Here is a 121,941-nt window from a genome sequence, read left to right on the forward strand (position 1 = left end):
GAGAACTCAAGCCCAGGGCTACCAGGCTGCCTGCGCATGTGGGTGCGTAGGTGCACACCCCCTCACAGCACACACGCACACCTGCGCACGCACAGCCTCACACCAGGGTGCCTGCTCCAGTACCACCCCTGCAGGCAAGCTCACGACTATACACAAGCATCCCCTCCCTCACACTCAGCCTTGCAGCTGTGCACACTGACACACACACACGCTTCAAAGGCACCCACACACTTACGTGTGTGACACACATTTACAACACACATCCAGACACCAATATGCATCCCTGCCTCACCCCGTCACAGGCATGGACAGGCACATTCAGAAGAACATGCAGGAATGCACACGTAGCCACACACGCATGTGACTATCAGAGTCACTCAAGGAGGTACACACGCACGCTTGTGCCCACTCGTCCAATGGTCAGATCCACAGAGCAAATAACATGTGCCCGACACTGTCTAGGCATGTATAGACGCACAGACACACATTCAAACACGCCCGTGTGCACATGCACACTCAAGCATACCCATAGTCATGAAGACAGACACGTGTGCACACTCACATACATGCTCACACACATGTAGACAACAAACACGCATAGCTGCTCTCCAGGCACACACCCAGTTTTTTTTCTTCCAGCTTTATTGAGATGTAATTAACCACACACATTTTGATTTCTCAGTGAGTGAAAACAACAAGGGGTTTTGTTTCTTGAGACATCTTGCCTTGGTGGCCTCTTCCTGTCACCCCCTCCCTCATCCTTCCTCCCTTCCCTATTCTCCCTTCCCCTTTCATCCCTCCCCTACTTCTCTGTTCTTCCAAAGTCTGTCTCCTATTTTAGTTAGGAGATGGATGGCTACTACCCTATTACAGCTGTAAGAAATTCAACCTGCAAATCTTGTGGGCCTGGATTTCTTTCTTCCCTTGTGTTGTTCCAATGCTTTTTCTTTCTTTCTCTCTTTCTTAAAATTGAAGTACAGTTGATTTACTATATTGTGTTAGTTTCAGGTGTACAGCAAAGTGATTTGGCTGTAAATATATATATATCAGATTCCTTTTCATTATACAATGGTCATTACAAGATAATTAATATAGTTCCCTGTGCTATACAGTAAATCCTTGTGGTTTATCAATTTTACATATAGTAGTGTGTATCGCTAACACCATACTCCCAGTTTATCCTTCCCCACCCCCTTTCCCCTTTGGTAACCATAAGTTTGTTTTCTACATCCGTGAGTCTGTTTCTGTTTTGTATATAAATTCATCTGTATAATTTTTTAGATCCCACATATAAGTGATATCAGCTAATATTTGTCTCTCTCTGTCTGACTTATTTCACTTAGTGTGGTGATCTCTAGGTCCATCCATGTTGCTGCAAATGGCATGAGTTCATTCTTTTTTATGGCTGCATAATATTCCATCGTGTATACGTACCACATCTTCTTTAGCCATTCATCTGTTGATGGACACTTAGCCAACCCTTTTTCTTTTGTTTAGACCAATCTGACTGCCTTTAGTTAAGGGTAGGGCAAGATGCTGATGACCTCCTGGGGAAAAAAAAAAAGGTAGAATCTGCCTTGGAACCCAAAATGTGAAGAATTTGGTTGGAAAGCTAGAGGGACAAGGAAAGAATCTAGTCTTTGGCCACAGGGTACACCCTTTGCCCCAACTATCAGACCCAATTCACTCACCTTAGGAAGAAAGGATTGAGCCTGCAGAAGAGGAAGAAAATTGCTTAAGCAAGAGCTTGTACCCAGGTGTCTCTGGTATCGTGTTCTGAGCAATTTTCCTCACACCAGACACACCAACCAGCAGTCCCATGAGGCTGGATGATGAGGCTGATGGTGGTGGAGGTGGGTAGTGGTGGTGATGTGATGATGGTGGTGATGATGATGGTGGTATTAGTGGTAGTGATGAGGGTATCAACTCACATATAGTATCTACTTCATGCTGAGCTCTGTTCTACACTCTTTAGTAAGTTATTACACTTTGCAGAAGAGGCAGCTAAGGTTACAGAGAGGTGACGTCACTTGCTCAAGATCACATAGCTAGTAATAATGGCTGGCAAACTCAGAGAAGACATTGCCTTGACTCATAAATGCCCCACAGGCAGGACGCTGGAGCAGACAGGGCCTGGGGAGACCCTCTCACTCTGTGAGGGTCACTGTACAGATGGGGCATCTGGAGCCCAGGGGAAGGGACTTCCTCAGGCGACGCAGCAAGACAGCAGCGGAGTCTCTTTTCAGGAGAGTTCCAGTGCTGACACGCAACCAAACCAGGACCCTCCAAGACGGAGAGTCCCACTTTACAGAGAGAAGAAAGCCATAGTTATAGCAAACTCCAGGCTGGATGAAAGCATTGACATCCTCTAGAAATGGTCCACGGTCAAGGCAGTAGTTCAGTTTTGTTCGGGACCCCAGCACATGCAGTGTACAGCGTGGGGAGAGGGCAGCTGCCATAGTGAGCATTCAAAACAGAGGTCATCCCCCCACCTTCTGTGCGAAAGGAGACGCAGGACTGGATTCTTGGGTACTTACAGCTGTGACTCGAGAGGACCCAAGAGTGCCCATCTACCTCCTGGATCTTCCCAATCGCCCCCTCTAATTCCTGACATTCCACCACTTGAAGTCCATTCCTCTGTGTCCTGATGACAATCAGAGCCGTCATACACTGCCGGGTGCCTCACGTCCCTAGGCTCATCGGATCCTGGGAAGGAGGATTCCTCATCACACAAACACAGAGACTGAGGTCCTGAAAAGGGCTTCACCTTGACCAAAGACCCCAGTTAGTGAGGGTCAAGCCAAGATGGGGGCCCAGGGTTGTTAGAATTCAGGATTTTCTCTCTTTCCTGGGGCAGCCCCTGGTAACTCGGGGTCCCCCTGGCTGTGGCTTCTGCCTCTGGAATAGGTGGCATGGAGGGTGCATGTGGGATGCCTCCAGGTGTGTGAGCCTGGGGGCATGAAGGATGGAAGAAAGAAGGTGAAGCACTGGAGGAAATATAAAGCTGCCTAATGGGGACCTACAGGCCCAGGCACAGAGCCTTAGGGCAGGGACCTCCTGACAGGGCTGCAAGGCAGAAAAAGAAACCAGGTTCCCAGCGCGTGTTTCTTTGACAGCTCATAGATCAAAGGCCAGGACCAACGAAGACAGATTTTAATTGACTTTCTTGGCTAAAGAAGGGTTTTTGTTTGGGTTTTAGTTAAAAAAAAAAAAAAATCTGGGACTTCCCTGGTGGCACAGTGGTTAAGAATCCGCCTGCCAACACGGGTTTGAGCCCTGGCCCGGGAAGATCCCACATGCCACGGAGCAGCTAAGCCCGTGCGCCACAACTACTGAGCCTGTACTCTAGAGCCTACGAGCCACGACTACTGAGCCTGCGTGCTACAACTTCTGGAGCCCAGCCACTGCAATGAGAAGCCCACGTGCCGCAACAAAGAGCAGCCCCCCCCCTTGCCGCCACAAATAGAGAAAGCCTGCGCACAGCGACAAAGACCCAATGCAGAATAAATAAATAAATAAATTTATATTAAAAAAACGTAAGAAGTACATGCTTACAATAAGCAGTAGAGTGACAGTGGGGGTGGGGAGCATCCCAGGCAGAGGGGACAGCAGGTGCAAAGGCCCAGGTTTGGATTCTATTTGACCTGTTTGAGGGACAGCACGGAGGAAAGTGTGGCCAGAGCAGAGGGGACCTGGGAAGAGTGGTGAGAGGTGAGGGACTAAGCAGCCAGATTGTGCCTGAGCTGAGATCTGCAGGGTAAGGAGGCGTTAACAAGGTGCAGAGGGAACAGTATAATGAGGGAGGTGGGGGGAGCCTCATTCCCACTGGGTTTAGTGACCCAAGAATTCAAAGAATAACTTCATGTAATTGATGGTGGGAGCTCACATTTTTTCAGTGCCTCATTATATTTCAAACCTCTTTTGCAAGAACACATTATCTCATTTTTTTATCTCAACACACCCCTGGGAGGTAGAGATAATTATCCCCATTTTATAGATAAGATAACTGAGGCTCAGAAAGGTTGTGGCCTTTTTTTTCCCTTCAAGGTCACCTGGCTTGTGGAATTGCAAGAAGAAAGCTTGAACCTGAGCTGATCCCAGGCTTGTTTTACAAATTTTATTTCTAATGCCCAGAAGATAACGTTCAAACCCTTGAGAAGACCCAGGACATTAGCTTTCTTAAGTTGTATTTTTATTTTATTCATGTGCTTAATTTTTAAACATAGAGGGGAATTCCTTGGTAGTCCAGCAGTTAGGACTCTTCACTCCCACTGAGGGGGCAGGGGTTTGATCCCTGGTTGGGGAACTAAGCTCCTGCATGCTGTGGCATGCCAAAAAAAATATTTTAAAACTTGTTTTGATTTAAAAAATAAAATAAACTATTACAAAATAAAAAAAATAGATAAGACATTCTCAGGGAATAACAATCCGGAAGTGTAAAAGAGTTTACAGGAAAAGTGTCCCCCCGCCCCACCCCCTTTGCTCAAGTAGATTATTTCTTTGAGCTTTTTTGAAGGTTGAGAGGAACACACTTTTAGCGCTGGTGGAATATAGCCTTATAAGTTTTGGTTGCAAAGGTAAAATTTTATTTCAGCTGGTAGAATTCTTTGGCCCTGGAAGCGCTGACAGTTTTAAAAAATGAACCCAAGAGCTTTAAAATACTTGGCTTTCTCCCTGTTTCTGCCTTTTGAAATTAGATATATGTAAATGCCAGAGGTGGAATTTAATATCATTAGAAAACAAATGACTTCCAAGTACAAAACCAAGTAAAAAGGATATTTCCTTGCCTGGAGACGATGATTTTTAATAGTATTTCCTTGGTTCAATAAAGGATAGAGAAGCTGATGGGCCTGTAAGGAAACATCAGCCGCTGCTCTCCTGGGCTTGTCAATTCCTCCCACCTTATTTATTGTCAATTTCTCCCATCTTATTTATTGTCAAACTGGAAGGAAAGCAATTATCTGATGCCAGTCCCGAGTCAGAAAGCCATACCACCGTGAACGCACCTGATCTCGGAAGCTAAGCAGGGTCGGGCCTGGTTAGTACTTGGATGGGAGAAAGCCTTTCTTTCCTTTCCTCTCTCCCTCCCTTCCTCCCTCCCCTCTCCCTTCCTTCCCTCAGTAGGGGAGGAAAACACTTTTCCTTTACCCTCTTATGTTCTGTTACTCCAGCCTGCAAATTAAACTGACAAAGACAGATTAATAGGAGAAAAAGGCATATGTTCCTTTATTGATGCTAATATTTTTACATGTGTGGGGCCTCCACAGAAGAAAAAATGAAAACCCAGAGAAGCAGTCACACTTGGGGGCTTATACAGCATTTTAACAAAGGGCAATAAACGGTGGAGAAGTGACTAGACAAAAGAAAAGGAGTTGGGGCTACTAGGGGCGGGAAACTGTGGGAAATTCGGGAGAAGCTAATGGAAGATAAGGGTTATTTCAATCAGGTTTGTTTATGCAGACTCACCTTGATCTCGGCTGATAAAGGTTGTTCTCCTCCTGGTACGAGTTGGGGGTGGGGGGGGGTGTACCTTCACAAGGAGATTTATGTCACCATTACGAAGGGAAATTTATGCCCTGCTTTTAGGCAGAAAGGTAAGAGGGGGGAGGTGACGGCAGAGAGTTTTTCCTGTGTCTGCTGCTTCTCAATTGCCTTCAGCCTAAAATAACCTTTATGCCAAAGCGGCATATTTTGGGGGTGGCATATTCTGATTCCTGAGGCCAGGTTGCTGCTATTATTATTATTATTACTATTATTATTTTAGATATGGTAGTACTTAATACAATAGGTAGCACTGAGTGCCTAATTTGTGCTAAACACTATGAAAGGTATTTTAGCTCTAATTCTTTCAACAATCTTTCAATGTAGGCATTAGTATTCCTTTATTATAGAAGAGAAAGATTAGTAGAGTTTTCTGGTTACAAAGCAGGGAGTGAGGGTCATAGGTAGAAAATAATCTCTGGCAAGAGACAAGCCCTAGCTCACCCAGCTGGAGTTCTCTTTTCTTCTTCCCTTCTTCCTCTTCCCCTCCTTCCCTCCCTCCCTCCCTTCCTTCCCTCCGTCCTTTCTGGTTCTTGAGCTCTCCTTCCTTCCCTTGTGACTTTATTTTTCAGTGACCGGGACAGCAGGAGTGGGATTAATCCCTTCAAAGCCAACTTCCATCCGACCACCCTCCCTTCCCAGGGATACTCACTCCAGAGGCTGCCTTCTATGGACAGGATAAAAGGCGAATCTCTGGTCCTCCCCGTCCAAGCCCCTCTGCTATGGCTCCTCAGCTCCAGGCTGGTGGCCCTGTGGTCCCTAGGGGTGGACCTTGCTTGCCCCGCCCTCTGTCCTTTGCAAGAGCCTTTGCTGCCTCCTCCCAGGTGCCCTCCTGCACGCATCCCCACTTCCTCCAGGACTCAGTGCTCAAAGTCACCTACTTCACTTGACTCACTCGACCACCTCTAAAGTGCTCTAAAACACATTCCCCACTGGCCCCGGGAGTTTCCCCTCTTGTCTGGGGCTGAGGAGCATGTGGGAGAATTAGGAATGAAACCCAGCTCTGAAAAGTTCCAGTGGGTGATTTTGAGGAAGCCACTCCCCCATCCGAATCTCATTTCCTCATCAGCAAAGTGAGGTGTGCCACAGGCCATCCTCTGGGGCCCCAAGGCCCTGTGTGTCTCTGGTTCTGAGTAAGTTTCACATTTCCTCGAGCTGGGATTTCTGCGGGAAGGGCTCTGTGGACCTGGGTCCTCCTTCTGAGACCACCCTTGCTGAAATGCTCTTCCCCACAAAAACCTGGAGGAGGCAATGTTCCTTCCACCGAGAACCTTCTGGATTCACATTCCAAACCGCGCCTGCCAGAGGTCACCTCACCTCGGTGTTTCTGACACGGAGAATCTGAGGAAGAAAGGACCCTTGGTAAGAGAGGAGGCCAGGGTGACAGCAGGGATGCTAGCTGACCATGTGGACGAGGCAGCATATGAAGACTAGTTTCGTGTTCTTTGTGCATCTGGGCACCCATCTCTCCATTCAGTCAGCATGTGTCCATCACACGTGTCTTGTGTGCCAGCTATGTGCTGGGGATGAGATGTCACAGGACAGATGTGGCCATGGGCTGATGGGGCATACTGCCAAATGGAGAGTTCTGTCCATATGGTTACGATACGTGCCACGAAGGGGACACCTGGGAATCCTGACCAAGTGACATTTCACCCAGGACCTTACCCAAGTGTAAACATGGAAGAAGATGTGTCTTTTCCTGTTTGTCTGCAGGAATTCCTCGTAGACTCTGGATACCAATCCTTTTTTGTTTTCTAGTTTGCAGACCCATCTTCTCCCAATCTCTGGTTTGCCCATTAATTCACTGTGGTATCTTTCCTGTACGTTTTGCATTTTAATGTAGTCAAATTTATCCATATTTTTCTTTAAGGTCAACACTGTGTGTGTGTGTGTGTGTGTGTGTGTGTGTGTTAGGAATCTAATTTTATTTTACTTTTTGCATGGATAGATAATTGCTCAGAAACACTTTTTAAAACTGTGATAAAATTTATATAGCATACAATTATCATTTAAAATGGGTAAAATGGGTAAACCATGTCGAAGTACACAGCTCAGGGGCAGTTAATGCATTCACTGTGTCGTGCAGTCCTTACCACCCTCTCGTTCCAGAGGGTTCTTTATCAGCCCCAGAGGTGCTTTATCAGTACCCATTCCTTTTTTTTTGGCACACGGGCTTAGTTGCTCCGCGGCATGTGGGATCTTCCTGGAGCTGGGATGGAACCCGTGACCTCTGCATTGGCAGGCGGATTCTTAACCACTGCACCACCTAGGAAGCCCTATCAGTACCTATTCAACAGTCATTCCCACTCTCCCTCCCCCAACCCCTGGCAACCACTTATCTGCTTTCTGTCTCTATGAATTTGTCTGTTTTGGATATTTCCTAGAAATTGAGTCATACAATACATGGCCTTTGTGTCTGGTTTCTTTCCCTTAGCATAGTCTTTTCAAGGTTCGTCTTCATGAATCAGTATTTCATGCCTTTTTACGCCGCATAATATTCCATTGTATGGATGTATCATGTTTTGTTTATCCAGTCATTGCTTGAAGGACATCTGGGTTGTTTCCACTTTTCTGCTAATGTAAATAGTGATGCTATGAACATTTCTGTACAAGTTTTTGTTTGCACACCTGTTTCCAATTCTTTTGGGTCCAGCAACACTTTCTGAAGTCTGTTCTTCCCCACTGATGGGCAGTCTCACTTCTGGTCGACACTGAGTTTCCACACATGTGTCGGTCTCTTTCTAGACTCCTTATTCTGTTCCCTTGGTCCAATAATCCATCCTGGTACCGACCCTATACTGTTAGAGTTTCATGGTATGTCTTGATATCTGGTCAAGCAAGACCCCATCTCTCCCCTATCTGCTTTATCAAGACTGTCTTGGTTACACTAGGCCCTTTACTCTTCCATTCAGATTTTTTCTTTTTTAATAAATTTATTTATTTATTTATTGGCTGTGTTGGGTCTTCGTTGCTGCACACGGGCTTTCTCTAGTTGTGGCGAGCAGGGGCTACTCTTCGTTGTGGTCCACAGGCTCCTCATTGCGGTGGCTTCTCTCGTTGTAGAGCACAGGCTCTAGGTGCATGGGCTTCAGTAGTTGCGGCACATGGGCTCAATAGTTGTGGCTTACAGGCTCTAGAGCGCAGGTTCAAGAGTTGTGGCATACAGGCTTGGTTGCTCTGTGCCATGTGGTATCTTCCTGGGGCAGGGATCGAACCCGTGTCCCCTGCATTGGCATGTGGATTCTTAACTGCTGCACCACCTAGGAAGTCCTTTCCATTCAGATTTTAAGGGCTCTGGGCTCTGCCCACTTTCTCCTCCAAGTTCCACAGAAACTCTGTTGGGATTTATTTTGAGGGTATAGGTTGATTTGTGGCGATTGGCTACCTTTGTGATGTTGAAAATTTCCAGCACATACTCATGTCTCTTTTTCCTCCCACCTAAAGACTTTTGCACATGGTTCTGCTTGGGTCACTCTCCCCCAAGTCTTCACCTAGTGAACTCCTCCTTCTCCTGGTCTCAGGTCCTCTGCACCCTGTATTTCTCCCTCCGAGCCCTGATCACAATGGTCCTGAAATCATTGATTGGATGGGGTCTTGCTTTAATGTCTGGGCTGCAACCTCCTCCAGGGCTACGATGCTGTCTCAGTGTTTGCCTTGATGTCCTCAGCTTGAAGAACAGGGGCTGACAGATACTCGGGTCCCCAAAAGTATTTTGTTAAAAGAATGAAGGAGGTACAGGGAGGAAGGTCTTCTGGCCCTGGAGCAGTTTGGTCATACCTAGAGAGATGGTGAACAAAGTTACTTAACTTGCCTGTGCCTCAACTTTCTTCCCTGGAAAATGGGGATGTGATTAGGGTGTTCAGAGGATGAAGTGAGCTCAGGTGTGTGCAAGGCACTTGGAGCAAAGCCTGGCAAGTGATCAGAGCTACCTCTGTTTACCTGCCCCGCCCTTCCCCTCTGTGAATAGTCAGCCTAGAACTCCTGTAAGCTCCAAAGCCTTTTCCCCAACAGTTACCCCATTCTGCTTTTGCCTCTCCCATGAACTAGTCATCTTGTTCCCGTTTAATCTGTGATGCAAACGATGGGAAGAATAACTCATTTAAGGCCTTAAACCTAGAAGTCCTGACCCAAAGCTAATGTATGTAATCTTGAAGGTGTTTTCCAGTTCAGCCATTCAGTCAGTAGAATTGCCAGTTAGATTTTCAGAACTAAATAGCCCCTCCCAAAACAAGACAAAAAGAGAAACTCAAAAAACAAAACAAAAAAAAACTCTTCCAGATCCATAGTATTGACTTAAATTATTTTTATTTTATTGTTACTGAAATAGGTATAAACCTAAAATTAATCAGGAAGTCCTCACGCTCATAATTCCATAAACCAACCATAAAACCAAAACAAAATTTCTAAGTAGCTACAAACACAACCTCGAAACCAATAAAATCCAAATTAACAGCATTAAATTAATGTGACTGATGATGTGTTGCTGAAACCAAACCTCTTGCATCGAGTTTAATGGTAGCAGAGTGATGTTTTTACATGTTTCATCTCCTGGGTCATCTTTTTTTTAATTAATTAATTAATTTATTTATTTATTTTTATTTATTGGCTGTGTTGGGTCTTCGTTGCTGTGCGGGGCTCTCTCTAGTTGCAGCTAGCAGGGCCCACTCTTCGTTGTGGTGCACAGGCTTCTCATTGCGGTGGCTTCTCATTGCAGAGCATGGGCTCTAGGCTCTTGGGCTTCAGTAGTTGTGGCGCACAGGCTTAGTTGCTCCACAGCATGTGGGATTTTCCTGGATCAGGGCTCGAACCCGTGTCCCCTGCACTGGCAGGCAGATTCGTAACTACTGCGCCACCAGGGAAGCCCTCCTGTGTCATCGTTTGATTTTGATCATGATAAGTTATCACTTGAGCCATTGTCAGAATTACTGTCATAGTTTCCTTTAAAAAATAAACAAGCAAGCAACTCATTCATTGTCCAGTTTGATGGGCTGAGCAATTTAAACAATGCATCCTCAAGTGCAATAATGGAAAATGGGAAATAATGCACTTGGTATAACATCACTCATTGTATATTTCCTGTGATACTCACCACTAATGAACTATCACAAGTGAGTCCACCAAAGACAATAATGGAGCCGTTTATGCTTTTCCAAAGGATCTCTTGTGCTGATTACCATGGAACTCCTCCTTCCTGAGCCACTGCCTGGGCCTGATGATTCAGTTCTCCCACCCGTTCACGCCACTGGACCCATCAGGAAACTTCATTCCCCCAAGCTCCAAAACCTCACCTGGCCCCCTGCAGCCTCTGTGCCTCCTTTAGGTATTCAGTCAGGCCTCTGTTCTTCTCTCATTAGCATGAAACAACTTATACATCACACCCAGGCCCTGTGCCATTTTCATGGTGTCAAATTACAGTTCCAATGTATTAGCATACTTAACGAGCTAATTTCTTAGTCTCTGAAATTGAAGTAGGAATGCACAGGATCCTGGCCAAAAGGAAGTTTTGAGTTTCTGCACCAGCAAGATAGGTGGTCTGGGAGCCGAAGCAGTGAAGCGACTGTTGTGGGTTCCAGTGGAAGACTAAGTGAGCCGGCTATGCCTGCATCGACTCACCAGAAGGAAACTGTTGTCACACTGGGCACAGAAGCACAAACTCTGAAATAGATTTTTTTTTTTCTTTAGTTCCCTTCTAAAAATTCTAGTAGAGAACCCCAGGGTGTGTTCAGAATTCTGTTTGAGAAACTCTGGGCCCGAAGACCACTAAGTCTGCGAACAAACCCGGGCAGGGCGGGCGCTAGGTGTCCAGTGACCAGCCCCTCCCGTCCGGAGCTCAGGACTTGGGGTGCTCCTGCGAGAGCGGCTCCAGCCCTCCGGCCTGTCGCTGTCTACATCTGCGCCCTTCCTTCCCCAGGAAACAAATGGTGGATCAGACCTCCCCAGCTCTCCGCTGCTCCCGTGTCTGGAGAGGCGCCAGGGCACCGGGGCCCCTCCCTGCCGTCCTGGGTGACAGACCCCACCCCACTCCACCCTCGGATACTCCGGGTCCCCCACCCGCCACCCCCGCCGCGTGCAGGCCCGAGAAGGCAAAGAGGCCCAGCCACCCTCACCAGGGATTTTCTTTTCTTTTTTTTTTTTTTGCTGGTTTCAGGCTTTTTTCTGCCTGAGTGAAAATGAAACAAACACCCCCTGCGCCTCCCCGCCACCAGGCACACACGCGCACCGGCTCTCGCGCACTCGCGCGCCGGGCCTCCCAGCGGCCGTGTCCGGGGCGGGAACCTCTCTGCACAAACAGCCGGGGGCCCGGCCGAGCGGGGAGCGCGCCGCCCGCTGCGCAGTGCCTGCCGGCTCCCTCGCCCCCCGGACCGCCGCGCGCCGCCCGCCGCCCCGGAGGAGCGCCCGGCGGCCGGTCGGCCCGAGCGCAGGCGGCACACCCCGCCCCGGCACGCCCCGCCGGGCTCGGGCGGAGGCAGCGCGCCGCCTGTTCGGGCAGCCGAGGACGCCTCCGGGGCCGGGAGCCGAGGCGCGGGCCAGCCCCGAGCGCGCACAGCTTCTGCGGATCAGGTGGGTCCCGCGGGGCGCCGCCGGAGCCCCCGGAGGCCGCGATCCCGGCCCGGCCCGGGGCGGCGGGCGGCGCGTGGCGGCGGCGCGGGGAGAGGACGGGCCACCGCGCCGGCCCTGCCCTGTTGCTGCCCTGCCTGTGTCCCCGCTTTTGTTCTTGTCGCTACCGCTGTGCCCAGCTCCGACCCCGTCTCTGTCCCCATCCTGTCCCTGTCGCTGCCTCTGCCCAGCCTTCCAGACTCGGGCCTTTCGGGCGGCGGGGAGGGCTTCCCGCGGAGTTCCCGGGGTGGAGGCGGGAGAGGGAAGGCTCAGGGGGCGCAGGGCGGGACCACTGAGGAAGTCTTGAAAGGAGGGAGGGAGGGATCTGCCCCCATCTATGGGGCAGGATGGGAGAAGGGCCCCCTCGCCCAGGACCGGACGGGAAGAGGATGCCTCCGGGAAGGGGCAGCCTGGGAGGGTGAAGCGAGGGGCGCAGGAACCCCTGAGAGCAGGGCTACAGAGAGGGAGCGGTCGGGAGCTCAGAGAGCCGAGGACCAACCCCGACACCCGGCACCGGGAAAGTTTCAATCGTTGTAACTTTGGCAGCTAAGAGGCCTGCTGTATCGCGGTGACGGGAGGCGAAGGGGGCCCTTCAAGTCTTCAAACCATCGCGTTCCCACCCCAAAGGGACACCATCCCGCGCTTGAACATGGCAGAAAAACAGCTAAACAATGATTGCACAAACGCTTGAAAGGCGTCCAAGAAACAGTAAAGTGGAAAAAAATGTCAGGGCGCGAAGAGAGAAAGCAGAAAGATTTGAGATTCCTCAGTCTTCCCGCGGGCGGGGGAGGGAGGGAGGGAGGCGCGGAGGCTGTCAGCGAGTGCGCTCCTCCCCCAGGAGAGACCCGAGACCCGAGACCCGGGGCGGCTGCGTGTGTGGCTTTTGCTTGTTTGCACATCTTCTGGACGCAGAGCAGGCCCTGTTGCCTCCATCATTTACTTAGAAATAGGTGGGTCTCGGGCAGGAAGTACAAGGGGTGGGGGGGTGGGGCTTGGCCTCGATGCCTCCTAGATGGGAAACCCTTTCCCAGGGAGAGCCTTAGTTTCCATAACCACGAAAGAGATACCGCTGTGAGTAAGGAAATGCCAAGTGCCAAGGGGCTGTGTATGTGTGCGTGTGTGTGGGCGCGAGTGTGTAAGCAGGGGAAGGATGTGGATGTTCTGTTGTACTGCGCTTCTTTGGCTACGCTAAGCACTTTCCACCTTGCTGGGAGTTATTTCTGGGTGTGTCTTGCTTCTGGTGGGGGGGGGGCAGGTGCAAATTCCCAATTATTGTTACATGTAACAGGTGCACAATGACTGAATAAGACCTGAGAGAGTCCCCAGCGTTTACCTTGTCAGGGAGATTTCAAACTTTGCCCCTGAGAGGCCTAGGATCCTGGCTCAAGGGGAGCCATGGTGGGGGAGGGGAGCCCAGGTGGCACGGCTTTGGTCCTCTGCCTTTGCCTCTTCGATGTATTGGCAACCCCCAGAGGCTATTTTTGGTATCAGATTTTTCAGATCCAGTCTGATCTGGCCATCTTTGATGGAGAAACTAAGTCTAGAGGTATGCAAAGTGATTTGGGCAAGATCAGCCAGTGGCCAAGCCTTGCCAGGAAACCTGTCTCCTTAGTCATAGGTCAGGAACGCCTATTCCTGGCCCTGGTGGCTCAACTCTTAGCACCAGCCAGCCTAGACCCTGGCTCTAGGGCTCCAGGGCCACCTCCCTATCCTTGAGGGAGAAGCAGCCCAGGAGTCTCAGCCTCTGAGCTTTTGCAGGCCTTTAGCAGGCCTTTCACATGCAAGTTGGTTTCACAGGCTGAGGTCAAAAAACTTAGGTTCTCCAGAAACTTTCCCTTTCTTAGCCCAGCCCAACAGGTATCATCAGGCTACTTTATAGCTGAGGAAATGAAGGTTTGGAGAGGCCAAGTAACTTGCTTGTGGGCTCTCAGCTCCTAAATTGCAGCCAGGATTTGAAAGCAGCTCTGTCTGGCTCTAAGGCTTCTGCTGTTTGCATTACATCATCTCTCAAGATGCTAGAAAATAGCTAATGGACAGATGTCATCGAGACAGGGGCAAGGATGAGGGGAGAATGCCTGAAAGGGGGGCTGGACCTTTATATAGGTGCATTCAAAGCATAAGTATAATTTTATTTGAACTGAATGTGTTTTCTGCCCTGTACATTCTCTTTATTTTAGTTTTTATTTTCTAGACACTTTACAACTATTTTCTTTTCCTAATTTTTAACTAAAGTGTAATTTGCATACAACAAAATCCACAGATTGTAAGTATTGGGTTCAACAAGTTTTGAAAATTGTTTGCACCAAAGTAACCACCACCCAAAATGAAATATGAAATATTTGCTTCACCCTAGAAAGTTCCCCTTTCCAGTGAATTTTCCTTCTGCCCTTCCAAGCAATCATTTTCTGATTTTCCTCACCATTGATTACTTTTGCCTGCTCTTGGACATCACATATATAGAATCATACTGTGTGTCTCTTTCATGTCTGGCTTATTTCACTCGATGTAGTGTTTGTTAAATTCACCTGTGTTGTGTATATGCGTAGTTTGTTCCTTTCTAGTGCTGAGTAGTATTCCAATTTATGGAGATATATATATACCATCATTTGCATATTTGCTCTCCTGTTGATGAATATTTGGGTTATTTCCAATTTGGGCTATTATTTCTTGTAGAAATCTTCTTTTGTGATCATTTGTTATCATTTAGGAGTGACATTGTTGGGTCATAGAGTATACCATTTTACATTCCTACAGCAACCTATGACTTATAATTATCCCACATCCTTGACAATATTTGGTGTTGTCTGTGTTTTTTACTTTAACCATTTTAGTGCCTGGGTTGTGGTGTCTTACACCTTCTGTTTTTATGATGGAATTTTAAGAGTTCTTGGAGAACACAACATAACTGGGTGAAGACTATGAAATAAGATGGTAGTGTGGAGACTACTATGAGCCATGACTCAGGAGGGAAGGAACCAAATGGTGGCTGGAATTGTGGCCTTAGGAATGGGAATTTATGGGCTCAGGAGAGCTCTTTATGTATCAACTGGGATTTAAAGATCTGGCCCTTGTACTCTGTAAATAGATACATTGACTCATGCTCATGGCTTTAAATGCTACCTGTGTAACAAGCATCTTTATCTCCAGTTCAGATCTCTGTTGTAGGCCTCCAATTCACATGTTTAACTACCCTTTGGTTTAACTGCCTCTTGGATGCCTCAAAGGCACTGCAGACTGGACAAATCCAGAACAGAATTCATTATCTCCTGTTGGCTTTTTGTCATGGGTCACTGGATGAATGATGGTGCCACTAGCTGAGAGAGTACAGAAAGAGGAATGTCTGAGGTTGGGCAGGGAGATACTGAATTTAGTTCCACGCTGAACAGTGTGGAGCAGTCTAGGAAGAGAAGGACTGGATTGCACTGGGCAATTAGGAGATTACTGAAATATACTGCAGTGGTTTTGGTGGAGTGGAGGCCAGATAAGCTAGATTGCCAGTAGGGGAGAGAGAAAGAAGTGGAGTTGGTGAGTAGAGTCAACTCCTTCAAGAAATTTGCTTGAGAAAGCCAGGGGAGAGATTGAGCTATAGTTGGAGGAAGACATGGTGAAGAAAAGGATTTTAGGATGGGAAAGACAAGTGAGATATAGGCTCAGGGGAAGGATTCAGTCCAGGAGAGGGAAGGGATGGCTAATAATGCAAGGTGCTGGGATGAGTAGGAGGGAGTGGGGAGGGTTGGGTTTGAAAAAAGATGGAGAAGCTTCATTAACTACAAAATTCTCTGTTGACTCTTCATGTGCACAACTCCTAATCATGACGTGTGAGGTTCTTCACATCTGCTCCTTCTCATCTCATTTATGTAGTGTATGTCAGTTAGCTTCAGCTGAGTTATGCTGCATAACAAACATCCCCCAACTCTTAGTTTATGACCACAAAGATTTATTTATTACTCACACTACACATCAGCTGGAGGGCAGTTGCAACTGCATGGTTTTGCAGATCTGCTCTGGGTGCCTACCAGACAGAATATCTGCTCCCTGTATTTTCTCCTCCTAGGACCCAGGCTGAAGCTGCTGCTTCTACCTGGTATATGCTATTTGTGGTGAGAGCTGGAGGAAGAAAGAGATGATGTAATGCTTCTTAAAGTCTCTGAACTGGTACATGATCACTTCTACCCATATTCCATTGGTCAAAGCCATTCATATAATCAAGTCCAAAGTCAGTGGGACAGAGATATATGTCCTCTGCCTATTGGCTCAGAATGGATACTTGGAAACAGTAATTCAAATGACCCATATATTTGTTAGAAACTCCCTCATGCAGGTCCTCACCCTATCTTTATCTCTCCAAACTAATCCCCATCACTCCGCCTGCTCTTTGGTACCATTGTTCCCCATTTCTCAAGCATGGCAATGGCCTTTCAAGTCTCTATATCCCTCTGTCTGGGCATCATTATCCACCCCCACCCCCGCCCCCACCATCTAACATAGTTTGGGCAATCCCACCTCTTTACCAGCTCTCTCAAGAGTTCCTTTACTTCCAACCCCACTGCCCCTGCTCAGTTGGTGTGCAGCCCTCTTCAACCCAGACCCCTGCTCCTGTGTGTTCCCTGTTCTCTGCTCCAGACACGTGCCTTCCTGCACACCCTCTCCCTGCAGTCCAAGTCCTCTTTCTAGACACCAAATTGATTGGCGTTTTCCATCTTTCCAAGGTTCCCCTCTGCTCTCAGGATAAAGCACATATCCCTTTAGGTGATATCCAAGGTCTCTGAAGCTCTCATCACTCTCACCACCCCTTGGAATTTCTGCTGCAGCCTAAGGGAATGACTGCAGTGCCTGAAATCTGCTCTGGGCTTTTCCCCATGCTGCTCCCTTTGCTTAGAACACCCTCCCCACCTTCCCCAAAAACCCACCCACAGACTCCTACTCATCCTTCAAGACCCAGCTTAATCATCACCCTCTATAAGATGCCAGTTTCTTCATCCTGCCCCCCATGAATTAGGCACTCCCCCTCCTCTCCCCTGGTCTTTGGGCATCCTGCAGTACACACCCCGATACATTTTGTCACATGTCATCATTCCTGCCCTCCTCAACTGTGAGCTGCTGGAGCACACGGTGCATGTGACCACAGTGCTCTTTGCCTGACCTGTGCTGCTGGCTGAGGGTGGCCTCTGGAGGCCCACTGCCTGAGTTTGCACCCCTAATGACTGTAAAACCTGGGGCAAAGTACCTCACCCCTCAAGTCTGCTGGTAAAATCTTCTCCCTGTGAGAGGGAGGCCAGGTAAGTCAGTCTGGGAAATCAAAAAGTGATATAGATTTGGATTGTGGACTGAAGGCAAAGGGTCATCATTTAGTATACTCAACCCAGAATTATTTATAAAAGTCCTTTCAGTTCCAAAAAGAAGAAGTAAAAATATGTCTTCGAAATCTCCAGCCAAAGCGCTGATCCGCTCAGCTTGTCTCAACCTGGTGTGGAGGCCGGGAGACCTCGGCTGCCTATGGTCAAACCCATCTGCGACTCTTGTCAGGACTTGGGCTCTGGCTTTATTGCCAAATAGTGTCTCCTAAAGGAGAGGTGGCGAGGGCAGCAGGGTGGGCACCCGAGACTGCCTGCTTACGTTTTGTGTCCCTGGGCGAAGCCACACGCAAGCGTCCTCCAGGGAGCTGGGTGCAGGGAACGTGCTTCCTGTAGTGCCTGTCTCAGGCCGTGTGTGGTTGGCGGATGTGAATGGCAGGAAAAAGCGTGGAGCTGCTGCTTGGGCCAGGTCCTAACTGGAGAGTGAGTGATCTGAGACAGAGGGAGCACATCTGGTAAGGCAGGGGGAGAAAGGATTTCTAGAAGGATGTGGTCAAGACGGTTGCATGGCTGAGAGGTTTGGGCCCTGGAAGAGGTCGGCTATGGGGTGAATGCAAGACCCTGGTGGGAACGGAAAAATACTGTAGAGTTGTTTGTACTGGAGTTCTTTACACTCGTGGACAGTGAGACAAGTGAGATCATATATCCACCTCGCTTGAGACTCACAAAAGCCCTGTGAAGTCGGCAAAGCAGGAATTATTCCCCCCATTTTACGTGTGGGGAAACTGAGGCTTAGAGTTTTGATCCTTTGGTCAAAGTCTGTCAAGAGTGAAGCGGCAGAACTGAGGCATGAAAGCCCAGTCTGGACTCAAACATAGTTTGGCTTGGAGACCCTGGTGAGCTGCGGGCAGGGGGAGTGAAGGTGATTCTGAAGGTGGGGCTTGGGGCTGGGGCGCAGATCCATGCCCAGCCTAGGAGAGGGCTCCTGCCTGGCTCTGCTTAGTCCGAAATGAGCCAGAGAATGGAAAGTAGCAGCTGGAAGAGGTTGGAGAGAGAGAGGCCAGGTCTTGTGATTAGTTCTATGTATTTATTTATTTGTCTGCAGCAGGTCTTAGTTGCAGCATGCAGGATCTTTAGTTGCGGCCTGTGAACTCTTAGTTGCAGCATGCACGTGGGATCTAGTTCCCTGACTAGGGATCGAACACTGGCCCCCTGTATTGGGAGCGCAAAGTCTTACCAGCTGGACCACCAGGGAAATCCTTTGTGATTAGTTCTTTTTTTTTTAAATAGATACACAGTAGTATCTCATTATAGTTTTTTTGTTAATTAATTAATTAATTAATTGGCTGCCTTGGGTCTTCATTGATGTGGGTGGGCTTTCTCTAGTTGCCGAGAGCAGAGGCTACTCTCTGTTGCAATGCACAGGCTTCTCATTGCAGTGGCTTCTCTTGTTGGGGAGCACAGGCTCTAGGCATGCAGACTTCAGTAGTTGTGGTACATGGGCTCAGTAGTTGTAGCTTGCAGGCTCTGTAGTTGTGGTGCACAGGCTTATTTGCTCCGTGGCATGTGGGATCTTCCCAGACCAGGGCTTGAACCCATGTCCCCTGCATTGGCAGGTGGATTCTTAACCACTGTGCCACCAGGGAAGCCCATGATTAGTTCTTAATAAAAGTTTCAAAGTCCATCCTAGTCTGGGTGTTTTTATCTTCTGGAGCCTTGCTTTACGTGCCCTGGACTTGGCCCCACATGGGGGGTGGCAGGGTACTAAAAAGAGCTTTGGGCTGGAAGTGAGGTGGTCTCGCCCCACTGGAGCTGGTGCTGCCAGCTGTGGGAGCTGTCAGCCTCAGTTTCCCTGTCTACAAAATGGGACAAAGCTATGATCTAGCAAACTTCTCTCTGAGCAGTAGTTGCTGATAAACAAAACGCAGACAAGTCCAAACCCACAGGAAATGAACATTCAAATTAAAAATGTGCGAGGGAGAAGCAGCTGCTGTGCACAGAGGGATCAAGTTTTGCGCCCTGACTTGTGAGTTTGGGTACCAGGAACTGTAGTTCTAAAAGTTGCACCTCTTGCCAAGACTCATGCTTTGAATCACACATTCATTCAACACTCACTGAGCTGCCAGAACTTTGTTCACTCATTGTTAAAGCATCCAGAATTTACTGAGCACCTGCTACATGCTCTGCTAGACACCTGAGATTAGCAAAGAACAGAGAGGTACAATCCCGGCCCATGCAGAGGTAGAATTCAGCTTGGGAGACACTCATTAAACAACCAGGTGCACAGAGAGAGCCATGAAGGAGAAGTACAGGGTGGGGGGTCACAGGGGCCTGTACCTTTTGGGGCAAGTGGTCTGGAAGGGCTTCCCTGCGGACGGCTTCAAACTGCGGTCCACGGGAGTTAGAGGCTGAAGAGGGAAGAGCATTTCAGGCCAAGGGAAGAGGCTCTGAGAAGCAGTCGTCCTGATCTTCCCCATGGCTGCTCGAGAATCCAGATGGCCCTGGTGTCTGGAGCAGCACGGAGGCGCGAGTAAGCCCAGGGCGATGGGTCAGCTGCCCAACGGGGTGACGTTGTGTTTGGCAGCATCTACGCGCAGAAGCACAGCTGTCCTTTCTCCCCCGTCAGGGAAACCACGAGTCCTCAAGTGGCCCGCCAGCTGTCCCCAAGGGGAACTTGCCTGGCATCTGTGGGGAACGATAAGACACTTCACAAAATCAAGAGCGAGGTTTTCTTCAAGGGGAACATGGCTCCAGGAGAGCAGGGACTGGGTCGGGATTTGCTTTTGTTTGATCTGTTGATCAATGGTTGTCTGTAGATTGGTATTTTGTATTGCAGACTCTATTTTCATAGGTTAGCCAGAGCTGTGCAAAGGAAGGGGGAATTAGTATTCCTCGGTGCAAATGAATTGAGTGCTTAGGAATTCATTCCCTGGTGTGAAAAGGCTCAGTGAATGTTTGCATCTGGTATTTAAGAAGCACATGAGAATGTGGTTTGGGGAGATGGAGTGGTGATGCTTGCACGGTGTGCTGCTAGCTCAAGAGAAGAGGGAGGACGGATTGGCGTGGATTTTTTTTAATGCCTGTTTCAAAATTTTAAACTTTGTATAAGTGTATGACTTCGATATACAAAATCCCTGTAATCCTGAACCTCGGAAATAATCTCCACTGCTTGGTGTATGTTATTTCCAGATTTATCTGCCCAGTTACAAAAATTTACAGGGGTATTTAAAAGTATTACTTAATGAGAAATATGATCTTGACATCTGTAGATTTGTGTGACTTCTACCTCATAGTAAATCTCATCTCAGCAACACACACACACACACACACACTCACACACAAAAAGCAGCACGTGAGAAGAGGAAATGGTCAGGAGTCACGGTTGCCAGCAACTAAGGGAGATGCTAGCTCACTGAGGCAGTGGAGGCATGCGTTGGAAACGTCTGTTGTTGCTCATAGTATCCTTGGGGAAGCTGGAAAAGCAAGCTGCCCAGAACCAGTAGAGGTTGGGCAACCGACAGCACAGTCAGGGTCTCCCAGCGGGGGCTAATTGTAGCTCTTGCTGCCCCTGGAGCTGCTGTAACATTTCACTGGCATCTGAACCTTAGCGCTACTTCTTTATGACACAAAGCTGCTAAGTGACCAGGCCTGGGTCACTCTCCTGCATTCCAGGTGCAGATGAATGGCTGGGGGAGGGTCCGGCTCATTCCGCGCTGGTGGTGGAAGAGGGTTCCTGAGGCTAAGCTGAGAAGTCACAAAATCTTCCAAAGTCACCAAAGATAGGGGGTCCAGGGGTGTCACAGAATCCTGCAGGTCTAAAGAGAGCCACAGGGCCACAGCTACGGGAGGGAAAAGTCTTCCGGGCAACTTTCAGAGGGGCAGCCTGGCCTTAGTCAAGTTATTGAATCCTTGAACCTGTATGTTCTCACGTGTAGAATGGGTTGGTGTGGATTTAAGAGAGAATCTTTGTGTCTAGTGCCTGAATCGGTGCTAGTAAATTGCAGCTGCTGTTATCATTCGTCGTAGTGGAAGTAATGGTAACTTCACTCCACTGTTAATCGGAACAGTTATGTTCTCAAAGGAAGAAACTCAACATATGAAAATCTAGAGGAATTCAGAAGTTACCTCACGTATTTCTACAAACAGATTCCCTGCAGGGTGTTCCTTTAAATTTTGACCTCCCCAGTATACTTATCATAGGATTTAATTTATCAAAAATAAATAAAGGAATGAACAAATCTTATAGGCCCTCGTTAAATACTGTTGAAGACAGCAGTTCTTTTGCCGGAACTGACAGATCCATTTAGAGATCCCAGACTCGCTTCCTCACTGTGGAAGCCGTAAGAAAGGAAGAAGGAAGTTCATGGCCGCAGGGCAGGAGGCACCGCCCCCACACACAGCCCCGGGAGAGTTGGGCTGCACCACCACACCCTCTCCCCAGAAAAACAGACTCCCACAAACACAGAAGGCCTGGGTTAGAGCTGGAGGCCGTGGTATGCGGGTAAATGTTTCACAAGCAGTTCTTTGAAAAATGAAGGCCCAGGGACTTTCCTGGCGGTTCAATAGTTAGGACTCTGCGCTTCCACTGCTGGGGGCATGGGTTCGATCCCTGGTCGGGGAACTAAGATCTTGCAAGCCATGTAGCACAGCCAAAAAAAAAAAAAAACAAAAAAGAAGAAGGAAAAGGAGAAGAAGTAAAGAAAGAAAAATGAAAGCCCTGATATGTGGTATTTGCCAGTTTCCACAGTGCTGTATAAATATTTCCACCATGACCAGTTTTGAGCTACCAGTGGAGGAGTGGGGAGCCTGCTACTGTAGAGTATTTTCCACTATGTCTAGATACAATAGATGTAAATAACCTTAAGAGTACAGCATGTAGTGAAACAATTAGGAAGGGATGAGGTGTTTTTTTTTTAAAGCTCTTTATTGGAATATAATTGCTTTACACTCTTGTACCAGCTTTTGAGGTACACCAAAGTGAATCAGCTGTATTTATACATATATCCCCATAGCCCCTCCCTCCCAGGACTCCCTCCCACCCTCCCTATCCTGGCCCTCTAAGGCATCACCCATCATCGAGTTTAGGAAGGGATGAGTTTTGTTGATTACCTTTGATCTCACTGTAAGTCACTTAGTTGTGAGTTTATAGAATTTAATTTTTAATAATGGCTGTGGGTTTTTTAAATTTGTTTATCTTTTATTTTTCATTTATTTTTTGGCTGCGTTGGGTTTTCGTTGCTGTGCACAGGTTTTCTCTAGCTGTGGTGAGCGGGAGCTACTCTTTGTCATGGTGCACGGGCTTCCGTAGTTGTGGCACGTGGGCTCCTTAGTTGTGACACATGGGCTTAGTTGCTCCGCAGCATGTGGTATCTTCCCAGACCAGGGCTCAAACCCATGTCCCCTGCATTGGCAGGCGGATTCTTAACCACTGCACCACTAGGGAAGCCCAGTGGCTGTGTTTAACAACTTACTCACCAAGTTCCTGAAAAATTAACAACTGGCCCTTGCAAGCCAGCATGAGCCAGCTCCAGCATGCTACTGGCTTGGGAGGTTCTTGGAGTTCTTGGGGACCCCAGAGGACCCAGTGCAAATAGGCCCTCCCCCCAACAGCAGCTTCCCCTGCCCCCAGGCAGTCTCTAACAGGCCAGCCTTTTATTTGCTGTATTACCCATTTCCTCACCTGAAATGATGTCTTTAATGACTTATTAATTACAATTATTGATTTCATTTGTTTGTTTACCAACTAGAATGTGAGCTCTGTGAGAACAGAGGACTTTCTGGGGCAGTTCATTGCCAAATCCTCAGTGCTTAGAACACTGTGTGCATGTAGTTGGCCCTCAGTAACCACAGACTGATTGCATGAGCAGAGATAGGGCTAGAAGCCTTCGAGGGTTCAAATCCTGCCTCTGCTATGAGGTGCATCTTTTTTTTTATAATTGAAGTATAGTTGATTCACAATGTTGTGTTGGTTTCAGGTGTACAGCAAAGTGATGCAATTATATACACACACACACACACACACACATATATACATATATACTTTTTCAAATTCTTTTCCTTTATAGTTTATTAAAAGATATCACATATAGTTCCCTGTGCTATTCAGTAGGTCCTTGTCAGTTATCTATTTTACATATAGTAGTGTGTATATGTTAATCGCCAAAGGATGCCTCTTTCCTTGAGCCTCTTCATCTGTAAAAGAAAAGAGTTTGCGCAGAGACCCCCTAGGGTTCCCTTCAGCTATGAAAAGTCTCTGTGCCTGATAAAGGCATCCCTTCCCCACAGTGCAGCCGAACAGGGATTCTCAACTGAGCCTCCTCAAGGGTAAAAGCCAGTGCACTGGTTCTTAGGACCGTTGGTTTTATTCTTTTCCTCCGAGGGTAGCTTTTAACACTGAGTGCAACATGGCTTTCCTTGAGCTGCCCCAGCCCAGCCTCCTGGGCTGTGCAGAGAGAGAGAGCCCAGGCCCTTCCTGTTCAGGGGCAGCAGATATCCTGAGGCCTGTTGCACTTGCTGCTGGGTGAGATGCTCTAGGGTGAAGGAGGGAAGTCTGCCTGTGTGAGTCGTTCCAGCAAGATGGGGGCCCAGAACTCCACCTGGAACACAGAGCCCACTGGAGCCAAGTGGGGCAGCCGCAGGAGGCAGAACAGGGACCCTACCTGTCTCTTGCATCACGCTTTACATCTTAGGACAATGGGGTAAAAGACCAGTCCTTTCTTTCTTCCTTTATTTCTAGTCTCCTGTGGACTGGTCCTTTGGTCTTTTAGTAAAATACGGTAAACATGAAGTACTCTCAGTTTCTGTGCCTCCTCACGGAGAAATAAACAGCATGTGTCTGTAGCCACACTTTGAGACTCACAGTGGCTGGTGGAAACAGGTGTTTGAGTCCCTTCCCTTTGCAGGTGAGAACACAGGCTGGGCAGGGTTCCGGACCCTCCCTGGGTCCCTGAAGAGTGGAGGGAGGTGGTGAGGCCCATACCTCCATATCCCCTGGGGACAGGCTACCAGCGCTGTCCTGTGGAGTCATCCTCCTCCCTTCTCTGTTCCCTGTTTCCCTCGGGGCTGAGATGACTGAATCGAGCCTCCTCTTCCCTGGGAGGTTCTGGGAAAAGCAGGAACAGATAAACCCAGTCGCATCTTCTTCTGCATCTCATTGTCCTCCTCCGTCAGGTCGTCCCCCTCCGGGGCAGGCTAGAGATGGGCCGGGACCCTCCTTCCACTACTGCCTCTGGGTGCAGCTGGAGGCTTTCTCTGGTGCCCACAACCCCAGGGAGCAGCCGAGCCCCGCGTCCGTCAGCTTCAGGGCAGCGGCATAGGTTTTTCTGCCTTTCCCCGCATCGTTCCCTTCTCCTCCTGTGCTTGGCTCACACGCTGACATTCACATTTGCTTTCCCTGAGGGATGGGGCTTGGACGTGGACTGCGGTTCCAGTAGGGCTGTCTGGGTTCTGCGTGCCCTTCTGCAGATGGCAGACTCGGAGGGGGAACGATTCAGAAACCAGAGATATCATCAAATAGGAACAACTCACACTTACTGGGCACTTACTCACTCCAGACGCTGTTCTAGAAGCTTTACAGGAGTCCTGCCTTTTCATCACCCAGAAACCCTTTTTATAAATGAGGAAACGAAGCACAGAAAGATTTAGCCGTTTCCCAGGGCCACATGGTAGGGGAGAGATCTGGGGCTCAGATACAGGCGAGATGATGGGGCCCTTCACCAGGGCCGCACACTGCCTCCAGAAAGAAGACGGTAGAGCGAGCGAGGAGCCGGTGTAGCCCCCAGCCCAGCCCTCGCACTCAATGGATGGGGACACCCAGGCCCAGAGAGGGGTGAGGGCTTCCCTAAGGTCACAGGGGGCCTGCACTGGAGCCCAGGAATCCTACACGCCACCTTTGGCTCTGTCCTGGGGTTTTACCACCTTGGGTCTAGCATCAGAGTAACAATTACAAGGTAACATCACCAAGACCACTTATCTGCTGGTTCTGTGCTGCGGGGGTGCAGGGGGCGGGGGGCCTGTGAATACACCTGGGCGGGGATGTTGTGGGCGGCCCAGGCAGATCCCAGCAGCGCCCTCCACTGACACTGCTTGAGAAAGGTCTTGGGCATGGAGCCCTGGTTTTAGCCGGAAAAGCTCAGAAACTCTGCTCCCCTGCCAGCCCCCCATGCTGTAGAGAAACATGCTGGACGTCACATTTCCTGTTTGTGAGCCTGGATTGAGGTAGGGGGCAAGGGGAGTGCAGGGCCTTCCTTTCGGGAATTACAATAGTTGGAGGTGGAAAGAGCTGGAAGATTTTGCCTAAATGCTTCATTTTGTAGATACGCACATTGAGGGCACCCCACATATAAGAACCTGGCCTAAGTCATAGAGGGTGCTGGAATCACCCTGGTTTTTGGTATTTGGTTTGGTCTGGGTTTGTTTGTTTTCTTTTTGAGACAATGCAATCATTAGAATGTGTGAGCTGGCAGAGATGCAATCAGTGTCCTCGTTCACCTCCCCAGCTTGTGTAGGTGAGAAGCTGAGGCTGGGGTGGAAGTGGGTGGGGACGGGAGAATACTTTCTTTTTTTTTTTTTTTTTTAACTGTGTGATGCTTTATTGTATAAATGTTTCATCATATATTTAATAATTACCTTATTATTGAAAATGTGGTCCACTTAAGAAAATGTTGGGTTAGCCAAAATGTTCATTCAGGTTTTTCCATAACATCCTGCAGAAAAACGTGCACGGACTTTTTGGCCAACCCAGGATACTTTTTTAAATTAATTTTTATTGGATTATAGTTGATTTACAATGTTGTGTTAGTTTCCGCTGTACAGCAAAGTGACTCAGTTATATATATATAATACATATATCCCTTTGTTTTAGAGCACTTTCTTAAGATCCTAGAGCTAGCCACTGGCAGAGCCCTGAGGAGAACTCATTTTTGGAATCAACATACAACAAATAGCTTTGAATGCCACCTCTCAGTCTGATACTGGTTAACAAGGAACTTTCCATCTGGTGGGGAGGTGGATGGTCATCAAATAATCACGCATATTTGTCCAAAGAGCAGTCACTGCTGTCAAGGAAAAGAACAGGAAGCTACAGGGAAAATAAGACTCTTCCTAAGGGAAGTGACATCGTAGCTGAGAGAGACCTAAAGGACACGGAGGGAGGGGGTAAATGGATGTGAGGGCAGTGGGGAAGGATGTCCCAGACAGGGGGAAGAGCACGTGCAAAGGTCCCGAGGCAGGAAGCACCTCATTTTATAAATGAAAAAACTGAAGCCCAGCTGGGACGAAGTAGGAGAGTAGCATTGACATATATACGCTACCAAATGTAAAATAGATGGCTAGTGGCAAGCTGCTGCATAACACACAGAGATCAACTCCATGATTGGTGACTTAGAGGGGTGAGACAAGGAGGCTGGGAAGGACTCGCAGGAGGGAGGGGATATGGTGATATATGTATAAGTACAGCTGATTCACTTTGTTGTACAGCAGAAACTGGCACAAGGTGTAAAGCAATTATACGCCAATAAAGAGCTTAAAAAAAACAAAACCCAAAGCCCAGAGATTGGAGACCTATCTAGCTTTGTTCCCCCAAGAACCTTTCTCTCTCCGCACCCCCAAGTTCTTTAAAACTTTTTTAAAAGAAAGAGGCAGAAGATAAACAACTAAATAAAAAAACGAGTCAGTGGCAAAGCTGAAATTACTGGGACCCACCCGCCCTCTGCCTTCTGGCGGAGGGAGTTTTAGAAAACTGTCGTCTGGCTGTTTCTGAACTGTGGGACCTTGACTAAGAGAGTCAGCCTCTTTGAGCCCTTGTTTCTCTGCCTGTAAAATGGAACCCCCGCCTGCTGCGCTGTGGGTCCCGCACAGACTTCCCGGGAAGGGCTGCGTGCTGGCGGGTCCACGCGGGAGGCGGAGCCAGGGCACGGGGACTGCCGGCACCCAGCCCATGCCTGCTCCAGGGCCGGCCCTGGGCCCCAGGTCTGAAGGAGCCTCTCTGTCCGCCCCCACCGTTTGACTGTAATCCTATAGTCCGCCAGTCAGCATTGACCACACGTAGTACAAACGCCCCACCAAGACACACATGATTCTTGGACAGTGAACCAGGAAATGAAAGGAGGAAGCTTGGGAGCACGTATTACACATCCAGCATCTCAGTAGACACTTCACCCAAGCAGCACTGTTTAACCCTCGCAGCAGCCCTGCAAGGTGGGTGCCCTTCTGCCCCCTGGCTAGAGAAGGACACTGAGTCTCTAAAGGACTTGGCCTAAGGTCACAAACTCCGGGTGTAGGCCCAGCCAGCTTATCTTGGAGGCTGCCCTTGAGCCAGCCCTGAGCAGAGGGCCCAGGTGCCAGGAAGGTGGACCCAGGCGGCCTACCGCAGAGGGCACCCTGGCTGGCAGACATATTGGCTGCCCTTCAAACCAACAGGCTTTAAATCTTTGTTCAACATTCATCTGGGGTGGGGTGTGGCAGCGGGAAGTGGATTTGCAGTGAATGCAAATGGTGAGCAGCTCCTGGATTCCAAATTCATTCTACACAAGAACGTTTTCCAGAAGCAGAAGGGATAGAAATTCACTGACAAAAGTCACTTTCCCAGCTGCAGTAAGTTAATGTCCTGAAAAAACACTGGCTGTTCCCCATTTTTCTTTCTCTCTTCAGTTGGCGTTTGAGCTTTTCCAAGCCAGATGGCTTCTTGGGAGGCTTGTTAGAGGATTTGCTTCGGGTGTGTTTTTATTTGAAATTTATTTAAATATAGACAAGAACAACCAGTCTTAGAAAGGAGGACTACTCTGCCTGTCATTTACTTTGAGCAGCTTGGTGTGTCCTTTAGATGGCATCCTTGAACTTGGCACCTTTTATTAATTAAGTACAGAAAGTGTCACTTACATTTACATAAAAGACAGCAATGCATTTTGGGAAAGTATCAGAGAACCACTAGATTTATTTAATTAAATAGCTCTTTGTCTGTTCTTTTTTGGGGGCGGGGCACACTGATTGGCATGCAGGATCTTAGTTCCCAGGCCAGGGTTCTGCCAGGGATTGAACCCGCGCCCCCTGCAGTGGAAGCGTGGAGTCTTGACCACTGGACCGCCAGGGAAGCCCCCACTTTTTGTGTGGTTTTAAAAGTAATGTATTCTCATTGTAAAACATTTGAAACATGCAGAGAAGTGGAAAGAATAAAGTGATCACTCTGCCACAATCTCATCACACAGAATTCACAGCTATTACCGCTAGGTGAAGCTAGGTTTTGTTTTGTTTTGTTTTTTTGGTAAAATACAACATAAACCATCTTAACATGTTTTGAATGTACAATTCAGTAGCACTAAGTACATTTACATGTTGGACAACCATCACCAGTGTCCATCTCCAGCACTCTTCCATCATCTCCAACAGAAGCTCTGTACGCATTTCCCAGTCCTCACAGCCCCTGGTAACCGCTGCTCTACTTTCTGTCTCTATGAATTCGACGAGGTACCTCATCTAAGTAAAATTATACAATGTTTGTCCTTTTGTGTCTGGCTTATTTCACCGAGCATAAATGTTTTCAAGGTTTGTCCGTGTTGAAGCACGTGTCGGAATTTCATTCCTTTTTAAGGCCAAATAACATTCCATTGTGTGTCTAGACCACATTTGTTTATCCATTCACTCATAGATAGACATTTGAGTTGTCTCCACCTTTTTGGCTCTTGTGAATACTGCTGCTTGAACATCCGGATACAGGTATCTCTTTGAGTCCCTGCTTTCAGTTCTTTTGCGTATATGACCAGAAGGAGGATTGCTGAATCATATGGTAACTCTGTGTTTGATTTTTTGAGGAACTGCCCTGTTTGTCCAGTAATTCTGATGTATAAGATCCATAGGGTAAATCATAGTCTCTGTGCAATTTTGTTTCTGCTTTTCTCACTTAATTTTCCATTTTATCAGCTACTCCTCAACAACGGTTTTTAAAGATTGCATAATATTCCATTGCGTTGTCATACCACGTTTCCTTTCTCTCCATTCATTGATTTCTGGGTCACAGCAAAAGAGTTTGAAATATGATGATAAAATAAATAATGTGCTTCCAGTAAACAGCCTTATGTTCTGTTCATACTTGTTCTAGAAATACTCACGGAAGGGAAGTTGCTGCCGTCAAGAAATTCTTTACTTTCTCCTTGGGGATTCTTGGGGATCATCCAATTCAGTGGTTTTAAAAGTTCTTTGGGGCCAAGGAACCTTTACTACAAACAAAACAGCAAAGAGATAAAAGGAGAGATGATGTACAGGAGGGTGGATGGGGCTCAGAGTCCTGCCCTCTGTGTCTCTTAGGGACTTTGGGGAGATTCTGGGGTTTTTCTGGAACACAGTTTGGAAACCTCCAGGCTGATCCAGCACCTTTATTTTAACAAAGGGTGGACATCTTGAGAGAGGGAGGGACTTACCTGAGGTCAAGTTCATTTTTTTATTCATTCATATTTTTTCTCAACCCATAACACCTACTGCACGCATGTCAGCATCACTTAGGGAACTTCCAGACTCCAAAGCATAGATGTGCGGAGAGACCAGGACTGGAACCTCAGCGCCACGGTCCTCACTGGGCTCTGCTGGGGGTCTTCCCCTTCCAGCCTCTGCGTTTGCAGATGCTGGCTCTTCGAACCGAATGCCCTTCCCCACCCACCGGACTTCTACTCACCCTCTGAGGCCTGGTTCAAACGTAGCCCTTCCCTCTTTGAAGCCTGGCTGCACAGCCTGTGCACCATGGCTTAGTCCTTCCTCTGTGGCCCCAGAACACAACAGGGGCCTCCCTCCTCACTCACCCACTCACACATTTCTTTCTGTCTCGCATAATAGTTCATTGCTTCCAGGCCTGGCTCCCTGACTAGACAGTAAGCTCCTTAGCGAAGGAGTCTGTATAATCTCTGCATTCCCCACAGTACCAGGCATGGAGTGACTGCTTTGTGATTCTTTATTGGCTGGACTTGGGTCTAGTACAGCCCCATGTTTGGAGGATAAGAAAACCGAGGCCCAGATAGAGCCTGCAATCTATGGAAGCTCACACAGCCCCCCAGAGCAGTGCCAGACTGCCACCTGGGTGTCCTGAGGCTCAGCCCTTGGCACTGGCCAGCTGGCCAGGAGGGCAGCCAGCTGTCTACTCTGGGCAGAGAGCATTGGCCCCACTACCTTATCCCTGACTCCTGTAATACCAGGTTTTCTGAAATCCTGAGAGCTCTGCCTTGCTTATGATGCAGTGTACATGTTTGGATGCCTAGAATTTAAAGTAGATTCTAGTTTCATAACGTTTTATAAAGTGTAAAACTTCGGTGTATACCGTGTGGGATATTAGGTGAGTGCTACTTGGACCGAGCCAGTGCTGAGAAGCTGAGAAAGCAAGGCTAATAGGGACCGTCTGGAGGTGGGGCCAGCATCCTACCCAGAGGTGGCTGCTACAAGCCCTACTGTTATCCTAATTTGTGATCAACAACTGATGCTTTTCTAATTAGCACACTGGATGCTAAAAATAGTTTTTTTTTTAAACTGGGGAAATGGGTGCCTTGTTTATTATGATGAATGTTGTACAGCAGCTCACACTGCTGAAATCAAAGTAGTTACGATATTTCTGTATTTATGCTGTGTGGATGGGATAACGTAGCTTGTATTCACTCCCCACTGTTGGATGAAGATGGTATAGGGCCCCTTACCCCATCCCAGGCAAGAACTCTGGGTTCTGTGGGATAATGGGGGACAGAACCCAGCCTCTGGAATCCTAGCATCTGGCTCTGCAGGAGTTCTTAACCTTTATTGCGCTCCTTTATGGATGCCTTTGGCATCTGGGGGAAACTAAAGACTGCTTCTGGGAAAGTGTTAAATGTGAAAAAGAAAATGAATAGGATTATAGAGGGAATGACTCAAATTGAACTATAGTTATTAAAATACTGGGTTGGCCAAAAAGTTCGTTTGGGTTTTTCAGTAACATCTTATGGAAAAGCTGAGTGAACTTTATGGCCACCCCAATATTAATATTAGGGGTTGAATTTCAGCTCAACCAAACTGAGATGCTTCCTAATCTGTAAAATGGGGGTGATTCCACCAGTACCTACCTCTCAGGGAGCTTAGTGAGAATTGAATAATGAGTGTAAAGTGCTTAGAACCCAGCCCAGCATTCAAGAAACAGTAGCATTTGCTGCTGGTCCTGCTTTGCTATTTTATTTTTTCATAAATTTATTTATTTATTTATTTTATTGGCTGCGTTGGGTCTTTTTTGCTGTGCGCGGGCTTTCTTTAGTTATGGTGAGTGAGGGGCTACTCTTCGTTGTAGTGCATGGGCTCTTCATTGCCGTGGCTTCTCTTGTTGCGGAGCACGGGCTCTAGGCACGTGGGCTTCCGTAGTTGCAGCACATGGGCTCAATAGTTGTGGCTCAAGGGCTCTAAAGCGCAGGCTCAATAGTTGTGGTGCATGGGCTTAGTTGCTCTGCGGCATGTGGGATCTTCCTGGAGCAGGGATCGAACCCATGTCCCCTGCATTGGCAGGCGGATTCTTAACCACTGCGCCACCTAGAAAGCCCCTGCTTTGCTATTGTTGCTGTTGTTGTTGTTGTTGTTGTTGTTGTTGTTGTTATATAAGGTACAGATTCCTGTTGCTCAAGAGCTCACAATCTGGACTGGGATGTATATGATTATATGTAAGTAATTAAAGGTAGAAGTAAAGGTGCAGAAAAGAACCCTGGTACGGGGCCAAGGGGAGCTCAGAGGGAGTGAAGTGTCTTCCGGCTGAAAGAGCACCTGGTGGTAGCTAAGTTTTTGTGTCACCCAGACTCGGATTAGTTATGGTTCTGATCCTTAGCTTGAGCAAGAGATATCACCTTTCTGAGCCTCGGTTTCCCTTCCTGGAAAATGGGAATACCAGTAGAATCTACAGGGATCCTGTGAGCGCCATCTCCTTCCCTCCCATGATCAGCCAGTTAAATCGTGCATCCTTCATTGCCTTGAACCACATCCCCTTCCTGGTCTTTACAACCTCGCCCGCCCCTCCATCCCGGCCAGTCAGTCCCTAACTGGGGAGGAATCCAGTGAGTTGCCATCCCCACCATTGTCCCTGAGCTGGCGTGGTTGGCTCCATTACAGCCCCAGCAGGGTTGCAGAGCTGCTTAGCATGCTGTGTCCTCATCCCTGGTCAATGTCCTCTTCTAGTGCCCAAGGCATCTGCTCCTAACCTGGGTGGTTCTCATGCTGCAAGCCTGTCATGTTGTTATGAGAGACCTAGCTTCCTATTCCATAGGAAGGGGAAGCCATCGAAGGCAACACTCTGAGCTTCCTTCTCACTCCTTTCAAATTTAGCTGAATCTTCACCCATCTTTGACAGCTAAGAAGGAAAAAGTTTCTACAGGACACTGGAGAAATGTTCTTGCTTCCAGTTCATTTTCCTTTGTTCATTCAAGGCTCTCAATGAGGAGGAGTGTAAAGATTTTTATAGGGAAGAGGACAAACTAATATCTAGAGAATATCCTACTCTGTGTGAGATGGGCAGTGTATCAGTCAGGATGGAGTATGGTATGCTGCAGTAACAAACAACCCCTGAATTTAAGGGGCCAAACTCATAAAGGTGGTTTTTTGTTTGTTTGTTTTTTGCTTTGGGGTTTTTTTTGGCCACATCTCCCAGCTTGTGGAATCTTAGTTCCCCAACCAGGGATTGAACCCAGGCCCTCAGCAGTGATAGCATGGAGTCCTAACCACTGGACCACTAGGGGATTCCCTAAAGGTTTATTTCTTACTCTAGTTAATATGAGCATCTTGGGTCAGCTGGGGTCTGTGCTCTTCATTCAAGGAACCAGGCTGATGGAGCAGTTACCTCCTTGAATGTAGTTCATGGCAAAGAGAGAGTCCTGAGGGTCTTCCACTGGCAATTAAATGTTTGGGCCAGTTCACATCCTATCGGTCAGGCTAGTCACATGGCCCTACTCAACCACAAGGGGACCAGGAAATGAAAGCTTACCATGAAGGTGGAGAGCAGGAAATATGTAGTAAAACAGCCCAGGTGGGCTCCTCCTTTCTTTGTCTAGCATGCTAAATCAGCTCTGCAAGCTGAGATAACCAGGCTGTGGCACAGACCGAGCAGGCTGTAGGCTCTCCTTTGTGAGTGCCAGGAAACCACACCCAGAGAGGAAAAACCCCAAAGGCACTTTCTCAGCCCCAAGTGCTAAGCAGAGGAACAGAAAGGCACCTGCAGCTGCCAGCCTCTCTGGGGGAATAAAAAGCACAAGCTCAGTGAAGAAGGGAGCAGCCTTGAAGAGGGCAGGTGGATACCTGCTGGGAGTTCCAGGTGCTAAACGCACAGAAAAGGCAGAGACAACAGTGTTGAACTGGGGTTCGCAGGGAAGGCAGAGGCGACAGTGTTAAACTGGGGTTTGCAAACTACATTCGCCATCACAGACCCATATGATGTTTTGTAAGTGTGGCACATATTTGGGTGTTTTTGCTCCATTTCTGAGCTATTTGATGTTCGTGAGAGGGATATTCTTTCTGAACTGGACGCCTCACTTGTCTCCAGTCCACACACAATGCTCCCCTTTTCCCAGTGGCATTTCTATGTCCTATCGTGGCATCCAAAATCATTCAAGAGCAGTGAGTGTAGAAGGGGGAGGGAAGGACAGAGATGTGGCCACCCTTGGCAGAGGCTTTTGGGGTTTCCTTGGGCAAAAATAAGGAAACTCTGGAAGAAGACCGTTGACTGCAGCCCTCAGCCCCTTCCCTGAGCCCTTGATTTTCCGTGTGTGGCTAACAGGCATCTCATCCTGGAGAGATGCCAGACACCTGGGTACCAGCCCCAGCCTCCTCACTTCATTGCTGAGTGGCCCTAGGTAAGTTATTTCCCTGCCTTGGTGCCTCAGTTTTTTTTTTATCTATGAAATGAAGCAGCTCAGAAGACTGAGGCCAGGCTTGAAAGGAGAGTGACCCTGGGTGGTAGCCACATGGGTGAGGAGGCAGATGAGATTGCTCTCTGAGTCCTCCAGAAGTCCATGGAGCCCAGAGTAAGGGGATGACTCACTGCTGTCACAGGACACTCACCTCAGTTGCAGGATGTATGTGATGGCGTGAGAGTTGATCCTGGCCTCCACTTCCGACTAGACTGAACTCCATGGGAGAGAGGCATATTGGCTAATCCTTGTAGACCTCGCACTTGTTAGGTACCAATGTTGGTATTAAATATTTATTTAAGGAATGAATGAATGAACAAACAAACATACCCTTCCCTTCAACTCTGAATCAGTGATTTGCAGACTTCCTTTGGGACAGGAGGAAGTTGAAGAAATTCTTGGCTCTGCCCAAATCCAGCTTCCCACCTCGGGGAGGTCACCAGACTCCTCTTCTGTACGTGGGGACCCATCCTGCCTCACAGGCTGTGTCAGAGGCTCCAGCGAGCGGGAGGAGTCAGAAATGCCCTGTGCAAAGGAAGGGCTGGTTGTTTTTAGGACACAAAGACGTGTCCCTCTTTGGGGACACAGAGCGGGTGGTGCCAGAGCCTGTGAGGTGGAGAGTTCTGGAACAATCATCATTAGGGAATGGAGTAGCTACCATCTATTGGGCACTTATTCCAACATCAGGCCTTATGCCAAGCACTTGATGTGCCCTATCTCATTTAGGATGGTCTACGAGAGACATTGTTATTCTCATTTTATAGAGGAGAGAAACCAAGTCCCAGAAGGTCAAGTGACTTACCTAAGGCCACACATTTAATTAACACCCAGGCTGGGCTCACTCAAGTGCAAGCTCTAACCTCTATGCTATACAGCCTCCTGCCACTACAATGAGGTGGGGACAGTGCTTGTCTCAGGAACCAGTGATAATAATACAAGTTGCCTTTTCCTAACTACCTACGACGTACCAGGAACTTTACAGATGTCATTGTTCATCCTTTCAACAACTCAAGGAGGAAGGAATTATTATCCCTATTTTACAGATGAGTAAACCGAGGCTCAGAATGTCAAGTGACTTTTCCAGGGCCACACAGAAAGAAAGTTGGGGGAGGGGTGGAATTTGAACTCCGGCCTGGCTCACTCCCTAACAGGCAGAGAAAAAGTCATCTCCATTGTGGGCTCCGTTAAGAGGCTTTTTTGGTTTTGTAGCTGTTGTTGTTTTTTAGCTTCCCCACTAGAGTTCCTGCAGCCTCATCATTAGAGATTACTTCTTGGAAGGCCTTTTATGCTCAAATCAACTTATAAGAAAAAAAAAATCTAGTGGAGGGGGAAAAAAAATGCCCAAGACAAAACAACCTCCGGATTTTTCGGTGCATTCTTAGACACTTAATACCTCCCAGCCTGCACAGGGGAAGCAGGGTGAGCTGAGATGATCCCAGCCGCAGGCGCTATGGGGACAGGGTGGGCGTGGGGGTGGGGGCAGAAATGCACACGAGGCCCTCGGCTTGTAGCACCTCTTATAGTACAAGCAGCTGCAGGAAAGAGTCTGGCTGCTGGAGGGGGGATCCTAAGGACTGTTTGACAGTAAACACAAGCCCTGCATCCTAGGGGGTCCGAGGGGACTTCACTGAACCCTCCTTTTTTATTGAACCGTTTTTTTCCCCCAAACCTGCACACCTTTGAGAGTGAAAGGGGGCACTAAAACATTGACCCGAAAACTGATCCACCACAAGTATAAATAAGAGCTGTCCTAGGAAAAGCACCTTGATTTTACAGGCTCTGGGAAACTACCTACACCAGGAGGGGTTGCTGTGAAAAGGCAAGGCCCAGATGGCAAAAAATAGGATGGTAAAACAAAACAGAAGAACAGGACTTGGGGTAGAGAGGAGTAGTGACTTCTGCCGGGGGACGCCTGTGCAGCCCTGGCTCTGTGCCAACCCCAGCCTGGTTAACACCATGGCAGTAGCTGAGGTCTGCAGAGAGCACTTGGCATTTGTGGGCACCTGTGTCCCTCCCAGCAGACCTGGGCTTGACAAGTGCGGAGAATGGATGTGATTCATTCTGCGCCCATCCCAGTCCCAACAGTCCCAGGGCTGAGTAAATGCCCTCCAAGTGTTTACTGATGGTATAAACGCCTGCGGGCATGGCTTTCCTGAAGTGTGCCAGGGAAGACGATGTTTACCTTGGAGAGGAAGGAGTCAGGGGTCCTGTCTCTGTGGAGCTGCTGGGGTGGGTGGGAAAGGCAAAGCTACACGGACAGATGGAACTTATTCGTTCTGCGACCTTGTCTGCGTTATTTAACGCCTGAGCCTCGGATTCCGTTTGGGAAATGGCGGGCTCATTACTGGTTGTAGAAAGGATTAAACGAGATGGTGTTTGCAAATGAAAGGCAGCCCTTATTATCAATAATAACATTCTCGGGAGCAGATCGCAGCTTCACACTTGAAGAGATGTGTTTCACAATCAGAATAGTCCAGAGATGAAGCAGACTACTTGGGTAGGTGGTGAGTTCCCTGTCGCTAGAAGGCTTCAGGCCGAGGCTGTCTGGTATGGGTGCTGTAAATGGTATGACCACCTCTGGGAGGGAGGCTGGGCTGGCAGGACACCGGGAGAGGAGAGCTGATACATTACCACTGGCGTAAAAGCCTGAGGGACTTGAACTCGTTTGGATGAGAGTGACTTGTTTATGTCACTCTTCCGGAAGACTGTGCTGTCGGCCAGCCAGGGGAGCACATGGGGGCAGGGCTAGGACTCGGAACTGGCCCCTTGAGAGGGGGGATCTGCTTTTAGGAGGGAGAACAGGAAACAGGCAGAGGCCCCTGAAAACGTTCACTTCTTCCCACATGAAACGGCCCCTTGCGGGTCCCAGGGCCTCCCGTGTTGGCTGAGGGGGAAGGAGGCTTCTTTAGAACTTGACTGCTCAGCTGTTCTGATGGGAACCAGGTAGAGTTTTGGATTCGGCACACGGCACACCTATTGGCTTGGGCTCCTGGTTCCCTCCCCAGAGAGCCCTCCCCCCACCCAAAGGCTGTGATCTCGCCTCAGACTCTGGTCTCTGGGGCCTCATCACATGCTCTGATGCATCAGCTGCTCCTCTGTGGCTGGGCACAAGGGGTGCCGTGAGCCCCCAGAGCTGGCATGCGAGGCAGAGTCAGACACCGGCCCCACCTTTTCATCTGATTGGGGAGGGGGCGTGGGAAACAGCGAGGCACACACAAGGAGTTGCTCAGAGTTGGAGGCACTGCGGGGAGCAGGACCTCCGTCTGTCTCTGTCTGTCACCACCTCTTTGCTTGCCTGGCAGTTCCACTCCCTGGGATTCCGAGAGCAGCACCCCCGCCTGGGGAGCATGGCCCTCCCTCTGCAGCCTTCCCTCTTCCGGGGGCAAGTGGAGCCAGAGGCGGCCCGAGGAGTGTCCCGGCGGGTGGAGTTGAGAATTCAGATGGGGCTTCTCCCAGCATCCTCTGCAACTTTTGCACCTGGCTCTCCTCCTGCCTCTCAGCTCTGCCCCTCGGGTTTCAGGGTGGTGCCCACAAAGGACGCTCCGCTCTGCTCTCGAGGCTCCCCCTCTCAGTGCACGGCGGACCTGCCCGCTCTTGCCTGCACGCTGGCAGCTCCCAAGTCAGGCTCTGCCCAGGCTCCCTATCTATACCATTACTGAGCTGGCTTCTGCGGGTTCCTCAAACGCAACACTTCTAGCACACAACTGACCAACCCCCCCATCTCCCATCCCCTCCACTCCATTTTTCAGTCAACCATCCACTGTCCTACTTCAACCAGAAATCTGCGAACGGGCTCAGTTTCTGGATCACCTGCAGACCTCTTGCAGACAGAGTCCTAGGCCACACCCTGGGCACCCTGATTCGTGAGGGCTGCGAGGGCCTGATGCTCTGCATTTCTAACAAGCTCCCAGGTGGTGCTGCCGCTGCTGCTGGTGGGTCGATCCACACTCTGCGTCGCGCTGAACTAGACTCATCTCCGTCTCGCTCCCTTCATCCCATCGCTCACTGTTATTCTCGCTGTTGTTATTGCCATGGTTAACATTTGTGGAACACGTAGGTGCCAAGCACCGTACCAGGCATGCGTTTTAGCCTGCGAAGAGGTACTGAGCGCCAGGTGCTATAATAGACATCTCTACGTCAGTACAAAACATACAAAAGTATCTGCCCATAGAGTTGACATTCTGGTCGGGGAAGAAAGCAGTTTAAAGGAAGAATTAGGAAACTCCTAAAGGAAAGTAATTTTAAATCTGGGACAGTCTCTCCAAGAAGGTGACATCGAAGCAAGTTTTGAAAGAGAATTTAGGTCATGGAACCCAAGGTCTCAGGATGTCACTTCTTTCTCATCTTCCAGCTCACCCCATGGCATTAGCTCTCCACTCTTTCCCCTGGACATTGGCCAGCAGCCTCCTAGCTGGGCTCCCTGGCTGAAGGTGTAACTTTTCCCACCCACCCTCACCCTGCAGGCAAAGAATTCTTCTGAAAAGCGAATCATGTAACTCTCTTTGCCTAATGGCATTCAAGGATTCCCCAGTACCTTCAAGAGGAAATGCAGATTCCTCAGGTTCAAGGCTGGTGGTGATAAGATTCTGCACTTCTCTGCCCTCTGCCCCCCCTCCCCCCCCACACTTCAGCTGCTCTGGATTGGAGCTTGTCAGCTTCCCGCTTTGTACCCCCAGATTACCAGCCGACCCATGCTGTCATTTTTGCACAAGGGGAAGCGCCTCCTGCCTGTCTTGGTGGCAGCCGCCCTCCCACCCCATCCTCCCCCCAGAGATGCTCTTTAGCACCCGTCCTCTCCCTCCTCTCAATCTTCAAACCCTCTTCCCTTTGGCTTTGTCTCATCAGGGGTTTCCCATCGTCAGCAGAGTTCGCAGGAGTATTTCCCTTTTTTTCCACGGCCTGACTGGACCCTCTCTCCAGCCCTTCCCAAGGCAAGCTGCTGGCAGGAGGGCCTCGCACTCACTAACGTCACTTCCGCACCTGGGGTTCTCTCCTTGACCCACTGCAATCTGGTACCCAGCTCCAAGCTTCCACGGGTTCTTGATGCCAGCTGCCCCGGGAGCCCCCCTCTTCTTTCACATCCTTCCCCTCCCGGGGTGATCTTATCTACACACATCTCTATGATGCCCAGAGCTGAGTACTGACAGCCCTGCAGCATCTCTACTGGGCACCCGACAGAGCCTGTCCCAGAGAGGCATTTCTCTTCTTCCTATAATCCTGATCAGATAGACATGCTGTAAGGATTCCATCCACTCTCCCGTTTCTCAAGACCACCTCCACCTCCCCGCCTGCCTCCAACCTTTTGCTGTCAACTCTGTAATCATATTCAGGGTGGTTCTGAGAGTGTTTACAGACGCCCAACCAATAGCTATTTGGATAACGGTCTCTAGTGGGTGAACTGGGTGTTCCAGAAAGATGTGTTCAAGTCCTCACCCCCAGTGCCTGTGAATATGAGTTTTTTGGGAAAAAGATTCTTTGCGGATGACTCAAGCTAAGATGAGGTCATACTGGATTTGGGTGGGCTCCAATCCAGTGACTGGTGTCCTTATAAGAAGAGGGAAACTTGGACACAGACACACACGGAGGACACTGTGTGACAATGTAGACAGCATTGCGCTTTGTTGCCACAAGGAACGCCAAGGGTTGCTGGCAACCACCAGAAGCTAGGAGAGAGGCATGATGGAGTCTCCCTCATGACCTTCAGAAGGAACCAGCTCTGCCGACACCTTGACTTTGGAATTCTGGCCTCCAGAACTGTGAGAGAATAAACTTCCGTTGTGTTAAGCCACTCAGTTTGTGGTACTTTCTTACGGAAGCCCTAGCAAGCCAATACACCGCCCATCTGTCCATCCATCCACCACCCTCAGGACCTCCTCTGTACTGGACCCTGTGTGAGGACCACCAGGGACCTTGAGTTAAAGCAGGGCTCCCTCCTGCCCTTGAGAGCTTGCACGTGGAGGGCGAGATGGACATGTGTACAGCAACCTGTGCTCCAAGCAGGTCACACAAGTGCAGTAGGAATTCAGAAGAGAGAATCAGCTCCAGCCGGGAAGCAGATCTTGGAGGAGGTGACTTTGAGCTCTGAAGGCTACACATTCATCAGCCAGGTTTGCAGAGCAAGTGAGAACAGGCTCTTCACAGCCACCGAGCCCACGTGGGTCCCCGCCAAGGAGCCACAGGGATCCTGGGAAAGTTCCGCTTCAGCTTGGTCAGGGCCCACATGGGGTGTGAGGCCCAGATGGGAAAAGAATGTGCCTGGGGCCATGTGGCCTGTGGAACCAGGTTATTGGATGTAGAAAGCACTTTCTTGGGTTTTCTTTTATCTGGTTGTATTATTGGTGTTGACTTCCGTTTTTAAAAGATTTTCTTCACTGCAAACTGCCCCCTTCCACAGGCTCTTTGAAAAGAAATGCTTCTGGGGCTGGGCCGGGTGGGGGCAGGCCTGTCCATCCTCCTTCGCCGTCGCTGGAGTCCTCACCCCGGCCCTGCAGGGAGCCAAGGTGGGAGACGTTTCTCTGTGGCCCTGCCAGACTCGGAGTTCTCTCTCTAGAAAAGCTGGTTTCCCCTCCCTTTGCTTGGCTGACTTTCTCTGTCTCGGGGCCAGATTTGTGCCCCATTTCCTCTTTCCTTTCACTGGTGTGTTTGGGGCCTTGCTTTGGAGGGTTCAGTGGGGCTCCTGAGTGGGCTGGAAGTTCTGTGGCATCGTGGCCCCCGCCTCTGAAAGCCAAAGCTGGTTGGTTCATACGATGACCACACAGGACCTCCTGAGGGGACCAGGCCTGAGCAGAAGAGAATTTACAATCCTGAAGGGTGAGGCTCCTTACCTCCCCCAGCAGGTGAGTTTTCTAGCCTGTCTTCAGAGAGAAGGAAGAGAGGGGTGAGGGCCTGTGCAGACTCACATGCCAGGTCCCTGGGAGGCAGGAGGAGCCCATCTGAAAAGGTCCAGGCACATCACCTCCTCCATGAAGCCTTCTGAGTTTCCCCCAGTCAGATTTCTATAGGAGCCCAATTCACAGCTGTACCCCTAGATTCAGGCTCAGGTAGGGCAGAGTGGACCTGGGAGGGACCCCGCACTCCACAGATGAGAAAACAGAGGCACGGAGAAGGGAACTGGACATGCCTGTATCACACAGGCTGGTGATGGTGGAGCAGGGGTTCAAATAGTACTTTTAGCTTCTGGTACAAAATGATTTCCCCTAAAAAAGGAGTCATCTATGGCCAATATATCACATTCCTTAATCAGAGAAGTGCTGTTTAGGCGCAGTGTTTTGTTTTGTTTTGTTTTCTCTTTTAAAAATCTGATTTCAATCTGATTCAGGCAGAAGTTCCCCAGTTTACCGCAGACCCCATCACTCCCTATTGCATTATACCTGGTCAAATTCACACACTTCCGCTGCCCGCCTGGCTCCTGGCTTTCACTCAGCGTTCATTCAACAAATGAACCTATTGAGCATCTAATAGGTGCCCGGTACTGTTCCAGGTACTGGGAAAGCCCAGAAGTGACCAGGACAGAAGTCCCCCCGCCATAGTGTCTGGGTTCCAGTGGCATTTGGTTCACATCCCCTTCCTTCTTCTGTATCCATGAGCATCCCCAGCTTGGTCTGGCTTCACCACCATCAGGGGTATAAGAGGTTAAGGTGCGACAGAATCACAGAACCCCACACTTGTCTTCCAGTCCAGACTGGATGACTCAGACCATACAACTCCGGAAGGGTCTTACTTTATCTTCAGTTCCCTTCCTTATAACTTGGGACTGGAATCCTACGTACCCTCCTCGGGTTGTGTAAAAGTTATATGGGTCGTTGTAGACAGAAATGGGTTGTTAACAGGGCGTGATTGTGACCTTGAGAGACGCTGAGCTTCTCACGTGTTCAGGAGGCAGTTCTGTTCTGAGGCAGGGCACTGGCCTACCTGGCTTCAAGATTCTCTCCACTCAGGGAGGGTTGAGAATTCTAGGGTGGGCGAGGGCACCCATCGCCCAATTGTGGTAAGAACAACCGGGTGCCTCTTTTACACCTCCTTCTGGGGTCATGAGCCTGAGGAAGTGGTGAGAGGAACCAAGGGAGGGGGGAGGGAGAGGGGAGCCTCCTCGGTTGGGGAAATCCTCCACCCACCCGTGTTGGGAGCTCAGGCCCAGCCTGTCATCGTACCTAGACCTTGCCCCTTGGTGGGAGCTGCTCACACCTTCCAAGCTGTCAACAAAACCAGCATCTTCCTTCTCTAGAAAGACTCCGACCTACAGCAAGAAGAACCGAGGTTAGCCCCAGGGAGGGACTTCCTGGTGCGCGGGGGATCCCTGAGGCTCAGGATAGACGCTTGTAGAGGCAGAGGGCGCTCTCTAGCATGGCTTTGGGGGAGTCTCTCCCGGAGTCAGGTGGCATAGAGGCACATCTCAAGACGGTTTGCTATGTGTTGCTTGGAAAGAGTCACCATGATTTCATTTTTCCAGCCCTTCTCAAGGAAATAGATGTACAGGTGCAGACTCTCCTGACTGCAGTTATTTATTGCATGGGCTTCTGCTAAGGTCATTTGAGCGCTGATACTCACAGGTGTGTGGCAATACTTAACGGGAATGGAAACATTGGGTCGGAACCTCTCCTTCCCCACTTTTCCCTCACCTGCAGGAATGCATGGTCAAAATTTTTGTTTGAGACGTAAAATCGAGGGAACGACAACCTTGGGTTCATTGAACACTGGAGACTATCAGGAATTGAGAACCTCCAGCACTTTTTAAGAAGTATCTCCTTAATTCTTGCAATAATGGGTAATATGTGTATCTATACCCTTACCGTGTGCCTGCTACCATCCCACTGCTACTATTCCCATTTTACAGCTGTGGAAATAGAGACACAGAGAAGTTATATAAATTGCCCAGGATTGCACAGCATATGGGGCAGAGCGGGAACTCAAACCCAGGTAGCCTGGGCCCAGAGTCCACGTTCAGGACCACCAGGCTCTAAGCTCCTCGCCCACCCTGATTATCCCCAACACGCAGAAGAGGAAGCCAACCAAACTGCTCCATCACTTACAAGCATCAGAGAGAACGTCCTCTGAAACTGCCCTCAACGCATTTAGGATTAAACAAACAGTAAGAGTCAGCAACCTTTGTGTCTGTAGCAGTTTTTTTGCCAAGAACACTTCATCCTCACACTCCCACAGAGGTAAGCAGGGTGGGGATCTAGACCTTCGTGTTTCCCGGCTGGAAGGGGTCTGGGACGGGAAGCCAGGGTCCCCACACCTGGGCTGCCGCTACGTTGGCCACAGCTCTGAGGTTGTGCGATCCTCTGGTTTGGTGTGTGGCAGAGGGACAGGCACTGAATCTGGCTGTCGTCTGACAGGCCGTGGACTGTCAGGGCTGGAAGGGGCCCTGGTGACCATCGAGTGATGAGATTAGTTGGGAACCACGCGGAGCTCTTACCTGGACAGCCTCTGGCCTCCTTTGATCAGCAGAGCGATGTGGCCTGAGGCTCACTTGCTCCAGTTCCCTGCCTCTCAATTAAAAAGTGACCACAAGTATGTGCTCCCTTGTTTTGAGAGTCTGTGCGTCAGGGAAGGAGGACGGTCACGTGGGATCTGCTGGAAGTTGAATTTTCTGCCTTCCATGTTTGCACGCTCTGTCGAGCTGTGGTTAACCAACCTGGAGCCTCTGACTCCGCCGAGGTGTAGTGTCCCCCGGAGGCAGCTCGGGAGGAAGGGCAGCATCAGACCCACCAGCTGGTGACCTCCCTCCCTCCCCTGACCACTGGGTGGGGGAGCCTGAGGACCCACTGAGATAAAGGAGAGAGGCTGCTTTGTAAACCGTAAAGTGGGAGACCTATATGATCGGTGCTTGCTTGTCGAAAGGACCAGCTTATCTTAGCCCAGCTACCTTAACCTCCAAACACTGTCATCTCTCCCTTCTCCGCTGACCACAGTCCAGATGCTTGGACCATTTAATGCAACAGATCTTCCCTGAGTCCACAGTGAGATGCTGCATGGCACTCGGTACTGGGACGTCAAACCCAAGAGAAGGAAACTGCAGGTCTATCCGTGACCCTGTGCCCAGAGAGCCAGAGTCAGGGGAAGACAGAATGCCCAAGAGAAGGCAGTTTCCAGCAAGATGGTTTCTATTCATTTTTGCTCTTAATATACACAGAGAAAAGGCACATCCGTGATGAATTTTCACAAAATGGACACTGTGTAACCACTACCCAGCTCAAGAATCAACATGACCAGCGCCCTAGGAACTCCCCCAGGGCCCCTTCCCAGTCTCTACCACCCCCGCTCTGACTCCTAGCACCATGGGTTGGTTTTGCCCAGTTTTGAATTTCAATAGATAGAATTATCCAGGGCTTCTTTCGCTCCGTGCTGTGTGTGTGAGGTTCATCCTGCTGATGTCAGTGGCTGATCCACACGGACTCCCACGCTTGATCACACCTGATCTGTCTGACGGTGGGCCGTGGGGTCGTTTCCAGTTTTTGGTGCACTGTGAATGTTCTAGTCTGTGTCTCTGGGTGAGCTTGTGTGCACTTTCTTTGGGGTATAGACCTGGGGTGGAATGACTGGGTCGTAAGAAGTGGTTGGTTCCGCTGTGATAGATGCCAGCAGGAAGGATGAGTCCATAGTTAAGCAGGACTTTCAGACCCTAAAGATTGCGGTCCACTAGCGCACGCCCCCAGAGGAGGGGGCCGTGAGATTTCCTCTGGGGAACAGGAGGAAGAGGCTGGATTAGGCATCCCTCGGAGGCTGGGGGGTGGGGCAGTCCTTGGCCCCTTTCTGTCCGGTTTCGGTCCCCTTTCCTTAGTCTGTGGTTTCCAGTCTGTACTCCCAGGGAGGTGTCCGGGGGTTCTTGGGAGGGATGGGTTAGGGGGGCTTTAAGCTTCATTTCCCTGCATCAGCCACAGCCCCGTGTCCTCTGTTTCACATAGTGGGGTTCTGAGAATGACCTCGTGTTTTTTTTTAAAAAAAAAAAGCTTTCGCCGTTTCAACATTTGAAAGTCCACCACTGTGAGGTCCCTTCCAGCTGGAAAGTTCTATTTTGGGAGCAGGAGGTGGGTGCGGGAAGGGTTAAGCATTATTCTGCCAAAGAGCAGTGTTGGGCCTCCGTGACCTTTTAAAGTTCTTATAGCTGGGCTTGCAATGCGGGTGATCTCAGAACATTCTATAAAAATAGTGCTCAAACAAAAAAACTTCCCAAGCCTAAAGGATGTGGATGAGAGTCTCGATGTGGAGGAACGTTTAGATAGCCGTTCAGCAGGAGTCTTGAGGACTCTCTGCTTCAGCCACGCTCTCCATTTTTTTTTTTTTTTCTTCTTTTTTAATTCTCCACCGGCTGTTCCTGGCAGTCGTCACTTGCAGTTGTTTGGGTTCAGAACGGTTCTCATTTTCAACCAGGAGCAGGTGACGCAGATGGCCTGTATCTCTCCCAAGGGTGGCGGCCTTCCCTCCTCCAACACCAGGCCTAGTTTGGACCTGTAGTGCTGCTTGGTGAGGGAGGCTGGGCCATTCCTGGGCGCAGAGAGGAACATCTCTGCCTTGGCACGCAGCTCTGAGTCAACAGGCCTGATGAACGGCCCACTTCCCAGGGCCAGCAAGGAACAAAGACCTGGCTGCTGGATCGTCTGCCCCCCTCTTCCTGAAACAGCTGTTTGTTCTTTTGACAGGAGCTGGAACGCAGCACCTTCCCTTCCTCTCAGCCCGGCCTCCTTCTGCAGAACAGAGCTCAATAGAACTTTGTTGTTTTTTGCCTTTTACTCTGGGGGGAGAGAAGCAGACGATGAGGTACGTGACACGCTGAAATGATTTACCTTTGCCTTGACGGAGTCCCTGGGGGTTTTGTGAGCAGCTGTGGCATGGGTGCACCTGGGGGAGGAACCGTGCTCTCCCCCTAACTTCTCGCTGGCCCCCTCGATAGTTCTGGAAGAAGACAAAGTCCTTCTCTCCCCGCTGCCGGATCTAGAAGCTGGTGCTGGCGGGATGCTGGCTTTAGTTAGCTGCCCCTGGCAGGAGCTTACAGGGCATGGCTGTGGCCTGGGATTTTCTGTGCAGGACTTAAAGCGCCACTGCAGGGGCAGGAGGCTGTCCTGGGGCCCGGGGCCTGCATTGTGGGTGGATGCAGAACCCTCTCAGGCCAGCGCTGGTCCTTCATTTACCTCTCCTTACTTTTCTTGGAAAAACTCTTGCACAGTGATTTCTGGGCCAGGCAACAAGAAAAAGCTGGCTGAATCCAGGCTTCAGATTTCCTGAAGGGGATTCAAGAAAGGGCACTATAAGATGTCCCTCCGAGAACAGGTTGTTCTGTCTGTGATGGCTGGAACGACAGCTAATAGTATATTTAGTCTGAGGCTTGACTCTTAGTTTCCTCCATGTGTGTTTACTTTGACCCTTATAATGAAAAACTTAACTGGAAACAGCCTTCCATGCACTTTTTCTCCCCATGAATTATACCATGCTTCTTCCAACAGGGAGCATTTCCCCGTAATGCCCACCAGTTTAGAGAGGTTTTAGGATAAAGCAGCATTCTCCTTCCTCACCCCCCAGCACCACCCCCCTGCCAAGAGCTGAGAGGCAGAGGGTCTGCTTTTCAAACACAGCATCCCCCTGTGGGTGAGCCCAGTGATCTCAGCCTTTGCTAAAGCTCAGTTTCCTCAGCTAAAAAGCCACCACGCTGACCAGGATGAGGGATGAACAGGATGGAGTGAGTGAGGAAGGCTCACACACCAGGTGCACAGGAGGCACCTGGAAATGGCAGAGGAGTTGAGCCAATGCTCACCAGCTGGTCCAAGGAGAAGCTAGCCCCTCAGTGAGTCTAGCCTGTGATTGGCTAGCTTTGGGTCAGTTGCTAAGTGGTAATCATGAAAGGCAAATTGAGAGGATGTCACAAAGAGACCTGGGTGATTCGTCCATGGGGCAGCCTGCATGTTTACTGAGAACAAAAGAGTTAAAACGGTGCGCACTGGAGGCCAACTGTCTGGACCTGAATCCTGGTCCCACTACTTTATGCTGTGTGACATTGGGCAAGTCACTTAACTTTTCTGAGCCTCCATTTTCATATCTGTAAAATGAGGGTACTCCTAGAGTGACTTCACAGGGTCGTTGTGAGGCTTCCAGGAGAGACTGCTGGTAGAGCGTTTAGCCTGGGGCCCGGCCTGGTTCAGTTGGGGAGCATCCAAGTTTTGCGGGGCCAGAAGCGTTTTCAACTTTCAGGGCCGGCTTTAAGAAAAAGAAAGCAAAATTGCAAATATAGTATTAGGATGGACGTGAATGCAGTCATCCCTTGGTATGCACAGGGGATTGGTTCCAGGACGCCCATGGATACCAAAATCAAAAGATGCTCAAGTCCCTTACATAAAACATAAATCCACAGTATTTGCATATAACCTACACACATCCTCCCGTTTACTTTAAATCACCTCTAGATTACTTACAATACTGAGTGCAATGTAAACGTTATGTAAATAGTTGCCTGTAAGCAGCAAATTCATTTTGCTTTTGAGAACTTTCTGGAATTTTTTGTTTTTTTCATAGTTTTGATCCGTGGTTAGTTGAATCTGAGGATGTGAAACCCATGGATACGGAAGGCTGACTGTATTTAGAATATGAGGAGACATCCCAACATATAACAAAAACTGACAAATACTCTAAAAGGACAAAATCCAGAAAACAACATTATAATAAAATGTGAAAATAATATAAAAATGATTAGTGTTACTCATCTGTCATGCACCTGTCCTATTTTGGCTGCAACTCTTGGAGTGCCTCGTCTGCTGATTTTGTAGTATTATTATTTTTTTAACTATTTTCTCTTTTATTCTTTAATAGACATGTTCAACATTACAGGCAACATTCTTAAAACCTTAAGCTTCACAGACTTTCATTCAAATGCTATGGTCCCCTTTTCTTTGATGTGAAGGTTTTTTCAGCTAGGGGTAAAAAAGCATGGTAGACAACAATACATTTTCACCAAATTCAAAGTAGTACAAAAATTTTGAGACTGCAGAACTACATATCGTACCTAATGTATCATTCAAAACAGAAGACAGTATTTTCTTCGGCAATAAAACAGCATACTGGTATGCTGTTAATGCGTACATTTTTTAATGTATACTGTCATTCACAAATTATTTACAACTTCCATCGTGTGAAGAAAACTAGATTGTCAATTTTCTGCAAAACTGGAAAAAAGCAATACGAAATTTGTGAAAGTCTCTGTTTCGTATTATACAAAAGTTAGTTTTCCTCTTAAATACCAGATGTATGCCGTGATATTTTGGACATATTACAGTAATTCTTTAGGATGTTTTAATGCTGGAGGTAAGTTTACAGGCCTCGACTATTCATTAAGGAGTACTAAGTCTTCTCTTTCACTGCCTCTGTATTTCCTTTTACATATTTTTACCACCACCTTTTTCTTGAGAAATAACTGCAAGGCTTCTCTTGATGCAACTGCTTTTGCATTTTCTTTGCTTCTTCCACAGCCAGTGCCCAAATACACAGACTTACATCTCAATTCACAAACAATACTTTCTTGAGAGCTCTTATTTTGAGGCAGATCTGCCAGTTCTGTTTTTTGTCCCGCTAGAAGAACTGGCTCAGGTAAGGCGACCCCTCCTGTCCATGTTGGGGCCTGCGGGTCTCCAAGGCCTTGAGCGGACACTGTGCTGAGATGGGGGGGAGTGGGGAGGGGGCGGGGCAAGCAGCCCTGTCACTGCGGCCTGAACCAGCGGCCCTCCCTGTAGTATTTTTTTTTTAATTAATTAATTTATTTAATTTATTTATTGGCTGCGTTGGGTCTTCGTTGCTGCACACGGGCTTTCTCCAGTTGCTGCGAGTGGGGGCTACTCTTCATTGTGGTGCGTGGGCTTCTCATTGTAGTGGCTTCTCTTGTTGCGGAGTGCAGGCCCTAGGCACATGAGCTTCAATAGTTGCGGCACATGGGCTCAGTAGTTATGGCTCACGGGCTCTAGAGCACAGGCTCAATAGTTGTGGTGCATGGGCTTAGTTGCTCCGTGGCATGTGAAATCTTCCCGGGGCAGGGCTCAAACCCGTGTCCCCTGCATTGGCAGGCGGATTCCTTACCACTGCGCCACCTAGGAAGTCCTGTAGTATTATTTTTAATAGAGACAACAGGAAGACAAATCAGTTTTGCCTCTAACATGGTTGATCCAGGGTACCTTTTATTTATTTATTTTATTTTTGGCTGCATTGGGTCTTGGTTGCTGCCTGCGGGCTTTCTCAGCTTGTGGTGAGTGGGGGCTACTCTTCATTGCGATGCTAGGGCTTGTCCTTGTGGTGGCCTCTCTTGTTGTGGCTCTAGGCACGTGGGCTTCAGTAGTTGTGGCTCTCGGGCTCTAGAGCGCAGGCTCAGTAGTTGTGGTGGACAGGCTTAGTTGCTCCATGGCATGTGGGATCTTCCCAGACCAGGGCTCGAACCCATGTACCCTGCATTGGCAGGCAGATTCTTGACCACTGTGCCACCAGGGAAGCCCCCATGGTTGCTTTTTGTTACTGCGAGTTGAGAAGTTTCTTTCAGCTTTACAACTTGTAATTGGCGATGCCACGGCTGTGAATCTTTTGACAGTTTCCTGCTTGGGTGGCTCGGGCCTAGAGCTCCGGAGAACTCAGCTCTCCACTCCTGGGTGGGGTGAGGGGTATGGGCACCAGGTAGCTGTGAGGTCTGGATCACGGGGCCCCCTGAGCAGGGAGCAGAGCAGCAGCTAGTTCAGCTCCTTCCCTTCTGGGAGCTCAACAAGGCCCACCTGGGGCGGGTTGCTACTGGGACCCACGTAGGTCTGCGGGGAGTGGGGTCAGTACCCGGGCCCCCACCCGCCGCCCCAGGACAGGCACCCAGGCTGGAGTGATTCCTCCAGGCAGGAGCAGCGCCTCGCCTCGGGGGAGCATTTGGGTCTTCCCCACTTCCCACCCTAACGGGAGAGCAGGGCTGGTCTTGCCTGGGGGCCTGACTTGGAGGTTTCGTAAGCATCTGGGTCAGTTGCCCTGTGGGCTCAACATGGGTTGGTTGGCAGTCCTCTCTCTTGAACATCACTTCCAGGAATCTGCGGGCCATCACAGCAAGATGAGCTCCATGTGGCTGAGTGGACTTGTCCTCGGAAAATGAGACTTCCAGCTCTGTGGCTGATTTCTCCTCCGGGTCCTGGGTCAATCAGGAAAGCCCATTGTGGAAAGTTAGGTCCACAGGACTTATTTCAAGGACGGGGAGACCGAGGCCAGAGAAACCCATGACGCCGGTTCACAAAGCCGCTCTGTGTGGGAGCCGGGGTGACGTTTGGGCCTCCCCTTCCTTCCCTGACCAGGGTGAGGCACGGGGGCAAACGCGATGCTTGGCGGGACCTGAGCTGGGGGCGGCGGGAAGCTGAGCTGAGCTGACCCTTCTGCGTGGTGCCGCCCTGAAGGGCCGAGACCCCTCTCAGGTGGAACCGCAGCTCTGCCCTCAGAGCCACGCATTTCTGAGTCTCTCCCCCCAAAAAGCGTCACCTTTGTTACAGCTGCCCCTTGTGGAGCATTTACTGACCGTCAGGCGCAATGTGCTGCGTATACACGGTCTCCTTTTGTCCTCTCAAGATCCCTAGAGGAGGGTGTTTGAAGTTCCATTTTTGTCTATGTAAATAGAGGCTCGGAGTCAGAGAACGTGCCTGGAGTGTGCATCTAGGGCTGCACATTCTTAGCCCTGGCCTAATGTCTGCCTGGAATGCTGGATCTGAATATGACAGTGGAGGATGTGGAAGATGAAAGACAGGAGTTTTGTCATTGTTGTTTTTTGTTTGTTGGTTGGTTTTTTTTTGGGCCAGGCCACACGGCATGTGGGGTCTTAATTCCCCAATCCGGGATCGAACCTTCACCCACTGCACTGGAAGCTCAGGGTCTTAACCGCTGGACCGCCAGGGCAGCCCCTGAGATAGGAGTTTTGTGCAGGGTCACTAATACCCAGTCAGCACCTGAGCCCTCTCCCCACCCCCTTAACCTGTTTTGTTTCATTGACAGCACTTGTGGGTTCCAGGGGCGGGAAGAATCACAGGCAGAGAGGAGGAATCTTCAGCCTGCGGGAAGGTTCGGTTTCCTCTGCCGCCGCTTTTCCCATGCTCTCCCGAGATAATGGCTTTCCCAGGGCTTCTGGGCGCTCTGTGGTTCCGCTGAGATGCTCACCTTTTCCGCTAACATGAGATGGAGAACATAAGGGCCACTAGAATCCCTTTCAGAGAGGAATTCTGTTTGGAAGGAATACCTTTACTTAGACCAGTTGGGGTGGAACGATCAGAGTCTTTGAAGTTGTGGGTGTATCCTTCTGTGTGAAAGAATTCATTTAGAGGCCACTCGGAGAAGTCTGACACTCCAGGGAAACAGAAGTGGAAAAGGAGGCGGGAGAAGGAGGCGAGGAAGGTGGAGAAATGACAGGATGTACAATGTGCCTTGAGAAATGCACCCAGGTTTTTAAGCACAATCTGCACATGTTCCAGGAGTGGGGGTGGGTTCATTTGAAAGCCGTTGCAGGGGCTGAGTCCTGGGAGTGACCCAGGAGCGGCCCGTGTGGGTGGTAGGATGGATTCAGAGAGAAATCGCAAACACCATGACGAGAGGGCCTGGGAGATGGTGGAAGGGCGCAGGTGGAACTGGGCCTGGCTGAGCTCACCTGATCCTCTGAGGGGTGGGACCCAGGTGACGCAGGTAGTTACATTCTCCCCTTTAAGACAGGGTGCGAGTACTCTGTAGGTCCTAATTCTGTGCTCTACCCCTTAAATGGGATGCTTAGAAGCAACCCCAACTTTCCTGCTTGGTGGGTAAGATAGTCAACCACCAATCTTCAGAATGACATGGTTTTGAAAATTCTCAGACACATCAGCGAAGAGCTTTTAGACCACGTTGGCTGCCAAATGCCTCATTTTATCCAGAGAGAAGAATAAAAATGTTTTAAAAGACCCATTGGCCACCCTGCCAACCCTTCCGTCCCCAGAGACTTAGGTTCCAGATTCCTGGAAGCATGTAAAGCATGTATACACCCATTTCCAGTGCTTTGCTAAAGGATGCGAGATTGGCACTTGGGTAGCTTCCAACTCTAAGTTTCTGACAAGAGTGACGCCTGGCTTCGGCGAAAAGTAAGCAGATTCAAGTCATTTATAGGGTCCAGAAAGAAATGGGCTCCAAGAGTTGCCTCTGAGGCTAATTTCTGAAATTAAAAAATCAAACATCTGCACTTGGAGAGGGAATTAGGGGGCGTGTCTGATTTTACATCAGGCTCTCCCTAATGTGAGCATCAATGTTCTCTACCATGAGAGTTTGTGTCTTTCTCCGTTTCTTACACCGGGAGAAAATTTGCGTTTGATCCTCAGTGGGTGGGGCTGACAAAGCTTAGGATGGCCCAGGCTTGATCAAAGGAAATCAAAGTCACCTGGCATTTCCAAGGAGCTCTTAATCAGGCTGAAGCACAGAACAGATGGATAAACCTTTAGAGTCCCTAATTTGCATCAATTTGCACTTTATTGTTTACCATGTTCTTATACCCAAACCCTTATTCTTTTCTCTCAAATATGTGTTGAGCTCTTGCTAGGTACCAGGCACTGTGCTATCCTCATTGGATCCTCCCAACAGCCTGTTTTATGGACACCAGTAATAAGAACTAGCATTTCTGAGCTTTTATACGGTGCCAGGCACAGTGCTAAATATTCCATGGATGTCATCTTCCTCAATCATCACCATTTTTATCCCCATTTTAAAGATGAGGAAACCCATCTAGCATGATCCATTACAGGTCCACCATCCCTTTTCTGAACCCCTAGGGCCAGATATGTTGAAATTCAGAAGTTTTTGGATGCAGAGTATTTATCATATATTATGTAATACCCCTGACGCAGCAGCAGCAAGCGCATAACAAAATACATCAATATTTATGCAAAGAAACATTTAAACAGTCTCACTAAGTGGGATAAAGATTATAAACAGCCTCATGTCACCTAGGGCCTGGGTGCCAATTGAATTGTAAACAGGCCTTTGCTTTTCAGAGCTTGTTGGAGTTGGGGAGGCTCTGAGAAGATGCTACATGTTCAGAGTTACCCTTTTTCGTGTGTCTCAAATCCCCGCCTCATTCCCAAGCGCCTGTGTTCTGTCACCATCCATATTTCCCTGGGAGTGAAGACAGCGGTAGAGAGGTGGCCACAGTCTCGGTCCAAATCTGCTTCCAGACCCAGGCCTTCCCTCACACTCAGTGCTAACGCTGTTGACGTAGAAATCAAGCGGCTTCTTCCAGCAGCGGGGCCGAGTTGCATGCTGCACTCTGCATTTCGTAACTGGGCTGTGGGCTGTGGGCTGTGGGCTGTGGGCCGTCTGTGCCAGCTCACTAGCTATTCACAGGGAAGAAGCGCAAGACTGAGGTTTCCCTGTGGCCCAGCAGGCCCATCTTCTCACGGTCTCTGAAACACCACCGATCCAGGTGTATCTGAAAGCTGGAGGTTGAGTTATGAACTTGAGTTCAGCCCTGACGTTTGCATTTCCAAACAGAGCTCACTTTCTAAGCAAGAAGGAATAGAGTGTCATGGTTAAGAATCCCATATTTCCTCTTCTTAACTGGATTTAATAATAAAGGTGATGGAGCACATGAGATCCAAGCTGGGAATCATCTCAGAATCCTCTTTGAAAAGAACTGGAGAATAACCTGTGCCCTGAAAGACATTTTATTTCATGCACTCACTAGACATTTATGGATGGCCCCCTCTGCTCTCTGTGGGGCACTGGGAATTCAGGGTTGAATAAGAAGGCATCCTTCCTGCCCTCAGGAAGCTCAAATGAACAATTAGAGGAGACAGAGCCAAATGTGGATGTTACCACGTGAGCCCTCTCCCAAGGTGATGTGTACAGCAACGTGAATAAAGTGATGGAGAGAAACGGGGCTTCCCTGGTGGTCAGGGTGGGGGTGGGAAATGGCTTCACAAAGGTGATGACAGTGGCTCCCAGGTGTCCACGCTCGTGTTTTTCTCTACCTCCTGGTCCTCTCCTTCATGCCCCCTCCTCTATCCTACCGCTAAGTGTAGGCATCTTTAAGCTTCGGCCTAGGGCCCCCCTCCTTCCTTTCTCTCTCTCTGCATTCTCTCCTTAGTAATCTAATTCATTCCCTTCATGTTAAATACCTTCTTTGGTCCGTGGACAACTCCTGCAACTGCACGGCCGGCGCACATCTCTCCGATGAACTTGAGACTCCAGCGTCCACTTGCCTACTTGTCTCCATTCGGGTGTTGACACACTCCTCGAAATTCACATGTCCAAAAGGAAATTCGCCGTTATTTTCCTCCACGCCTGTTCTTCCTCCAGCCCATCTGAGGAAATGCTACAACCCACCTGCTTAAGCAGAAACATCGTTTCATCCCTCATCCCTGATGACTAAGTTAGCAGCCAAATCCTACTGATTCTCTCCAAACTATATTTTGAATGAAGCCACCGTTTGAGCCAGGCCACCTCTTTTTTGTGGCCATTGAGGTAGTCTGCCCTTACCCTTTTGTCCATTCTCCACACCCAGTGCCCAGATGGGTCTCTGTGAATGAAGTTGGATCAAGTGATTCTCCAGCTTCAGATGCTTTGGTGGGCCCCCGCCCACCGTCCACGCCTTTCCAGGCTCTGACGGCCCCTGCCCACCCTCTGACGGCAAACCCCTCCCAGCACCCCGCCCTCCTCTAGCCGCTCCGGTGGGACAACTGCCCTGTTTCTTTCTTGTCCCGTTTTTTTGCTTTTGTTTTTTCCAAACACAAGAAGCTTTTTCTCGGTCAGCCTGGTACTGATGTTGTTTCCAACATACGAAGGTGAGTCAAAACTTATGCACACTCTGGCTGTAGCATTTATAAAAGTTTTAATATAACCGGGGTGCGGATAATTTTTGACTCACCCTCGTATTCTCACCCCTTCTCATGTCACTCTTCATCCTTTTCCATCCTATCTTCATCCTGCGGGAAGCTTTAAGGTCACCTCCCCAGTGAGGCCTTCCCCCACCACCCAAATTAAAGTACTTCCCAAACTGTTATTCCCCCTTCAACCACAAGTTCATGCAACAATCAAGAAGCATTCATGTACCTACTGTGTGCCGATTGTATGTGTGTGGTGGGGGAGAGCTGGCTGGGAGGTGTTTGAGGCTAGATTGTAAAGGGCCAGGGTGTTTTCCCCTCTGAGAGTGGGGCAGATGGTCAGTATATCAAGGGCAGCAGAGCTCCGGAATAAATGGTTCCCCAAAATCATGTGCTGAGAGGTGGGCCGATGTGAGGTGGGGGCCGCTGGAGTCCATGGGAACCGTTAGCTAAACCCTCACTCTGGAAAAATGGCACAGTTGAACTTATTTGGAAAGCAGAAATAGAGTCACAGATGTAGAGAACAAACTTATGGTTACCAAGGTGGGGAAGAGGGGGATGGGATGAATTGGGAAATTGAGATTGACGTATATACACTACTGTGGATAAAATAGATAACTATTGAGAGCCTATTGTATAGCACAGGGAACTCTGCTCATTGCGCTGTGGTGGCCTAAACTGGAAGGAACTCTAAAAAAGAGTGGATTTATGTATATGTATAGCTGATTCACTTTGCTGTACAGCAGAACCTAATACAACATTGTAAAGCAACTATACTCCAATAAAAATTAATTTAAAAATAAATAAATAAACCGTCACTTTCCCATGTCCATGGTGGACCTTGTGATCAGTTAGGATACTTTCCCTCTGAGCCTTAAAGTGGCCTTAGCAACCTTCCCAACCCAGGCAGCCCTGTTAATTTATTGCATTGGCTAATTTGCCACTGCAGACCTATGCAGTTTAAGGTAAAACACACTCCTTAGCTCTTGTTAAATAGTCATCAACTTTTCATTTTAGAAAGGATATGGGTAGAAGCATTTCTTAAAAATTATATCCCACTCTGGATGTATTTAACCTGTTTTTTCCCCTCTTCTTTTCTTTTTCCAGGAGAAAATAATGAATGTCAAAGGAAAAGTGATTCTGTCAATGCTGGTTGTCTCAACTGTAATTGTTGTGTTTTGGGAATATATCAACAGGTAATTATGAAACATGATACAATGATGTTAATGGAAGTCTCTTCTAATCTGGTATCAGCCAAGCCACCAGGCTGAATTAAAATTAGGATTAACTGACTCCATAAAGAAGGGATTCCATCCTTCCTGTACCCTGAGCCCTAGACTGTCTTTAAAATCTTCAAGCTCCTTCTACGTGATTAATCACCTTTCTTCCTGCCATATTCCTAATGTCTTGATTTTTATACCTTTGCAGTACTGGGTAGGCTAGAGTCAGAAACAGTAAGGTCATATTAAGACCAAAATGTCATATTAAATTATTTAGATGACCAGGTATGGAAATTACCTTAAGAAATTTCAGGCAGGGGACTTTCCAGGTGGCGCCGTGGTTAAGAATCTGCCTGCCAATGCAGGGGACACGGGTTCAAGCCCTGGTCCAGGAAGATCCCACATGCTGTGCAACAACTAAGCCCGTGTGCCACAACCACTGAGCCCATGTGCCACAACTACTGAAGCCCACGCGCCTAGAGCCTGTGCTCTGCAACAAGAGAAGCCACCACAATGAGAAGCCTGCGCACCGCAACAAAGAGTAGCCCCTGCTCACAACTAGAGAAAGCCCACGTACAGCAACAAAGACCCAAAGCAGCCAATAAATTAATTAATTAATTAAAAAAATAAGTAAATAAAAAAATAAGTAAGCAAATAAGAACATGTTACTTTAAAAAAAAAAAAGAAAGAAAAGAAAAGAAATTTCAGACAGGAATTCCATGGGAAATCTACCTGATTTTTGCAGTCCTAAAATATTTGCTAAGTTTAAAGGAACAACTCAAGGTTGTTGACTTTTGCTGCAAAATACACTCTGAGTCGCTGGTGATTCATTTGTGCCTGGCTAAAACTTTTGGATATTTTGTCTTTTTCTTTTAACCCTGGAAAACAAAATGAATTAAATATTTCTGAGTTTTCAAGTTCATCAGTGGATTCACCCCAAATATTTGAGCTGCTTCTGTGCTTTCGGAAACTACAATGCCTCAGAGATTCCAGCTGGAGAAGCTTCTGACAGAAAAAAGTCTCTGCAGGCAGCTACAAAAATGCACGATGGTTTTGACTTGAGGCATCCGTACAGCTCAGCCTTTCTTTTCAAAAGGCCAACTTACAATTCTGAGCCAGGACGGCTATCTCATCCCCATTGATATTTTCATGGTGAAATGTCTTAGTAACCTCCCAAGTTCAAGATGATGGCCTGGTTGAACATTAGAATGTCTCTTTCAGTTATTAAAATCTCAGATTTGATGAGCAGCAGGACGACCTCAGCTACTTATTTGAGAACTGCACCTTCAGGTACGCCGGTGGATGAAGGATCCTCTGGATTCCGGAGCTGCTGTTCCTCCGGGGGTGCTACATAGATCTGACCGCTTCTGAAGTGTTACTCTGTTTCATTCCAAACAACTCATTTAAGAAAAACAAGACAAGCTGGAGAGTGAGCATGTTAAAGTGGTCGACAAACCAGGTCTTTCAGACTGAGGAAACTGTGGGTACTTAGTCCAAAGAGAAGATGATTCAGCATTGTCTGCCGGGACCCTGGGGCTTCCTTAGATACTTGAGGGCCGAGGAAATAGCCTCGCTGGAGTCTGGAGCGAGGCTGCCTGGGGCTGGTCTTGTGCCACCTGCTACCTCCTCTGTGACTTTGGGCAAGTTACGCAGCCACTCTGTTCCTCAGTTTCCCTGTCGTTAAAGACGGGCATGACAGTAGTACCTGCTTCATAGGGTTGTTGGATTAAGTAAGTCATTGTATATGAAGCACTTAGGGCAAGGGACTCAGTAAACGCTAGCTGTCACCACCATCCTCATCACCTGCTCAGAGGGCAGAATAGGACGGGATTTTGGCAAATAGAAAGAAGAGCTCTAGCAGTTGGAAGAATCCAACAGAAGAGCAAGCGCCCTTTGAGTTCCTCCCCTGAACTGAGATGCTTGTGTAGGTAGCCTTCAAGCTCTGAATGCTTCATTGGGTAACCTTGGTATTTTGAATTGCAGCCGGAGTCAAACTTCCATATTTTGGGTACTTCACAAAATTAAACTATGGGAGCCAAATGTGCGTATTGGCACTAGCCTCCCATAAAGAGGGTATTTTGCAGTGCTGGGCACACTCTCTCTGCCCAGTAACTGGAGCAGGTTCTGGCTGCTCTTCAGGGCCGTAGTCTGGCACCCAGACTGCAGCCACATCATTCTTCAGTGTGAAGAATCTATTTGAATGTCTGCAAGAGGTTCAAAAGGCAGCAGGTTGTTTGCCACCCTGTGAATTGGGGGCCATGTGATGGTCTGAGGTGAGCTGAGGGCCCTAACCTTAGACAGGTGGGCAGCACTGTAGCTAAAAAGGGTTGTAAAAAAAACTCAATAGAACACATCAACTGATTAGGAAAGAGAACTATTGGCTGTAGAGCATCCTGAAAGAATGCTATCCAGGACAGCGTTTGATTTGAGGCTGGATGAAAAAAATCTTAGAGTTTCAGAGATAGGGGCTTCCCTGGGAGCACAGTGGTTAAGAATCTGCCTGCCAGTGCAGGGGACACGGGTTTGAGCCCTGGTCAGGGAAGATCCCACGTGCCACGGAACAGCTAAGCCCGTGCACCACAACTACTGATCCTGTGCTCTAGAGCCCGTGAGCCACAACTAATGAACCCATGCTCCACAACAACTGAAGCTGGTTCGCCTACAGCCCGTGCTCCACAATAAGAGAAGCCACCACACTGAGAAGCCTGCACACCACAAACGAAGAGTAGCCCCTGCTCTCCGCAACTACAGAAAGCCTGGGCACAGTAACGAAGACCCAACGCAGCCAATAAATTCATTAATTAATTATAAAAAAAGAATTTTAGAGATGGAAGAAACTTTAAAAGTTATAATAATGATGGTGAGGGTGATTTTGGTGAGAGCAGCTACCAGCTGTTGCACGTTTGCACATGCCAGGAACTGCCCTGTGCATTCCCTCCAGTTCTTAAAAAAGCACTGCAGCGTAAGTATTAGTCCATGTTTCTAGATGAGGAACACTGTTTCCACAATGTTAAATATGAGTGTTCAAGGTCACATTTTCAGAAAGATTTAGGCCCAGGGCTATCTGACTGCAGCTCATTCTCTGACCCACGGTACAACCCTTCCTTTAGTTGAGGGTTTCCATTTTACAGGTGACAAAGTGGAGACCAAATAGGTGAGATGACGTAACAGTGAATTTATGTCCAAGTTCTAACTGGAACTCAGATCTTCTGACTCATCACCTGGGGCTCCTCCTTGAGCCGGTTGTTTACGCCGAGTGCCGTGAGGAATACAGTGTGAGCCACGGAGAATTCCTATCCCCAGGAGGTTATGCTCTAGATGGAGGAAGCTGACGTATATATCAGTAAGCAACAGTGCAAAGTGGAGGAAGGATATCAGAGGGAGAGAAAAGGAACCGTGAGAGTTCAAGAAAGCAAAGATTATGTTTTGCTTATAGAGGGATCTGTTTGCATTCATTTACAAATATTTATTGAGCATCTACTATGTGCCAGGCACTGTGCTAGGATCTTACCAAGGAAAGCAGAGAAGAGGTGGCATTTGAGCTCTGCCTTGAAGGATGAGTATGTGTTAAATGCCATATACTGCAGGCTGGGTGTTGCTGTGAGCTGAAATGTCAAAGGCTTCTGGGAGAGGAGGGTGAAAAGGGCAAGATGGCAAATTATAAAAGATGGGACAAGGTGGCGAAAGTGCATCTACAAATTGATGCCCTGAGTGCCAGGTGGGGGTCTGAGTGCTGGGTTGCAGCAGGCCCTCCCCCTCCTCTTACCCCTCTCCCTTCCCCTCTTGTAGGATCTGAAGTCAGAGTCCCCAGGTTGAAATACTGTTTCTTCCCCTAGCAGCATGACCTTGGACAAAACCACTTAATGCCTCCGTGCTTCTAAGGAAGACTAGAACCTCCTTCATTGATTGTTGTGAGGATTTAATGAGCTAATACATGTCAATTGCTTAGAATAGTCCCTGGCCAAGTATTTAGCTATTATGAATATCATCAGGTCAACAAACAAATTTAAAAACAAGGGACGTTAGAGCTCGGTCCACAAGTACTGAGCTCAGAGGGGAAACCGTAGGTGGTAAGAGGGCATGCATTTTACTCCTACCAGGAAATGTGGACTCCCAGCAGGGGCAGAAGGCAGAGTCTGAAACAAATATTAGTCATTTATTTTTTTCAGAGATGAAGGCAGCTGGGGCCAGACAGGGCAGGTCCCTGAGCCCAGGTCCAGAGCTCTTTCTCCCAGGCTCTATCCCTTTTATTCACAGGGAGGAGAAGTGAGCAAGTAGGGTTTAGCCGCTGGACACAGCATCCGTGCACAGAGCAGTGGAGGAATCCAGTACGATGAGTCCTGTCCCTTTACCCCCAACCTGTCTCTCAAGTCAGTGTCCTCCTCTCCTTCTGTCTCCTTGGCTGCCATGACCTGGGCCTGGACCACTGCCAGCCCCTCCTGGCTAGTCACCCATATCCACTCACACCGCCTGCAGAGAGGACCCTATCTATCTCCTGCCTAAAACTCGTCAAGGACAAAATCCCCAGCAGGCCCCAGCAAGGGGACCTCTGGCTACTTCTCTGTTTATTTCCTTGTGCATTTGAATGTCTCCTTTTCTCAGGGCCTTTGCATATTTTCCCCTCTGCTAGGGACACTATTCCAAGTTCCTCTTCCCCTGGGCTGCTATTTATGCTTTAGAACTCAGCTAGAACATTATCCCCTCCTCTGGGAAGTCTTCCAGGTCTTCCTGTTAAGTGCTCCTAGTTACTTATGCTTTTTTTTTTTTAATTTTTATTTATTTTTTTATTTAACAGCCCTTCTTGGAGTTTGAAGTCCTGTAGCTGTGTGGTTGTCTGAATAGCATCTGCTCTCCCCACTAGCTTGTCTGCAGCACAAGGACAGATAGGGACTGTGTCTGTCTCAGCCAACACCATACCCCTGGCACTTGGCATGTAACATACGCTCAGCAAGTATTTATTGAATGAAGGGAGGTGGTCCCCTAGAGGAGTTATACAGTCACTGGTCCAGTCTTGCATTTGCCTTCAGATGGTCTCACTGCCTTTGTTAGCTCAAGAAATGCCCTTTGAGGCTGCTGTGTAGAAGGCTCCGAGCTGTGGAGTGCTGGCTCTGCAGTTGTTGGTTTTGAGATAAATCTTGGGTGATTCCTGAGCAGGTGGCAGGAGGAGACGCATCTGTGGAGTCCCTCTCCCTGAGTGAAGCCACCCTGGACAATGGAGAGCTGCCAGGTGTTTTTTTGTTTTTTTTTTAAACTAAGATTTGAGATTCTCCAGAGACCTCCTTCTCACCCCTTGTTCTGGGTAATCCAGAGGTAACTGAAGTCCCTTGATATCATTGGTTCTATCTCTAAGGAAGGTGGAAACCTGGGAGTAGCTCTCAACTCAGCCTGGGGCTTCAGTGATAATGGTTGCAAAATAGCTTTTCTCCGCATTAAAAGTAACATGATATGTTTTTATTTCTCATTTGCTTTTAGACCAGAAGGCTCTTTGTTCTGGATAAATCAGTCAAAGTAAGTGCTTTGAATTCTAGATATCTATGGGGTACCTCCCATGTCCACTTTGGCAGCACCTCAGTCTATTCTTAACATGGCAGGTGGTAGTGCAGCTCTGGGCACAGGAGGGGTCCCAGGGGTCTGCACTCTAGTCCTCCAGACCCCTAGTCTTGCCTTTATAGAGCCAGGACTTGTGTTTAGTACTGTCTACCTCTTTAAGTAGTGACGTTTGGAGAACATTCCTGCCTTGCTCATGAAAAGAATCAGGGTAGATTTTGTCCATTATGCAGTCCACCACATGTTGTATAAAGACCCTTGCAAGAAATTTCATTGAGACAAAGGATGAACTACTGTTTTATTATTATTATTATTATTATTATTATTATCATTATTGGCAGTGAGGACTCTGTAAGCCTTCACTTTTCTGTCTTTGGCTTGGTTGCCAGGAAGCTCAGCGCAAAGTGTTGTGCTTAACTGCTTGTACTTTCTTTAGCCTTCATTTCTGATATAATTTCTCCCCTGTGTTAAATCCTGGCTTTTGTGCTTACATGCCACGGGATCTTGGCAGTTTGCTCAAACCCACTCAACCAACATCTCAGCCATAAAATAAAAATAAAGTTAAAACTTTTACTCTCACAGAGTGGCTGGGATGACCAAAGTCATGTGAAAATACCGTCCTGAGTGACTAAAAGTTTTCTCTTTTATTCTTGTATTGTTTTCCCTATTTATTATAACCATACCTTCTTAATCATAAACCATCTCAAGCACTTCTTGAAAGTAGATGGGCTTTAAAATGTTTTATTATCATGCCTGTTCTTGCCTCACCACATTATTTGTCCAACTGAAGGGCATTGTATCCCCTGGCGTCCCCCTCTTTTCCCTCCTCTAGAAGGTCCCCACCTTGGAGAGACTCTCACTCTTCAGCATGTGTGTTGGTGACAGTGGCTCCTGATTACAGTTGGCTGAGCTTTCTGGTTTAGAGACCCTCAGATTTCCTGAGTCTGTCACTGCTGACCTCTGTATCAACTCAAATTCTTCTCATTTAGCAAAAGAGGTCATTCTTGGAAATGTGCGTAGTTTTTGTTGTTGTTGTTGTTGTTTGTTTTTTTTGAAGACTGTAACTTGCTACAGTAATTTGCGACTTAGAAAGCTCTTTCGTGTATGCTACTTTGTTTAGTCTTCAAAGCTACCTTCATGGTATGTTTGTCATTATTATTATTGTTGTTGTTATTTTTATCATCTAATTTTTCAGAGGAGAAAATCAAGATTCAGAGAGTGAAAATGTCCTATCACAGTCATATAACTAGTAAGGGGCAGGTGCAGGGCTCAGATTTGTGTGTTCGTACCCCCGCCTTGTCAGTCTGTTTCTCCCCTTCTCTTCCTGCTGGGACGCCTTGGATGAGCTGAGTGCCAGGGCCGCCCAAGGGAGGGGAGATCCAGGGAGGACCAGGTCCATCCTGTCTCATTCGGCTGGAGCAGTGTCACTGTGTTCCCACGAGGTGGACGGGGAGAGGGAGCTCTCCAGGGTCTCTTGTCTAAGGGCACAAATTCCATTCACGAGTGTCACTTCCGTTAGCAATCTAAAAAGAATTTTTTTAAGTGACCTGCCATGAATAGAGTTTGGAAATCCCCCAGTTTGGGACTGCCTCATTTTCTAAAAAACGTTTGTCATCTTTTTCATTTCTTAGAAACCCAGAAGTTGGTGACAGCAGCATTCAGAAGGGCTGGTGGTTTCCGAGCTGGTTTAAGAATGGGTAAGGCGGTAGCGCAACAATCTGTATATCCACCCAACACTGTGGAGCCCAAGTAAAATGGTTTCACTCACTCGTCTTTCTGGATTATTGGAATCACACAGAACTCTGTTTACTGTTGGGATTGGGACATTAAGTTTGGTTTTCATGTTTTTGTTTTTTCCCATTTAACTTGAGGGTGAGTGAAGTTCAGGCTAAAGTTGGGATTGCAGGAAAGACTACCATAAGCCAAAATGCTTTTATCAGGATTGTTTTATCAAGATCCAATCCCCCTGAAATAACCTGATGCTTGTTGGGTCATTAAATTGCTAACTGTGCTGACCTGGAAGGATAACAAGAAAGGTGAGTACCGCACCTTTTCATCAAAAGTGCGTCTTTATGAATAAACGTCTAATGTCATGAACCTTTCTCCAGACATTCACTTGGTGCACGTGTTCTCTGCCTTGGAAGCCATTTTTACAAAATCCTCACCCACCATCCTGATACCGTAGATCATCTTCCCTGCCTTCCTCAGCTTGTTTTCCCTTTGTACGTAGGACCCACAGTTACCACGAAGAAGAAGAAGACATAAACAAAGAAAAGAAACAAAGAGAGGAAGAAGAGCTTCAGCTATCAGACTGGTTTAATCCACAGTAAGAAAAGAAGTGTCACCCCATGTCCAGTAAATCCATAGCTTGGCAGGAGGTGGCGGGGGCTGTGTGGGCCACAGTGCCATGGAGAACATCCCTGACGGGGGAGCAGAGTCTTAGTATCTATTGGACCTTCAAAACAGATTAGATGAGAAACTGAGAGCCTGGATATTTTGACTTAAATGCTTGAGCAACAGCTACCATGATTCTGACAGCAGTTAGCCAAGGGCAGCAAATGAATCACAAAATACTAGGGCAGGAAGGCATCTTACAGGCCATCGGGTTTTGTGGAAAGCCACAGAATCAAGAAAATTCTGTGACTCTAACTCATCTGTAAAATGGCAGTGATGATACAGAATCTCACAGGGCCATGCATACATTCTTTAAGCAGGCGTACAGCAAATGTTTATCAAACGCCTATGATATGCTAGCTGGTGTTTTTCAAACTACTGGTCACTACCCATTAATATGTTCAGAAGTTAGCTGAATGGGTTAAAAACAGCTTTTTAAAAAAATTGAAATCAAATAGAAAATCAGAGCGTATCACATGAAGTAAGGATAGGTGTTGTTTAGTGGAATTTTTGCTTCCATATATATGTGTATGTGCATGTGTGTTTGTGACAGAAGATGTATTTCTCACGATGAGTCATGGTCAAAAATTCTGTACTAGACATTGTGTTAGGCACAGGAGACAGGAGAAGTCAATCAGTATGGTTATATTAAAGAAGTTCACAGCCCTATGGGATACGAGTATTTGCCTTGATTGGTAAGGAGGTATGATCAACTTGACTTAGAAGAATGCAGTTTGAGTAAGGAGGTGGGAGCTGTCTGGGATGACCGTGAGGCCTGAGAGACTGGTGGGTGGTGGTGCCGTTGACCAGGGAAGGGTCTAGGAGTGGCGGGGGGTGAGGGGCGATGAGCTCAATTAGGGACGTATGTGGATTCAGGTACTTGTGGGGCATCTGGATGGAGACTCACAGGGTACCTGTCTTAGTCGTTCAGGCTGCTATAACAAAATACCATAGACTGGATGGCTTGTAAACAACAAACATGTATTTCTTACAGCTCTGGGGGCTGGGAAGTCCATGATCAAGACCCCAGAAGGTGTGGTGTATACATGGTCTTCTCACTGTGTTCTCACTTGTTCTCAAGTAGAGTAGAAGGGGAGAGAGAGCTTTCTGGGGTCTCTTTTCTAGGGGCACTAATTCCATTCATGTGGGTTCTACCCTCATGACCTAATCACCTCCCTAAGGCCCCACCCCCTAATACAATTACCTTGGGGATTAGGTTTCCATACATGAATTTGGCGGGGGACACAATAGTCCGTCGGTAGCAGTGCCCGTAAGTGTGGCAGAAGATATGTGGTGGAGATGTAGGAAGAGGAGCCATCCGTGTACAGGTGGCAGTGGGATCCGCAGGCCTGGATGAGGCCACCAGGCAGGTGTCTGACACCAGCATTTAAAGGGCCGGGGGAGGAAGAGAAGCCTGAAAAGGAGCAGGGGCAGCTGCAGAGGTAGAAGGAGGATCGGGGGAGCACAGTACCTGTTCCAGCATGAGGGGTCTTGGGCTCCGGAAAGACTAACGTGTTCTGGCAAGTTCTCTTATTGTTTTGGGATAAGGGATCCACGTCTGTGCGGAAGGATGGGAATTTTGGCCCCCCGTGTGTCATTTGAAAACCTGGACAACCGGGTAGCCATCTGTGAGGTGCTAAAGTCTTCCTGGAAATGTAAGAACATGGAAGCACTGTAGCTTTGATAAGCCCCTAAGATGAGGCGGGGAGGCGGTGATACACTGCCCCGCGCCCCACCGAGGGCCCGCTAGATGAGCTAGAGATGGGTGCCAAGCTCCCTTCAAAGGAGGGTGGCACACTTTTACTGTGGTACTTGTGCTTTGCTGAGTGGGACTAGGTGGGGGGGGGGGGGGGCCAGGGCTGAATTACTGGGGTCAGAGAAGAGAAACATCACAGTCACCAGTTGTCACTCTCTCCACTCTCCCCACACACGGCTCAGTTTCTCCTCCAAATGAATGGTGAGCAGATATTTAAAGAATATTGGTGTGTAGTGACATCAAATTTAAGCCTTCTGAAGGTGCTAAAGTATATTTCTTGCATAAATGAATGAAAGATGAAAAATTGAATTAACAAATATATTTATAGAAATGTATCCTTTTCTATAAACTACAGAAACATATTAAGTATATTGTGTATACATTTTTACATCAATATGTTTTTACATCAATATGTTTTTACATCAATATCTCTTTACATCAATATCAACATTGATTTTTTATATCAATATCAACATCTCTCAGCCTCTGTATCATCATATCCTCTTTTTTTTTTTTTTTTAACCCACTTGTCATGATAAAGAAACTTGGCCTTCGGCCTAGTTAGTGTCTTGCCCCAGGTCACTCAGTTGGGCAGCTCCATGGCAGGTTTCAAACAAGTCCATGACCGGTGTCCCACTGCCACACACTTGACAGGTTCATGAAAACTAAGAGAGGCAATGGATGCAAACATGTCTCAATGAATGTAAAGCTTAGTGAAAAATAGTAAAAAATTGGTGATAATAATTCAGTATCTTTTTTTTTTTAAGAACTTTTATTGAGATACAGTTAACAGACAATAAACAGCATATATTTAGAGTGTACAATTTGGTGTCCCAATCTCCCAATTCATTCCACCCCAACCCTCCCCGCTTTCCCTACTTGGTGTCCATATGTTTGTTCTCTACATCTGTGTCTCTATTTCTGCCTTGCATGTCCTCTTTCATAGTTGTTAGCATTTGCCTTATGTATTGAGGTGCTCCTATATTGGGTGCATATATATTTATAATTGTTATCTCCTCTTCTTGGATGGATCCCTTGATCTTTATGTAATGTCCTTTCTTGTCTCTTGTAACATTTTTTATTTTAAAGTCTGTTTTATCTGATATGAGTATTGCTACTCCAGCTTTCTTTTGATTTTCATTTGCATGGAATATCTTTTTCCATCCCCTCACTTTCCGTCTGTATGCATCCCTAGGTCTGAAGTGGGTCTCTTGTAGACAGCATATGTATGGGTCTTGTTTTTGTATCCATTCAGCCAGTCTGTGTCTTCTGGTTGGTGCATTTAGTCCATTTACATTCAAGGTAATTGTCGATATGTATGTTCCTATTACCATTTTCTTAATTGTTTTGTTGTTTTTGTAGGTCCTTTTCTTCTCTTATGTTTCCTGCTTAGAGAAGTTCCTTTAGCATTTGTTGTAGGGCTGGTTTGGTGGTGCTGAATTCTCTTAGCTGTTGCTTGTCTGTAAAGCTTTTGATTTCTCCCTCGAATCTGAAGGAGATCCTTGCTGGATAGAGTATTCTTGGCTGTAGTTTGTTCCCTTTCATCACTTGAAATATATCATGCCACCCCCTTCTGGCTTGCAGAGTTTCTGCTGAGAAATTAGCTGTTAACCTTATGGGAGTTCCCGTGTATGTTATTTGTTGTTTTTCCCTTGTTGCTTTTAATAACATTTCTCTGTCTTTAATTTTTGTCAACTTGACTAATATATGTCTTGGCGTGTTTCTCCTTGGATTTATCCTGCCTGGGACTCTCTGCGCTTCCTGGACTTGGGTAGCTATTTCCTTTCCCACGTTAGGGAAGTTTTCAACTATAATCTCTTCCAATATTTTCTCAGGTCCTTTCTCTCTCTCTTCTCCTTCTGGGACTCCTATAATGCAAATGTTGGTGCATTTAACACTGTCCCAGAGGTATCTTAGGCTGTCTTCAGTTCTTTTCATTCTTTTTTCTTTATTCTTTTCTGCATCAGTGATGATCACCATTCTGTCTTCCAGGTCACTTATTCGCCCTTCTGCCTCAGTTAATCTGCTATTGGTTCCTTCTAGTGTATTTTTCATTTCTGTTATTGTGTTGCATATCTCTGTTTGTTTGCTCTTTAATTCTTCTAGGTCTTTGGTAAACTTTTCGATCTTTGCATCCAGTCTTTTTTCAAAGTCCTGGATCATCTTCACTATCGTTATTCTGAATTCTTTTTCTGTAAGGGTGCCTATCTCCTCTTCATTTAGTTGTTTTTCTGAGGCTTTATCCTGTCCCTTCATCTGGTACAAAGTCCTCTGCTTTTTCATTTTCTCTATCTTTCTGTGGCTGTGGTTTTCAGTTCCACAAGACGAAATCATCATCATATCCTCTTAATTTGCCTCCTACTTCTCCTCTCATTCTCCTTAATTGAGGCCCCTCCATCTTCCCAGCCATCAAACACTAGTTTCTGGAGGCTGAGCCCAGTATCCTCATCTCTTTTCTTTATACACTGTCTTCCAATATGCTCTCACCCATTTCTATGGCACTAGATACCATCCATGGAAGAATGACACCCACATTTATGTCTTTAGTCCAAAGATTTTCTCTGAGCCCCCGCTTGCATCATCTAACTGCCTGCCTGACATCTCTGTGTGTCTCACATAACCCAGATGGAGTTGTTGTGGTTTTTTTTATAAATTTATTTATTGACCCGGATGGAGTTCTTGATTCCACCTCACCCTCATTCTTTTCGTTCCCCATCTCAAGCCAGAGTCCAGGAGACCTCTCCAATTCATCCTTCATCTTTTCCTTTGTCCATCCCATGGTCTCATTCATCTACATGTTCTGTTAATTCTTCCTCCAGAATTCTTCCCACATCATCTCCTTCTCGCCATCCCACAGCCACCACCCTTGTTCACGTTGCCATCAGCTCTTGTCTATATGCTGCTGCCTGGAAGGAGTCCAGTAAATAACACGTTGTATGCATTCCACATCTTTTCTGAACCGCTGTGTGATTCATAGAACTTTAACACTTCTTCTTCCCCACCCTTGGGAACTACAATGTACCCGTAAATAAGTACATAAAATGTAAAGTCTACCAATTACCTAGCTAGGTGTGTGTTTGGGTTATGGAGACCCTTTTATTTTGTAGGAAGCCTTTGGCCTGTACTGGTGGAACCCCATAAGCTGAAGTAACACAGTAGGCGCCCTGCTTGGAAAGAAGGCATTTGGGCAGTTTCCCGTCTTTCCTGGTACTTTTTCCTCCTTTTGGAGCCCCATCTTGGTAGCCTTGGGCATCTTTTGCTCTTACACACGTGTGGTGCCTGCTGACACTTCTCTTTTTCGGGCTGTGGGGCGGGTTGGGGGTGGGGTTTGAGCAGAGATTCATCCAGGAACCTGATCTTGATCATCCTCCCACCCTCCTCCTTCCTCCCCGCCTCCGCCTGCCTCTTCAGCCTGTCATCTGGCTTCCTAGTCAGGGTTGCTGACATGTTGGAATTGCCAGTGGAATTTAGTAATTAACAGCTGGGAAATAGAACATTTTAATTTTTAATGAAACATTAATTTTTAATATCATTACTTTTTTCCTCTGGCCCAAAGGTATCTTCCCAGCCAAGTAACCACACTGGACACTGGTGTTGACTCAGTCTTTCTAGAAAGTGTAGACTGAGTGGTCGGGCAGTGGAGGAGCGTGTGGCAGGCTGACCACCTGTCAGGACTGTGAGACTCTCGAGGGCTAGGATGCATGTCATTCCTGTGATCTCCGTGCTCGGTTCTGGGCCTGGCACGGAGCTGGGACTCAGCAGATATGCATCAAGGGACCAAGGGCCTTCCTATTGATTAAATTGCTAAAGACGTTGTTCCTTTCTCCTTCTCCCCTACCCCCACTTTCTTTATTTGTGAAATGGGGGTGATGACAGCACCTGCCCTAGAAGGTAGTTGTGATGGTTCAATGAGGGAATGAAAGTCAAGGACTTAGCCCCTGTGCCCGGAAGTATTAAATAAGAATACTGTCCTTTCCTTCTCCTCTTTCTCTTCCTTTTCTTAAAAATAATACTACCCGCTTGGCAAATGTTCAGCTCATGCATGGCTGCACGCCTTAGCTAATGGCCTGGGTCAGAACTGCTAAGAGATCCTTGACAGGCAATTCATGAGGTGACAGTACACGGGAGGGTTTACATTCAGAAACATCGGTTATAGAATGAGAAGCCGTGTGTGTGTGCGTGTGTGTGTGTGTGATTCTTTTGGTTTGAAGTCTAGTCATTCAACAAAGCTGGGGGTTTTATGTGACTAAAAGCATCACATAAGCTTCTAAAAACAAAACAAAACAAGTTCATCATTTCTCATTCTGCACTGATAAAAATGCTGAAGTAGTTAATTGAGTGGAAATGATGACAAACCTGGGTTTTAACCCCAGTTCATCAGTCTAGCAGGTAAATATCCAACACAAGAAGCGGTAGATGCAGTGGTTCAGAGCACAGACTGCAGAGTCAGACTATCTGGGTTCAAATCCCAGCTTGGCTCCTTACTAGCTGTGTGACCGCAGGCAAGTTATTTAACTGCTCCATGTGGCAGTTTCCTCACTGATAAAATGGGAATCAAAATAGCACCCACCTTAAAGGGTGAAGCCCTTGGTACTGTGCCTGGTTGCAAAGGAAGTGTTCCGTGTGTGTCAGTCATCATCATTAGCCATTTGGCCTTGGACAAGTTACAAGCCTTTCTGAGCCTTGGTTTTCCTATCTGTACAATGGCAGCGCTTTTGCAAGGAAACATGAGAAAGTGTATGTGAAAGTGTCTCAAACAGGTTGGTGCAGAGTCCAAAATAGCTTCCTTCATGATCGAAGGAAACCAGTAACAGCTGTACCTGTGCAGCCATGCAGCCGGCGTACCCAGGTGTGAGGGCAGAGCTGGGGTGTGGGGTTTGAGACTCTGACAAGATGTGAGGGTGGGGGCCATGAGAGCAGCCCGGCAGTGTCCCTCCCCACCTCCGGAGGAGATTCACTGTGTGAGGAAGAAGGAAGCAGGCCTGAAGCAGGGCACAGGGCGGGGGTGGGAGGGCCGAGTCAGCTCCGGAATAGGAGTGCAGAGCTTGGGGACGGAGGGACAGGAGCAGGAGCGAGAGTCTTCTGGGGGCTGGCGCGAGGAGGGGATGACCCAGCCTTGTCCAGCCTCACTGGAAAAACTGGGCTTCGCCCATGGAGGATGGGCAGTTTTGTGGAAACCCGCCCTCCACCTGTGTGTGAGGGTGGGGGAAGTTCTCACTGGGCCGACCCATTTGCCAACATCTCTTCGATGGCCTCACCAAGACCACACCGAGGCCACGTGCACGCAGCCAGCAGGGACCCGATGGGGCCACCAAGAGTTGCCCCAATCACTGACCGTCTCCCCACAGTGGCTGAAGGACAGGCACATGGCTAGCAGGGGCCAGGCCCTTGCGAGATGGGGGTTGCGTCTAAATGACTGTGTTTCAGCCACTATTTCCCAACAGACAAGTGCAGTCACTTCCAGAGCAAATGGGGGTCCGAGCTGAGTCTCTGCCCCCCGCTGCGGCCGTGGGCTGGGCCCCAGCTGCTAGTCAGCCTTTCTGCATTTACTCTTTACAGTTTGTTGGTTTGGCGTTGCTCTTACGTTGTTTCCTGTGTTTGTGTTGGCTTTGCCAAGGCCCTTTCAAGTGTTGAGTGCAGAGAACACCCTCCCCTCCCCCCTCCAGCTTTGTGCGTCTAGTAGAGAGGCAGCGTGGTCTGAGAGGTCGGAGCCAGAGCCCCTGTGTGTCAGTCCTGGCCGCGGTGAGCCTGCAGCGTCCCTTCTTTTCTGGGTGACTGTCTCCCTGTTTGTCAAATGAACGATAACCCGGTCCCAACCCAGAAATCCCTTTCTGGCAAAAGGCAAATTGAAACAGATTCTTTCTCTTTCAGCTCTCGTGTCACTGTCTTGTCCCCCTGCATCAAGCATTAGGGCTTTCTCAGGGTCAGATGGCACCCACAGGGACAAACAACATCCAGAGTTGCCACTGGCAGCTTAAGAAGGGGCTGGGGAGATAGCAGGAGGGATTTAGAAGGAGGATGAGGACAAGGAAAGCAGGAATGGGGTGGTGCAGGTAAGATCCCCACAGGGCCCCCCAAGGCAGCCCTCTGAGGCACCTGGGCCAGAGCCTCCTGTCCTTCACCCAGAAGATGCTGCAGATGTTACACCACCTGCCGACTGTTTGAAGTTAAACTACAGTCGGGATTCAGGGACACTCAGTATAAGCCGTGGCTGACCCATTTTCCCTCAGACTGTCTCCGCCCTACCTTAAAGGCCGTCCTGACTCACGGACTCTGTTTTATCACCAGGAAACGCCCAGAGGTTGTGACCATGACCGAATGGAAGGCGCCGGTGGTGTGGGAAGGCACTTACAACAGAGACGTCTTAGAAAATTATTATGCCAAACAGAAAATTACCGTGGGCTTGACGGTTTTTGCTGTCGGAAGGTAGGTGTTGCTAATAAAACTGACCTTGACTTTTTCCTGTTCCCCTGTCAGGAGGTTGGTGAGGGGCCCCCAGGGCTTACAGAGGCTGTTCATGTCATGTCTGAATGATTAGAGGAGAATGGAGTAATAGGACCATTTCAGGCTCATTTCTGCTGAGGCCCCAAAAGGCTGAGAACAGGACAATGGTCGGGGAATCGACAACGTCCCCGCTCGGCGAGGGCCTCGGCTGCGGGTGAGAATGTCTGCTGAGCCCAGAGTCTGCAGCACACCCGCAGCCACCGATGCCCTGACCTCCACGGCGCTCTCTGGAAATTCCAAAAGTGCCAGCCGTTAGCCTGAACGTGCGGGATTGTTTCTCCCCCGCTCTCAAGACCCCAGACCAAGGACCAGGGACAGAAGTGACCTAAGAGCCGTGGTTTTCCACATCAGCACGGCTGACCTCTCCTCCGCGAGCTTCTCGGCCGCCTCTGCCCTATTCCCCCTGGAGGCTTTGGCCCCGGAAGATCTGGCTGGCCAGAACTTCCTCTTGCAGAGGTTGGATAGGTTTCTGTTTCAGCTTCCATTTCCTTGTTTACAACATTTCTCTCCAAACTACAGTCATTCTTACTTAAAATCAGTAGCTGTAATATTAGTTTAAAATACAACATAACCCATTTTGTTCTTTTGAAGAATTTTTTTTTTGTTTTCCAAAACAAAAGCAAAAGTTCACTTTTCCTGGCAGCCTCTGCCCCCCACCCCCCTCCATGGGCCTTCCCATCTGTACCTTTTCCAAAAGCCATGTGGCCTGTACAAAAAGAGGCGAAGGCCCAGGTTGATCTGAGTGAAGATTTAAGCGAAGATCTGAGCATTCTCCCAAGACCTGCTCCAATCCAGAGCCCAAGAGCCATCGCCGTCACCATACTGATCAAGTCCTAGTGTCACTGAATGTGCTGATCCCAGGGGCCTAGGTGACATCTCTAATTGAGAAGAGTGACTCCGGAGTTTTGACATTTTTACTAGAAGAACCTGCACAGTTCTGAGTTGGGAGCAGATGCCCAGCTCACCTTATCCTTGGGTATGAGAGGGTACAAGCCAACCACACTGCAGACTGATTTAATCCTGATGTTTCCAAAAAGAACAGAACGTTGCCTGCGGCTCCACAATGGCTTCTGCCGTCTCCTTGCAGCTTCACAGAACTAAACCGTAAATTGCACATCCTGGTGAAAACCCTGTGCTCTCCGCTCGGAGGCATGAGAGGACTGTTTGTACTCAGCAGCAATAAATCCTCCGGAGTGGATTTGGACTTTTAGGAGGTGTGATGTTTGGTTTGTTTTCGGATAACAAATAACAATGCGCAGAGCCGACCGCAGTGCTTTAATCTCTAAATAATGTTAAACCTCACAAGGGCCCCCTCCCTCCCCCAGGACTGTCTCCCAGGCTTCAGGGCACAATAGATTTTTCTTAAAGTTCCAGAGTATGGAAGAATTTCCTGGCCGCCAGCCCCAGAGTCATGTTGAAGTCCCCCTTTATATTGCTCGGATATATTCTCTCCGTTTAAAGAATCAATACTGTCAACGCTGCAGTTTCCAGAGACCAATATTAAGAGCACGGTTTATTTTTGTAGTAACGAAAGGTAATCCAAGCCGCAACGAAAAACCAAAAAGAAGTGCTAGTCACTGTCACTCACAAAACACCGTAATTGGCCGTTAGTGTGACCAGCAAGTTACATTTATTCCACATTCCCTGAGCGTGTGTCTGGGGTGGCATGAGCTGTGTTAAGCCAACCAACTACGCCTCCTTCCCTTCGCTGTCATCCCCGTGGCTTCACAAGAGAGCGTGTAGCTTGGCTTGCAGAAGACACAAACGTGATGTTTTTTGAATGAATAAGTAAATAGCTAAAATACCATTGCACATCTGTTAGAATGACCCAAATCCAAAACACTGACGACACCAGCTGCTGGTGAAAATGTGGAGCAGGAGGAAGTCTCATTCACTGTGGCGAGAGTGCAAAATGGTACAGCCACTTTGGAAGACAGTTTGGCAGATTCTTACAAAGTTAAACATACTCTCATCATACCATCCAGCAATTGCACTCCTTGGTTTTTCCCCAAAAGAGTTGAAACTTTATGTCCGCCCAAAAAGTTGCATTCAGATGTTTATACCAGCTTTATTCATAATTACTAAAACTTGGCAGTTAACTAAGATGTCCTTTCGTGAATGGATTGATAAACTGTGGCCCATCCAGACGATGCAGCATTATCAGTGCAAAAAAAAAAAAAAAAATCTATTAAGCCTTGAGAAAACATGGAGGAACCTTAAATGTATATCACTAAGTAAAAGAAACCAATCTGAAAAGACTACATACTGTACAATTCCAACATTCTGGAAAAGGCAAAACTATGGGGTCAGTACAAAGATCAGTAGTTGCCAGGGGTTGGAGTGAGGACATAGATGAATAGGCATAACACAGAGATTTTAAGGCAGTGAAAATACTCTGTATAATACCACACATCAGGAAAGATACCTGTCACTATGTATTTGTCCAAACCCACAGAATGTACCACTGTAATGTAAACTGTGGACGTGGCGTGATAACGATGTGTCAGCGTGGGTTCATTGATTGCAGTGCCTGTGCCCGCCCCGTGCTGGACGTTGGTACCGGGGAAGCTCTGGGAGGGAGCGGGGCGCAGGAGGCTGTATGGGAACTCTCTGCAATTTCCGCTCAATTTTGCTGTGAGCCTAAAAATGCTCTAAAAAATAAAATCAATGTTTAACCAAGGAAATAAGGTAGGTAAAATAAGTTTAAGTCAGAGGTTGTTTGTTCTGGTATTTGGATGGGTCTTATAATGGTGGTATCTGGATAATGGATTGGTGTTTGGGGTGACCGGGGGAAGCTCACAGGGTGACTGTGTAACATGGAAGGATACCCGTGTCCCATGGCCCATTCTCTGGGTCCCAGAGAAGGATAGGAGAGTGACAATGCTTACACTTAATGCAGCCCCGAAGGCCCCAAGGGTCACGTGGCCCTTGCACCTGGTAGGGCAGTAGCAGCTTTGGAATATAGGTTGGGGTTTTCAAGGGGGGCCTAAGGACAAACATCCCCTGATGTTGATTGACGCGTACAAACTTCCAGTTGGGAGAGGGACAAGCTCTGGGGATCTAATGTACAGAATGATAATTATCATTAACAATATTATTGTATATACTTGAAAGCTGTCCAGTAGGTTTGAAATCTCAAATCTTCTCACCACAAAAAAGAAATGATAATTATGTGACATGACGCAGGTGTTCACTAATGCTACAGTGGTAGTCATTTTGTAACATACGTGTACCAAATCAACACTTTGCACACCTGAAACTTACCCAGTGATATATGTCAGTTATATCTCAGTAAAGCCAGAAACAGAAACAGAACTAGCACCCCCTCTGCCTGCCCAAAGTCCAAACCAGCTGATACATTAGACGAGGAGCTAAGTAAGGCAGATGGTACAGAACATCGTCTTCATTACATTAAAGCTGATACTGGAGAATGTGGTTTATATCTGAAGGCCCTGGGCCGCCTAATGTTGAACCACAGAATTGGAAAGACTTAGGCATCCAGGCACCTACAGCACAAGAAACCTCAAGCCTCTGGATGTGGGAGCAGGGTCTGAACCACTAAGCTACCCCTGCAAGGCCCAGGGCAGTTGAGAGCGCATGTTCTCTCCACCTGGCTGGCTTCTAAGAGTGAGAGAGGAGGGGAGAGGGCCAGTCACCCTTCCAGAATCATCAGTTAGGTAAGTCACTCCACCTCCCCAAAGCTGAGTGACTGAATGGTGGAGCGTGGCCAGGAATGCTACAGCCACAAACGTCCCTCTGTGTGAAAGCACGCGTCTGGGATAAAGAAGAAAATCATTCCTTTCCTAAACTGCACATTACAGACAAGATGATGAGAATAGCATGTCATCTCCCGGAGAAATCCCAGAGGTTACATTTATCCCATTCTTCTTCGTTTCAGGTACATTGAGCATTACTTGGAGGAGTTCTTAACGTCTGCTAACAAGTACTTCATGGTTGGCCAGAGAGTCATATTTTACGTCATGGTGGATGATGTCTCCAGGATGCCTTTGATCGAGCTGGGTCCTCTGCGGTCCTTCAAAGTGTTTGAGATCAGGCCTGAGAAGAGGTGGCAGGACATCAGCATGATGCGCATGAAGACCATCGGCGAGCATATCGTGGCCCACATCCAGCACGAGGTCGACTTCCTCTTCTGCATGGACGTGGACCAGGTCTTCCAAAACAACTTCGGGGTGGAGACCCTGGGCCAGTCGGTGGCTCAGCTCCAGGCCTGGTGGTACAAGGCAGATCCCGACGAGTTCACCTACGAGAGGCGGAAAACGTCCGCAGCATACATTCCGTTTGGCCGGGGGGATTTTTATTACCATGCGGCCATTTTTGGGGGAACACCCGCTCAGGTCCTGAACATCACCCAGGAGTGCTTCAAGGGAATCCTCCAGGACAAGAAAAATGACATAGAAGCCCAGTGGCACGATGAAAGCCATCTAAACAAGTATTTCCTTCTCAACAAACCCACTAAAATCTTATCCCCAGAATACTGCTGGGATTATCATATAGGCCTACCTTCAGATATTAAGCTTGTCAAGATATCTTGGCAGACAAAAGAATATAATTTGGTTAGAAATAACGTCTGACTTTAAATTGTGCCAGTAGGTTTCTGAATTTGAGAGAGTATTATTCTGGCTACCTCCTCAGAAAAGTAACACTTAATTTTAACTTAAAAAAAAATACTAACAAAACACCATCAGAGCAAGTCCGTATTATTCTTCCTTGTAACTTCAAGCCTTGTGATATGGAAGAATGAACCTCTGGTAATCAGATGTAAATGCCCTGTGATTTCTTATCTATTCTGGGTTAGGGGGGTGGGATACACTGTCAGCTAAACCAAAAAAAAAAAATTGTCGTGGGCAAAGAAAAAGCCAGAAACACCCTACATGTGCCAGTTGATGTACAGGAGAAAAGTATGCAAAGGGAAGTGTTTGGCAACAAGATACAATTGTGAGAGGATGTCCTCTTGTTTTCAGTGTCCTGTCTCCGCTGAGTCTAAAGCAGCACAGAGTTGCGTTGCAGCAGGAGAACTCTCAGTAGGACACAGTTAACGTTGGCAACCCTCAAATGGTTTCAACAGCAGAGTACTTCAGGCCATTTGTAGTCCACGTCCTTTTTCTTATCAGGATATTGTTTGGCTTCTGTGCAGACTGGTCAGGATTCCCCATGGATATCCTAGTGACGAATGTTGGGAGTCACGGGGAATCTGATGAACCAGAGGGTGCTCAGCATGAAATGAAAACAAAGCCTCAAAGTAAGTTTGCCATGAAATAGCAAAGAGAGCGTAGAAAGACAGGGCACTGATCACTGGGGCAGTGCCACCTCGGAGGGGCACAGGGCGTGGGGTCTGCACATGAATACAGCGTGGATCCAGGCGCTGAATAGGAGGCAATGTGGGTGGTGTCCTCAAACGCTGTGACAACCAGAGCAGTGTTGCTTTAGAAGATGCTTCTTGTTTTGGCTGAGTCACATTCAGTCTGCCGTTCTCTGGAACCTCTGTCTTTAAATCCTTGACCAGAGGAAGTGGATGGTGTCAGAGTAGACAAAGACCTGCAGGGGACTGAAGAGGCTTGCAAGGGGTTACGTTTCCCAGACCTGGGCTTCATGACAATCAGTCATCGGCACATCCTGCCACCACCTGCTCTAACCCTCAGCTCATCATGGCCCAACTTGGAGGGCTGACATCAAGAAACCTCTCGTTTGCCCCTGCCCTATCTGTACTACTGAAGGGAAACAACCAGATGTGTTTAATAAAACAGTTCATTGCTTTTATATAAAAAGTAGAGGGGATGGCAATGGGAGATCCAGTCCTCCACTGAGCAGTTTAACATTCACTTCCTTTCTCTAAGAGAAGCTATGAAATCTTACATGTTATTTAAAGTTAAGCAATTCAATATAAAGAAAATTAGGAGGCAGCATTACATACGCAGTCAAGTTTATATTGTGCTTGTGTTCCGGTTTAGGCCATTGGTTTCCATTTTCCAGCAGTTTACTGACGAGCTATTGCACTGGCTTGATGTTCAACTTTGATATAATGAAACCATTTTCGCTGCTGTTTCACTGGTGCCTCCTACTCTTCAATTCTTGCCAAGAATATTCACAACCCAGAAAAACAAAACAAAACCAACAAAAATCCTGAAGAAGTGCCCTTGTAAAAGAAAAAGGAGATTGCAGGTCAGTTGGGACTCTTGCTTCTCTATAACTCAAGTTTTCTGGGATCCATTCTAGAGTAGGGAAAGCAAAGAAATTATCCTCAAAGATTAAATGGCTGATGTTTCCTTTTGAAGGAATCTTGATTTTTTTTTTATTCACTTAAATTTAAATTCTAAATGGACAAACTCAAGATCTTATTAATAGTTCAATGTTAAAAAAATAAATTCCTGATTTACAACTGAATAAATTATTTTCTCAGTATATTCTGGTCTGGTCATGGATTGTGCATTTTCTCCCAAATATGTTCAGAATTGTCAATTGCAGAATTTTTTTTTAATTGCAGAATTTTAAATACTTAGACTCCAAATAGTCCTTGTGTCCTTCTAGAGATGTGTCCACAGTTACAAAGATAGAACATGGTTGAGATTCGCTAACTTTTATAACAACAAATGCTTATATAGAGCTTCCCGAAGTGATAAACTGAAGTAATTAACTGCCAGTAGAATAAGGCTTGCCTCTGAAGGTCAGGGTGGGGCATGAGGGCAGAGGAAGAAAACAATGCTATTTACTGAATATGGTGGTTACTAGTTCTGACCTCTGGGGAATATATCTGGCCAAGCGAGACCTGGGAGAGACTTGCTGAATTTCCAGCAAGACAAGGTAGGTGTATTTGTAATAAATAAAAAACTTGAAGTGGAGCAGGCTGATGTAGTGTGGTGCATGACAGGGCATGATTTCCTCATAGTAGAAATTATCCCCATTTTGTAGATGAGCAATGTGAGGTTCAGAAAGGTTAAACCACCCAGCTGGGAAGTATCTGAGCTGAAGCTCACACCAGAGAAGCTGACAAGGATAAATGTGTTGACACCATACATATGGAGGGCCACGTGTCCTATCAAGGAGAATGCTGATTTATAGAAGAATCTGATAAATGGGAATTTTTGCTGTAAGAATTAATATTTTAAAAACTAGGTATGTTCCTAGGCCTGTACCACTTCCCACTTTTTCTGCACGAAACCTGCCTCACCTCAAGTGCATTAAATTAGTTAAAATGGATCATGTAAAAATAAATAAATAAAAGACTCTGTGACCACTCTCAACCCTATGTTGTGCCTGCCCGGCTGCTATAAGCCCCGTGGACACACATAAGCTGTTATGCCAAGGCAGTGCCTCAGAGGGCAAAGCTGGGTGAGGGAGTGGGTGGAAGGGACCACCATGCCTCCTCCTTCCCCTCTGGGGGTCCCATGCAGCTGGAGGGGGAGAAGTTCTGTAAGGCTAGAAGGGCCTGACTTCTCTTGTCCTTCTTGTAATGACTCATTTTTTTCTGTGAGCCAAAGTCACCATGTGATTTACTGATAGCTATGGTAATACTTACACATATAAGAATTTATTAAATCACTGTTTATTAAATTACCTTATGTAAGTGAATAACACAGGCATGGTAGCATACGCACAAGTGTGAAATGTCATAGGGAGCATGGGTGTATAACATACCATGCGTACTTTTGAAGGAGAGAAAGCTGGGTTAAGTGGGGCTCCACTGGCCAAAGGCTCAGATCTATAAGGGTGCAGAGCTGGGATTCAAACCCAGGATTGTCCGACTCCAAATCCTTTGCTCTTCCCACAGCTCCAGACTGCTTCCCTTACTCTCTTCTTTTACCTATGTGCATACACACACACACACCCCCCAGGAATCACCACCAAAAGCTCTCCGTTCTTTTATTAGGCACTAAAGAGGGAGAACTTAGTAGACCCAGACTCTTCAGAGGCAGAAGGTAGGTCTAAACTCACCCTGGAGCCACGCTGGAGAAGCATTCAACTGGACCTTGAGCCATACGAGGCCAGGGAAGTTCAAGGGCCGAGGGGGTAGAGAGGAGGGAAGGATGTCTGGGAGGTGGAAATAGCCTCAGGGGGGCTGCCTCTGAGCTGAGCTTTGAGAGAAGAGTGGGGATCACTGTGAGGAGTGGAGATGGAATGAGGTTTCAGAGGGAGGAGCAGCAGATACAAAGCACAGAGGACTGTGATGAGACTTTGACGGAGACCCACATAAATGGTGCCAAGGCCTTGGGACTGGATGAAATCTCATGGCAGAGCCTGTGTGAAAAGCAGCAACGAGCTTGAGAGGGCTTTGGCTGGTTGAGGGCTGCACATTCGCCCAGCATCTGTGGCTCTCTTTCTCCCTCCCCAGCAAAGCCTGGTCTCCTTTATGGAGTCTTTGTGATTTCTATGGAAACTAGTGCCATAGTTGGACCAAGTGACCCCGACTAAGCCAATCAACACTTTCCCTCCTCCTTGGTGGCAGTGATTGATTCAGGAGTGGGAAGATGATCTAAACTAATCCACTCAAATTGAATCGCAGGTCTTTTGCTAGAAATGAGAATGCATGTAATACCAGAAGCCACTGACACTTCTGGGGACTGCAAGGGAAGTCAGCCTTAGGATGAAACTGACAATAGGACAAGAGGAGCAGGGACACTGAAGGAACCACAGTCCTTGATGACAACCCTGGGCCACTGGCTTCAGCCTTACCTAAAGCCTGAACTGCCTGTGGACTTTTCGAATGTGTGAGCCAATCAGGTCCCATTATTAAGTCATTTGGAATCGGCGTTTCTCTTACAACTGAAATATCCCCATTGAACCCTTCTAGAATTGTTAGTTCCATAATCTGCCTTTGCATTAGCTCCAGCACCCATTACATCACCTCTCTCAGAGGCGCTGCTTAATGAATATCGACTACGTGAATGAATGAATGTATGAATGAGTGAATGAATCATTACGTCCACTCATCATGCCTCATAAGAAGTGCTTTTTTTTAGTTAAAAAAATTTTTTTTTATTGTGAACTTTGTGTCCTGCTACAAAGCAGATGCTTTTCTATCTGGCACCTGGAATTATTTCTTCTATGGTATACCTATGGGAACTCGAGTCGAGGTCTGAGCTTCAGGCTCTCACCTGGTACCATAACCTACTGGGTTCAGTGCTGCTTAAGGTCAGTGACACACGGGATGAATTTACTCCTCAACCAGGATGATTTTCACAGCCACCACCACTGCTGCGCACCCACGCCCCACCCCTGCACTGACTCCAGGGACATTCGGCAATGTCTTAAGTTATTGTTGGTTGTCACAACTTGGTGGGGGTGGGGGGCGGTTCACTATGCACAGGTAGTGAAGAGGCCAGGGATGCTGCTAAACATCCTACAACGCACAGGGCAGCCTCCACCGCAAAGAATGATCTGGCTCAAAATGTCAATCATGATGAGCCTGAGAAACCTAGTGTAAAATTGCCTTGAACTTCATTAAGAAAGAAACGTGGGGAGTCAATATGCGTAATGCCCACCTGTCTATACCAAGTGAATAGTCCCTAATGGGTGCCAAAAGCTTCGAACTCACCTATTCTTAGTCCCTTCCTATAACATTTCACAGCTAAGACAAAAGTAGTTCCCTATACTGGACACCAGAGGGTAGGAATTTCCAAAGGTAACACTGTTATCCTAAGCAACTGCTTAGGATGAAAACATTGAATATAATTAAAAACGCTCATTTCTGGACCTGGAGAGGACTGCACATTTGTAGAAATAGATATGAATGTTGCATATAAATGAATATAGCTATGAATATTTAAAGTATGTGGCTGAAAAATCAGTCAAAGAATACACTTTTAGTAAATTGATTGTAACTGTTCAGAATAAACGGTGGTTATGCTAGCTAGGTGTTTTAGTTAAAGATATTCTGGTTGCAAAGAACAGACATTCCAACTGGCACAACAGTGTAAAGCAATTATACTCCAATAAAGAGCTTAAAAAAAAAAAAACAGACATTCCCCTTGAACTGTATAAACCCAAAAGGGAGATTACTGGTTTACTGGGAGGCTACTGGAGACTTCTACCTGATACAAGGGAGAGTTGACAACCAGATGGTGCTATACTGAAGCTCATTCATACCTGCTTGTGAGAACCTATTGTGCACAGTGCTTCCCAACTCCCTGTTCAGTGACTTCACTGTAGTAGCTTGATACTGGCCACGGTGGGAATATTTGCACCATGGGAATCAGCAAACACTAGAAATCATGGTTCCTTCCCCCTCCCTTCCCTTCCCTTTCCATCCTTCTTTTTAAGGAGATGATTGTGTAAAAATTTACTAGCACATCACTACAACCAGGCCATAAGCAAGAGCCAGGGAAGTACAAAGGCTTCAACAGCTGAAAATTGTGAACTTCCCCTAGAGGTCTGCAAATATGACCAAGCTGCCACTATCTCCAAACTCAAGGTTTCTTCCTTCAAAACTCAAAATTCCTGGAGAAGAAAAACCATATGGCACAGTATCCACTCATGCCCCCAGCAGCTGTGCCACGGGGTAGGTTTACTGGAAGGCAGGTTACACTCTGGGGAGGTTCTCAGGGAAGGATATACTGTTGTGAGCTCCGTAGATGCCTCTGAAAGTATCTGCCACATTCACTTATAGCTGTCTGGCTGTCAATCACTTCTCTCCACATATCTAAAATATTCCCTGCTACAATGTTTCAAAAACATTATGTACAACCCTAGCACAGCCCCCTCTCCTGAAGGGGAGAGGACCACAGAATCCACAGCAAATGTCAGAGGGCCAAGCTTCTCAGACTCTTCTATCTCCAGATAATAACTATTTCTCCTTTGCTTCCTTAGAAAGCCCACCTGACTATTCTGCAATCCATGAAATAAATGGTAAATTTAGCTCACACCCAAATACACAAGAGTAGTCAATAGTGAGAGACAAGGGAGAAAAAAAAAGTTACAGTAACTCCTATTTAAAAGGAGGGGGAAAAAATAAAAAATAAAAGGAGGGAATATGGTTACCTGCTCACGGGGCATTTCCTTACTCCAGAATTCAGTGGGCCTCTGGTGCTAAGTTTTCTATGAAGGCTAGCAACAGTCTTCATCCATCATCTCAGTCTACTTCAGATCCTTTTAGCTATGTAAGATATGATTGTTCGCAAGAGTCCAGTGGTAGGGCAACTTGCCTGCAATGTGGACCAACTAGAGAGCTGACTCTTATCCAAGATCCTACTGGAAGCTCACTTCTTTTATACTTGTCAGACAGGTGAGAGGTAGCTGGATACCCTTATGTGTGGGGACACTGCCTCCAGAATCCAAAGTGTCGCATAGGCGCTATGTCTCTCTTAAGTAGTAGGAGACATAAAGCTGCCTTCTGGTTCTCAAAATTGGCTGCATTCTGGAATTACCCAGAGAGCTAATATTGACGCCTGGTTCCAACCCCAGAAATTTTGATTCAGTTCGTATGGGTGGGCATTGGGACTTTTAAGGGCTTCCCAGGTGAATAGGATTCTGGTAATATGGTGGAGTAGAGAGCACCAGGAAGCTGTCTTTCCACCCAGACTAGCAGAATGGTCTGATATAACGATTTTGGAACTCTAGAGTCTATTGAAGGCTTGCAACTTCCAGAGGAAGACTTGAGTGGTAAATTAAGGTTAATTGCAGTCAATTTTAGCTCTTAGCACAGTAGCAGCCACCCATCCCCCTCTTCCAGCCATTCGGCAGGAAGGACCCTGTCCTCCAAATATTGGGTATCTGTGCTCTGATTGCTGATTGCTGCTTCTGATCACAGAGGTGCAGACAAAGAGGCAGGCATCCGTTGTCGTGCCTCTCCGCATTGTTGCAAGCCTCTCCCCCTCCAGTGGAAGTGACTTCCAGAGGATTTAAAGGGTCAACACCCATTACCTCTCCCTTCATTTTTCTTTTCCCCTCTTTGGGACCAGATATTAAAGACTAGGACATTCAAAAACAACACATATAAGGGGAAATTTTGTAAGTGACCATGAATACCCACAGTAAGGCTCAGAAAAGACTTCAGAAGACTTTAAGTTTACAAGTTAGGCTGATCCTCAGCACAGAGACAGCCTACAATGATCAAAAAAGCAAAAATAATACATGAAAACAATAATAAAAAACAGCAACCCACAGGGGAAGGAGGATAATCTGCTTTCCAGAGTTACCACAGTATTTGATTCAAATGTCCAGTTTTGAACAACAAAAAAATCACAAGGCATACAAAGAAACAGAAAAGTATAGCCTATTCAAAGGAAAAAATAAACAGCAACTATTCCTAAAAAAGACTTGATAGCAGATATGCTAGACAAAGACTTTAAAGTAACTGTCAGAGATACTCAAAGAACTAAAGGAAGGTGTGGGAAAAGTCAAAAAATGATGTATGAACAAGATGGAAATGTCAATAGAGAGAAAGACCTAAAAATAAACCAAAAATAAATCCAGGAGCTTAAAATTACAATAACTGAAATGAAAAATCTTCTAGAGGGATTCAAAGGCAGATTTTGAGGAGATAGAAAAAAGAATCTGTGAACTTGAAAATAGGACAATGGAAATTATCAAGTCTAAGGAACAGAAAGAAAAAAGACGGCAGAAAAGTGAACAGAGCCTAAGACACCTAAGGGACACCAACAGACTGAACAGTATATGTGTTGAAGGAGCCCCAGAAGAAGAGGAGAGAGAAAATATTTGAAGAAATAACACCTGAAAACTTCCCAAATTTGATGAAAGACATGCCTATAAACATCCAAGAAGCTCAATAAACTCCAAGTAAGATGAACTCAAAGAGACCCACAATGAGACACGTTATAATCAAACTTTTGGAAGACAAAGATAAGGACAAAGGGAAAATCTTGAAAGAAGCAAAAGAGAAGTGACTCATCACATACAACAGAGCCTCAATAAGATTACTGGCAGATTTCTCATTAGAAACTTCAGAAGTCAGAAGGGAGTCTTGCAGGGGGAAATGAAAGGACATTAGCCAGTTATTCAAATCGATATGGAGAAATAAAAATCTCAGTGAAAGTAAATATATGGGCAGTTATAAGAGCTATTATTTGTAACTCCACTTTTTGTTTTCTACATTATTAAAGAGGCAAATATATATATATATATATATTTAAATTACCAGTCTGAAAGCTAGTATTATTATAACTTTTGTTTGTGACTCCAAATTTTGTTTTCTACATAATTTAAGAGACAAATACCTTTAAAAGAATTATTAGGAGGTATGGGAGGGGGCGGGGGGTGAAGGGGAAACTGAGATGAAGCGAGAGAGTAACACAGACATATATATATTACCAACTGTAAAATAGTCAGTGGGAAGTTGTTGTATAACAAAGGGAGTCCAACTCGAGGATGGAAGATGCCTTTGAGGACTGGGGCGGGGAGGGTGGGGGGGGCTTGGGGGGGGCGTCAAGGAAGGGAGGGAAGATGGGGATATGTGTATAAAAACGGATGATTGAACCTGGTGTACCCCCCCAAAAAATAAATAAATAAATAAATAAATAAATAAATAAATAAAAGAAGAGTTTTAAAACTCTTCTTAAAATTAGCTTGAAATTAAAAAATTTAAAAAAAAAAAGAATTATTAGTTTATGTTTTGGGACACACAATGTACAAAGACATAATTTCATGACATCAAGAACCACAAGGGATGGGGACACAGCTGTAAAGGAACAGTTTTGCTGTGTTATTGAAGTTAAGCTGGTATAAATTCTAATTTGAGTGTTATAACTTCAAGATATTAAATGTGATCCCAATGATAACCACAAAGAAAATAGCTATAGAATGCATACAAAGGAAAGAGGAAGAATTTCAAATATTTCACTACTGAAAAATCAACTAAACACAAAAGAGGACAGTAATCCAGGAAATAAGGGACAAAAATGCTATAAGGCGTATAGAAAGCAAATAGCAAAATAAGTAAGTCCCTCCTTATCAGTACTTTTCTTTAAATGCAAATGAAAATAAAGGTAAAAGCTTTATTCTCACAGAGTGGCTGGGATGAACAAAGTCATGTGAAAATACCCACCTGAGTGACTAAACAAATTTTTCTCTCTCTGTTCCTTTTCACTTGTCCTTCTTGTATTGTTTTCCTGTTTATTGTAATGACACCTTCTTAATTGTAAGCCATCTCAAGCACTTCCTGAAAGGAGATGGGCTTTCAAATAGGTTTCTTAATATTATTTTGCCTGTTCTATGCCTCACCACCTTATTTGCCCAACTGAAAGGTATTGCATCCCCTGGTTCCCCCACTCTTTATCCCTCCTCCAGAAGACACTTTTCACAATGAGATTCTCACAACGAGAGAGTATGCAAAATTCCATATGTGGGTGGTGAAGGTGGCTTCTGAATACAGCTTAAATGTAAATAGATTTTAATTTCCTCTCTTTTTCACAATGGATGATTAACATTGATCTATCTTTCATTTCACTGACCTTCTCTTCTGTAGCATTCAATCTGTCTGTAAGCCCACCCACCAACATTTCCATTTCAAATATAGTACTTCTAAAGTTCTAATATGCCATTTTAAACTACTTTCATTTATCTGCTGATTCCTGTCTGTTCATTCATTTTGATCAAGCTGTCCACTAAGTTCTCAAACATTTTTATAGCTGCTTTAAAGTCCTTGTTTACCATAACCAACATCTGAGTTATATTGGGGTCTATTTCTTGTCACTATGTGTCACATATTCCTGTTTCTTTGCATGTCTAGTAACCTTTTAAAATATGTATACCTGACATTATGGATGACATTGTAGAGACTCTGGATTCTGTTATTTTCCTCTGTAGAGTGCCGATTTTTGTTTGAACAGTTAGTTAACTGATTGGGATCCAAATTCCAAACTCCATTTCTCCTGCAGGGGCATCAACTGAAATTACTCAATTTTTATAGGCTCTTAGATGTTGCTATTTCCTGGGGAAACTGAAGTTTTTGCTATGCATGGACAGTTAAGTTGTCATCTAAGGTTTTGGTCAGAGTTTCTATGCTGACTTTGGGGTACCCCATTCTGTGTATCCCTCTTTGGGGAGTTTCTCTATTACATCTCCTTTACATCTAACAACTCTATCCTCACTCCTCAAGTCTTTCTATGTGAGTTCTAGCCACCTAACACTGGGTGAATTGAGGGATAACCTCAAATGAAAAGCTGTATACATGTGAATTTTACCTCCTTTCAAGGATTGGCCTGTTTTTTGTCCCTCTCCTTTGACTTCAGATAATTTTATTTAACTTTTTCTTTCAATTTTATCCAAAGCTTATGGTTATTATCTATGGGAGCATTAGTCTGGTATAATCTACTCAGCTGTGACCCAAAATAGATTCTAATTCTGCGCTCATTTAACTTAATGATCCTCCTTCACAACTTTCTTTTTTCCTTCTAGGAAGAATGGAAATCAATAGAAAATTTCTAATATTGATGTGGACATAGATTTTATTTCCTGTATGGTTCATGTATGGTATGTATTATTTCAGGTAACTAAGCCACCAGTGAATAGTAATGGCTTCCTTATTCATTTTCTGAATGATGTCTTTCAGTGAGCTGAAGTTTTTCTAATTTTGATGAAATATAATTTACCATTTTTTCAGCTGCTATTTTCTGTCACCTAAGAGACATTTATCTACCCCCAAGTTACAAAGATATTCTCCTAACCTTTTCTCTCAAAAATTGTGGCTTTAGCTTTTATGCTTAGATCTGTAGTTCATTTTGAATTAACTTTTTATATGGTGTGAAATACACACAAAAACATGGGTGAGTTGCAAAACTTTGGCATGAAAATTGTCAAATGCAAAGAGTGCATCAGTACAATTCTATTTATATGAAGTTTTACAGCAGGACCAACTCAGCTATGGTAACGGAAATCAGAAAACTGGTTTCCTGAGTAGGGGAAGATAGTGACTCCAAGGGGCACAACAAAAGTTACTGGGGTCATGGAGATGTTGATATCTTAAAGTGGTTTTTACATACACATGTACATTTGTTACAAATCCAATGAACTATACACTTAAACTGCATGTGTTTTATTTTATGTAAATTATACTTCAGTTAAAAATGTATTAGGAAGCTTTAAAAAATCCCAAAGGAAAGAAAGAAAACTAAGTCATCTATGGTTTTGTTTTTTTTTAATTGGACAAAATCTAGTCCCTTGGTAATGACAATGAGAAGCTACTGGCATATGAATTGTTAAGGCTACAAGTGCCTAATTCTTTCATCATCAAAAGAGAATTTGATGACATCATCAGTCACAGAAGACTGAAATAATAAACACACAAACTGAAGTGCGTCACCAAACCAACATTAGGTTATCTGATTCATGATTTTTCAAATGTCTCAAAATGTCCTGCCTGAAAACTGTCTACTTTCTTAGGATTCTCAACATAAATTCCCAAACCACTATACCATAAATGTTAAGACCTCAAGAAGAAGCTATATAAAATTCCCATGTGATCTCTGTAAAATAAAAGGTAAGAGTTTGTCCTTAATGTCAACCATCAAGCCATATCTAATTCCTTTTTGCACACAGAGAATTTCATACTCCATAGATTACATATCACAAAGGAGCTTTGTTAACTTGATGGCTCAAATTCCAAGGTCAATGCCCAAATAATCTAAAAATTATAGTTTAGCCTCCAGCCAGTGGCCTGAATCAATTTTATATTCAAATACTTTTGAGAAGGGGCATATATTTTATGCTGTTAGCAGTCCTATCATCTTTCTTAGAATGGTCTTCATAATATTGTTTAATTAAAAATAAGTGATAACTTCCTTCATAACTATACAACTCTTTAGAGTCCAAGTAAGTATTTTCATAATGATCTCTTTCTCTGACACCCACCCTGTGAGCTAGGCTTGGAAGTAGCGTTTACTTTCCTGTAGGAAAAAAACCTTTGTACTTTAGAAAAAGACAAATAAAGGTTGTAAGATCTCTTGTATCAAGGTCAGCTTAGGCTGGTTAATGTCCTACGTGTTTGGGCAGCTAGCTCAAATAAACAGTGTTTCTACTGACTTAACTCTATTTTAATATACTGAGATATCTAAGGAGCGCAGATGCCTTACATCCCAGCCAGTTATCTGTTACCTCACCTAGTTTAAGTCATGGAGAGGTAGGATTCAACACAGCATAATCTGTGTACATTGTGTTTTATTTAATCTAGTTTTATCTGTTTCTTTATCTTCCCAGGAAAGAATGAGATACCAAAAGAAAACAATTCAATTGCTGTTACTTTTATTGTTTCTATGGGTCTTACATAGAACATATCATTTCAGGTAACTTTAAAAAATTAATGATATTTTATTCTAGTGTTGGTAAGGGTCTGGTATGTCAGAAAGATGATAGGTTCTTCCCTTGAATGAATCAGCATTCAAATATATTGATCCAAATATAGCCAATTATATCCAAATAATATCCAAATATATCAGCATAAACATAGACTTCAGCATAAAAGTTCTTTGTTTCTAATGTGATCAAAACTAAATGTAACTTTTGTAGGCCCATGTGTGTGAGGAGTAGAACTGTTAAGCTACCAAGACAGTTACCATGTACTTATGTCAGTGTAATGTTAGTACAAGTTATAAACTGCCATTTTAAAATAGGTGGCATTTTTAATTTTTTATTCCATTAAAAAATTTTTTTTTATTTAAGAATTTTTATTGGGATACAATTGACATACAATAAACTACATATATTTTAATGTACAATTTGATATTTTTTCTTATTAGTAATGTATGTATGGCAATCCCAATCTCCCAATTCATTCCCCCCCAACCCCCCACCCCCACTTTCCCCACTTGGTGTCCATATGTTTGTTCTCTAACATCTGTGTCTCTTAAAATAGGTGGTGGGGTTTTTTTTGTTTGCTTTTGTTTTTTATTTATTTATTTTATTGGCTGTGTTGGGTCTTCGTTGCTGTGGGCGGGCTTTCTTTTAGTTGCGGTGAGTGGGGGCTACTCTTCGTTGTGGTGTGCAGGCTCCTCATTGCTGTGGCTTCTCTTGTTGCAGAGCACGGGCTCTAGGCACATGGGCTTCAGTAGTTGCAGCACATGGGCTCAACAGTTGTGGCTCACGGGCTCTAAAGCACAGGCTCAATAGTTGTGGCGCAAGGGCTTTGTTGCTCCACAGCATGTGGGATCTTCCTGGAGCAGGGATGAAACCCATGTCCCCTGCATTGACAGGCAGATTCTTAACCACCGTGCCACCTAGGAATCCCTAGGTGGCGTTTTTTAAAAAAAGAAATGTCCCTAATATTGGTGACTTCAGACACTAAGTGTGGTATTTGCCCTCCACATATTTGAGCAAGTAGAAAGACTTCATTGGCAATTAGCAAATTTCATTGGCTTTTTGTTTGTTTGGTTGGTTGGTTGGTTGGTTTTTTTGGCCTCACTGCGCAGCTTGCAGGATCTTAGCTTCCCTATCAGGGATTGAACCCAGGCCCTCAGCAGTGAAAGTGCTGAGTCTTAACCACTGGACTGCCAGGGAGTTTCCACAAATTTTGTTGTTTAAATGTTGTTAAGTAAGCTTCTCTGTCATTTGTATCTCAAGTAATTACTTTGGCTTTTTTTTTTTTACGATATAGCATATAAGGTAATAACTGCAGTGACTTTTATCATGTTTATTACTGTATCTCTATAACCAACAATATACTTGGCATATAGTGTGTGTCAGTCTATTCAAACTGCTATAACAAAATACAATAGACTGGTTGGCTTATGAACAACAGAAATTTCTCAGTTTTGGAGGTTGGAAGTCCAAGATCAAGGCACCAGCAGATACGATGTCTGCTGAGGACCTGCTTTCTTGTTCATACAAAGCCATCTTCTCAGTGTGTCCTTCCATGGCAGAAAAATCTCTGCCATGGGATCTCATTCCTAAGGGTACCAATCCCATTCACAAGGGTTCCATCCTCATGACCTAATCACCTCCCAAAGGTCCAACCTCCTAATACCATCACACTGGGGGTTAGAACTTCAATATATAAATTTGAGGGGGACACAAATATTCCATGTACAACCTTATATGTTCAGTAAATATTTGGTAATATTAGGCAGTAAAATTAGGTAATAAAATGAATGGATTTATAGGGGTATAACTCTAGTCATCTTAAATGTGGAAACCCTTTATATAAGTTTGAAATTAATCCAATGCTTTTCATTTATCCTAAGCACAAAGAAACTACAGAGGATATATCAGTGCTGGTAAGTTTCTGTCTACAAATATGCTATGACCTCTTCTTTGAAGACAAAATCAGTTAGAGGGCAATGGACTACCTGCAAGTCCTTGGTTCCTATAGGCAGATAAATCAAAGCAATTTTACAAATAGGCGTTGGAGATATTTGTTTAAGGTCAGAGTACTAGGAGTCAAAGAAAGAACAGACTGGCAGAGCACCATCTCTGATTAAAGGAATGAGACCTGGATAGAGAAAACCTGTTGCAGAAGCCAGAACCCTGCTTCTAGGAAAGTTGGGGCCTTTAAAGCTCTGGGAAAACACACAGGAGTTGCATGTGAGCTAAAAGACTCTCAGGTATTAACCTCATACCACCTACAAAATCAGGCCATCAGAATGTGTGCAGAGAAGAAACTTCCCCAAAGATTGTCCAAGATTCAATATCATAAGATGTTCCTCAGCGTCTCCCTATAGTCATGCGAACAAACATAGTGAAGTGAAAGCAACTTTCCTTTCTGTTGCTTGCTGTGTGCAGCGCCTTGTGTCTCTGATGGTTCCATGATTTATAACACCCCCACTAAAACCAAGACTCCATACTTGGGTGAGCTGTGCTATGCATGAAAATAATAAAGAACGTTTTCATGTATAAGGCAGAGCAGGGCACTGGAACTTTCAACCACCTGAAAAAAAGCAGGAAAATCCTAGGCAAAGGTGGGAACATTTAAGGAAAATTGGCTGCAGCAGACGCTGGGAGGAAGAATGGATTAAAATAGTTTCTGCCAAAATGTACGCGGGTGAGTCAAAAATTATCCGCACTCCGGTTGTATTAAGATTTCTGTTGGCCACACTGTCTTTCAGTGCTTTCCGTTCAAGGCTACTGTCTCCCCAGTCACTGCTGCGGAGGTGTGAATGTGTTACATTGGTTCATTTGTAACTGTGGTGTAAGCAAAAATGGGTGCCCCACATGTGATTTGCATGAAAGAAAAGCAGCGTGCAGTGACTCGTTTGTGATCTGAGGGTGTACCTGGTGTCGTTATTTATCGAAGACTGTGCGTAGTATGGAGAAAGTGTTTTGTCACAAAGAAGTGTGTATGAATGGACAGAGAAGTCCAAGGAAGCTCGCACAAGTGTTAGCCATCAAGAAGGAGCTGGACGCCTGTCCACGTGAAGACATGAAGACAGCGGTGCATTCGTGGCTTGCAGCTCAGCCTAAGACATTTTTTAATGAGGAAATACAAAAGCTTGTTGACAGATGGACAAAGTGTATTGAAAAGCAAGGAGATTATGTCAAAAAAAGATGTATTTGTCTTTCCTAAAAGTTAATTAAAATAAATTCCACAGCCAGAGTGCGGATAAGTTTTGACTCACCCTCGTATTCAATGCAAGAAACCTAACAATCATTCTCTCATTATTAATGTTAGTTCTCCTTAGCATCAGGATTCTATAGCCTTAGCACAGTAATACTCATCATTCAAGGCATCTCTATCAATGGAAGCAGGCACCTGGTCTCAGCCACACTCTGGCGTTGCAATTCCTCCCATCTGTGTACATAGGCACAAAGACAGTCTCGTGACAGATGACTCAGCTCCACAGCTGCCTAATCACCCAGCATTCCAAGGGTGTCCCAGCCAGGGTGCTCTTAGAGTATTTAGGAAAGAGGAAGAGTAAGGACTCAGGCACGGTTTCCTCTCTCTTCATCTACCGTGCGACTGTGCACAAGAGAATCAAAGCTCTCTGTGCCTCAGTTTATTTCACAGGGGTAGATTAAATTAGATGAATACTTAGGAAAGTATTCAATAAGTATGAGTGATCAATGAAGGGACTCTAAACTCATCTTCCAGATTAGGGAATACTCCCCTTAGGAAGAAATATTTAGATGAGACCTAAGGGCTATGTGGGAATTAGCTGGTGGAAACTGTGGCATGTTCAAGGAAGTAACAAAAGGCCAGTGAGACTGCAAAATTATCAGTGTGGGACAAGGTAGGAGAGGCGGATGGAGCCAGATGGTGGATGGTGAAGGGCCAGATTATGCAGAATATTGTGGGCATAAAAGGAATGTAGACATGATCCTTACGACCATGGGAGGCCACTGGACACTGTTAAACAGAATAATGACATGGTAACACTGGAGCTTCAGAAACATGCTATTGGAAGCAGAGTGGAAATATATGGAGAATGAGTTGAAAAGGAGCAACACAAGGATAGGCAGAGGGTAGCACATTGCTAATTATATGGCTAGAAATATGAAGATTATATATTGTGCTGTTTACATTTGGGTACCTTTGACAATTTTCATACTGTGCAGTCTTTTTTCGAAGTGTACAGTGAGGCCACTTAGGAGGCGATTGCAGTAGCCCAGACGAGAGATGATGCTGACTTGAAGTCATGTGGTGGCTGGGAATGGAGATAAGGGATGGATTTGAGAAATGTTTTGGAGGTAAAACCAGCAGGGTTTAATGATGTGTTTGATGTTGGGATTCAGGGAGTGCTCTGAGTATAGAATGACTCTTATATTTCTACCTTGCAAATCCAAGCAGATCCAGAAAGTTAAGGCAACATATGAAGAGATGATGACTTAACATTAAACATCTTCATTTTGTAGTGTCTCTGCAAAGTTCAAGTAGAAAACTTCAGAACACAGTTGAATATACAAACCTTAAATTCATGGGAGAAGTATTGTTCTATATAGGAACTTGAAGCAACAGGAAAATGCCCAGAAGATTGTCAATTTTGATCAAATAGAGGGCCTCAGAAAAACCCTTCTGAGAATAATCATCAAATCAAGGCTGCTAAACAGATAGGATATTTAAGGCTAAACTTCGATAGAAAATAGAGATAAATTTTCACCGTGACATAAGGAAAAAATACTCAGCACTGTAGGTCAGTTTGGAGGTGAGGTGGCAGAAAGTTGAGGGAGCTTTCATCTTATGGCTGCTATTTTCTCTGTGAATTAGAAAATGAGAATGGGAACTGTGGAAACAGAAAAAGACTTCTGGGAAGCACAGAGAATTAAGTTGAGGGTGGAAATCATGATTTTCCCGTGCTACCACCATCGAAGTTCATTATTATTTTTCTTACTGCTTCATGCTTATTTTGCATTTTACCTCTGATAAGCTCATGACTTGATAGACACTCATTTCTCTCAAACTCTAAAAGATATAATGTGACTCTTTGCTTTATTTTTCCTGATAGGTCTGTGAATACTCAAACAGAAGAATTAAAGCTATCAGACTGGTTTTTTCCCAAGTAAGTATTCCACATCTAACACACGTGAGATTAATCCTTAGCTTGCTCAATGGAAGTTAATAGATGGCAGCAATACGATGACCTGAATTCCAAATGCTGGAGAGCAGATGGATCTCTGATTGTATTTTAAAAAACAAGCAGTAGCCAAGACCAACTGGGAATGGACATTAAGACCTACATCCTCCATGAATGAGGATTTAGATGACAGAAACACAAAAGGTCCTAGAATGACGGAAGGTCAAAAATGTAAGGGTATATCTGAGATCATTTGGTTGATTCTCCTCATTTCACCAATGAAAGAACCAAAGCCCAGATCAGGTAGATGGGCTATCTGTACACTTCATGCTTTAATACAACGGCTTTCCTCTGACCTCTCTATCTCCATCATCTTACTCTACCCACCTATCTTTCACTTTGATGCTGTAGACCTGAGGACTTCTCAATTAAAACTTTTGAGAGGAGACATCCAGTTATTGGATAATGGTCCATGACTCATCCTCCCATAACATCATGACATTTGTCAGATCTAATCAGGGCACAGAAAGCACACCAATTATTTAAACAGAGAATTTAGTATAAAGAATTGCTGACTGAAAAACAAATACAGTATGCTAACACATATATATGGACTCTAAAAAAAATGGTACTGATGAACCCAGCAGGGCAGGAAAAAAGACACAGATGTGGAGAACGGACTTGAGGACACAGGTGGGAAGGGGACGAAGTGAGAGAGTAGCACTGACATATATACACTACCAAATGTAAAATGGGTGGCTAGTGGGAAGCTGCTGCATAGCACAGGATCAACTCGATGCTTGGTGATGACCTAGAGGGGTGGGATAGGGAGGGTGGGAGGGAGGCTCAAGAGGGAGGGGATATGGGGATATATGTATACATATAGTTGATTCACTTTGTTGTGTAGCAGAAACTAACACAGTATTGTGGAGCAATTATACTGCAGTAAAGATGTGAAAAAAAAATTGCTGTTAACAATAAGGTTGTTAACTAGGTAACTTGAAAGACTGAAAAGAGAACTCTAAGGTGTTATGGAGGGAATAACTATAGGAAGTAATTATTTTCCCTAGTGCTGAAGAAACAAAAAGAAGAGGGTGGAATTATTAAACTTTAAAACTTAGAGAAGAATCTCACAGATCTTAAACTCCAATACTGCTCAACTGGTGCTGGTGCCTCTGAGCTCTAGGGAGGCCTCTTGGGGCAGAGAACCAGCCCTCTAAGGAGGGACACAGTGAGACTGGTTTTGCAGGTGTTGGAAAAACTGAAAGCTGGATTCAACTGCTGCTCAGGAAAGGAACTGCTATTGCTGTGGCGAAGACGCATTGCTGGAATGGAACTTTCAGGAAGAGGATGCAGATAAGAAGCCACAGGAAACAGGAAAGAGCAAGTGGCTTCTTCCCTCAGCCTTGTAATTTTCCTCCAATGCTCTCTATTAGCAGAGCCTAACAGGGTGCTCATTGGCACCTGGAGAAATGTGGTTTGCAGTATCCCAGCTCAACATAATAAAGCAGGGTATAGCGTGGTGGGTTTAGTTATGAAAGACATTAGCTTAATAACTGACACAGCGTCCCACTAACAAGACAGGTAAGTTATAGCCTCATAATTCAAGGTACTGATCAATCCCAACAGTTAAACAAAGGAGAAAATCATATAATCATTTAAATAGATTCCAAATAGGCTACTGATAAATTTCAATTCCCATTGTTTTTTTTTTTTCTTTTCTTTTTTCTTTTCATCTTTCTTTTCTTTCTTTCTTTCTTCTTTTTCTTTTTCTTTTTCTGCTTAAACAACAGAGATTTATTTTCTCCCAAGTCCAAGGCTGGAAGTAGAAGAGCAAGGCGTTGGCAAGTTCATTTTCTCTTGAGGCCTCTCTTGTTGGTTTGCAGATGCCTATCTTCTTGCTATGTCCTCACATGGCTTTTTCTCTGTGCACAACCCTGGTATCTCTTCCTCTTCTTGTAAGGAAACAAGTTCTATTGGATTAAGGTCCCAGCCTCTGACCTCATTTAACTTCAATTACCTCTGTAAAGGCCCTGTCTCCAAATAGTCACACTGGGGATTAGAGCTTCGACGTATGAATGATGGCGGGGTGGACGACAGTTCAGTCCATTACAGGTTCTGAAACAGCTAATAGAATGTTTTTCCTTCAATTGCACTTCAATTCTTATTGCATTTTTCATTTTTTCCCCTTGATGACCATTAATGTTGAACACATTTTCATATGAATATTGGCCAGTTGGATATTCCCTTTTGTAAAATGCTAGTTCATATCTCTTCCCCTCCCCACTCCCCATTGGATTGTCTATCTTTTTCTTATAGATTTGAATTCATATAAACTTTCACCATTTTAATCGTTTAAAAAAGTTCAATTCAGTGGCTATCCAATTCCAGAATATCTTCATCACACCAAAAAGAAACTCTGTACCCATTAAGAAGTAACTTCTCATTCCCCTCTCCCCAATCCCTGACAAACACTAATCTGCTTTCCATCCCTCTGGACTTACCTATTCTGGACATTTCATATGAATGGAGTATATTATGTGTTCTATTTAATGTCTGGCTTCTTTTACTTTGCATGTTTTCAAGATTCATCTATGTTGTAGCATATATCAGTATTTCATTCCTGTTTATAGCTGAATAATATTCCACTGTGTGGACATCCCACATATCCGTTTGTCAGTTAATGGACATTGAGTTGTTTCCAGTTTTTGGCTATTATAAGTAATGGTGCTATGAACATTCATGTATAAGTTTTAATTTGAAATCATGTTTTTACCTCTCTTGGGTATATATTTATAAGTGGAATTACTGGGTCACATGGTAATTCTTTTTTTTTAATGATATTTTTTAATAAATTTATTTATTTATTGGCTGCATTGGGTCTTTGTTGCTGCACATGGGCTTTCTCTAGTTGTGGCGAGTGAGGGCTACTCTTCATTGTGGTGCATGGGCTCCTCATTGAGGGGGCTTCTCTTGTTGCTGAGCACAGGCTCTAGGCACCTGGGCTTCAGTAGTTGTGGCACACGGGTTCAATAGTTGTGGCTCACAGGCTTAGTTGCTCCACAGCATGTGGGATCTTCCTGGAGCAGGGATCAAACCTGTGTCCCCTGCATTGTCAGGCAGATTCTTTTTGTTTGTTTGTTTGTTTGTTTGTTTTGTTTTGGATTTTTTATTGTGGTAAGATATATATAATGTATGATTTTTTTTTAAGCTCTTTATGGGAATATAATTGCTTTACACTCTTGTACCAGCTTTTGAGGTACACCAAAGTGAATCAGCTGTATTTATACATATATCCCCATATCCCCTCCCTCCCGCGACTCCCCCCCACCCTCCCTGTCCCAGTCCTCTAAGGCATCACCCATCATTGAGTTGATCTCCCTTTGTTATACAGCAACTTCCCACTAGCTATCTATTTTACAGTTGGTAGTGTATATGTCTATGCTACTCTCTCACTTCGTCCCAGCTTCCCCTTTGCCCCCCCACCCCGCTAACCGCATGTCCTCCAGTCCATTCTCTACATCTGCATCCTTATTCTTGCCCTGTCACTGGGTTCATCAGTACCATTTTTTTTTCTTTTTAAGATTCCGTATATATGAGTTAACGTAGTATTTGTTTTTCTCTTTCTGGCTTACTTTGCTCTGTATGACAGACTCTAGGTCTATCTACCTCATTACGTATAGCTCCATTTCATTCCTTTTTATGGCTGAGTAATATTCCATTGTATATATATGCCACATCTTCTTTATCCATTCCTCTGTTGATGAGCATTCAGGTTGCTTCCATATCCTGGTAATTGTAAACAGTGCTACAATGAACATTATGGTACATGTTTCTTTTGGGATTATGGTTTTCTCTGGGTATATGCCGATAGTGGGATTACTGGATCATATGGTAGTTCTGTTTGCAGTTTTTTAAGGAATTTCCAACTGTTTTCCATAGTGGCTGTACCAACTTACATTCCCACTAACGGTGCAGGAGAGTTCCCTTTTCTCCACACCCTCTCCAACATTTGTTGTTTCTAGATTTTTTGATGAAGGCCATTTTGACCAGTATGAGGTGATACCTCATTGTGGCTTTGGCTTCCATTTCTCTGATGATGAGTGATGGTGAGCATCTTTTCATGTGTTTGTTGGCCATCTGTATGTCTTCTTTGGAGAAATGTCTATTTAGGTCTTCCACCCATTTGTGGATTGGGTTATTTGCTTTTTTGGTATTAAGCTGCATGTGCTGCTTGTATATTTTGGAGATTAATCCTTTGTCTGTTGCTTCATTGGCAAATATTTTCTCCCATTCTGAGGTTTCTGTGTTGCCTTTTCATTTTCTTGTTAGTGTCTTTAGATGCACAAAATTCTGTTTTGATTAATTCCAGTTTATCTATTTTTTCTCTTTCAATGCCTGTGCTATTGGTGTCATACCTAAGAAACCACTGCCAAATGCAAGATCATGAAAATTTACTGTAGTTTTCTTCTAAGAGTTTTATAATTTTTGCTTTTACATTTAGATCTTTGACCAGTTTTGAGTTAATTTTTTATACAGTATGAAATAAGGATCTAATTTCCTTTCTTTATGTGGATAACCAGTTGTCCCAGCACAATTTGTTGAAAAGACTATTCTTTCCCCCATTGAATGGTCTTGGCACTTTTATTTGATCATAGTTGTATGGGTTTATTTACAGACTCAATTCTATTCTATTGATCTATTGATCAATACATGTCTATTCTTATGCCAATAACCACACTGTTTTGATTACTGTATCTTTGTAGTAAGTTTTGAAATCAAGAAGTGTGAATCCTCCAACTTTGTTACTCTTTTACAAGATTGTCTTGGCTATCTGGGGTCCCTTGCAATTCCTTATGAATTTTAGGCTCAACTTGTCTGTTTCTGCAAAAAAAAAAAAAAGGCAGTTGGAAAATTGATATTGTATTCATTTCCTAGGGCTGCCATAACAAACCACCACAAACTGGGTGGCTTAGAACAATCGAGATTTATTTTCTCTCAGTTCTGAAAGGCAAAAATCCAAAATCAAGTTGTAAGAAGGGCCAGACTTCCTCTGAAAGCTCTAGGGAAGAATCCTCCAATCTGCCTCTGTCTTTACATGGACTTTTTCTCTGTCTCTCCTCTATGTGTCCTTTAATCTTCTTATAAGGACACCTGTCACAGGATTTAGGGCCCAACCTAATTCAGAATGACCTCATTATAATTAATTCCATCTGCAAGACACTATTTCCAAATAAGGTAACATTCTGATGTTCCAAGTGGACTTTAATTTGGAAGAGACACTATTTAATCCCTCTACAGGTAAGGATTTTATTGAATCCGTAGATCATGTTGGGATCTATTGCCATCTTAGCAATATTATGCCTTCCAGTTCATAAACACCAGATGTCTTTCCAATTTTATGGCCTTCTTTAATCTATTTCAACAATGTTTTGTCATTTTCATTGCACAAATCTTGCACCTCCTTGGTTACATTTATTCCTAAATATTTTATTCTTTTTGATCCTATTGTAAATGAAATTATTTTCTTAATTTCATTTTCAGATTGTTCATCTCTGGTGTATGGGAACACAAATATTTTTTGCATGTTGCCCTCATATCATGCAACATTTATTCATTCTAACAAATTTTTGTAGATTTCCTAGAATTTTCTCTGCTAATAGAGATAGTTTTACTTCTTCCTTTCCAACTTGGATGCCTTTTCTTTCTTTTTCTTGCCTAATTGCTCTGGCTAAATTTCCAGTACACTGTTGAATGGAAGTGGATAAAACAGACATCCTTGTCTTGTTTCTGATTTTAGAGGGAAAGCTTTCAGTTTATCAGCAATAAGTATGATGTCAGCTGTGGGTTTTACATAGATGCCGTTTATCATGTTGTGAAAGTTCCTTTTTATTCCTAGTATGTTGGGTATTTTTATCATGAAAGAGTGTGGGATTTTGTCACATGCCTTTTCTGCATAAGTAAAAATGTTCATGTGTTTCTTCTTTAATTTTATTAATATGGTGTTATACATTGATTAATATTTGTATGTTGAACCAGCCTTGCATGCCTGGAGTAAATCCCAGTTGGTCATAGTGGGATTTTAACATGCTGTTGGATTTAGTTTGTTAATATTTTGTTGAGGATTTTTTTCACCTATATTCATATTGGATATTGATCTGTAGTTTTTTTGAGATGTCTTTGTCTGGCTTTGGCATCAGAGTAATTCTGACCTCATAGAATGAGTTAAAGTTCTTCTATTTCTTCAGAAGACTTTGAGAATAATTGGTATTAATTCTTTAAGTGTTTGGTAGAACACCAGTTAAGCCATCTGGTCCTTGGCTTTCTTTGTTAGGAGATTTTTGATTACCTTTACTTGTTATGGGTCTATAAGATTTTCTAATTCTTCTTGAACCAGTTTTAGTAGTATGTGTGTTTCTAGGAATTTTTCTATTTCATCTGGGTTATCTAATATATGGTATATAGTTGTTCATAGTATTCTCTTACAACCCTTTTTATATCTGTAAGGTATATAATAATGTCCCACTTTCCATTCTTGATTTTAATAATTTGAGTCATCTCTGATTTTTTCTTGGTCAGTCTAGTGAAAGGTTTGTCAATTTCATTGATCTTTACAAAGAACAATTTTTGTTTCATTGATTCTATCATTTTTTCTTTTTTCTCTATTCAGTTATCTCTGCTCCAATCTTTATTATTTCTTCCTTTTGCTTGCTTTGGTTTTAGTCCCCCCCACCACCCAGTTTTTTCCCTTTTTTCCTTAAGGTAGAAGTTTAGGTTATTAATATGAGCTCTTCCTTCTTTTTTTAATTTTGATGTTTACAGCCATACATTTCCTTCTGAGTACTGATTTTCACTGCCTCCATAAGTTTTGATATGTTATATTTTCATTTTTATTCATGTCAATGTATTTTCTAATTTCCCTTATGATTTGGGGGGTTTCTTTGCTTTTATTTCTTCCTTTGTGATTTTTTCCTTGGCACACTGGTTGTCTGAGTGTGTTGTTTAATTTCCAGATATTTGAATGTTCCAGATTTATTTCTGTTACTGATTTCTAATTTCATTCCATTGTCATTGGAAAAGATGATTTGTGTGTTTCCAATCATTTTAAGTTTATTGAGATTTGTTTTATGGCTTAACATGTGGTCTAGCCTGGAGAATTTTCCATGTGTATTTGAGAAGAAAATGTATTCTGTTGTTTGGTAAAGTGTTCTGTGCATGCCTAATTCTTTGTTTTGTCTGCTCAAATCTGCTGTTGAAACCTTAAAGTGAATTTTTTTCATTTCAGCTATACACTTAATTTCAGAATTGCTATTTAGTTTGTTTTCATAATTTGTATCTCTTTATTGATATTCTCTATTTGTTGAGACTTTGTTCTCCTGGTTTCCTTTAGCTCTTTGTCCATGGTTTCCTTTTGTTCTTTAAGCATATTGTAAATAGTTGATTTAAAGTCTTTCTAGAAAAGCTCAATGTCTGGACAGTTTTCCCATTAATTTTTTTCCTGTGAATGGGCTGTACATTCTTCTTTATTTGCATAACTCTTAGATTTTGGTTAAAAACTAGACATTTTAAGTATTATAATATAGTCACTCTGGAAATCAGATACTTTTGCCTCCTCAGAGTTTGTTGTTCTTGTTTGCTGTTGGTTATGTTTGTTTGTTTAGTGGCTTTTCTAAACTATTTTTTAAAGACTGTATTCTTTGTCTTGTTTGGTCTCAGAAGTCTCTGTGCCCTTAGCTTGTGGTCAGCTAGTGGTTTGACAGATTTCCTTAAGTGCCTAAACCCTGAGAGAGAGGGAGGTATTGGAGGGCAGAAGGAGGAGGAAAAGGAGATGAAGGAGGAGAAATAGGAGGAGGTGAAGAAGGAGAAGAAAAAAAGAGAAAAGAAAAGAAAGAAAAAGAAAAGGAAACAAAGAGAAAAAACTACTTACAGTCTTTGAAGATTGGCTCTGTGTTTGGGCCCTCCTTCAACACAGCCCAGCTATTTACAACTCTGCCTTAGCCTTCACTTCCTGTGTGCACTGAGCCTAAATATCAGCCAGAGGTGAAAGCCTAGGATCTTCAAAGATCTTTTCTGAACATGCATTCTGCCCTGAACATGTGCATGAGTTTCTCAATTTCTTGTTATACATGGGATCTTATCAAAGCTCTTACTTTCCAAGGAACTGTCTTCCAAATGTTTCCTCCCCTGGCTTTCAGCATATCTAGTCTTTATTCTAACTGTAACCTTTTGACCCAGGTGGCAGGGGCTTGTTCTTTTTAAAAAAATATTTTTAAGGAACACCCTCCTCTTAGCCACTTTTCCATTCTGAGAGAGTTCTGAGTTAAGTGAAAGAAAGCACTATGAGTCAGTCCTTCAAGGAACTCTCAGGTAGGTCAAAACAAACACAATGCCTTGGGAATTAGATCCACTCTTCTCCCCTCAGAATCAGATACACTGAGAACATGGTTTGGTGTTTTCAATACTACTGCTATACTGGGAAGGGAGTTGGTGCTAGGCTAAGTTAAAATAACACAAAGCTTTTCTACAGCTACCATGTTGAGTCTTTTTTTTTTTTTAAGATAACTTTTGCTTGGTTGCTCTAAATCTTTGGCTATCTTCCAAAGTTCTGACAAAGTTGATTCTGACAATGTGCAGCAATATTAATACTGGCAGCATTTCAGATTATGAAAACTGGGAAGTTCATTTTAAAAAATATGGCCTATGAAAATAATCAATGTCCAAAAGCCTAAGATAGTAGATTTTGTTCAAATATAAGAGAAATTGTTACTTTAGACGTTGGGCAACATTTCAACTATGTGTCCTCAAATATCTTGAAATCACAGTATCACTGGATCACAGTATCAGTACATGTACTTTTGTAGTGATATAGCCATTTCTGATAAACTGCTTCTTCAGTTTATCAGGATCATCAAAGCTTTGAGTTAGAAGTAAGGAAATGCTACAATCAGACATAGGCTTTATACATTAGCAATATCTACTACAGTTTTATTAAAAAGTATTTTGTTCATAGTTCTTATGTCTTCCTTACAGTGCATCAGGTCTCTCAAACGTGACTACCAACTGGTCAGCTCCAGTTGTGTGGCATGGCACTTACAGTGAAGTGGCATTGGAAAATTATTACACAAGCCATAAAATTACCGTGGGGTTGACTGTGTTTGCTGTGGGAAGGTAGGTATTGCCAAATGTCCTTCACATTCAGGATTCTTATTGCAGAAATTGGAAGATTATCAATAATCCCACCTCAAGAATTTAGAAAAAGTAGAGCAAAACAAACAAACAAACAAAAACCCAAAGAAAGCAGAAGTAAGAAAATAATAAAGGTGAGAGCAGAAATCCATGAAATTGAAAACAGAAAAACTAAAGAAAAAAAAATCAATGAAATGAAAAGCTGGTTCTTTGGAAAAAATCAATAAAATCCATAATCATCCAGGAAGACTGGCAAAGAAAAAAATTAATGCAAATTACCAATATCAGGAAAGAAACAGGGCATATCACCTCAGCCCTTGCAGACTTCAAAAGTTTAATCAGGAAACACTATAAAATACTCTACACACATACATTTGACCACTTAGATGAAATGGACCTTGAAAAGCACAAACAACTACAACTCACCGAACATGAAGAAGATCATTTGAATCCAGTATAGCTATTGAGGAAATAGAATTCATAATTTTAAAAACTCCCAAAGTTTCCAGGCCCAGATGGTTTCATTGGAGAATTCTACCAAATATTTAAAGAAGAATTAACATTAATTCTACAGTCTCTTTCAGAAAAGAGAAAAGGAGGAAACATATCCCAAATCATTTTATGAAGCAAGTGCTACCTTGATATCAAAATCATACAAAGAAAGTACAAAAAAGTATTAAGTTGAACAATGTACATATCACCCATTAAAATTTATTAACTTTACAGTAACTTGTTATTAAATATTGATAGCAATTTATTGCTTAAAAAAAAGAACACAGAAAGAAAGAAGAAGAAAGGGAGGAGGGAGGGAAGAATCTTTACAGAAGAAGCTTCCCGTGTACCTCCTCCCTAGACCCATTCTGATTCCTTCAAGTTGCTGCCCCAGGATCTGTAACAGGGCACAGAGTGACCCCATGCTGGGGGGGGCTCCTACCTTCAGGACACAGATGGAGTTTCTGCTTCCTTCCCACACCCCCTCAATAGAACACACTAAGTCTTGCAAGGGTCCGATGTAAGGGAAGGGGCACTGAAACCAGAGCTTCATTAACCTCACCATGAAACCCCCTCTCTGTGTTAAAGTACCCCCAAAAGTCTCGGGAATGAATGGCATCAAGTTCCTCTGATATTAGGAAAATAGGTGGGACTGAAAATAGGATAGATCGAAAGTATCTATATGGAACATTTAAACATAAATATCTGCTACAGGGAAGAACAAATAGGCCAATATAATAAAACAGAACACCTCATGCAATTGTTAAAGACTTTCTATTTATTGACAATGACATTGTAGACCTGCAGGGAAAGACTTCCATAAATGATGCTGGAGAAAGTCAATGTCAACATGGGAAAATTGAAATTGTACCTCTACAGCATATCACGTACAAACATATACAAACATAAATTACCAGGTAAAGACCAAAAATTAAAGGAAAAACTATAATATACCTTCATGAACTCAGGATAGAAAAGGATTTCTTAATCAATACATGGAAAATTTCTTAATCAATACATGGAAAATACTAATCATAAAGGAAAAGGTTGATAAGTCTGACTATCAAAATTAACTTTACCTAAGAAAAAAAATCACAGAAACCCAAACTGAAGGCCATTCTACAAAATACATGGTAGGGGTCATGACCAGCAAGGAGAGGAAGTGACAGAGTGGAGAGACTAAGGAGACATAGTGACTAGATGCAGTGTGTGTCCTGGATTGGATCCTGGAAACTAAAAAGGCCATTGAGGGTGAAACAGGTGAAATCCACATAAAATCTGTAATTTAGTTAATAGTATTTTACCACTGATAATTTCCTAGTTTTGATGAATGTACTATGGTTATGTAATATATTAACATTAGTGGAAGGTGGGTAGAGTATATACTGGCATGCTATAATATATCTGCAACTTTTCTGTAAATTTAATAGCATTCCACAAGAGAAAGTTTTTTAAAAATTGGAAAAAAAAAGTTTTGCCATTGTAGTGGCAATAAGTTTTTTTTTTTTAATTGTAAATGCCGGACATTAAACTTTTGATTGATTTCTGAGACATCCATTTTATTTTATTTATTTTTTTGGCCGCACCGTGCAGCTTATAGGATCTTAGTTCCCCGACCAGGGATTGAACCCGAGTCCTCCACCATGAAAGTGTGGAATCCTAACCACTAGACCACCAGGGAATTCCCTGAGACATTCATTTTAAAGACATCCACCTCAAATAAAAATATTGTCAGCTGTGTGACATGTTTACTAGCTAAACAACTAGATAAAGAGCCAGGTCATCCCCTTCATGAAATTCCCCTTTGAGAAAGCCCTGGGTAATCTGATCTACACAACTGACCACGTGCACGACCCTGCTTTTTCCCTCCCTTGCTTTAACTTTTGCTCTTATGTTTAAAATTTCCCAATAAAAAGTGAACTCGCAAAACCATAGGCACCCCAGCCTCAACCCCAATAAAGGCAGAACCCCAGGTCCTTGTGTTTCTCTCTCTCTTTCTCTCCCACCCACACCCCTCCAAACTGTAACTTTGCTGTGTGGCCCTGTGCATGCCAGAATTTGTGATTAATAAAGCTCATTTTCTCAAAGTTTCCTGATGGTTGTTGTTGAGGTGCCCCTTGCAATTATAATAAAAATGACAAGGGCTGGTCCAGCCATAATGTAGGCTCTGGTAGTGCCTGTCAGGGAGCAGGGGTGTCTCATCACAAGTAGTAGGGACTCAAGTGAGTGCCCCCAGGCATTCCTAGCCAATAGCATCACTATTAGTAGGCTGAGACTGATACAAAACAGCCCTATACCACACCATACACAAAAATTAATTCAAATGGATAATAGACTTAAATATGAAAGATAAAACAATAAAGCTACTAGAAGAAAATGTAAGAGAATATTTTCACTACCTTAAGGGGACAAAGATTTCTGAAGTATGACACAAAAGCACTAACCATAAAAGAAATATGGATAAATTGGACATTGGATTTGAGTTGCTAGCTTCCACCTCAGTACAATATTTTAAATGATATTTTTCATAATGTACCTAATAATTTTAGATATTCCAAACTAGAAAGTTTTCTCCTGACCCCATCTGTTGTATTTCTTAAAACTCTGATCAATATACAGAACTTATTTTTAAAGGTTATATAACCATCATTTGAACTAGTCAAATATATTACCTTTTCTTTCTTGAATTTACCTGAGGCCATTTATTACTAAGAGAATCTTTAACTGGCTGGAGAGACTGGAAATGACAAACTTTTGTTTTCCAGTCCACCAATCTTAGCACCATATTAAAGGGCACAAGGCAGAATAGGAAAGACAAGGCAGACAGTGGATACCAAGCATGTCACCTCTGACCTTTTATGCATAATTATCTATTCTAAATGCAAGCTATAGACACCAATAACTGCTCTTGCAAAGATCCATGACCTTTCCTGCCTACGACCTCCAAAGCAAGCCCCCATTGCTCTGATAACCCTGAAAACTCTGGCTTTTGTTTTGCACTGGGCTCTGTGCAGTTTCTGATCCCACCAAGTTTCATTCCCTTTCATGTGAAATTCCTCTTCTCTCCTGTGATTCATAAAACCTCACTGGGGAGAGGAAAGGCAGATAATTTCACTTTTATACTACATAAATACAACTCAGAGGACATATCTAATGTTTGGTTACTTAGTAGCATTTTTGGTTAAACTACAGTCAGTGTAATTTAAATAGTATGTGTTCCACTAAACTATAAGATGAACTTAATTGCTTCTTATTTACTTCACAGATACACTGACAGCTATTTGTACACATTTATATCATCAGCTAATAGATATTTTATGGCTGGCCAGAAAGTCATAATTTATGTCCTGATAGATGACTTCTCCAAGATGCCTTGGATAGAGCTGAATCCCCTCCGTACAGTGAAAGTTTTTGAAATAAAGCGAGAGAAGAGATGGCAAGACATCAGCATGATGCGCATGAAGACCATCAGTGAACACGTTGTAGATCACATCCAATATGAAGTTGACTTCCTCTTCTGCATGGATGTGGATCAAATCTTCATAAGAAAATATGGACTGGAGACTCTGGGGGAGTCAGTAGCTCAGTTACATGCTCATTGGTTTAAGACAAGTCCTACAGAGTTACCTTATGAGAGAAGTCAGTTATCAGAAGCATATATACCTATTGGTAAGGGAGATTTTTATTACCATGCTGCTGTATTTGGTGGTACTCCCATTCAGGTTCTCAATATTGCCAGGGAATGCTTCAAAGGAATCTTGAAGGACAAGAAAAATAACATCGAAGCAGTGTGGCATGATGAAAGTCACTTAAATAAGTATTTCTTTCTCCATAAACCCACAAAAATCTTGTCACCAGAATACTGCTGGGATATGATTGGAATTAATAGTGATATTGGCACTGTCAAACTCTGTTGGGCTGTTAAAAATTATAACTATCTGAGACAAACAGGGTTATAATTTTATAACCCTTCCTTTGTGTTTCTAAATTTAAAAGCATCATTTTGTCTTAGCTTTAGAAAATTAGTACTTGGCAAATCTTAGCACTAAAAAAAGTCACTAACAGAATAGCAAGCTCACCAAAACAGTTTATTTATACTTTTCCTCACATTCTTTTTGAATCATATAACATATAGCAGTTGCAGAATGAATATATTGACATCAGATGGAGATATAGTATTTCATATTTTGTGTGAACTTTGAGGAAATATTATTTTTGGATCACATTGGACAAAATAGAATCTGTCAGGAAAAAATGAAACCTGAAATATTTTCATCAATCCAAGGAGATATATATTTCTTATATTGCTTAAGGAAAGGGATTGTCAAGAGGTGTGGATATGGGAAATCAATGCAACTATACAAATCTACTCTCTACGTAAAATTTTGAGGACATGAAAGCTGCCACCAGATGGGCAGACAGTTAATTAGAAAACTTTGGGTCATTCAAAGAGAAATATGTATTTAAAAACTACAGAGTTGTTTGTTGTAAAAACTAATGATAAGAGAATTTTAAATATAGAGAGAAAATTGAAAGTCCTCTTGTACTCTCCCTTTGAAAACCTATCAGTATTTCCTTTATATGCATTTGTATGCTCACCACATGAATATTCAAAGCACACATGCGTGTACGTGCATGTATGCTTATGTACTATTTTACACAAATTGACTTGTATCACATACATGTACACGTACATGCACGCATACACATTTTATCAGCAGTCAGTGTCTAGTTAGGAAAATAACTAACTACTGTTCTAGGTATTTCAAACAGTTAAATTCAAACAGAATTTAACACAGGGAATTGGACATATAGGTGATAAAAGAGCTGAGGAGCAAATAAGTTATATGTATATATCTCTGTCTTTCACATCTTCTTTATCCATTCACCTGTTGATGGACTCTTAGGTTGTTTCCATGTCTTGGCTATTGTAAATAGTGCTGCTATGAATACTGGGATGCATGTAGCTTTTTGAATTAGAGTTTTCTCCAGATATATGCCCAGGAGTGGGATTGCAGGATCATATGGTAACTCTACTTTCAGTTTTTTAAGGACCTTCCATATTGTTCTTCATAGTAGCTGCACCAATTTGCATCTCCACCAACAGTATAGGAGGGTTCCTTTTCCTCCACACCCTCTCCAGCATTTATTATTTGTAGACTTTTTAATTATATATATAATTTTTTAATTATATATATATAATTTTTTAAATGAAGACAATAGCACTCCCAGGGCTGGAGTTAAAATTGTAGGATTCCAGAACGAGCTAGAACCTAGCATGAATTGTCTGCCATGAGACGAGACAACAAAGAGAGGATTTTTAGTCACTGCTAGAGATGCCACCCAAAGGAGACAAAGAAAGACAGACAGAAATATACAGGATTTTCCCTTCTACCCTGCTCTGTTCTGCTTGTGTTTTCCATTTTCTGGTGCTATACGAGAATCAGATGCAACAGAGTCTGGGAAACGTAGGTCTCTGCTACATTGGGCAGAGTGTGGAAAAAATGATAGAGACACAAAAGTAAATAGACAAATGGCTGCCACAGCCCACCCATTCTGCCTTGAAACAGCCATTCTCATCCTTCTACTCATACCTAACTCTCATAAAACAACTTCATGTTTCCACTTTGCAGAACTGAACTAATTTTGTGCAAGTAAAGACTCACTTTCTTCTCAAAAAGGTGAAACACAAATTACCAGCTGACATAATTTCCCTCACCATGTCCAGGAACCCCAGATGACATGAAGTCCTCTCCCTTGGGGCAGTATGTGGCTCTTCACAGTTTGGTGAACTCTGATTTAAATTGTAAAGAAGAGAACTAACACTCCTCATTAGGAAAGAAATTGTAGAAGAAAGAAATAGGGGAAATAACTGGTTAACATATAAAGATATACATTTATATATAAATATATATTATGTTTCTATTTGCAATAAAAATATAAGAAAAATGTGCAGGCCTGCTGCAGCCTTCATTTTTCTGGCTGGTTACAAGGTCAAGTTCATATTTATCATATCTTTCTTCTACGACCCATTTCATGTTCCTCACCCTCTGTTAGAAAGCTTGGTTGAACAGGGTTCTTTACCTAGTGTGGTGGCATAAACCTTTGTTCTGTGGAATCTGAGTCTTTGGTGGTTCTTTATGTATTGGATTGCTGGTTTTCTCTTAACAAAGACTGTTGGATACAAGGCTCTCAGGGAACACCTTGAGTTCTTAACACAGTCCTCCTTCTGTTATCATGTAGTAGTATTCCACTTTCATCTTGGGGGAAGTCTCAGATTCCAATTCAACAGGAACATCACTGTGTTTCCTGCTGGATACATTCCTTCCTTGTGCCCTAGGACCTTCCAAATTCACTGAGCCCAAGATTGTAGAGATGAAAACAAATATTACTTCAGTGGGTCATTTGGTGCAATTATAAAAGAGGGCCTTACATCTCTACCTCTCAGTTCCAGGACCCATGCATTCTGGCTTTGAGGAAGACCGTATGACATAGTGGCCACTATTTTAAGAAATCTCCCACACATTTAGGATAGCACCCCAACCTCACAGAGTGTTGTCTTACAGCTGATACAACAACTGAATATTCAGAAAACCATTTCATAAATTAGCTGCTTCTGGGTCACGAGTTACATGGTAAAACCAGTGAACCCCAAGGACATGAGCCTACTGTAGCACTTACTTGATAATAAAATCTATCTGCCCGCCAGAGGCAATGGATAAAGCATTCTGTAAGTCCACAAGTGGTGCTGCTGGCAAAAGCACTGTGGGAAAGAAAGATAATCTGTATTCAGAATATATTTGTTTGAGGACAAATTTTTTCCCCTTCCCTGATGGAAAAGATCCAAGGTAACTAAATGCCACCAGCGACCAGATGGTCCCTCAGAATGAAGGTGCTGTATATAATCTGGGTGGCCTCTGCTGTGGGATGATTGGGCATTTAGCAGTGGAGCAAGCCAGATCATCATTGATGAAAGGAAGTCTATTTTACTAAGCCCACAGAGAGCCTCCATCCCTGCCACTAAAGCCACTTCGTACACAGGCCCATCGAGCAAGCGCTGTGATAGCCGCAGAAAGAGACTGACTGACCAACGTCATAGAACAAATGATCTTCTCTATTTGATCACTGAGAACCTCCTTTACTGAGCTCACTCTCTGGGGAGCATTTTCACGGGATACATATAATCTTTACACACTGAGCCTATTTCAGCCCCTACAGGACCTCAGGCCTTCTTGTCACCAATGTTCCAATCTGCCAGAGTCCATTCGCATAGAAATGACTTCCATTTGATAATGGAGTGTGGGTGCATATAGTGAAGCTTTTAGTTTGTTGGATCAGATAGCATTAAATTCATGGTGAGTAGGAGAGGTCATAACTCAAATTTAGAATCCCCATATGTCCAGCATTCATCTTCTACTTGAGCTATGCAAAATGCTCCACACAGTATCAATATTTTCCACTTGAATCTGCTAAGGGGCACGGAAGCGTCCTCTGCAGATTCTACCTTATATAGAGCCTTCTCTTGCCCTGGGCATCACTCAGAATTTTCAGGATTACCAATTTCTCAATAAATAGGTCAGAGTGACACATTTATGTACAATATATGTTGCTTCCAATTCCAAACAGTCCCACTGAGCTTGATGCCTCTGGTTTGGTGGTAAGTGGCGCAATGAGCAGAAATTTGTTTAGAGCAGATACCCATGCATGCTTCTCAGAACATCAGTGGTGTGGCAAGCCACTAACCTTTGGTGGGGTTTTCCTTCCACCTTCTGGTATACATGTGTATTAGCATTACATCCAGGATTCTTGCTCTTTTCTGCTCAAAATACTCAGCATGATGCCAACAATGATATCTTGTGAGATACCCAGGTGACTAAGGATCCTGTGGATTATGGTATAACGACGCAGGAGAATTCACATAGTTCTAATGATTACTGATGTCTCTGCCAGGTAAAAACAAGCTGCTTTTGATAATCTGCACTAATTGATATAAGGAAAAACATCTGTCAGCTACAGACCAAATACCAGGGACCATGTTCATTCGCCCCAGGAAAAAAGATGCAACACCTGGAAAAGTAGCTGTAATTGGAGTCACCACTTAATTAACTTTATAATGATCCACAGGCATTCTCCAAATTCATCTGGCTTTTACACTGGCCAAACAAGCAAGTTAAACAAGGATGCGATCGGGACCAACAGCCTGTAATGTTCAAGTCCTTAATGGGAGCACTAATCTTTACAGTCCCCACATGGAGGTGTTATTACTTTTGATTTATTATTTAGTAGGAAAACCTTTTACATTGGCCTCCATTTGACCCTGCTTACCACATTAGCTCTTACACCATGGGTCAGAGACTGATGTAAATATTCTACCAGTGGCTAAATATCAATATATCAACCATGAATTCAGGAATTCAAAAACTGCAGACTGGCTCTTTTATATGCTGGGATGACTGTGAGATAAACTCAGGATAGAATTTCATTTATCCCCTATTCTCCATAAGCCCTCACTTGTTCAGCAGACCACAATGTCCTTTCTAGCCCCTAGAAATCACTATCAACTCAGAGCTAGTATTCATTCTGCATTTTCCCCCAAAGACCACAGGTCCTCCCTCAAGGTGATATACACACCCTTTATCAAGGGACTCCAGATCTGTTATCTGCCTTAGGTGTGAGAACATGGTAAGACACCATAACTTGTTATTGTGACAACTCAAGTTAGGTTTCTGCTCACCAGGCCTAGAGTTTTTCCAGTAATGTAAATCCCATAATTCTCATTGAAATCAGAGCCCATTTCAGTGTCAGTATCTCTCCATGCTGATTCATTTCTCAATGACTTAGTAAAGTAAATTGTCCTCCAAGGCCCTCCTGCTCCTCCCTGGAATATAGTCGGGGGAAGGGGAATGGTTTGAACATGATAAACTCACTCCAACCTTCTTGTCTTCCTAAACTTTTGGATTTTTTCTACATCATGCCATGGAAGCTACAGCATCTTAACCTCATTGATGATAGGCTAACATTGAAGTCAAATTTTGGTTTAACAACCAAGAAAACTCTTAGAACCACTTACAGCTCAGACAACATATTAAATCCAGAATCTTAGGGTAAGTATACCTGTTTCAATAACTTCATCTCAACCAGTATTATATCCCATTCATCTTAATCTACCATCATTAGAATCCGTTCTCACCTGTGTCTCCCTACTACTACAAATTAGCAAGAGCTTGACATTCTTTTAATGCAGCTGTCTTCTAATGAAGCAGAGCTTGAATTCTCTCCCTGGGGCATGCTTTATCTGACTGTAAGTGTTAAGTCTTCAGGCAATGAGAATATGTATTACTTTGTAAATCAACTATCTTGGGGGGATCATTACAGCATCTTAAGCAGGAAAGTCTTGTCTCCTGGGAGAATAGAGGAGGAGGCACTGTTTCCACTGACAAGGGAAGCTCAGAAGGATTAGAATTACAAGTTCTCAGATTCATCTGAATCCACCCAAACGTTGTTATTCCACGTATAAGGGTCCCAGTCTTTCCCGATTCTCTAATTTAGCACAAGAACCTTTTAGAAGTTGTATATTGGGACTTCCCTGACAGTGCAGTGGTTAAGAATCTGTCTGCTAATGCAGGGGACACAGGTTTGATACCTGGTCCAAGAAGATGCCACATGCCACAGAGCAACTAAGCCTGTGTGCCAGGGCAATGAAAAGAGTAGCCCCCACAACTAGAGAAAGCCCACGCGCAGCCACGAAGACCCAATGCAGCCAATAAATAAATAATAGCTTTTTTAAAAAGTTGTCTATTCAACTTATTCAAATTATGTATGTCACACAATTAGCTTTTGAGCCTTATCCTCAGCTCATGATCCTTACCCTCATGATGACCCCACGGGCACACACAAAACGGCACCGTAAGAGTGATCTTATTCTGTGTCCATGCCTTGAGCTGAGAGTTTAAATTTCTAGACGTGTTTTATTTCTCTAAGTTCTCCAGAACAGTCAGAAGCAGCAATCCCATCCCACAGACCTTGTCCTCATTATAACCATGAGGGCAAGTACACAGCTACAAGTGTCTTCCCTTTGATTGACACTTCCTACCAAGCAATAATAGGTTATAAGATAATTTAAATAATTGTGATGCCACTAGTAACCCACAAGTAGAATAGCGTTCTACTTGTAAGGAGGTTTTGATAGGGACAGAGCAAAGGGATGAAGTAGGTAATTAAATTGTTAATCCCATATAGGGGATTGTAGGAAAAGAAAAAAGTATGGGAGACCCCTGTAAGTTAATGATCACTCAAGAAAGCAGGTCTGCTTAACCACAAAACCAAGCAGGCTTGCTTAGTGACAAAACCATGTGACAGAAGCATGAGACATGCCCCTAAACAATAAAACAATGGTGGCATGAGACCCACATCCTGCCCAGTGAACTCAGTAAGTTAATGACTGCTAGGACATGTCTCTGCACACATAAAAAACAATAATTCATGTAGAGATGGCATTTCAAAGTGAACAACTATCATTGTACTGAGAACTAAAATAATTTTTCCATAGTGCCATAACAGTCTTGGCTTGACATGAAGGGGCAATTAAACTCCCCCACCTAACGTGGAGGAGGAGCTCATGATGGGATTTTGACATCTACTCAAGAATGAGGAAGAAACTGGTCTTTTCCCCCTCCCCACTTTTCCTTTGATTATAAAACTGTAGCCCACTTTCTTGCAGTGTGACACTCTCTTGCCCATCCGCTTGTAAGCCTCACAAGTGTCCTATCCTAATAAATCACTTCCTATCTATCACTTTGCCTCTCACTGAATTCTTTCTGCACTAAGACATAAAGAACCAGAGCTCCTTGGAGCCCCCTGAAATGCCACCTAGTAGTGTCTGTTTCATGTTAGTCAAACTTAAACAGGTAAGTAGCCCAATACCAGAATCCCATTTTGAGAGACAATTTCTTAGGGTCTTTGGCAGAAAGTTTGCCAGATGGACACTATTATCTCCTCTCTGTATCCATGCCCTTTTTGCATTGCCCTAGCTAATGTTATTGAACAGCCAGATGCATGAATACAGACCAGCAATCCCTCAACCAACCGCCTGGAGTGCTGTAGCTACGCGAGTGCTTCCCCAGCTGAGATTAGATGAAGCTGGCACAGATCAGAAATGATGCATGGGGCTTCCTAGGTGGCACAGTGGTTGAGAATCTGCCTGCCAATGCAGAGGACATAGGTTCGATCCCTGCTCCAGGAAGATCCCACATGCCGTAGAGCAACTAAGCCCGTGCACCACAACTATTGAGCCTGCGCTTTAGAGCCCGTGAGCCACAACTATTGAGCCCATGTGCTGCAACTACTGAAGCCCATGTGCCTAGAGCCTGTGCCCCACAACAAGAGAAGCCACAGCAATGAGGAGCCCACGCACAATGAAGAGTAGCCCCCACTCACCGCAACTAAAAGGGAAGCCCGTGCACAGCAAAAAAGACCCAACACAGCCAGTAAAATAAATTAATTAATTAATTAAAAAAACATGATGCATGGCCTCATGAGCAACAATCAAGCATTGTTGCTTTAAGCCATTAAGGTTTGGGATCTGTTTTTATACAGCAAAAGCTAACTGATACCAGAATACGCCAAGAATATACTAGGAACCATATCAATCAGCATCTAGTCAGGAAAATCTGGGCATTTAAAATGAGGGATTTTAATACAAGAATTGGTTACACAGGTGATGGTATCGCTAGGGACCTCGGTAGGACAGTGAGGCAACTGAGAAGCTGCAACCAACCCCAAAGCCAGAGGAGGTGGTGTTACTCAAGGGCCCAGACCACGGCCATGAGGAAAGCTGGAACCCCCTACTGTTGCAGAAAACCAATCCCAGGAGAAATCAAGCACAACACTCAGAGAGTTGGAGAACTCAGGTTTATTACGCCGGTGGACACAGACGAGCTAACACGCCAAAATTCTGGGCACCGTTTCGGACCAGTTTTCTCCTTTTATAGATTAAGACATACAGCTACAGTTGGTACTAACTGGTTGGTTACACAGTTTCTATAAATTACAGGTAGTTACAGAACGCGGGGGTTGCTAAGGACGCGCGGGAGTTGCTAGGGGTTACAGGTCGCGGGAGTTCAGACAAAGGCGAGCAGAGGCAGGAACAGCACATTTTACACTTATTCAATCATTTCTATGTAATTATTAACAGGCAGGGTTCACATAGCAGGCCTCAAACTATAGATTTCAAATCTTCCTCATCACTACAACCATGAAGGACACAGCTATCTGATGGAAACTGGAATCACAAAGGAGAGTTTAGCTTTGTGCTTTCTCTTTAAGCTTTCTAGTGCCTTTTGATACAGCCGTTTAAACTGCCAGTTGGTCCTCAATTTCTTTATGTCCTTCATTTCATTATATAAGTTAATATATGTATGCAGTACAGTGACTGGCCCATAAGCCAGTGTTATACCAGTCATCCCCATCATCATCATCATCATATATTTTTATGGCAGGAACTATTGTTCCCCAAAGCCTTTGTCTTCAATGAGTACTTCATTCCTGGGAGCCCAGGGATAATTTAATTAGCTGTTTACTGCCACATGCCATAGCCTGGCACATACCTCTCTCTGAATACTAATATGATTTCTTAATTGCCTTTAAATCCCAAGCAAGGTCTAATAACCAATTCTAGAGTCCCCCAATGTCCCTACAACCCCTGTTTCTTGTACCAATATCTGAATTTGTCAGGGCATTAAAAATGATTCTGATTCATATAAACAGAGAAAAAATTTATGGAATGGCACGTTAGGTAGGAAAGTTAAACCCTCAAATCTTGATGACCTTAACACAAAGAAACTTTCTTACTCACCATACATTACCAGTGAGGATTGGAGCCAGGCAACCTGCTCCATATTGTCACTTGTGGACCCAGAATGATAATTGGTCCAATATTTGTGATACTGGCAGTCACAATGTCAGGGTGAAACGGATAGGTGGGGTTTCAGGGGGTTCCGAGGAGCCTGGTCCTTTATGTCTCAGTGCAGAAAGAAATCAGCGAGAGGCAAAGTGATAGATAAGAAGTGATTTATTAGTATAGGATGCTTGTGAGGCTTACAAGTGGGAGGGCAAGAGGGTGCCGTGCCAAGAACTTAGTGGGCTACAGTTTTATAATCAAAGGAAAAGTGGGGAGGGGGAAAGGATCTTCTTTGTCTTTCTTGAGCTGACACCATGCTTCCATCCTCAGCTCCTCCTCCAGGTTGGGGCAGGGGAGTTTCTTGTCCCTACATGGTCAGGCCAGGACTGTAAAACTTATTTCAGGTCTCTGTACAATGAGGACCTTGCCATAAATTATTGTATTTTTATGTGTGCAGAGAGCACATCATAGGGATCATTAACTTGCTGAGCTCCTGGGCAGAATGTGGGTCTCATGCCACCACTGTTTTATTGTTTTGGGTCATGTCTCATGCCTTTGTCCTATGGTTCCGTCACTAAGCAAGCCTGCTTGGTTTTGTGGTTAAGCAGACCTGCTTTCTTGAGTAATCATTAGCTTACAGGGGTGTCCCATACTTTTTCCTACTTACAGTCCCCTAGTGGGATTAACTATTTAATCACCTACTTTGTCCCTTTACTCTATCCCTATCAAGGGGAAGAAAGACTTTTCAGTGCCTCAGCCTTGACTAACCGCATGCCCCTGCCAAGTGCAAAAGGGCTAGCAAGTGCTATTTACCATCTGTCTGGGAAGGAGGAGGGAACTAGATAGTCGTGAGTAATAGCAATGTTAACTACAGAATGGTAGGAAGCAGTTCACAGTACTTAGCAAATAGCAGCTGAAGAAGTATAAAAGCTTAGGGAGGAAATGCACACATGAGATTCTGCCATAGGTATAAATCTCTTTGAGTACCAACCCTGACCTCATTACTTATTATCTCCCTGCTGACCTCCATACCCTTGGAAACATCTGCCATAATGTTAGTCCTTGCCTGTATTACAGATAATCTCAAATCGAACTTCCTCAAGACTCACAGTCCCAGGTGGGAGAATCTGATTAGCACAGCAGGTAGTTTAGATCATGTGCTCATGTTTTTGCTACAACTGGCAGGGAGAAAAAATTTCTGCCTATTTCAGCTTCCATACTGAACAGAAGGATGCTTTTGCTTCTTGAATGTAGGATTCCCTCTAAATGAAGGGTGTTCAGGTTTTGGGAAGCCAAAACATAAAAATGTGCATTGTATAGTTTGGATGTTTTGCATATTTAAGAATTTTATATAAACAGAATCACACAATATATGTTCTTTTTTTGTCTAGCTTCTTCCACAGTGTAAGTCTTAGGAGGTCCATTTATGTTGTTGCACGTATCAGTACTTTGTTCCTTTCTATTGCTGAATACCATTCCATTGTATGGGCATACCACAGTTTGCTTATCCATTCACTTGTTGACAAGCATTTAGGTCATTTCCGCCTTTTGGCTACTACCAAGAAATCTACTGTGAAGAGTCATAAACAGATCTGGACATATGCTTCCATTTCTCTTGGGTAAATATCTAGGAGTGGAACTTCCAGATTGAATGTTAAGTGTGTGCCTAAATTATTAAGAAACTGCCAAACGCTTCCAAAGTAGTACCATTTTATGTTCCCTCCAACAGCATATGAGAGGTCCAGTTCTTGCACCCGTACCAGCACTAGGTGTGGTGAGTTTTCTTTTCTTTTCTTTTCCTTTTTCTTTGAGATAAATTGCATTGGTTTTATTATAAACAAAATGAAGATAAAATATTTTACCCCCAAAGTGTCAGAAATCAAGATCATGTTAATATTAGTGTAATAATGTAAAATATGCTGTACAATATTTAAGAAACCTAAACAAAATACTAAATCTTCATATATATAATACATAAAATGAAATACATTGTATATCATTGTCAACATATTTGCAAGCAGCTTCCAATTATACTGTTTAACCATAACTTCATGAAAAAAATTTTCTCATCCTCTTATCTTACCTATAAATAAGCACATTAACTTACAGGAACATAGAAAAACCTGAAGTTCAAATGAATCCAAGTCTGTCAAAAAATTTACCTTGCAAATAAAGGAAGACTCTACAATCCCATGACATCTGTTTACTTCAAAATTCAGAAGTTAACAGGTATCAAATAACACTTAAAAATTACATTTCCCGGTCCAACAAATGAATGGATAAAGAAGATGTGGTACATATATACAATGGAATATTACTCAACCATAAAAAAGAATGAAACTGGGGCATTTGTAGAGACATGGATGGACCTATAGACTGTCATACAGAGCGAAGTAAGTCAGAAAGAGAAAAACAAATATCGTATATTAACACATATATGTGAACTATAGAAAAATGGTACAGATCAACAGGTTTGCAAGGCAGAAACAGAGACACAGATGTAGGGGACAAACATATGGACACCAAGTGGGGAAAGCGGGGCAGGGAGGGCAGTTGGGATGGGATGAATTGGGAGATTGGGATTGCCGTATATATATTACTATTAAGAAAAAAACTATCAAATTGTACACTTTAAACACATGCAGTTTATTGTATATCAATTATATCTCAATAAAAGTCCTTAAAAAAATTACACTTCTCAAACTCTTCTACCAAATCACTGCTAGGCCAGACCAAGTATGTCTTTCATTGCTTCTCAAGTATCTTGAGGCATAATTTTTCAGAATACTATTGCCTTTTGGTTATAATCATCACACAGAACCAACTACTTCCACATATGAAATGTTTACCCTTATAATTTTACATAAAGACACTCCCTTCAAAAACAAATTATCAATAACCCAAAATTTAAAATTACCAAGAATCTTTTCATACTTTAAAATCATAATTGTTATTTTCCTAAATGGCGGTTTTCTTAATTTTAGCCGTTCTAATGGGTATGTGGTGGTAAATACTGTGATTTTAATTTGCATTTGCCTAAAGATGCTAATAATAAGAATCACTCATATTTTTTTTCGTATGCTTATTTGCCTTCTCTGTGTGTTTTGTTTTGTTTTTTGGTGAATGGTCTGTTCAAATATTTTGCCCATTTTTTATTGTATTTCTCCCAATATCTGGTTTCCTTTTCATTGTTTTAACTGTTTTCTTTTTCTCGTATATGTTTTGTTGTTTTAAATTTTACATTATGTCAGTAATCCATTTTGAGTTAATATTTTTTGTATGGTGCAAAGTACTGATCAAAGTTCTCTTTTTTTATTTTGGCACATGGATATCCAATTGTTTTAGCACCATTCAAAAACAAAAAAGACTGTCCTTTCTCCAATGAATTGTTTTTTCCTATTTGTCAAAAGCAGTTGTACGTATAGTTGTAGATCTACTTCTGGACTCTTGATCCTGTCCCAATAATCTTTTTGTCTATCTTAAAACTATATGCTCTTAATTACCTTTACATCTAAAATCATGCCAAAATAAAACATTTATTTAAAAATATAAAAATTCAGAGACCCAATAGAAAATCAACAAAGCTATGGACAGTTTACAGAGAAGGAATTTCAATGGCTTTTAAACATGCAAAAAGATGTTCAGCATCAGCCATAGTAAAATACACGCAAATTAAAACTCCGGTGAGATACAACTCCCCCCTTTCAGACTGTCAAATACTTAAAATTATAACAACACACTATATGGATGAAGGTGTAAGGAAATGGGTACTATCATCCAGTGATGGTACAAGTTATACTGGAATGATCTCTATGGAAAACAATTCAGTAAAATTTATTTAAATTTTAAATGGGTTTAATCTTTGACCCAACAATTCCATTTCTAGGAATTTATCCTGCAATACAGTTCAACATGTGCTCATAGAGCATGTTCAAGTATTTTCACTGTGGCATTTCTTAGACTAGCAGAGACAATAAACAACCAAAATCTCTAGCAATAGAAAACTGGTGAAATAAATCATGATATAGTCATATAACGAAATACAGTTCACTAGAAAAAGAATGAGTTAGATGTATGAGATGTACTGGAATGACCTTCAAAATATACTGATGAGTGATAGATTCAAAGTACTGAAGAGTGTTTTTAGTATGCTCCCATTTGTGTGCAAATGGGAACTATATACTTAAAAATGTATATATGCTTTCAAGGTACAGAGTAGTTATGGAATAAAACCCAAGAAACTATGAATAGTGGCTGCCATGGAGGATGGGATAATGGGAAAAATCTGATGCTGAGGTTGAAGAAGATTTAGCGTACATTATATAACCTTTTTTTCTGTTAGAATGTGTGTGTCTTTCTCTTTCAATAAGAAAAACTATTTATAAAGAAGACAAAATAAAG

At 44.7% G+C, this 121,941-nt stretch overlaps 2 protein-coding genes across 9 annotated transcripts; both read left to right on the top strand.

Annotated features, from left to right (window-relative positions):
• The first annotated feature begins 11,761 nt into the window (after positions 1-11,761).
• Positions 11,762-78,972, top strand: GGTA1 (glycoprotein alpha-galactosyltransferase 1 (inactive)). Of its 7 annotated transcripts, XM_057720243.1 has the most exons (10): positions 13,002-13,091; positions 45,961-46,078; positions 56,245-56,333; positions 61,830-61,865; positions 63,536-63,601; positions 64,135-64,230; positions 72,343-72,480; positions 76,457-77,008; positions 77,714-77,818; positions 78,528-78,972. In XM_057720243.1, the coding sequence occupies exons 3-9, from the start codon at positions 56,254-56,256 to the stop codon at positions 77,772-77,774; spliced, it is 1,029 nt and encodes a 342-aa protein (XP_057576226.1). In that variant the 5' UTR covers positions 13,002-13,091; positions 45,961-46,078; positions 56,245-56,253; the 3' UTR covers positions 77,775-77,818; positions 78,528-78,972. The 7 variants fall into 7 exon arrangements, with proteins under 7 accessions (XP_057576229.1, XP_057576228.1, XP_057576227.1 ...); XM_057720242.1 differs by having other exon boundaries at positions 13,003-13,091; positions 77,714-78,972; XM_057720240.1 differs by having other exon boundaries at positions 13,005-13,091; positions 76,457-78,972.
• Positions 78,973-87,930: 8,958 nt separating this feature from the next.
• Positions 87,931-108,917, top strand: LOC130846357 (N-acetyllactosaminide alpha-1,3-galactosyltransferase-like). Of its 2 annotated transcripts, none has more exons than XM_057724546.1 (6): positions 87,931-87,999; positions 89,722-89,807; positions 91,701-91,733; positions 94,896-94,949; positions 103,995-104,132; positions 107,908-108,917. In XM_057724546.1, exons 1-6 carry the CDS (start codon positions 87,997-87,999, stop codon positions 108,599-108,601), a joined length of 1,008 nt encoding a protein of 335 aa, XP_057580529.1. In that variant the 5' UTR covers positions 87,931-87,996; the 3' UTR covers positions 108,602-108,917. The 2 variants fall into 2 exon arrangements, with proteins under 2 accessions (XP_057580529.1, XP_057580530.1); XM_057724547.1 differs by lacking the exon at positions 87,931-87,999 and adding an exon at positions 88,865-89,005.
• The last annotated feature ends 13,024 nt before the right edge of the window (positions 108,918-121,941 follow it).

The sequence above is a fragment of the Hippopotamus amphibius genome, chromosome 2, assembly GCF_030028045.1.
Source record: "Hippopotamus amphibius kiboko isolate mHipAmp2 chromosome 2, mHipAmp2.hap2, whole genome shotgun sequence".
Taxonomy (NCBI): domain Eukaryota; kingdom Metazoa; phylum Chordata; class Mammalia; order Artiodactyla; family Hippopotamidae; genus Hippopotamus; species Hippopotamus amphibius.

Bases quoted from the DNA above. Each gene is read 5' to 3' on its own strand.
- GGTA1 (XM_057720244.1), top strand. From the start codon at position 56,254: ATGAATGTCAAAGGAAAAGTGATTCTGTCAATGCTGGTTGTCTCAACT. The intron at 61,866-63,535 runs GTAAGTGCTTTG...TTCATTTCTTAG, and splicing joins TTCTGGATAAATCAGTCAAA to AAACCCAGAAGTTGGTGACA. The intron at 64,231-72,342 runs GTAAGAAAAGAA...TTTTATCACCAG, and splicing joins TCAGACTGGTTTAATCCACA to GAAACGCCCAGAGGTTGTGA.
- LOC130846357 (XM_057724546.1), top strand. The intron at 91,734-94,895 runs GTAAGTTTCTGT...TTTTCCTGATAG, and splicing joins CAGAGGATATATCAGTGCTG to GTCTGTGAATACTCAAACAG. The intron at 94,950-103,994 runs GTAAGTATTCCA...TCTTCCTTACAG, and splicing joins TCAGACTGGTTTTTTCCCAA to TGCATCAGGTCTCTCAAACG.